We start from the raw sequence: 110,443 nt of genomic DNA on the forward strand, positions 1-110,443 counted from the left end.
AACTCTTATTTTTAGTAAATGCATGCCTTAAACTTAAATATGTATATTACATTATTGGCAAAATTAGAGAAGTCGTTGTTATACCTAAACAAGGTAATCCACCAACAAAAGTAACATCTTACAAACCAATACCGCCTATACTAGACATAGGAAAATCTTAGAAAAAGTGCTACTGAAAAGGCTTAGCAATTTCATATCCCAATAAGTTTTCGGAAGCTCTAAAAATGTATAACAGTCTTCATTTGACGCCATATGAAAGGTCTAGAATGTTATATTTTCATGGTTTTGACTTAATTTTTAGTATTGATTCCGATGTTAGCTATATGCTTACATTTAAAATGAATTATTTTAGCTTCAAAACCCGTAATGTAAGGTTCTTTGAAAATTTTAAAAGATTAAATCTCCAAAATCTGATGCGATAGATTGATTTTTAAGTCAAATTCGAACTAAGATTATCAAAACCTTAGTATAAATAAATTGAGTCCCAAAGACAAAATCTTTTTGACTAGTGTATTTACTTTTTTTATCATAGAAAGTTGGTACAAAATTTTGAAAAGTTAGAAGGAAACTAAAATAAAATTTTAAATAAGAAAAAAGAAAAGAAAGTAACTATGGTTTTCCTAACGCTTAATGAAAAATAAAAGTTATCTAGATAATATGTTAAAACATCTTGAAAAAATAAAGTCATTTGTCAACCACAAAAATTCAGAAAATGAAAGTCTCGAAACTATTTAACATTTTAATTACATACAAAACTATCCTTAAAATATACTTATAAATTAGATACATATAAACAACTTTTCCACCCTAAGACTTTATTCAGGTTTAAGATTAGAAGAAGAAATTTTTCCCAGTGTTTGTATATTATTGTAAGATTCTTCGGCAAAATGTCTTAAAATATTCGAAGTGGGGGGCCCAGTTTGTTCGATTAAATTGTAAAAATGACTGTTGCTATCTTGCAGCAGCTCATGAGCATGTCCCATTTCGACAACTTTTCCACCATCCATCACCATTATCCGATCACTTGACATAACTGTGTGTAAGCGATGAGCAATTGTCAGAACTGTACAATCGACAAATCTTGTCCGAATTGCAGTTTGTATCAGTATGTCTGTCCTGAAAAAAAATAAAGAAATTAGTACAACATTTAAACTTTGGATCAATAAATAAATATTTATACTTTGGGTCAACATTTGCTGTGGCCTCATCGAGAATGAGGATCTTATTGTGTCTTAAAATTGCTCTAGCTAGGCAAATTAACTGCCTCTGGCCCATACTGAAGTTCGAACCACCATCATGCACGACAAAACTCAAACCACCTTCCAGAGAAGAAACGTAGCTCTTCATCTCGACCTCGGAAAGAGCTCTCCACATATCGTCCTCTGATTTTTGATCGAACGGATCCAAATTGTAACGAATGGTCCCTGAGAATAAGACTGGATCTTGGGGGATAATTGAGATTCTGCTCCTTAGATCGTGCAGGCCCAACTGACACAAATCATGGCCATCGATCTCAATTACGCCTTCTGTGTGTGCCAGGCGAAACATGGCCTGAATAATTGATGACTTTCCAGCTCCTGTCCGTCCAACAATTCCAACTTTTTCTCGAGGATTAATGGTGAATGTCAGTCCCTTGAGAATATAGTCTCCCTTCTCGGAGTATTTTAATCTTGTACCGATAAAATCTATTCGACCATTTTGGGGCCATTCATCATCTGGCTTATGCTTGGGATCTGATTCCAAGGGAGGTTCCGAGGGTAACTCAGCATACTCGATTATCCTTTCAAGGCTTGTCATTTGATTTTCCAATTCGGCAGTTTGTCGCATACCCCATTGGCACACTACGACCAACGACATCGATTGGGTTATCGCCAAGCCGACATCTCCACTTTCAAAGTTCGAATTCAATACCAAAAAACTAAAGGTCACTATTAGGGTATAAAAGACGCAAATCAAATCCGTCCAAAAGGCAAATGCCCGATTGGCAGCCGTGAAAAGATACAAAGCTGAAGTATTGACATTTTGGAAACTATGGAATTCGGCCTCGACTATTTTTGTTGCATTCATGGCACGAATTGTTGTAAGTCCATGGAAGGTTTGATTGGTATGAGAGTAGACTGGACTTCGAGCTTAATGGTATTACAAAAAACATTGATATTAAAGATAATGGTTGAGAAAATACAGTTTTCGAATTAACTTACACATGCTTTCCATCCGTTTTAGGCTTCTGCTTGCTCCAATATAGTATTTTCGACCCAGATATAGAAAGACATACAGGATTAGTGCTGGAATGAAAAGCCAAAAGTTTGCGAATGCAACTACGACGACCACAGAAATTGCATACGTAAAAAACTGAAATTATAAATATGTGTGTTTTGAAGTTTTTTGTGAAACAAAAAATACATTAATAAAAGTTTTGCTACCCGGATAGCATATGCTTCAAGACAGAATTCTTTGATATTGAAATATTAAAGAGTTGTAACTCAGCACTAACATTGCCAATTTTTTTTAAACGTAGCTCTTAGATTGAGCCAAAATTTTAATTGTTCATAACTATTTCGAAAGTTGAAGCTTCTGATCTAATTTTGAAATTTTACTTATCTCTCAAATCCCAAAGTTAACTCAAAGCTTACTCACAATTTAAAGATGTGTTAGTTGGGGTTTTGGATAAAAGGAATAGGTACTTTTAAATTAAAAGTCTTCCGTGGTGGGTCTACTTACACCATCATTACAATTTTACAATAATTTGTGGGGCACGATCTGAACCTCTTTTATTTTATGGGTCATACAAAACAAAATTCCTTTAACACAGCTTACGCGGTGTCTGCCCACTAATAGTCCGGTTTTCTGAAAGGCTTAGTCAAGATGACGATTACGGATATCAATGAGACCCCGGACCTGAAGAAATCCATATAGCTTCTGAAACAAAAAATTTGAGCGAAAGGAAATGGAAACATAGTGATGACTTGGTGAAAGTTTTTTTTATTATGCTACAATTTGAGGAACTTTTAATTTAATAAGTTTCATAAACAAGATAATTTTTAATTTATATAAGAGATTTCAGCGGTCAGCCATTAACCGAAAAGGGGAAATAACATGTAGCATACGTAAACATGCACGTGCCGTTACTTTTTGGGCCTGGCGAAAAAGTGAACATAGCCTCTTAGTGGCGGCCGCTAGAAAAACCTCCATAAGGTTTGGCTAATATGGTCAGGCTATGAGGCCAACGGGAAGCCTCGGAAATAGACTAATTTTATAACGGCAACCGCAGCAACGATTTACAAATTATCTCATGAAACGTAAAATGGATCAATAGACCTCGAGCTGCTGACTAGCTAGCCGATACCCTATCAATGAACAAGGCTAACAAGACAACGATATAAGAGATACGATGGAAAGGAAGTGGTGTTTTACAGAAGAAAGAATATGACGTATATTATTATTAGGAGTATGCTTCCTAGTCAACGAAATAGTGAAGCCTACTACTATCGGAATTAACGCTATAAGCGAAAGTTTATGCACACTTCGCGTGCATGAGACATATTTCATAACATCAGCCTCATAAACGTTTTCGGACCTACTGAGGAGTCCCCTGACGAAGAGTAAGACACTTACTATGAGTAAGTCGAAAGGGCTCTCAATACCTGCCCAGGTTTTGATTTAAAAGACATTCTTGGGGATTTTAATGCAAAAATAGGTGAGAAGAAGGTGTTTAGGCACTACGCAGGCACACATAGTTTGCATTGGAACACTAATGAAAGTGGATTTCGAGTCTTAAAATTGGTAGCATCGAAAAACTTAGGCGTTGCGCATAAAAACATTTACAAGGCCACCTGGTGTAGTCACTCCCAACCAGATTTACCTCTTGTTAATAAACCGTCACCACTACTCGAGTCTGATGACGGTACGAACGTGCCAATATCAGCTCGAATCACTATATCTTGTTGTTATGGTGTTCCGAGGTTGAATTGCCTTACGAAGACGTATTGTATTCGCCGATCGGGTTTGAATCAACACGGCTGCCCTACGCAACGAGAACACCTGGAACACCTTTGCTCATGCGTTAGGACTCACCCTCAATGAGATCGATTGGGGGAGAGCAATTCCTGAGGCCTGTATGCCGAACGCAGAAGAGAAGAGAGTACTGTCAATTCCATCTTAGGCAGCAGTCACAGGGATTGAAACGATTGGTTTGATGATGAATGAAAACTAGGGATTGAACTTAATAATGTTGCGTACAATCTCATAGAACGCGTACACGCGAAGATTAATACAAAGACCTAAGAAGAACAGAAAAACGCCTTGACAGACAAAAATAATCAGCCTGGGAGAATAATTTGATCTGTAAACTTAAACAAAGAGGGCAAGGTCCGTATCGGGCAATGAAGTTCTACCAATCCGTCACATATGGCAAGGACGGAGAGGGATACATTATTACCGATCCTACAGACATGGAGAGTGTACTTATATGAATTTTCAAACGGTTAGCTCATTGAAGAACACCACTTTAAAAAGAAGCCAATATGCTACTGCTAACAAGCATAGAAGAGGTCGATAAGGCTTAAAAAAACCGGGAGTTGATGGCACATCAGCCAAGCTGTTTCAACATGGCGGACCAGCTTTATATCAAGCAGTTTATGAAATTATAGTGCATGTATGTGAACATTAAGTAAAGTGGCATGATGGTTAATGCGTTGGACTGTCATGCAAGGGGTCTTGGGTTCAATCCCTGCTTTGCCACCTAAAATTTTTTTCACGGGTACTGCCTCTTGCGAGGAATTGAGAATTCCTTTTAAGAGTAATTCTTGTCATGAAAAAAGTGCTTTCTCAAATTAGCTGTTCGGATTCGGTTTAAAATTGTAGGTCCTTTTCAATTCTGACAACAGTACTCACACGCAGGAATGATTGAAAGTTGTAAGTCACTAGGCCCTGGTTCACAACGGACTGTTGCGCCACCCAATTTATTTATTATATGAACATTAAGAAATGCCAGAAGACTGGCCAAAAGGTTCTATATGTCCCATACACAAGAAAGGATTTGCCGCAACGTGCTGCAAACTATACAAGCATTACGTTGTTGAGTACCGCCTATAAGAGATACTCTCCTCTATCCTACAAGATCAGATAGCTCTATACGCCAGAGAGAAAAAAAAAATAGATTATATTTTGCTCTCTGCTATACGCTAAGACTATCATAAATAAATATCAGTGTAGCTTCATCCCAGGCAAATCAACAGCCGATCAGGTTTTTACCCTTAGACAGGCGATAAAAAAATATCTAGTATTTAATATTTTAAATTACCATCTGTTTGTAGACTTTAAGGCCAACTACTATAGCTGATAGTTGGGTGCCTGCGGCATGGCAGATCTGGTAGTTGGTGATTGCCTAAAACTTGGCTTTGGCCAGCAATGCAACTTTCTTGCCATGTCGAAATTCTTGTTTTAACTCGTCGGGGTGGCCCCGGGCATGAATAATTGTGAAATTTGAGATTGGAAACCGAAATTACGCATCAGATAATAATTAATGATGACTCGTTGACGACTTTTGGCTATTGTACCCGTACAAAGATTGGTTTCTGGAATGTGAGTTCGCTTCTGGACGCAGGAACTGAAGGTCCGCAAAATGCCAGATTCCTCCTATTAGAGAGAGAATGTATGCGGTACAGGATAGATATCTTAGGGTAGAGCGAAGTGCAATGGTTGGGATCAGGCAAATGCAAGTCACCGACACGTAATACTGTACTGTTCTACTCTGGTCACGATCCAGGAAACGCTCGACAACAACACTTTCCGAGGAGATATTATTTTGGTAATGGGAGACCTCAATGCTAAGGTTGGCAGTAAAAACAACGGGCTAAGGCATTTGATGGATGTTCACGGAGTCAGCACAAGGCCAATATCCTTGTGATTGGTGGCACTATGTGTGAACACAAACTCTGTCATAAAATTAGCTGGATGTCAACAGACAGGCAAGCGTCTTCCAACCAAATTGACCACTTCGTGATTAGTCGAAGCTTTAGGAGCAGTCTCTTGGATGTACGAATCAGAAGTGGCGCCGATATGGGACTTGTCCGTTACCACCACTTAATAATGGCTACGCTACAGAATAATCAGTCGGAAAGAAGGAAGCAACAACACTTGGCTTTCAGAAAATCTTGGGCAAGGATCAACGAACGCAAACAGTTAAGTGCTCGGATAACTGCTGTACAAGGAAAAGAAAGAAACGAGCTCCCAAAAAAAGAGATCTAACAAAGTGCGAAAACTGGAGATCATCATACTGGAACGCATCTAAAAACATCATCGATTCTCCTGTATTGATCATATCAACACCCTGCGGATCAATATTGTACAGTGTGTTGAATATCGATCACTACTACAACTGCTGTTCATTGACTGATAGCGTTAAAGTTTGTGGAGGAGAAGCACCCTAGAAAAACTAGTTGCTATTATTAAAGCAACATATGATGGATCCAATAGTCACGTTCTGATGTAGGTTGTCAGATGATTTTGAAATCCAAAGCGGAGTCAGACAGGGCTGTATTCTATCGCCAATATTGTTTTTGTTGGTGATAAGCAATGTACTGCACTCAGCTTTGTCAGGTAGCGGAGGGATCCAATGGACTTTAAAATACTATTTAAAGCACTTTGATTACGTCGACGATGTTTGCTTACTCTCTCATAGGATCATGGATCTCCATCAAATGACAACAAGTGTGGAGAGAGAAGTAGAAGTTGTGGGGTTGAAAATTAATTCCAAAATATGGTCGGAACCCGACCATAAATATTTTCTCGAAAATGGTGGAAAAAGTGGAGAGCTTTCAATACCTTGCAAGTGTCGTTTCCATCGAAGGTGGAACCGAACAGGACGTCATCTGCCGCATCGGCAAAGCAAAAGCGGGGTTCGGTATGTTGTCAAAAATTTGGAGGAATAACTCTATCAGCTTAAGAACAAAGCTACGACTGTTTCGCACAAATGTTTAATCTGTGTTTCTTTATGTGTGCAGCACTTGAAAGGTTACTTCAGCCATAACAAGAAAGCTGCATACATTGGTGAATAGATGTCTTCGTAACATCCTAAGGATTTTCTGGCCGCATATCAAATGAGAACCTTCTTAGAAGGACAGGTCAGGAACCTATAGATTCTATAATACGAAGTCGTTATTGCCAATAGATTGGACATATACGCTTCGAAAAAGTAACGACTGCATTGCAGGCCAAGCAATGCAGTGCAATCCTCCACACAACAAGGAAGAAGAGCTGGACGCCCGAGAAGCACATGGCGCAGGGCAGTCGAGGCGGAATCAGTGTCACTGGGCAAGAGTGGAGGGAGCTGAAACACATCTCCGGAAACCGTACACGATGCCGCGTAGGCATAGTAGAGGCCTATGCCCCTTAAGGGGTTCTCAACGGACTTAACAGGTCTGAGGACCTAAGTAAGTAAGTAAACACGACAGCTGAGCCAGGGTAAAACTATACAAAGCCATGAGTGGTAAATTGACCACTGCATTCCAGACCAATCAAAATCTACAATTTAGTCCGACAAGGAGATCAAAGCATTCCCCTACCATCGCCACCAGGTTCAGCCAGATACTGGCTTACGCAGACGACATTGAAATCATCGGGAGAACCGAACCGATTTTTTTTCTCTGATCGATCATGCGGCACAAAACCTTTGGCTTCACATTAGTGAAGAAATAAAAAAGTATAAGTACAATAGAAGTGCGACAGAAATACAGTATCATAAATTAATGGAACTAAATGGCCCTTTTTACGTATGTGTAAACTTGTGCAATGTTTAAAACATATTTGTGTAGCCTAAACAGTGCGTTTTTCGAGTAGAATTTTTTTCAGAATGGAGCCTTCATCACGTCTTCTATACTTAGGAGACTTCAGCACAAAGATATCTATGATTTATTCGGGCCTTACAGTAGCTTGAAAAGGATAATAATATTTTCGTTATAAAGCAATGTTAACAGAGTCTTTTCAAACTAATTTGCCAAATTCGAAAATTTGTAAGATTATAATGATTTTTTCAAAAATTGCGATTGCTTAATTAAGCCAAATAATATCCAAAATTATCTGCACTGGAATATAAAAATATGTTTTTTTTAACAAAAATATTTACCGATAAAACTTCATATAACGTCTGAGGCATTTGAACATCTACAATATTCATATCGTTTGCAAATCGATTTATTATCCTTCCAGATGAATTCGTATTGAAGAAATACATTGAAGTCCTTATAATCCCATTGAACAGTTTCTCATGTACTTTATATGAAATTTTAAGACAAACTTTAAAAAATGCATAAGTACGCAGAACGTAAAAGATCAAAGTAAAAACAATCAACACGGAATATATAATGACTCTGCGTTTCCGTTCAACATCGAATGGTAAAGAATCGTAAAAGTTAGCTTTTGTTGAATACGTATTGTTGTTTTTTAATGGTAATTCCTCTTCCCATGTTGCCCTAAAAGGAAGCAAGAAAACTTATTAATTCCACTTCTAAAAAAAAACATTTAAAGTTCTTACCATTTCGACACAAAAATATCCAAACCTGATAACAGACCCCTGGAAGAAATAAACAACAGCAACACAAATGCTATCAGTGTGGAATTTCCGAGGCTCCGAACATACTCCAGATAGGTCGATGCTTTCACAGAACCCTGTGCCTTTTGTTCTTTCCGATCAATACCATTGTCGATGAGTTCCACCTTCGCAGGTCTTACTTTCTCTATAAGACTTTCGTTCCGTTGAACAAGATTGTTGTCTTCTAGGTCTGTATGCTGTACATCAATTTGTAAAATTCGATCCTTCAGAACTTCGTATTGGCCCTGAAACTGAATGCTTCCATTCTCCATCACGATCAATTGACTCGTGTTCTTCAACTGCCTCAGCTGATGAGTTACTAAAATTCTTATCTTTGAGTCCAAAAACTTCAATATGCACTTCTCTAGAATATGTTTTCCAACATACGAGTCAACGGCCGACAGTGGGTCATCCAGAAGGTATATGTCAGCCTTCTTGTAGATAGCTCGTGCTAAGCTTATTCTAGCTTTCTGTCCGCCACTTAAACTCACTCCTCGCTCTCCAATTATTGTCGAATCCCCAAATGGAAAGGCATCAATATCTCTTTGCAGGGAGCAGGCTCTTATGACAGCCTTGTAACGTTCTTCGTTGAATTTTTCAATAAAAAGTATATTGTCTCGTATGCTTCCTTCGAAGATCCATGGTTCTTGGGGAGCGTAGCTGAGAATGCCATGGACTTCCAAATTCCCTGCGGTGACATCGATCTCACCTAGAATTGCATTTAGCAAGCTTGACTTCCCCGAACCAATACTTCCAACTACGCCCAGAAACTCATTTTCCTGAATTTGAAAGCTGCATCCACTTAAATGCTCTCGCGGATTGTCTCCCTTATCCCAACTAGCTCGAAGATTATGGACTAGCAGTCCTTTTCTCACAGCCACTGGATTGTGAATTCTTCCAAAGAAATTTGTTACTTCAACGTCATGTTCCGGTTCATAGGCGAAGTTTTCTATACCTCCATCAGCTGGATCCTCGCTCTGCAGAAGAAAATCAACAGCTCTTCGAGAGATGACCAATATTTCAGCCCAAGTTGTCATTGCCATGGGAAAGAAATGCAATAGTGAGTCGTCTAGAGCTTCGAAAAAAGACGACACTATGAAGACCTTTTTCGAAGTGATCACGCTTCCGGTGAAGACATACGTGACTAGGCACAAGAATAGGGCTAAGTTTGACACCATCGTTGTGCATTGGAGCGCTCCCATTATTACCATAGAGCCTCGTATGGCCTTGAGTTCAGTTTTTCGCACTGCAGCTACTAGTCTTGCAAACGACTTCTCCCAGGCATACATCTTAATCACCTGAATCGCATGCACAATCTCATTCATGAACTTTACTCGGGTATCAGCGTTCTTTGCTGTTTCACTTCTGTAGTGGGCAGCTGCCTTCGCTGCCCAAATCTGCAATGGAATAAAGAGTGCAAGAAATCCAATTCCAACCAAGGCTGACCAACCAATTTCCCCGTACATCAGGTATCCAAATATGGCTGCTTCGATAGGGCCCTTCCAGAGATCATGGAAGAAGTAGAATCCCAGATCGAGCTGACTGAGATCATTCGAAAGAAGAATTATTGCCTGACTGCTTAGACCATCGTTATAAGCTGTGATTGAAGACCGTAGGCACTTTCTATAGACCAATCCCGAGCAGGCCAATCGAATCTTTACACCAACCTCAAATATGTAAAACATGAAGGGATGAAATGCTAAGGTGTTAATTAAGGAACATAAAACAATGCCAGTGGCATAGAGGTAGGCTTTTTTTGTCGAAACGTCTGGCTTACTTTCGGAGAAGTGCGATATTAAACCACCCAGGAATAGAGGTTGCATTGAACTGAAAAAAAAATTGTTTGCAGATTAGAAATAGTTTTTGCAGAGCAGAGGGATGAAAATATTTGACTACCTTACTGAGATTTCTAAAACAGAATAGAGGATGCATATTGGTACAAAAGACCAACCATATGCTCGAAATATCATATGCAATAGGCCAGGTTTTGGTCGTTTCATTTCTTCTTCCCAATATCGAATGAGGCCATTTGTAGTGATTGTACTATCGAGACTTGGTTTGTGCTCATAAAGGTCTTCTTGTTCCAGTTTGTCATGTAGACCTTTGCGGAAAATTTTATGGAGCCACCTAAGAAAAAAGAAAAAAATCATTGACATAAGTTTTCTAAACTCTCCAACTATCGTAATCATTGTTTTTAGTATTTAGTTTAAAGTAGACAACTCATTTAAATAGAACAGAACACTTATTCCCATTCCCTTCAATACTTACTGCCCTCGAAATAAATTCGCAAAAAGGAAAACATGAAATCAAATTAAATATAAATAATATTCCTGATATTTTTTTACCATGTCCTCTTTTAAATTATCAATTTTTATTAAGTTCAAAATTAGTTCTGGTCTGAATTTACATAAATTTAGTCAAGTTTAAATAACTTATCCCCTAAATTAAAAGTGCTTTTTAGAAATCGTTAACGGCGCTCTCCATAAAAGTAAACATCTAAATTTCCTAAAATACTAATTGATTCCATCATGGTCATAAATTAACCTGGTTACCAAACTTTTATGAAAAAGCATAATGTAATTTATATTATGTTTTGTTTTTCATATCAATCAAATCATAATGTCAAATAGCTGATTACTTATCTTTGACAGAATAAACCTTTCAGAAATATGTATTTTTGTAATTTTGTTTTAGTATTATCTTCTCTTACAAACGCATTTAATGGTGTTAGCTCGATGGAAGAATTCGCATTTTGGACCTTACTACATCGTTTGAGAGACCAAATGATTGCTTTTGAAGTTTTTATCAATTTTATAACCTTTTTCATCATTTATGAAAAAGTTATTCCAGAATCCTTTAGAAGTGGAATTTGCCTATTTTTACTTTTAAATATGTTAACGATGTTTCAAAATAGTTTCCTGTTTAAGCACTCTTTTATTCCAATCTTTGTCATAACGATAACTTTGTTGCTTTGAGATTAGTTTCTTAAAGTAAGAGACCCTGTTTCGTAAAAACTAGGCAACTTTCAAAAAAAAAAAACAAAAACGGATACGAATCAAAAATTATCAGTGTGAGTAACATGTAATCTCATTTTAACTTCCCATAAAAAGTAAGTGTAATTTGTCGAATTTAGAATGTTGATATTTTTTGAAATTTTAAGGTCCCTAGAATTTAAAAAAATTAGGTAATTGGCTTAGCTATAGCAATTTAAAAAAAAGAGTGCTTTTGTTGACACGCTGCAGTAAACTGATTGAATTGCACTGATTTCTCGACGAATATTTTCTTTTAGGTTCACTAAAGTTCGAGGATTGTTGCTATAAACACTATCTTTGAGGTAGCCCCCAAAGAAATCCTTTATAATTAGTCGGTAATTATTACCATTGGCATTTGTCGCCTGGTCCCATGCGAGGATAAGTCGCACCAAACAGTTAACCTGGGGCAATGTAAAGGCTTTTAGTATTTCAGACGAGGGTTATAGATTCTTGGAGCAGTTTTGTTTATATGAGCCTCGTCACCCCAAGAAATTGGGTTCGCAGTACGAAAACGCTCCAACAACAGATTTTGAGGATGCAGACATTTTTATTGAGTAATGCGCATAGAGAAAATAAAGAAAATGTTAGGAGAGTGTGACTTCGGAGAGGGGAAAGAGGAAGACTCTGATTGGGAAGCTTGTGGGAATTCAGATAAAGATGCTGAGGATGATAAAATACCTCTTGACTTGTTACGAGAGCATGCCAAGTCAAAAATTTTTGTATTATCTAACAAGTTTTAAGAGACAAAAACAGGCACTTTATGGTCAACTAAGAAAACGAAAAACTACATCTATGGTTCAAGTATTGTGCATAAGGCCAGACGACCTACATTTGTAAAAAAGTTATGAGGAATTCTTCCCCTTTCCTGTTCCTACGCTTGTTGTCAATGACACTCTATTTGTAAGCTTTTTAGAGAAAGCTAATCTCTTTGCTATGAAGTTCGCAGCCAATTTAACACTGCCAGTGATTGTCATGACTCCGCTGGTCCGGATGGTATCCCCGCTATTGTTCTGAAGAGGTGTTCTTCAACGCTGGCTAAACCACTTCGTACCTAAACTTTTTCATCTGTCCTACTGCTCAGGTCTCGTTCCAAGTGCATGAAAAACCGCATTTGTCCAGCCTATCGCCATAAAAGGCGAATCTTTCTCACCCTCTAACTCCCCACCGATTGCACTTACGTCCCTGCTCTTCAAGGTCATAGAAACGCGGATAAATTATCAGATCAAGAAATATCTCGAAGATCGAAAGCTTCTTAATGACCGACAGTACGGCAGCAATAGGTCCACTGGTGATCTCATAGTTCATCTCACCGAACAGTGGAGCAAATCTTAACATCGTTTTGGAGAAACTAAGATTATTGCACTTGATATTTCAAAAGCATTTGATAGGGTTTGGCATCAGGTTATCTTATCGAAAATGCGTGCTTTTGGTTTTCATGGTTCAAGTCTGAAAACAACAAAATAAATGAGGGTGGTCCCCAGGGTTCTGTTCTATCTTCAACATTCTTTCTCATTTTTATTAATTATCTTATCCAATACATTTGTTCATTTATTTTCGTATTCACAACCCTCTTCTTTGGACGTGGAACTGCAACGACAAAATATGATAAGCTCATTAAATTTCGACGTACACAGCACTGTCCAATGGGAAATAAAAAACTGCGTGGAATTTAATGCTTCCAAAAACCCAATTCTGTCTTGTATCGTTAAAGCGAGATACTCCTCCCTTGCCATTATCCATTGATGGCACTTGCATCGAGTACACTGAATTTCTCGATATTCTCGGTATGTTTATAATCACCTTTTGTGGAACGATTACATTCACGATGTCGCCAAAAATTCCGCAAGATGTTTAGATTTTCTAAGGCGATACAAGAATGTTGCTGATGTGGCTGTTTTCAACAAGACTTATATATAAGTCCAAAGTTTGAGTATAACTCCCATATCTGGGCTGCAGTTCCTACAACTCACTTGCAGAGGCTTACTTAAGCCTCTTGGACAGTATTGGACGAAGACAATTTAGATTGATTGGTGAGAATACCGTCATAAGATCATTTACGTCACTTGAACATCTTCGAAAAGTTTCTTGTCTCACACTCTTTTAGAGTTATTATAACGGTTTTTGCTCTAGAGAAATAGCCAGCTGCATTCCTACCCTTAAACAGTTCAACCGTAAAACTCACTCTTCTACGAATGCTCAACAATATATAATCCAGCCCAACTTCATTCGTATTGTCAGATTCGTTCTTTAGCCGTACTATACGAATGCGGAACGCCTAACCACACCCTGTCTTTCCCAGCCATTGCAATTTTCAGGAATTTAAAACCAATGTGCACCTACTTTCAACCCCTATCTCAATTTTCTAGTGCTCACACTGTGTTTTACATAAGAAGGGTAGTATTATCTACTTGAGTGTGTGCTTATTAAAAAAAAGAAGCGGCTGGGATGCGACCCACACTGATAACTTCCCATCCCGTCTGTCGATTTGTCTTGCATAAAAGTTCGTATTTTTTAGTGTTGGGTTAAAAAAGTTGTCAGTTAAATTATTCTTAAAAATTATAAAATTACCAACAATATTTTTCAATTAAAGAAATAGTTAAGTTTGAAGATCTAGTTTTGTTAAATAGATTTTTAGTCGAAAACAATTTTTTACCAATTTTAGTAGCATTCCTTAAATTTTTACAAATTGGATGAATGAAATTAATTTAAGAGATATCAAGAACCGAACATCAATTTTTAACAAATTTGCTGGTAAATTTTATATTTTCATAAAAAAAACGGACTGTTGGACTTTTATAAAAAAAAACTACTGAATAACGAAAATAATATTTTCTATGAAATCAAAATTTTGCTAAACATTGACAACAATATTTTTTAAAAGACAAAAGTAGTTTAAAGCCTATATCTCGAGGTATTGAAAAGATGTTTGAGTCGAAAATCAATTTTTACCAACTTTTCTTAATTTTTTTTTAGGTTTTTATTTTTTTTTTTTTGTAAAAAAAACTGTCAATTCGATTTTTCTCAACATTTTTCAAAATGTTGAAAGCAATATTTCTTATAAGATAAAATTAGTTGTAAGCCATAATGTTTTGAAAAGATATTTGAGTCGAATATCAATTTTTAGCAACTTTTGTTAAATTTTCTTTTAAGTTTTTATTTTTTGTAAAAAAAATATCAATTCGATTTGTCTCAAAATTTTACTGAATGTTGACAACAATATTGTTTTTTAAAATAAAGTAGTTTGAAGCCAATACCTCACGGTTTTGAAAAGATATTTGAATCGATGTTCAATTTTTACTAACTTTGAGAAATGTTTTTTTTTAGATTTTTAATGTTTTATAAAAAAAACTGCCAATTCTATTTTTCTCAAAATTTTATTGAACGTTGAAAACAATATTTTTAACTTCCCATGGGAAGTTATTGTAATGGGTCCGACATTTTGACATTTCTCGACGTTTCAATGTCCCTAGAGTCGAAATAAAAGATTTTTAGAAAGATGTCTGCTCGTGCGTGATTACGTACGTTCGTACCTCCGTACGTCCGTACGTTTGAGAAGCTTTTTAAGTCGTCCATAGCTCAAGCACCAGAAGAGATATCTACCTCAAATAAATTTTGTTATACAGATAATAAGGCAAAAAGATGCAGAAATTGCTCTCAAGAATATTGCGTAGGTGGTTTTTTAAATATAGCAGTTTAAAAAAAAGGTGAACATTTTGGTTAACCCTAAATATCTTACGAACCAAAAACGCTTAAGACTTGAATTAAATTTTATATGATATATTGTAACGTGATATCAAAGAATTATATTTTTTGAAAAAAAATCCATTTAACGGTTTTTTTTATAAATCAAAAAAACTGAAACAAAAATTTGTCACCTCCGAAATTCTACGACTAAAATATGATTTCATCTCCAAAACAATTTTGTGAAACGAAGAACAATGTTTTTGACATTTGATTGAATTGACAGTTTCTTTTATAAAAAGTTGGTAAAAATTGAATATTGATGCAAATATTTTTTCAAAAACTTGAAATTTAGCCTTCAAGCTTATTTTATCTTATAAGAAATATTGTTTTCAACATTCTGAAAAAATTTGAAAAAAATCGAATTAACAGATTTTTTTATAAAAAAAAAAAAACCTAAAAAAATTCATAAAAGTTGGTAAAAATTGATTTTCGACTCAAATATCATTTCAAAACTTTGAGATATTGACTTCAAACTAATTTTAAATTAGAGTATTGATAGGAATTTTATATACCTGCTTTTGCAATGAGTCAAATTTCTTGTTAGGTGTTTGCGATTTGGATAAATAAGGATAAGGATAAATTTAACTAATACATTTGTAACAATAACAAATCTATGGGAAAATTTTATTCACAATTGTCGCGAAACCTACATCCTAATCCTTGCCTCTACATGACCATTTTGATGAACAACTCTTGGATAAAAATTCATCATGCTTTGTGACAGTGGAACAAAATATAAGATGTACCCAATACTATAATTGAGGAAAGTTTAAAAATATTCGTAAGTTTCCTCTTAGAGAATGTTATGCAAAGCTTCAAACTGAAACATTTTAATGGATACAAATTGGTTCACTTCAGTTTAAACTTTAAATGGTAGGGAGAATTAAGTGATCTTAAGAATATAAATTATTTAATTTCACAGGATTTAGTTTATTCCTTTTTATTTAACACCCCAGTTGAATAACTATTCGTCAATTCGTTACTTGCAATATACTAAAAATATTGTAGGGTTAAAAAACTTCATGAATTCGGCACTTAGAAAAAAGTTATAACATTTAAAAACTATATCAGTCCTAATCTTCATAATGTCACTGTTAATAGTGAATCGTAAAAAAACTAATTTAAATTCTTGAAAATCCCAAGAAAAAAGGATATCTATTAAGTACAGTATTTGAAACTAATTATAATATCGGTTCCAAGGAGATTTTAATGGTGCACAATCTTATTGTGTTTTACTCTAAATGATGTACGTATCTTTTTAATAATGCCTAATACAAAACGACCACAATTCATTGATTTTTCTACTTCAAACTTTTCTGATTTATTTCTTAACTATTTTAGTTTTGAGATGAGTTTTATCGAAAAAAACATCGGTTGAGTATATCTTAAGTTCTTCCGAAGTTATCAGACGGTTATTAATTTATTTTTATATATTTCTCACCTTGTGTTGTTTTATGTTAAATTCAACTTAAAATTTGTGCCTTAAAAACAATCTTTTAAACTGCAGAAAATTCCTTATTTCTTGTTATTCACTGACTTAAAACTATACCGTTTATCACAATGTATTTTATTTGTGTACTTGCCAGAAACTCCATTTTGAAAGTATGTTCGCTTCTAAAATTGGATTAGGAGGTCTTTTGATATTTCTTTTTGAACGATTCATTTCTCACTGTAATTTTTCTTTCCATTCACTAAAAATTATCCAAAACTTATTTTGCTTATCCTCTAAGTATAACCACCACCGCGTCGCCTGACACTAACCGAACATGTGAATAATTTCAAGACCGTTCAAATAAATAATATTATAGCATAGTGACCATTTCGTTAAAATTTAAAATTTATTTTGTCCTATATTAATCACCGGTCGAATATCTAGATCAAAAATAAACATTTCTTCAAAAAATCAAAACGAAAAATAAAATAATACGGCGACATGTTAAGACTTTACGGTGAAAAATTTATTATATTAAAAACAATAGGGATTTAAGACTGGACATTGACGAAAATCGGCTCTCGGCTGTCTGTCTAATTAAGTATTTTTTGTGTTCAACTGAAGTTTTAATAACTCTTCAAGATACTTTTATAATATTATCATGGATCTAATCAATAGATAAAATAGATCAGACATTTGCCTACTGCTTGAACTGAACTGAACTATAGCTACGAGCTACCTACATACGTGTAGTTTGATATACTTATTTGATATCTTATCAAATTGTAACTTATCGGAATATGTATAACCATAAAATTGTAATTTAATTAAGCATAATTGTCTTTGATAACAACGTGTGATTGAACAAATTAAATCTGGGAGATTGTTGTTGTTTGATGGATTAAAAGTTGTGATTCCTTGTAAACAAAAAGGTTAAACAAAAGGGTTTCTAAATAGTTACAATATAAGACTTTACCTGTTAAATAGCTTAGATTTTATAAACACAATGATGTGATAGAGTCAAATCTAATATAAAATAACTATCTAAGAATCTACATGTCTATTTCTATATGAAGGATTTTTTCTTTTTTCTTATGTCAGAATTCAAGTGCAAACTCTGAAAAAAAATGTATAATCATAGAGAACTTAATAACCACTTTACACGTATTTACTTTCAATTGAAAATATTATTGATGCGATATGAAGTTCAAGGGGTTTCGACGTAGATATTTTCAATTCAGCAATTCAATTTTTTCAACAGCCCAATATACTCCTCAAAAATTTAATTCACACTCTACCAGAATTGTCAATTTACTTACCATCTGTCAATTGTCAGTGGGCAGGTTCAGACAATATAAGGGACTTGAAAGTTAGGCAAGATTCTGGTATCTGACCAACTGTAATGGAAAGTTGACTGGAAAGTTAGGTAGAAAAATCTCCCTAACTATTAAGTCAAGTCTACTTCTATCAAAATGACAGTTGATAATTTTTCTTCACTGAAAGCTGAACTTTATTACTCTTACGATTTATTTATTTTCTGCACAGCTTCATTTAATGTTTTCTGTAAAAGGGTTCCTTGTCAATTTGGAAAATAAATAACTAATATTTCTTTACAATACAAAATACAAATCGTGATGGACTTGTATCTTCCCTGAGGACAAACAATAATTTTGTTGGTACGTACTTTCTGTATAATGAACTTTAAGTAGAGGTTGGTTAGGTAAAGTGATGAATTTGAAATTCATGACACTTGAAAAACTAACTAGTTGCCTTGGTCAAAATTTACGTTCAAAGAATGAAGTTGACTGCAAATGAAGTCCCTTATGTTGCATGAACCTGCCCAGTGACAACCAACAGATAAACAAAATGGACAGGTTCAGATGACATAGGGGACTTGAAGTTATTGCAAGTTTCTGGTATCTGATTGGTCAGCTGCCAAAAATTGCTCTTCCAACTAAGGCAATCATTTTATTGGAAAGTGATGGGAAAGTTAGTCAAGGAAAAATTCCTTAATTATCAAGTCAAGCACATTTATGTTAAAATGACAGCTGATCATGTTTTTTTCATTCAACTAAAAACTGAACCTTCCTACTTTCTAATTTTGTTTATTTTTGTACAACTTCATTTAATTATTTGTGTAAAGGGATTCCTTGTCAAATTGGAAAAGAAATAAGTAATATTTCTTTATAATACAAAATGCTAATCGTGATGGACTTGTAGTAGTATTTTGTAGACTATAATGTTTTTGTTTTAACAAGATCAACAGAAGGTAGGGGTTAGAGAAATAAAATTCCCAGTTTGAAATGTTTGGCGCTTGAAAAACTAACGAGTTGCCTTGGTCAAAATCTACGTTCAAAGAATGCAGTTGACTACAAAAGAAGTCCCTTATGTTGTCTGAACCTACCCAATTATGGAAACATTCAGTCAACTGAATTTCTTGAAAGTAAATTTTGAGCACTTCAAAGTGTCATGAATTTCCATCATGGATCAAGTCCTTATGATTTGTATTTTGTATTTAAAAGAAATATTACTTACATATTTCTTCTCCATTTTGACAAGAACCCTTCTACACAAAACATTTAATGGAATTGTGCAGAAAAAAAATAAATGATAAATTAATAATGTTCAGCTTTCAGTTAAATGAAAAAAGTAATAAGTTGTAATTTTGACACAAATAGGCTTAAATTGATAGCAGAGTATATTTTTCTTGATTTACCTTCCAGTCAACTTTTCAATAAAGTTTATTTAATTAAAAGCCAATTTTTTGGCAGCAGACCAATTAGACAATTGGCTTACAATTTCTTGGGTAGTTAAAATATCTACATTAAAGTTGTACTGCGAATGTTTTTACTTGTAGAATCTTTATAAGGACCACAGTTTTAGCAAAATTTGAATTTGCAATCATTCGTAGACTGAAGTGTTGAATGCCACTAAAAAACATAAGAAATATAACATCAGGTGACAGTCAAATGCAAGTCTAAGGTCCGTTCATTTGGCGGTTTCGAAAATGAAGCTAAATAAAAAGCAAACCAGCGAAATACTTAAGGCGAATATTTTATTTCATTATATAAACTTCGCAATTTTCCATTAGGTACGAAAAACAAGATTATTTAAATGGCAGCAGCAAGCAAGTCTTTCAATTTCTTTTCTATTATTAGTGTAAACAAAGTCTCTTGTGTAGCTCCACATAATCATCGGCCAAAAACATATTATGTACTACACGTTACACTTCTTCGAACGCTGAAAAATCGTTAAATTTGAACCATCAGCAACTATGGAGTTAGCAGCGTATTGCGATGGTGTGGAGGGCTTCCACAATCAGTAACACTTAGCTGTCTTAAAAATTCTTCACAACTTTACCGACAGCTTGCTAGCCTATAGTGGCGGAAGATTACAACATCGCTTATTCTGCAAAAAGTGTAGTACCCGTGTCGTGATGGTTAGTGCGTTGGTCTGTAATTCCAGAGGTCTTGGTTTCAAACCCTTTCTGTGCCATCTAAAGTTTTACTTCAGGGGTACTGCCTCTGCCTCTGCCTCTGCCTCTGCAAGGAATTGACAAATCCTTCATGAGTTATTCTTGTCATGAAAATGGCTTTCTGAAATTAGCCGTTCGGAATCGGTTTAAAACTGTAGGTCCCCTCTATCGGTAACAACATTACTCACACATAGGAATGGTTGAGAGTTGTAAGTGACTATGCTCTGTTTCTCAAAGGACTGCTGCACCACCTAATTTTGTATTCTGCAAAATGTGGCTATGGCTACGTTTTAAAACATGAATTAAAAATCTTGGTCTATTCCAATCACGCAGAGAAAATTCCAGAGGGGGTCATATGAGCCGTAAATTTGTTTTTAAATAATGCATTAAATTATTTTAATAAGATCTTTTATGAAAAAAAGAACAAATATTCAGATTGTTATGAAGAAACTTTAAATAAGAAATCGTCACTTCTGTGCTTAAAAGCTAAAGGATCTTAAGTCGACTTAAGTTTTAGCAATTTATCCTTTTCTTATTATATATTCTCTCTGCAAGCAGTTTCTTTTTTACCCTTCTTGATAAATCCTTTAAAATAAAACAAAATTATGATATTACTGTAAAATTGCTTAAATTTAATTTGTAGGGTTTTGCAAAATATAAAATAACTTAAGTAGAGGATGATTCGTCTTACGTGTCAATTTACTTTGGTCATCGGACAATAGGCAGAAATGATTTTGGTAAAATGTCTTAAGTTGTTTTGTATGTTAGATTTTTATCAAAAAAGTAAAATCGCTTATTCCAACTTAAGATATTTTACCACAAAACTTTCCTTAAATTTACATATCTTATATAAACTCAAGATGTTTTACCATATTTAATAAATACCAAAAAAGAAGATAATTAAAAACACGATAACGGTTTAATCGATCTTAGAACATCTTAGTAAATGAACTTCTGTAAAATGTGTTTTGGTAAAAGTTGTATTAAAATTATAAAATTTAATTTTATGTATTGCAAGTTAAAAATCCACTTTTTGGAAAACTATAAAATAGACTTTAGGTCTAAGAAAACATAATTTTTCATTTTCTTAACACAAACTAAATTTTCTTAAACTAGTCAACAATTTTTCGACGTACAAAAAGAGTGTGAAGCTTTCTTAAAGTGTTTTTTTTTCTTTCAAAATTGATGAGCTATTAAGTGTAAGGTATATTTATGTATGTAAAATACTGTATTAAAAAATGTATGTAGGCAAAATGTGCCTAGGAATGGACCCTTAAGTCCGTCCTTTCAAAGAATGACAGCAACAACGGCAACACTAACCAAATAATTCGAACTTGAACGACCAACAGCAATAACCAACAAGAACAAAAAATCAATCGAACGCTGACGACGAGAAGCTACGAAAGACGAAACGAAAACGCCACGAATTTAAATTGTTATCCTAATCTACTTTTATTAAACTCAATTTATTTTTATTTAAACTAAATATCGCTATTACTAAACTTAAAACTATTATTATTTAAAAACTAAAGTGAATTAAAACTATATACTATTATTGAACTATTAAAACAAGTGTTTCTTTTGATTTAAGAAAACCTTTATTCCTCTACTTAGCCCCCACTGTTCGATGTTTGTTACGTGACTAATTTTATTCCAATAATAGGGCATATTAAGAAAATTACTGTAATATTTTCATTTTTAAGGCGCCTTTCAAAGCTACTTCAGCAGGTAAACTTTACTTGTTTGTATAAAAACATTAGATTTTAGGCATATTTCCATATTGGTCACAGTCTTTACGAAGACGGTCTTTACATTCTTTAAAATTCAAAAATTACTCCTGCCAGAAATCTCTTTCAAGGATATACTTGAACGTATCTCATCAATAGAGGTAAGAAAAGAACTTCTTACATTAAGACTTGTAGAAAAAATACTTGTATCCAATAACTCTCCAATTTCCTCGGACTGCACCAAAATCTTAAAGCGCTCCAAAACATAAAAAAAACCATCAGCCCTCTACATTCCCTTGATTTTCGCTCGAAAAGTCTACATAATGTAGAAGTAAAAAATTAATAAATTGGGTGGTGTAACAGTCCGTTGTGAACCAGGGCCTAGTGACTAACAACTCTCAACCATTCCTGTGTGCGAGTGCTGTTGTCATTAAGGGAAGGGACCTACAATTTTAGGCCGAATCCCAACGGCTTATTTGAGAAAGCACTTTTTCATGACAAGAATTAGTCTTAAAGGAATTGTCAATTCCTCGCAAGAGGCAGTACCCGCGAAAATTATTTTTTTTTTTTTTTTTTTTTTCAAATTAATGTGGCACATGCAGGGATTAAACCCAAGACCCCTTGCATGACAGTCCAACTTTTTTTAGGAAGTTATTGTAATGGGTCCGATTTGTCAAATTGAAAATTTTGACATTTCTCGACGTTTCAAGGTCCCTAGAGTCGAAATAAAAGATTTTTAGAAAGATGTCTGTGCGTGCGTGTGTACGTACGTTTGTACGTCCGTACGTCCGTACGTTCGCGTTCGTCGTATGTAGCTCAAGAACCAGAAGAGCCATCGACTTCAAATGATACCAAACAGGTATATTTTTTGAAAAAAAATAAATATAACGTTTTTTTTTTTAAATCAAAAAAAAACTGAAAAAAAAAATTTGTCACCTCCAAAATTTTACGACGATACGATTTCATCTCTAAAACAATTTTGTGCAATGAAGAATAATGTTTTTGACATCTGACAAAATTTTGAAAAAAATCTAATTGACAGTTTTTTTTATAAAAAATAAAAATCTAAAAAAAACATTACTCAAAGTTCGTAAAAATTGAATATCGATTCAAATATCTTTTCAAAAACTTGAAATTTAGGCTTTAAGCTTATTTTTTCTTATAAGAAATATTGTTTTCAACATTCTGAAAAATGTTGAGAAAAATCGAATTGACAGCTTTTTTAAAAAAAATAAAAACCTAAAAAAAATGTATAAAAGTTGGTAAAAATTGATTTTCGACTCAAATATCTTTTCAAAACTTTGAGATATTGGCTTTAATTTACTTTTATCTTTTGACTAAAAAACATAAGCAATATAACTTCCGGTGACAGTCAAATGCAAGTATAATGTCCTTTCATTTGGCGGTTTGGAAAATGAAGCTAAATAAAAAGCAAACCAGCCAAATACTTAAGGCGAATATTTTATTTCATTATAAAGTTCGCACTTTTCCATTAAGTACGAAAAACAAGATTATTGAAATGGCCGCAGCAAGCAAGTATTTCAATTTCTTTTCTACTTAACTACTTTTTCGTTTTTTGTTCAGGTTCAGAAATTATTAGTGTAAACAATAATTTCACCGGCCAAAAACATATGGACGTACGGACGTACAAAGTAATTTCATCTCATAAGAAATATTGTTTTCAACATTTGGTAAAATTTTTAAAAAATCGAATTGACAGTTTTTCTTACAAAAAATAAAACTCTAAAAAAAAAACAATACTAAAACTTAGTAAAAATTTACTTTCGACTCAAATAGCTTTTCAAAACTTAAAAATATTGGCTTGAAACTTATTTTATTTCACAGAAAATATTGTTTTCGATATTCAGTAATTTTTATATAAAAATCCAACAGTTCGTTTTTTCATAAAAAATAAAATCTATAAAAAATAGTACTCAAATTTGGTAAAAATTGATACGAGAACATATAGACAAACTTTTAAGCAAGACAAGTCGACAGACGGGATGGGAAGTTATCAGTGTGGGTCGCATCCCAGCCACTTTTTTTTTAATTCATTTTTATTAATTCATTCTTAACCTATCTTAACCTTCCGACCACAACAGGGGTACTATAACACCCCAGGCATTTTTATTCGAACAGTTATTTTGATGTTGCTTCATTTTCATTTCTACCGTTTTTTGTACAAATATTTATTTTATTATAAATTAAGTTTTTTATGTTTTAAATAAAGTAAATGAATTGTTATGTCTGAATAAAAATTTGATGTTGTCCTTTAAAGTATTTTTTTTTATTTATTCCTGGCTGGGGTGTTATGAAACCCCTGTTGTGGTGTATGTATGTTTTAAATGTGTTGTGGTCGGAAGGTTAAAGCTAGACAAAAATTCATAAAACTAACCTAATTATCCATAACTTACAACTAACTTAATGGTCCCATACGGACACTCTAAGTTAAACTATAACACTTAAAACAGATGCCTTTCGACCCTAAGATCTATTTTACTTCATTTAAATTTTATTTATTTTTGTATTTATTAGAAAATTTGAAAAAAAAACTAATATCAATAGTCCAACAGTCCAACGCACTAACCATCATGCCACGGGTACTACAGTCGACATAGAACCAAAAACTAAAAAAATATCTTCGAAGATTACCCACCTTGGGTTTTCTCAAGGAAATCTATTAACAAAGGTCTCGTTCGATTTAAAAAAAAGAGTCAACTTCAAAAGTATTATATCTTCAGCATTTCCGTGAGTTACTGAATCTTTTGATTAAGAACTATTTGACGATTCTCGTTACTGATGGCTCCAAGTGCGAAGAAGCCTTCGCAATTGTTGACTCAAACAACAACCTCCTTTCATCACCACCACCACCACCACCATTTTCTCCATCTTCACTAGAGAAGCCTTAGCGGTTGTAAAAGCCACACAAAGTTTTAATAAAGAATTAAAACAAAGTCTTTAAACATATTTGATGGTAAAGAGTGTTTTTGTTTTCTGGTAAAGTCAGTGATTAAACTTCTACTAAAAGCTCTTCCCAAAAAATGTTGAAATGTTAAATTATTCATAAATCATAAGAACCAATAACTATTTTAACTATAACTATAACTATTAAAAAAAAATGATTCATCTACTGGATTCTAAGAATACTCATGTTAGCTTAAGATAGAATATAACCTTTCTATTGGCGCTTCTTTCACCTTTATTATGCTATTAAACAAAAACGTTACCCCTAACGTCGAATATTTTTTATTGAAATTCATCGATACCGGGAAATAATTGGGTTTTGATGGGACAAATTTTAGCCGTAGAAAAAGTATTGACGCTTCCAATTCTGTATAAAGAAAATATGGTGTATATGTACAAGAAACTGCTTTAAACAATTCCCAGAAATAATCGAATCGAAGCTTGTAAATTACTGTCACCAAGAACTGACGGTTCTTAGCTCACAGCACAAGACTAGTCTCTACTAGCTACCAGGTCACTTTGATGTACAACAGTGGACAAGTCCTGATAAACTCAAGTATAATCACCAAATCGTGTGAACCAAAACAAGATACTTCAAGGAACCAAGATGAAAAAACCTTAAACTTGTTTTACGCCCAGGAAATTATGACCCAAATGCGACAAAACTATACCCCGGCTAATTATGCACATACAGAAAACATCTTTACGATTGCTTGTAAGCATATTAATAGGTAACAATCTGTTGAATTACAATAAATGAAAATGTGGATTATTACCGATGATACGTGCAAGGCCTTAAGTGATGAGGAAGAGCAAGAAGACACTGCCCAGCACTAATCCCACACTAGAAATAAACTCTAAAGTAGACACAAGAAATAACCTACTAGGTTTTATCTAAAATGCTAAAATAAGAAAATCTATAGGCGTCATAGGCTTCAGGGTATCGTAATGGATCTACATTGGCTGCGTTCAATCTCAGACAGATAGGGTATACGGATATCTTTTTGTTAGTGCTTTACTTACTTACTTAAGGTGGCGCTACAGTCCGGGGCGGACCTGGGCCTCAACCAACAAGCGTCTCCAGCCAGCTCGGTCCCTAGCTAGCTGTCTCCAGTTTCGCACGCCAAGTTGGTTGAGGTCCTCTCCCACCTGGGTGCGCCACCTGAGTCGCGGTCTTCCTCTACTGCGCCGTCCCTCGGGATTGGATTCGAAGACCTTCCGGGCTGGAGCGTTGATGTCCATCCGCTCTACATGACCTAGCCATCTAAGCCGTTGGACTTTAATTCTGCTAACTAGGTCAGTGTCGCTGTACCTGCATTAATAGCGGTGCTAGGTAGACAAAGTCCTTAACTACCTCAAAGTTATAGCTGTCCATGGTGACGTTTTGTCCAAGACGTCGTCGTTCGGTGTCCTTTTTTGATGACAGCATATACTTGGTCTTGCCCTCATTGACCACTAAACCCATCTTCTTCGCTTCCGTCGCAATGCTCAAAAACGCTCCACTGACATCACGCTTTGATCTTCCAATTATGTCAATATCATCTGCGTATCCGAGTAATTGGATGGATTTTTGGAAGATTGTGCCTCTAGTGTTGACGGTTGAGTTTTGCACAATTCTTTCCAGAACGATGTTGAAGAAGTCGCATGACAGTGCATCGCCTTGTCTAAAACCTTTTTTGACATCAAATGCATCGGTAAGATCTTTTCCGACCTTGATAGAGCAGCGTGCATTCTCCATCGTCATTCTGCACAAACGGATAAGTTTGAAAGGGATGCCAAAACTAGACATTGCTCGGTAGAGCTCTTCCCTATAGATGCTGTCATACGCGGCTTTAAAATCGATAAAGAGATGGTGGGTATCGATTTGAAGCTCCTGGGTTTTTTCCAAGATCTGCCGTAGTGTGAATATTTGGTCGATAGTGGACTTTCCTGGTCTAAAGCCACACTGATAAGGACCAATCAGGGGTGCCAGCACGTAACTTGATACAACCGAGTTTAGTCGATACAATCGAGCATTGGCAGCACACATTTTGGTTCAATCGAGCTTCCTCGATTGTTTCGAAAGATTTGGCAGCACACAAACTTCAAATTGACGTTTGAAACAAAAGTTTTCACTCGACAGAAATAAGCTATCGTCGGCAGTGATTTTTGTGCGGAAAAATGGAAAAACAAAATATGTCCATAAATAAAAAACAATGTGAAATTTTGACGAACTTCATGAGTGCACACTTTGATTTAGCGAGGGGAATACTTAAAACTGCCCAAGGGAGGAAAGATAGCAATATGCTGTGGGGAAAAGTGACGGAATCCCTAAACACAGAGGGTCCTCCACAAAAAGATCTGAAAGATTGGAAAAAAGTAGGTTGATGTTAAATATTATGTATATATATATGTACTTATTTTCCAGGAGACTCAACGTTCGGCGAAAGAACTTGGAAACTGTTGTCTGTGCCATACTTAGCAACACATTTGTTCCAACATTGGTTTGGTAACTCCCACTAGCTAGGAGATTTAATGTTGCACACAGCTGTAGAACTGGTGGAACTGATGTTCTTCTTCTGTCTTGTGGAAGATCTAACGATCATTTTAAAACATTCCTTGTTGACTCTAAACTGCTGTACAAAGCTAAAAAAAATTGTTTTACAAATGTTATACATAATCTTTCTTTTCTTTTTGAATATTTACTCATTTTCACTCAATTCGAATGGGTTGCTGTTATCTCTCAAATATCTTCTTTTTATTTTGGCATAGGACACTTCTTCACTTTCAGTCTCCGAATCAAAGAAAAACATTTCGAAAAAACTTATAATTGAAACTAGAATGGAATAATTTCAAAGAAAACTCATTTGACATTTCATTTTATAGTTCACAATGACTTTTTTAAGTAAAAGTCACAATGGAACTCGTCTCAAATTACGTGCTGTCAAAAATAATTTGTTTCGAGTTCATCGACGATCGACAATCCTCGATTGTATCAAGTTACGTGCTGGCACCCCAGGTTGTTGACGAATGGCTTCAGGCGTTCACATAATACGGCAGAGAGGATCTTATACGCAATGTTAAGGAGACTGATGCCTCTGTAGTTGGCGCAGTTTAGAGGGTCTCCTTTCTTATGTATCGGGCACACTATGCTGAGATTCCACTCATCGGGCATGCTTTCTTCCGACCATATTTTGCAGATGAGTTGGTGCATGCTCCCTACCAAGTCATCGCCTGCTGCTTTGAATAGTTCGGCGGTGATGCCGTCAGCTCCAGCAGCTTTGTTTGACTTAAGTTTAGATATAGCTATCTTCACTTCGTCAAGGTCGGGTAGGCGGAATTGTTGATCTGCGTCGTCGAGGTTGAGTGGTTCTATCTCCCTTACAGCGGAATTCGGTTCTTCATCGCCGTTATATAATTTGGAAAAGTGATCTTTCCATATTCTCAGCATCGACTGTGGTTCTACTACGATGTTCCCTTGATCGTCTTTACAGGCTTCGGTTCGTGGCTGGTACCCTTGGGAGGTTTTTTTTACCTTTTGGTAAAATTTACGAACCTCATTCCTGTTGTGACATCCCTCTATCTCCTCGATCGCGCGCTTCTCATGCTCTCTTTTTTTCCGTCTAAGAAGCCGGTGTTCCTCTCTCCTCTTCTGCTCGTAGAGCTCGCGAGCAGCTCTAGTCCTTTTGTGCAGCGCCGTTTTGTATGCCTCTTGTTTCGCTGCGTGAGCTTGCCGGCATTCGTCGTCAAACCAGGGGTTTCGCTGTGGTGGCCGTGTGAAACCTAGCACTTCAGAGGCGGCATCTCTGATTGCTGCAAGGCAATGTTGCCACTGGTTTTCAATGCTTAATGCAGGAAGCATAGGACTCCTTAGGAGGTTATTAGAGACTCGATCGGAAAAGGACATGGCAGTCTCTTGCGATTGTAGCCGTCTAACGTCGAATCTTCTCACAGTACTTCCTTGTTTTGGCTTGGATCGGGATATCCGTAGCCGTACCTTGGCTACAACGAGGTAGTGGTCCGAGTCAATGTTGGCCTCTCGGAATGTTCGGATATCCTGGATACTGGAGAAGTGTCGTGCGTCGATCGCAATGTGGTCAATCTGGTTGACGGTTGATTGATCAGGAGATTTCCATGTCCCCTTGTGGTCTCGCCCCGCAGCGAAATCGACCAGCCTGAATCCGTTGTCGGAGGTGGTGTCGTGCAGGCTGTATCTCCCGATTATGCCACCAAAGATGTCTTCTCTTCCTAGCTTGGCATTAAAATCTCCTAAGACAATTTTAATGTCATAGCCAGGGCACTGCTCATATGTCTTGTCTAAGAGCTCGAAGAATATGTCTTTGGTGTTTTGTTAGTGCTTTACGTGTAAAATAACAGCTGATCAAAAACATATGAGATGATCATAAGTTATAGAGTTTCGGGAGTTTGTCATCACCACTACATCAATTGCAAACAGCAAAACTTTGATTTGTAATACTCCATATTTAATACCACCAGGTAAACAGTTCACTAAGTCATTTATATAAAGAGCGAACAGATCTGGAATAACTATGCGGACTCCGAATTTAGTTGCAAACCACTCCGTTTTTATTTTTCAGTCCAAACTCCTGACTTTTTGTCATTGGATAGGTTTTGAATTATTTTTCCAAGCCAAGTCCGTATAGCTTGTAAATAAGAGCATCGCGATCCACTGCTTTGAAGTCTACAAAAAGAACATGCAAGTTTTTTATTTCTTCCTAGAAATGACTCAGCAATACTTTTAAGCACAAATACATGATCAAAGGTGGAATATCCAGATCTAAAACCAGCTTGGAACTCACTTAAGAGATTTTTCGAAGCTATCCAGACTTAAAGTCGCTTCTGGAGTGCAGCAGTGAAAATGTTATAAGTGGCATTGAGGAAAGACTGTTAAAAGACTATTTATAAATCTTAATGACATAGTTAAAAAAAAGAATAAAAGATGATTGTCCATGTTGCAGGTGGAAACTTCCTTTAGTCGAACGAGAAAAAAAAATACATTAAATAATTGTTATATTTTAAATGTGTTTTATTTTAGACCTATTTTTGAAATTTATTATTAAAATCTAAAATAAACACTTAGATTGTAAACAAAAAAGTTTCAACACAAAAAAATTACAATAATACAATTATTATATTATTATTTAAGATATATTTTACAAAATATACTTTTTTAGTGCAGTAGAAAAATATATATTGCTATATTGACTTTTTTGTTTTTTTCCTTCTTTTGTTTATATAATTACAGCTTAAGTACAATAAATTAAATGAAAAATTTAAACTTAATTCAAATAAAGAGTTGTAAATAAAAATAATTGATTTAAAAAAAAGAAAACAAATTAATGAAAATTTCGACACAATATTAGAACAGATTAATACTGCTAGCGACTAATAAAACTAAGTACATACGAATATAATTTTATAATAACAAAATTGTTTTAAGTAGAAATTTTATTACCACAGTTATTAGTTTATCTATTTTATTCACTTTTACTTTCTAACGCTTTACTATATTTGTCTTTATAGTTTTTGTGAGCAGTTTCTTTAAGTATAGAGGCAGTTGTGTAGCCTGTTTGATCGACTAGCTGTCGCAGATAACCTCCTGATATCTGAAGAAGATCATGTGGATGAGCTAGTTCCACAACTTGACCGGCATCCATAACAATAACTCGATCACTATCCATGACCGTGTGCAATCGATGGGCAATGGTTAGAACAGTGCAATCGGCGAATTTCGTTCGAATTGTTCTTTGAATTAACTTATCCGTCCTGAAAGCAAGAAAGTCGTTAAAATGTTTTCAATTTTGCGTTAGAGATTGTAAAAAAAAAACTACTTACTCAGGATCAACATTAGCTGTGGCCTCATCAAGGATAAGAATTTTATTATTTCTCAGGATAGCCCTAGCCAGACAGACAAGCTGTCTCTGACCCATGCTAAAGTTGGAGCCACCATCGTAGAGACGACAGTTAAGACCACCAATTAATGTCGAAACATATGAGCGCAGTTCTACATCTTCCAATGCCTTCCACATCTCAGCATCACCCTTTGATTCGAAAGGATCTAAATTATACCGCAGCGTTCCTGAGAACAGAACAGGATCTTGTGGAATGATCGAAATTCGACTTCGCAAATCGTGAAGCCCCAGAGTTTCAATGTTAATTCCATCGATTGAGATGGAACCTTCATTACACGCCAATCGAAACACCGATTGAATGATTGATGATTTTCCAGCACCAGTTCGACCCACAATACCAATTTTCTCCCTCGGTTCAATAATGAAATTAAGGTCCTTCAAAACTACCGGCTCTCCTTCTGAATAACGCAACTTAAAGTCATTAAACTCAATCTTTCCCTTACTAGGCCAGTCTACAGGTGGTTTGAATTTCTCTGGGGTTTCCAATGGAGGTTCTGGAGCAGTTTCAGTGTACTCGATTATTCTCTCAACACTGGTCATTTGATTTTCCAGCTCGGCAGTCTGACGCATTCCCCATTGACACATTCCAACCATACTAATCGATTGCATTATAGCCAATCCCACATCTCCACTATCGAAATCTTGACTCAGCACCAAGAAGCTATAAGTTACGGCAGTGATGTATACAAAACAGATGCAATCAGACCATAAGGCAAAGGCACGAGTACAGGCTAGAAAGAGGAACCAAGACGAAGTGTTTGCATTTTGATAAGCATGAAATTCACTTTCGAGTTCTTTTTGGGCTTCCAAAGCTCGAATGGTAGTAAGACCTTGGAATGTTTGGTTTGTTAGTGAATAAATAGGACTTCGAGCTGTAAGATGAGAAAACAAAATATAAACATTTCATGATTTGAGGAATGTTAATGTAAAAGCTTACAAATTGATTCAATTCGCTTAACACTTCGGCTGGTATTCACGTATAAATATCGAACTAGATACAATAAAGTCACAACGGCGAAGGCAGGAACTAGAAGCCAGTAATTTGCTATAGCCACAATGATGAGAACTCCAGATACATCCATGGCAAACTGTCAAATACAAAAATAGGTTTCATTTAAATTGATCTAAAGTCTAAATAGGGTTAAAATGGTTTTAAATAGGATTTAAATAGTTTATGAACCCTTTGACTTTGAGACCCTAAGAAATCAGAATCTATACTTACATATAAACAATCAATAAGCGTATGAGGTAAATCTCCATCGACGGTTCGGATATCCTTTGAAAAACGATTCAAAATCCTTCCCGATGAGTTCTTATTGAAGAAATACATACTCGCTCGAGTTATACCACGAAATAGCCGATCGTGTAATTTCAATGAAATTCTAAGGCACATTTTAAAGAAACCAAAAGTTCTAACAAGAAAGACCAAAACTGTTGTTGCCAAGAGCACAGAATAAAATATCACAATATTTGTTCTACGACTATCCTCGTCCGTGGATTTAATTAAATCCTCTTCGATTAATGTTATATTTTGACTTAAAGTTGTTTCGTTTAGATGAGCGATCATATCCTGTCGAGTTAAGGCCACATTTTCCTCCCAAATGACCCTAAATAAGAAATATAGGCAAAGTTTAAAGAATGTTTATATGAAAATACAAGTCAAAACAAACCATCTTGAGATGAAATAATCAACTCCAGTCAACATAACTCGAGACAACACAAATAGTCCAAGTATGAAAGATAGAGCGACTGTACTCTCCAAAGCCTTGAAGTACGACGCATAGACACTGAACTTAACCGAGCCCACCATTTGAACTTCTTTATTGTCGTCGGCCAAGTCTACTGTGGGCATCTGTTGGTGCAAATGCTCCAGACTCTTCTCACTGTCACTCTTTGAGATTTTGCTGTGAACACTGATTGTATCTCCTCCATCATCATGATTAGTGCTATGGGATAAAAAGTCGAACTGTTTCGACTGCTGCAGTTCTTGGAAGCTTCCTTGGGCAACAATGCGACCAGCACCCATCAAAATCAGTTTCTCGACATCAAAGAGGTACTGAATTTGATGAGTAACCAAGATGCGAATTTTACCCGAAAGGAAGTCCCTGATGCAATTCTCGAAAATGTGCTTTCCCACATGTGTATCGACGGCGGATAGAGGATCATCCAGGAGGTATATATCGGCTTTGCGGTAGATTGCTCTCGCTAGATTTATACGAGCCTTCTGACCACCACTGAGACTGACTCCTCTTTCACCAACAACGGTCAGATCGCCATATGGCAGGATTTCCAGATCCCGCTCCAAAGCGCAGACCCTCAAGACTTTGTGATAGCGTCGTTCGTTGTAGTTTTCGATGAATATTATGTTGTCACGAATGGTTCCTTCGAAAACCCAAGGCTCCTGAGAAGCATAGCTGATTTTTCCGTCTACATTCACTGAGCCCTGATTCAAAGACACTTCACCCAGGAGCACATTCAACAGCGTCGACTTCCCTGCCCCAACAGGTCCCACTACTGCTGCCAATGTATTGCGCTGAATGTCTAGGTTGAAATCCTCGATGGCGGCGTTCTTGTTATCGTCCATTTTGTTCCAAGACGCATAAGCATTCTTCAGGACAACACATTTCTTATCGGCGTTGGGGTTGAATTTTCTGTTTATGATAATGGGACTTGCGGGAGTAACGATAGCGTTTCCGTTGATTTCACTCTTCTTGTCTATCACAATTGTGGGTCGCCGTGCTTCATCTTTGGTTTTTCTAGGTTTAGCTAGATCCTCAGCTTCGAGCAGGAACTCCTTACAACGATTAGCCGATACAACTGCCTCGGCACAGAATGTGATGGCCAGAGGCCAAAAGTGCACCATAGACTCATTTAGCATGCTGAAGTAGGACGAGACCGTGAAGACCCTTTTCGCTGTGATAGCATCTCCCATATACACATACGACACTATACTCAAAAACACCGAAAGCTTTGAGATCATTGTTGTGCAACTGAGAGCCGCATAGATGTAAGACGTTCCACGAATAGCATTAACTTCTTTCAGCCGGACCTGAGCTATTACCTTGGCGAAGGACTTCTCCCATGCGTACATTTTAATCACCTGCACTCCTTGGATAATCTCATTCATAAGTTTCACTCTGACGTCTGTCCGCTCGGCAGTCAAACGTCTGTAATAAGCAGCCTTCTTAGCGACCCAAGCTTGCAGAGGAATAAAACTAAGCATAAAAGACACACCCAGCACAGCTGAGAGGCCAATCTCCCGGTACATAAGGTAACCAATCAGTAGAGACTCTAATGGACCCTTCCACAGATCGTGCAGGAAGCAAAGAGCAACATCGAAGCGTCCGAGATCATTTGATATGATATTTATAGCCCGCCCTCGTAGTCCGTCATTTGAGGCACTCTTCGAAACCTTAAGGCATTTCCGATACACCAGCCCCGACAGAGCCAGACGAACTTTTGTGCCCACTTGGAAGATGTAAAATATAAATGGGTGGAATGTCATAATTGGCAATAAGGAACAAATGACAATGCCCAGAGCGTACAGATAGGCATCGTGTTCTGTTAGAGCGGTTTGTTCAGCTACGAAGTATGATACTAAGTTTCCCAGAAACAATGGCTGGAGTGCTCTGAAGGAGAGAAAAGAAAAATTGTATTAAACTATGTTCGAGATGTGAATTGGGTGGAAACTTACTTGGTTGCTGATTCTAGAATTGAGTAGAAAAAACCTAGAGGCACGAATTTCGTTCCATAGACACGAAATATCAGCTTGACTATGCTGGGTTTCTTTCGCAGTTTCTCTTCTTCCCAGAGACGCGCGAATATCTCAGTCACACGTTCGCTGTCGAGACTGTTTTTATGCTCGTAGAGTTCTTCTTCGGTGAGAGGCCCCTGAAGACCACGACGAAACAGATCTTTCATCCACCTGTAAAATTAAAAGAAATAAAGGTTATAACAATGGCACCTAAATTAGTTTTAATAATTTTTTTGAGTGGTGAGCTAATTGGTCTTGCAAAATTTGTTGAAGGACATTTTAACATCAAATCAAGTTCTATATCTTGAGGAACTTAGTCCACAAACATCAAAAGATAACCAGTCAATAAACTTTTATGGTGCTATTTAAAATCAATTAAAAAGATTCCCAACAAATATCAAAAGACAAATAAAAGTTTATGACTCTTTTATAGCTTGTTTAAAGAGAAAGTTTTCAGTGATTTTATTGCAGCTTGACTTTTCAACCACACATCGTATTTACACAACAATATTTATAGCGTTTTATAAATAAAGAACTTTAAGGAAGTCAGATGTGAAAAGCGGTCTTAATAAAACTTTGCTGAATATATTAACAAAATAGGACAAATTTTTCAAAATAGAAACGACAAAGTGCTTTGCTGTTGTAGAAGTAAAAACTGAAACCAACCAAAATTCGAAACATTTAAACCGTTCCTAACCATTTGAGGAGCTCAAGGATTAAAGTGAAGTTTAATTTCAAGCAATCTGTTACGATCTGTTTTAGATTTAAATCCACATTTCTAAATATTATGTATTTTAATTTTTCACAACTTTTAACTTGAAAGTTCGCGATAAGAGAAACAATAAAATAAAATTATAAAAAAAAGTAAGCAAAAGTCCGAGTGAACTATTGAAACACAATCAAGTTTAAAATGTTTTTATCTCTATTAAAACTTTTAAGATATTTTAAAATTCCCATAGGAAGTTCACCGGCTTCTTAGATGGAAAAAAAGAGAGCATGAGAAAGGAGATCCTCTAAATTGCGCCAACTACAGAGGCATCAGTCTCCTAACCATTGCATATAATATCCTCTCTGCGTATTATGAGTACGTCTGAAGCCGTTCGTCAACAAACTCATAGGTCCTTATCAGTGTGGCTTCAGACCATGAAAGTCAGACTCAACCGTCAACACTAGGGGCACAATCTTCCAAAGATCCATCCAATTACTCGGATACGCAGATAATATTGACATAATTGGAAGATCAAAGCGTGATGTCAGTGGAGCGTTTTTGAGCATTTCGACGGAAGGGAAAATGGAAAATGGGTTTAGTGGTCAATGAGGGAAAGACCATGTATATGCTGTCATCAAAAAAGGACATTAAACAACGAAGTGTTGGACAAAATGTCACCATGGACAGCTATAACTTTGAGGTAGTTAAGGACTTTGTCTACCTAGGCACCGCTATTAATGCAGACACCAGCGCTGAAATCAAACGAAGGATAACTCATGCAAATCGCTGCTTCTTTGGACTTAGAAGGCAATTGAGAAGTAAAGTCCTCTCTCGAGGATCTGCAATCACCATCTATAAGACAAGGCATCATCCCGGTTCTCATTTATGGCGATGAAGCCTGGACCCTGTCAAAGAAAGATGAGAGCGTCTTAGGATGCTTCGAGAGAAAAATTCTTCGGGTGATTTTTGGTCCTTCACGCATAGATGGAGAATGGAGGAGAAGATATAACGACGAACTGTACGGGCTGTACAGCGACACTGACCTAGTTAGCAGAATTAAAGTCCAACGGCTAAGATGGCTAGGTCATGTAGAGCGGATGGACATCAACGCTCCAGCCCGGAAGGTCTTCGAATTCAATCCCTAGGGACGGCGCAGTAGAGGAAGACCGCGACTCAGGTGGCGCTCCCAGGTGGGAGTGGACCTCAACCAACTTGGCGTGCGAAACTGGAGACAGCTAGCTAGGGACCGAGCTGGCTGGAGACGCTTGTTGGTTGAGGCCCAGGTCCGCCCCGGACTGTAGCGCCACCTTAAGTAAGTAAGTAAGTATAGGAAATTATTGTAATGGGTCCGATTTGTTGAATTGAAAATTTTAAAATTTCTCGACGTTTCAAGGTCCCTAGAGTCGAAATAAAAGGTTTTTAGAAAAATGTCTATGCGTGTGGTGTATGTACGTATGTACACATGTCGCGAGGTTTTTTTGTCATCCATAGCTCAAGAACCAGAAGAGATATCGACTTCAAAAAATTGTTCTCATGCTGATAATAATAAAGAAAGATGCAGAAAGAGTGGGTGAAATTAACAATTGGTAAAATTTTGAGAAAATCAAATTGATATTTTTTTTTTTATAAAACAGTACCACTTAAAGTCGGTAAAAATTGGATTTCGACTCAAATATCTTTTCAAAAATTTGAGATTATGGCTTCCAAATTATTTCATTTTATAAGAAATATATTTTCAGCATTCGGTAAAAATTTGAGAAAAATAGAATAGATAAAAACTTAAAAATTTTTTTTCGACTGAAATATCTTTTAAAAACTTTGAGATATTTTAGGTTTAAACTGCTTTTATCTTTAAAAAAATATTGTTGTCAACATTCAGTAAAATTTTTAGAAAAATCTAATTCACAATTTTTTTAACAAAGAATTAAATGTATCGGAAATTAAGCATTTCTAAAAATTGGTAAAAATTGATTTTCGACTCAAATATTTTTTCTAAAATTTGATTTTATTTCACAGAAAATATTATTTTCAAAATTCAATAATTTTTTTATAAAAATCTAACAGTCCGTTTTTTAATAAAAAAAAATAAAATCTACAAAAAATAGTACGCAAATTTTATAAAGAATTCGATTTTTCTCTTCTTTTTTTTTTGATTTATAAAAAAAACTGTTGGTCGGATTTATTCGATTTATTTCCCAAAATAATATTTGTTTGGTATAACGTTACAGTATATAATATAAAATTTAGAGTTATTGGTTCGTGAGATATTTAAGGTTAACGAAAATTGTCACCTTTTTTTTGAACTGTGGTAAAAACCACCCATGCAATTTTTTTGAAAGTACTTTCTGCATCTTTCTGCCTTTTTATCTATACAACAAAATTCATTTAAAGTCAATATCTTTACTGGTTCTTGAGCTATGTAGGACTAAAAACACGTTAATTTAAGAAAATGAACAAACCCATTACAATTTTCAATTACATGTAATGTGGAAGTTCATGTTTTCATTTACAATAAGAAGTAATTAAAACGTATATTTTTATATAGAAATTATATGTTGTTATTATGAAAAAAGGTCAATTAGTAATTGTGTTCTTTTAATTGAAATGAAAGTTGAAATTAAATACAAAACGTTGTCATTATTTCACAAATCTAACATCGATTATTCCCAATATGTGATTCGTCACTAGATATTGCTTTAGGCACTTTAAATCAAACAATTTCAATTGACTATTTAGTGCGATGGTTTTCACGCAGGTAGGATCATCAGTTATTATTTTTTTTGAAATGAAAATAAGTTGTAGTTCTGCTGAATGGCGAGGGGTAGAATAGACACGCTAAACAGCATCGACGACATTAACTTGCAACTAGACGGCTCAACTTGTCGTACAGTGCGTTTATTCATCATTATGTTAACTGTCCCCTTATTTTATTAGTAATTACAATTTCGGTCGACCAAGAAGAGGAGATTTCAAGGAATAGTTAGACCTCTTTACTCGAGACGGTTTCGTCCGTGCGGTTTAAATCCGTACGTTTTTTTTTCGTACAGACTTTGTTTTCACACATAACGTATTTTTCCCGTGAATCGTCTACGTTTGGTTATATTTTAGATATTTTTTTTCAGTACAAGTGACCACAAAAACCGACGGCAGACGAATAAATATCGTCTTTTGTGAATGTGTTCGCGTTGTCACGTTGAAACGGCTGTTTTAAATCGTCCGTACGGAAAAAACCCGTCTCCGTCCAGTATGAAAGCTTTATTTAATTTTATTAGTTTACTATTAATGGCTCATGGATAAAAACCGTACGGTTTTCTTCGTGCGGAGAAAATCGTCATGTGTGAAAGAGACCTTACGAGTTCCAATTCTTAAAAACTTTTTTTAGAAGGTCCCGTGACATAAAAGCAATTGTCATAAGACCAAATTTCAACGTTTGGCAACATTTTATTGCGACTTAAGACCAAATTTGTTTTGATATTTTTTCAATAACAAAAACCGGTCTTTAACGTTCCAATTATAATAAGAAAAAACTCTTAAAAATAGTTTGCAGAAAGCGTTTCCAAGGACAAGTTTACAGCTTGTAGGTTTCATTTTTGCTAAATTTTTCGAAGAAGGGCCTCAAAAATTCCAACGTTTTTAGAATTCATGCACAAAAACAAAACAGCGAATAGACTTTTCCGTCAATTTTTGGTGCTTCCGCTTTTAAGGCCACAAGATATATACCTGGCGCTTCATAACTTGAATTCAAAAGCAAGAAGCTCCTTTCAAAAAGAACGGCAAGACAATTTTTAGGTAGTTTGTGTTATATTTTAGACGGCAATGGATAGAAAAGCTGAACTTAATTCATCGTACTGAAAATATTTAGTATACTAATGGTTATAAATAAATTCATTTGAATATTAGGAAACTCCCTACGTCATATTCGTGTATGGTTCTGCAACGGGAACGACCAGTGGAATAGAACGTTACAATATTCATCTCAGCGGGAACTGTCCAAATATGGTAATTTTTTCAAATGTTTGGACATCGTGTTGAGGATCGGGTACTAATTATCCCCTCCTCTTTCCAATTAGCAGGAAAATTGTGTAAAACAGTACTGATGTTTTTTGTTCGATATACGTATGTATGTATTTTTGTGCGTATATCTGTATACCTAATACTATTATTTATTTATTTATATTTTTTAACATCGGAAAGATTGTGTTTCGTTAAAAATCATTTATGTTTATTTACATGTATGAAAAATATGTTTGTTTTCAACTATACAAAATACAAATATTTAAAGCTATTAATGTCCTCTTGGAATCGTTAACTTTGGAAATATGTACAAAAATAATATATGCACCTCAAAGTACATCTCCAATCTTCTCAGGTGTTGAAGTTAAAGTTTGAAAGTAACATAGGAAGAAATTTGCCTTAAGTCACTTTGGAAACCGACATAAGGCCCTTATGCCACGGCACCTGGATCAAATCCAAGACAGAATAATCTTAGATATAATAATACAAAAAATATTTTCAAAATTGGAACACATTTTCAAGTGGCAATCGAAAACGAAACGATTCATTAAAAAATAAAGAGTCGGGCAAAGGGTGCAACGATTCAATAAGCATTGAAATGTAAAATATGAATATAGTAAAGTTTTAATGCAAAGGTTTTTCCAATAAGAGTACAGAGTATCAAACTGAAACCCCTTATTGAAAATTCAAATTTAGATCAATTATTAAGTTTTTTTAAATTCGTAATGACACAAAGATTAAATAAGAGTAAAAAAAACTGTTAAGTTAACTGTTAACTGTTTCTCTACGTTTCAATATCACTAGATTTTAAATCAAAGGTAGAGTTATTGACTTCAACAAATTTTTATTGTACATCAAAAGATGCATCAACGAATTGGAAAAGAAATCAGTGGGTGATATTTTTAGAAAAGCATTTTAAATAAACTAGCTCAAAATTTAGTTGACCATAAATATCTCTGGAAACACTAAAGACTTTAAACTTTATATTATACGTTGTAACGTGATACCAAACTGATATAAATTTAACTGGAGCAAAAAATAGTAGTCAGGACACAAAATAATAGTTGTATGCAATAAGGAAAAACGTTTTTGACACCTGGTAAGTTTTTTCGAGAAATGAAAGTAAATGTTTTACAAAAAAATAAAAAAAATAAAACACTATTAAAAGTTGGCAAGAATTGATTTTGAACTCGAATATCTTACAGATTTTGCCTATAAACTAATTTTATTTTATGAAATTTTATTTTTAATATTTTATAAAGATCCAACTGCATGTTTTTTGATCAAAAATCTGAATCTTCAAAAAACAACTTAAACATTTGGTAAAAACTGATTCGATCGATTCCAAAAACTAGAGAAAAGCAAAATATTGACTTCAAAACTATTTTATTCTATGCAATTTTGTTTATGAAAGATAATGCTAAATCCTATCATTTCAGCATATAATCCGAAAATATCATTCAAAACTAGGGAAATCTTTCGGAAGCTACGTTTACGGCTTTATATTTATTTTGTGATGTTGGATTTCCTGCATCAGAAATAGATTTGTTTTAAAGCCTTTTTGCTTTAAGTCAAAAGTGTTTAATACTGCACTCTTCGCAATACATACATTTTTTGAAAATTTATATTAAAAATAAAGTCCTTAAACAATACAATTTCAATATTTGTTTTTCAGTTCCAATATCTTATCTCAAAAACTAAAATTTAAGATGTGAACAAAATTATCAAAAGGGACGATGTTACCTTAAAAAAATATTTCGAATAAAATATTCGGTTTTATTTTTTTTAAAGGTGACTTAAAGTTTTGATGTCAATGTTACGATTCATAACGTGTTATCCAATTTGCGGTTTCAAATATATACGGAAGGAATTCGACATCTGTCAAATTAAGTTGTTAAACCAAAATCGCACAACGTATACAACTTGTTAAGGCCTACTACAAAAATGGTGATTCTGGCACAGCCACATATCGTACTTTAAGAGGAGATTATGGCAAAATTGTGAACAAATTTAAAGATACTGAATTGGTTACAGATATTGTAAGTCCTGTACCACTGAAAATATCACTGCTGTAAGTGAAAGTGTTGCCGAATACCCGAATGTGCCGATTCCTCGTTGTTCTCGGGAAATAGGACACCCTGCACTTAAATTCATAGCTTATTTTATTGGTTTTGCTGAGATTCCTCAAGTATTCGAAGAGGTGAAATTACATTCACAAAAAGTTAGAATCTAGTGCGCTCTTTGGTCCAAAGGTGTGATTCGACCTAACTTCTTCGAAAATGACGATTAAACGACTGTCACCGTCCATTCGGAGCGTCATATGATAAGCTTTTGAAGAATAAGACTTGGAGAAAATGTGGTTTCAACAAGACGGTGCAACATGCCACACAACTCCAGCGAATATGGCTTTATTGCAAGAGACATTTTCTGGATGCGTAATTTCTCGTCGTATATCAAGTGGTCATGGTCACTAAGATAATGGGATTCGACACTGCTGGACTTTTATTTTGTGAAGCTACGTGAAAGACCGTGTTTATGCAGATAAACATTTAACTCTTGAGCACTTAAAAATCAACATTCGTCAAGTTATGGCTGAGATACCGCCCAATATGTGTCAAAACGTGGTCGAAAATTGCCTCAAAAGAATCGATGCTTGCAACAATTCGCGTGGTGGTCATTTATATGATGTAGTGTTTCATATATAATGTCAACGTTCAAACTTTATAATACAACAGAAATATCATGAACAAAAATATGTGTTTTATTAACGTTTACTTTTGAAACCGAAAAATGGATAACCACGTACTTTTGTGTATTGGAAAAAGTAAAATAAATAAGTACATATGCAAAACATAAAACTCGTGTTTTTTCATTTGTTTTCAACTATTAACAAATTTCCTTAAATCGCAAGACAATGGCTTCCACCATCATCGTCATAGAGCCAAAAATAGACCTTACACAATAACAATATCCTCTTTTGTGTTCACAGAATTCCCAAAGATGATACAACAGTTTCATATAAGTCTACAAATTTTCTTTATCCGCCTACAGTGAAAACGTCAAATGTGCGTGTTTAAGTTTTTGTCAAACATATTTGACCTTATTATAAAACAAAAAAAAAAACATTTTCTTATACATTTCAAAAAATATATAGAACATCAAGATTAACGATGAAGCCAATTAATTTCATACATTGCAATTGCAACAAAGCAATGGGGATGGCAATGAATAATAAACAATTTTAGATTTGAGATTATTTTCTATTCCGAGAAAACAAAAAAGCACCCATTGTTTTGCAGTTACACAACCAAAAAGCATCCAAACGAATTCCATCTACGTCACTACATTTTGATAAGAAATAAGTTTTCTCTTAAATTTAAAGATAAACAATTAAGTGATCGGACAGAGATGCACGTGTACATTTATACTTATTTTTATAGTTAAAAATGTTGCAAGTCATCACCTTTCACAAATGAGGTTGATGGCAATTTCAAAGGTTGGGAACTGTGGGAAATTAATACATTTGGATCATCAGTATTAGTTTCAGTAGCAATATTTTTCGACTTAACGTGCTTTACGACTATGCACGGCCTTACGACATCAGTCATGTTTCCACTCTTCTTCATTTCTTCACAATATTTGTTTACGATAAAAATAATAATCATTCCGTAAAGCTGAAAACGACTGAATGACGTAATTTGCAAAGCATTGAAATAATGACACTTCAATGACACTTCAAATGACACCTGAGTTTGACAGATGTCAAATTTTAGGGTGAGTAGTTTTAAACAACGCAATTTAAATGATTTTTGTCAATATACTTTAGCAAATACCATGCACACACTTATGTTTAAAAATTGTGACAATTTATTCTCAAAATTCACGCTCTGGTTACCAAAATTATTTGGCACTTTAACAAGTCGACGGTTAGGCTCATTTCTGGCCTCACAGCTATTTTGAATCATCGGCTCATTTGGCTTTAAATACGGAATAGGAAATGCAACAGACACCACCTCTTTCGTGTGATTTGATACCTCCGTAATATTTTTGGTGGTATTTCAAATCTCTGGTCTATGATAATAAAATATTAACTTTTGATCATTTAGAAGCCAAAATTCGACACAATATTAACGAAATAAAAGTGTATGCTTGAAAAAAGTGAGATCACATTGGACTGACAGAATAGCGTTAAAAAACGGATTAGAGGAGGACCCATGCCCGAAAATATCAATACTTTGACACTAAATACCATGAGACTTTTGAGCTATTCAAATCACAATGTTAGTCATGTCAGCCACGTAGAGTCTCTCGGTAATAATAATATTAATTTTATGTACAAAATCTTTAAAAAAAGAGGCTGGGATTCGATCCCATCCTGTCTGTCGGTTTGTCTTTGTTAAAAAGTTGTCAGTTGACTTATTCTTAAAAAAAATTAAAATTACCAACAATATTTTTCATATAAAAAAAAGTTAGGTTTGAAAATCTTGTTTTGTTAAATAGATTTTTATTTGAAAACAAATGTTTACCAATTTTAGAAGCATTTCTTAAATTTTTACAAATTGGATAAATGAAAATAATTTGAGAGATTTCAAGAACCGAACATCAATTTTTACCAAACTTGCGTACTATTTCTTGTAATTTTATTTTTTTATGAAAAAACGGACTGTTGGATTTTTATAAAAATACTTCTGAATATCGAAAACGATATTTTTCATTTTTAAAAAGCTATTTGAGTCCTAAGTCAATTTTAACCAAGCTTTAGTATTGTTTTCTTTGTTAGGTTTTTATTTTTTGTAAAAAAAACTGTCAATTCATTTTTTCTCAAAATCTTACGAGATTTTAAAAACGTAATTCTTCTGGTTTCGAAATTAAATTTTTTATTCGTTAAATTTCGAGGTTTGGTATCACGTTACAATACATAATATAAAATTGTATTCAAGTCTCTAGCGCCATTGGTTCGTGAGATATTTAGGGTTAACCAAAATTTTCACCTTTTTTTTTAAACTGCTATGGTAAAAAAAAACACCCACGCAATTTTCGAGAAATGTCAATATTTTCAATCGAACCCATTTCAATAACTTAACTGATCCAAACCGTATTTTTGTCGATATTTTCTAGTTTTCAACAAATTCTGTTGTAAAATTAGTAACATAAGCGCTCTAAATTTTATTGACAAACGCCATCTATGAACGAGTTTCAACAACAATTTTATCCGTCAAACTCGTCACAAAGGGTACAGTGCAAGAAACGCGTGTTTCAAAATTGTATAAAAAATATAAAAATATAATGAAATATAAATATTAGTAGTCCAGAAGGCGACCGTAGGGTACCCTTCATAAGCCGACTGGAATTGAGTTTCAGAAATAGATAGAGCATGACGTGGCATATACAAAACTGCAGGGCGGGCTAACTTTCGATGGGCCTTGTGGTGGCAAAATGTCTACTTCCGGTACCGTTTTTTGGTGCATACTACCGACTACCGACGACGATCAGCCGACTGCAAAAATGTACAATGGGTTTATTGGGATTTACTTACAGATTTCAAAACATTAGGACGGGCAAAAAAAACTTGGGCCAAACCGCTTGTCCGCCCATCTCGAAAAACGGTATTTTTGGTACAAACCTACTTCATCCGCCGACTAGACAAATGAGGTTTCAAATGAAAGCTTAGACTCTCTAGATTAAGAATCCGTTGGGCGGGATAACTTGAGAGTTTTTTTGCCCATATGGACCAAGTATAAACAAAATTTTCCGACAACAGCTGTGACGAAGATTTTTCAGATGATGAGCACGAGGTAAACTGCCTCTATATATTCCAGAGTCGGATGAATCCGATTGGGAATTCGAAGATAATATTTCTCTATTCCAAATGGTACCTCTCTCGAATAGAAGTACGAGACCTGAAAAAACCTAGAGGTGCGATGGGTTTTTGGAAAAAGGTGCTCGCCAATACAATTCTACAAGTACTTTTTTACAGGTTAAATGTTCAAATATATAGAGCAAGAAACAATCAGATACTCCTGTAAAAAAACGTCACGAAAAAATTGCCCATATAACAGCAGCGGAACTTGAACAGTTTATTGGAATATGCCATTACATGTCCATCGTACAGTTACCATCAACTAGGCTTTATTGCAATGAAAGCCTAGGTTATCCTAAAATGAATCCTGTAATGGGATGTAACCGGTTCGAAGAAATAAAAAGGTTCCTACATTTCAACACCAACTCGACGCAAATAATCAAAGGACAACTAGGACATGATTCCCTTCATAAAATACAACACAAAAAACCATACAAATGGGGATAGACAAATGTTGTTCTCAGTGGTAGCTCTGGGTTCAGCGACGACTTTGAACTTGAGCCCAAGGATATGTTCAGTTATACACCGATTTGCCAAAAATTAGTACATCCAGTGACGTTGTTGTTCGGCTGCAGAAAACTATTCCCGACGGATTCAACTACAAATTTGTCTTTGACAACTGGTACACGTCCTTAATTCCGGGTTATAAAGGAGTTGAAAAAAAATGAAGAGGTGCAACTGTGGAAAAACTGGCGACAATTGATAATTTGATTGATATTTCTGTGTTAACATGGTTTAACAACAGAATTGTGAACCTTGCTTCGACATATGTCGACAGCAAACCGTCTATTAAAGTTCAACACTTCAACAAAAAAAAAAAAGAGCTACCAAACTGTATCATGTCCAAACGCAGTCATGACATATAATCGGCGTATGGTGGATCTTTTGCTCCTATTGGATGCTATATATAACAAATTTCAAGTGCGCGGTAGACGAAGATCTATGCCATGCCAGAAAACTAAGCACAACTAACAAACGTGGATGACGCTCTTATATGATGGTGATGGTGTAAGGTCCAGACTGCCATGGAAGATCTTATGTGAAGTGCCGGAAATGCAAAGTAAATTCCATACTACATAGTTTTAGGAATAAATACTTACTTAAGGTGGCGCTACAGTCCGGGGCGGACCTGGGCCTCAACCAACAAGCGTCTCCAGCCAGCTCGGTCCCTAGCTAGCTGTCTCCAGTTTCGCACGCCAAGTTGGTTGAGGTCCTCTCCCACCTGCGTGCGCCACCTGAGTCGCGGTCTTCCTCTACTGCGCCGTCCCTCGGGATTGGATTCGAAGACCTTCCGGGCTGGAGCGTTGATGTCCATCCGCTCTACATGACCTAGCTATCTAAGCCGTTGGAATTTGATTCTGCTAACTAGGTCAGTGTCGCTGTACAGCCCGTACAGCTCGTCGTTATATCTTCTCCTCCATTCTCCATCTATGCGTACGGGACCAAAAATCGCCCGAAGAATTTTTCTCTCGAAGCATCCTAAGACGCTCTCATCTTTCTTTGACAGGGTCCAGGCCTCAGCGCCATAAATGAGAACCGGAATGATGAGTGTCTTATAAATGGTGATTTTACATGCTCGAGAGAGGACTTTACTTCTCAATTGCCATCTAAGTCCAAAGAATTGCGATTTGCAAGAGTTATTCTTCGTTTGATTTCAGCGCTGATGTCGTTGTCTGCATTAATAGCGGTGCCTAGGTAGACAAAGTCCTTAACTACCTCAAAGTTATAGCTGTCCATGGTGACGTTTTGTCCAATACGTCGTCGTTCAGTGTCCTTTTTTGATGACAGCATATACTTGGTCTTGCCCTCATTGACCACTAAACCCATCTTCTTCGCTTCCGTCGCAATGCTCAAAAACGCTCCACTGACATCACGCTTTGATCTTCCAATTATGTCAATATCATCTGCGTATCCGAGTAATTGGATGGATCTTTGGAAGATTGTGCCTCTAGTGTTGACGGTTGAGTTTTGCACGGTAGAGTTCTTGCCTATAGATGCTGTCACAATCGGCTTTAAAATCGATAAAGAGATGGTGGGTATCGATTTGAAGCTCCTGGGTTTTTCCAAGATCTGCCGTAGTGTGAATATTTGGTCGATAGTGGACTTTCCTGGTCTGAAGCCACACTGATAAGGACCAATCAGGTTGTTGACGAATGGCTTCAGACGTTCACATAATACGGCCGAGAGGATCTTATATGCAATGTTTAAGAGACTGATGCCTCTGTAGTAAGCGCAATTAAGAGGACCTCCTTTCTTATGTATCTGGCATACTATGCTGAGATTCCACTCATCGGGCATGCTTTCTTCCGACCATATTTTGCAGATGAGTCGGTGCATGCTCCGTACCAAGTCATCGCCTGCTGCTTTGAATAGTTCGGCAGCGATGCTGTCAGCTCCAGCAGCTTTTTTTGACTTAAGTTTAGATATAGCTATCTTCACTTCGTCAAGGTCGGGTAGGCGGAATTGTTGATCTGCGTCGGCGAGGTTGAGTGGTTCTATCTCCCTTACAGCGGAATCGGTTCGTCATCGCCGTTTTATAATTTGGAGAACTGATCTTTCCATATTCTCAGCATCGACTGCGGTTCTACTGCGATGTTAGCCTGATCGTCTTTACAGGCTTCGGTTCGTGGGAGATTTTTTTAAACCTTTTGGTTAAATTTTCGAACCTCATTCCTGTTGTGACATCCCTCTATCTCCTCGATCGTGCGCTTCTAATGCTTTTTTTCCATCTAAGAAGCCGATGTTACTCTCTCCTCTTCTGCTCGTAGAGCTCGCGAGCAGCCCTAGTCCTTTTGTACAGCGCCGTTTTGTATGCCTCTTGTTTCGCTGCGTGCGCTTGCCGGCATTCGTCGTCAAACCAGGGCTTTCGCTGAGGTGGCCGTGTGAAACCTAGCACTTCAGAGGCGGCATCTCTGATGGCTGCAAGGCAATATTGCCACTGGTTTTCAATGAGGACTCCTTAAGAGGTTATTAGAGACTCGATCGGAAAAGGACATGGCAGTCTCTTGCGATTGTAGCCGTCTAACGTCGAATCTTCTCACAGTACTTCCTTGTTTTGGCTTGGATCTGGATATCCGTAGACGTACCTTGGCTACGAGGTAGTGGTTCGAGTCAATGTTGGCCTCTCGGAATGTTCGGATATCCTGTATACTGGAGAAGTGTCGTGCGTCGATCGCAATGTGGTCAATCTGGTTGACGGTTGATTGATCAGGAGATTTCCATGTCCCCTTGTGGATATTAAGATGCGTGAACTGCGTACTAGCTACCAGAACGTCTCGCCCCGCAGCGAAATCGACCAGCCTGAATCCGTTGTCGGAGGTGGTGTCGTGCAGGCTGTATCTCCCAATTATGCCACCAAAGATGTCTTCTCTTCCTAGCTGGGCTTTAAAATCTCCTAAGACAATTTTAATGTCATAGCCAGGGCACTTCTCATATGTCTTGTCCAAGAGCTCGAAGAATATGTCTTTGGTGTCTTCATCTTTCTCCTCTGTTGGGGCATGCGCGTATATTAGGCTTATGTTGGCGAATTTAGCCTCTATGCGGATTGTCGTGATGCGCTCGCTCACAATGTTGAAACTCAAGACTTTTTGCCTGAACCTAGTTCCAACAACAAATCCACACCCAAATAGACGCTGTCTTTGTTCTCGGTAGCAGCCGCCGGCCGTAGTAGATATCGCAGTCTTTTAGTTTGCGTTTGCCCGGTCCATCCCATCGCACTTCTTGGATGGCTGTAATATCTGCCTTGCAGCAGTTTAGGGCTTCCGCTAATTGTTCGGCTGCACGTGGTCTGTTAAGGGACCTAACATTCCACGTACATATCCGAAGTTCGTTGTCCTTATTTCGTTTGCGTGGGTTGTCAACAGTGAATCCGTCCGTATCCGAGGCTTGTTGGTGCTTCGAAACTTAAGGTATTTTTACGTAGCCAGGAAGTCACCCCGACGGCACAACCCCCAACCTGGAGGGCCTTTGTATAACTCCAAGGAAGGGGAGCCGGATAAAGCCCTCCTTACAGCCATGGGCTCCGAATATGTCGAAGAAGCCCTATAAGGTGTTCACTAAGTAGTTCAACTGGAACTGCAGACGCCACCGTTGATTCCATCTCGAGAATTCGTCCGCTACCGCCTGGATAAGGAGAAGTGCCTTAGTGGAAACACCTACCCCCCCCTCTCTCGTTTGCTAATTGAGGCAGTAAAAGTTGCGTTTTTTTTTAGCCAAAACTGTTTGTTAAATTAAATTTGATCTTGTAATTTCGTTTTATTTCGAAGAATTTCTGAATGAAATTTAGAAAGTTAGCATTTCAGTCAGTTATTTTGTAATATCCTGCTAAATGTAACTGACAAAAATAATATTTAACTATATTTCAGTGGAATGGTTACCGAAAAAGCAATCATTACTGCTTTTTTGCTAATTATTTTATTTTTAATTACATTCATGTAATTAAATTGCAAGTAATTGACGCTTTTCAATTAAATGCAATTAGTAATTGAAACTATTCAATTTAATCTCAAAGTATTGGAAACATTGTATGGAGACTTCAATTACAAGTAATTTTCATTGAATTTTGTAATCTTTTTAACAACTCTTTTACCCTATTAAATTTCATGTTAAGTTGTTTTGTTTATTATATTCAAGAAATGAATGAACAAAAATAAGATTTATGGCACACCCCTATCCTATAAATCGATTTGGTGTTTCTGTTAATTGAAGTTTTTTTTAAATGAACAGAAATTTAAATCAATGAAACTACTATACTTACCCAGAACAAAAAATAAAAGAACATAATTGTTTTCGCTTTTATTTTGTTACTTATGTTTGTTTGAATTGAGTGTTTTGTGTTGTAAGACCAATTACAATCAATTTATCTTGGACACCACATTTTAATTCATCAAATTAAACAAAGCAATTATTATATTATTATTTATTATTGAAAAAGAATTGGTGAACTTTTTCCTCATATGGCAATCGATTAAGTACGTATATTACTCATACGTTAGTTAGATACAGCTATGGCTAAAATAATAGGAACATAACTTTATTGTAGGAAATTATACCTTTTCAACTTGTATTTATAATTTATAAAAAGTTAAATACAAGACCGGCAAATACGAGTAAAACGTTTTCAGCATCTGGTAAAATTTTGAGAAAAATCACATTGACAATTTTTTTTATAAAAAATAAAAACTTAAAAAAACATTACTCAAAGTTGGTAAAAATTGAATTTCGACTCAAATATCTTTTCAAAAACTCCAGATTATGGCTTCAAACTTATTTTATCTTATAAAAAAATATTGTTTTCAACATTGTGAAATATTTTGAGAAAAATCGAATTGACAGTTTTTTTTGCACAAAATAAAAACTTAAAAGAAAATTGAACCAAAGTTGGTAAAAATTGATTTTCGACAGAAATATCTTTTCAAAAATTTGAGATTATGTTTCCAAAAAATTTTAGCTTATAAGAAATATTGATTTTCAACATTCGAAATTTTTTTAGAAAAATTGCATTGACACATTTTTTACAAAAAATATAAACCTTAACAAAAAAATTAATAAAAGTTGAGAAAAATTGATTTTCGACTAATATATCTTTTCAAAACTTTGATATTATGGCTCCCAACTAATTTTAACTTATAAGAAATATTGTTTTCAACATTCAGTAAATTTTTGAGAAAAATCTAATTGACAGTTTTTTTTTTTAACAAAAACGTAAACAAAAATTAATATAAGTTGGTAAAATTGATTTTCAAATCAAATATCTTTTCAAAATTTTGAGATTATGGCTTCTAACTAATTTTAACTTATAAGAAATATTAGTTTCAGCATTCAGTAAAATTTTGAAAAAATCGAATTGGCAGTTTTTTTAAATAAAAATAATAAAAGTTGGTAAAAATTGATTTTCGACTTAAACATCTTTTTAAAACTTTCAGATATTGGCATTAAACAACTTTTATCTTTACAAAAAAATATTGTTGTAAATATTCAGTCAAATTTTGAGAAAAACCGAATAGACAATTTTTTTACAAAAAATAATAACCTAACAAAAAAACAATACTAAAATTGGTAAAAATTTACTTTCGACTCAAATTAGCTTTTCAAAAATTAAAAATATTGTCTTCAAACCTTTTTTATTTCATAGAAAATATTGTTTTTAATATTTAATAATTTTTTTTTTTATAAAAATCCAACAGTCCGTAAAAAAAATAAAATCTACAATAAAAGGTACGCAAATTTGTTAAAATTCATGTTCGGTTCTTGATATCTCTCAAATTGTAAAAATTTAAGAAATTCTACAAAACTTGGTAAACATTTGTTTTCGACTAAAAACCTATTTAATTTTATTTATTTCTGGTCAATTGTAAAAAACGGACGTAACAACGCATTATTCCTGGTTTCAGCGCTTGTTCACAATGACACTCCCTCTGTAAGCTAGAAGCTCGATTCATATTCCTATTTGCTTGGAGCACAGTTTGGTATTAATTCGACGCTACCAGAGAGTGTCATAAGAGCGCAAATTTATGCAACAAATGTTTTTTGCATTCGTACAATTGCAAGAGTACTGAAAAATCTTGACATCAAAATATCCGCTGGCCCAGATAGTATTCTTGCTATTGTTTCGAAGATGTGTTCTTCTACGCTGGTAAAACCACTAAGTGAAATTTTCTGTCCTACTCTACAGGAAATGTCTCGAAGATCGAAAGCTTTTTATAGATCGGTTTAACCAAACAGTGGATAAAGTATTTATATCATTTTGGAGAAAATATGATTTTTGGCACCAAGCTCTCTTATCAAAAATGCTTGCTTTCGGTATTGATCTCTGTGCTTCTTTGGATAAGAAACTACCTTTTTTACCACTTAGTTGGATGTTTTCAAGTCTTAAAATAAAAATTTGGTGTTCCACAGGGCTGTGTTTTGTCTCCGAATCTCTTCTTTATATTCATAAACGACATTTTGTCTACAACTTTCAATGCATAAAACTCATTCGCTGCCGAAAGTACCCTCAGCTTTTCATATTCTCATAATTCCTTCGATAGAATCAAAAAAACCGGATTTAAAAATAATAGATAGTACGGAAACCGAAACATTAAAAACGAACATTGCCGAAATGGTTTATGGATTTCATTGTTTTACCGATATTTTGCATTTCCAGGAATACTAATCAGTTTACTCTTGATCACAATTTCGGAAGTATTGTCAAGTATAGAGATTCTTTTTTAACCGCACATCGAGAATGTGGAAGGTTAAAAACTTTTAAGGATTAATGCCCACCGGAATCTCCTCTTAAATTCTTTCCATTTTTCCACTCGCACTGTGATTAAATGTAAACATGTAAAGAGTGTTAAAAACCCCTCGAGCGCCTGTGTTCCTATTATTTTGGCCTTATCTGTTTCCATAATGCTCCTAGCAAGCCGGACCGGCTGGCGTTAAAAAAGAAAAAAAGCGTATATGTAAATTAAGTATTCAAATAATTTTATATCGACACCAATTCAAATTTTAATGGCGTCAATAAAATATGCAGAGAGAATACTTAAAACAAATTATGTACAATGAAGTGTAGTATATGGAAGTAAAATCGTTAATTCATCAGCCACATCCCATTAAAAGATTATAACAATATAAACATGACAATCTAATTGATTTTTGTTCTGTATAATTAAACAAATAAAAAGGAGAATCCGAAAGAAACAATTATTTGAACAATTTCACCATCAATATTTTGTATTAACATTTACTCGTAGATAAGTATCTATTGGGAATGGGATCTCTAGACTTCTGTTATATATAAATACCTAACCTACTTATGAGTAATGAACTAAAATCACTAACTTGTTTTTAATTGAGTTAAAATTATAACAAATAATTGTAAAGTTTATTGGCAACGATCGTCAATTAGGCATGTACACATCTAACAAAAAGGTTCAAATTAAGTTGGTACTTCGAAGCTTAAATACTTATAAATAGTTAGAACTTAAACTATATATCGTTCAATAGTTGTGAAATAATTTTAGCTTCTCTGCGAATGGCGCTAACAATATATTTTTTTCAATAGAAAATCAACAATTACTATCTCTATCTATCAGCCTAGCGACAGGTGAATGATCAACAAAACTTAGCTTAACAATTTTCATACAAAACAATAATGTCGGGAATATTAATTTTCTTTTTTAAGGTGTGATATGCTTCTATAGAGTTTTTCTAGTGCGGGTAGATTTTGGCGCCTAGTGGCGGCCATTTTGTTTTGGTGACACATGTCAAATATTTTGTTTATTATTCAGTTGTTTATGCCAAATTACAATGGCAATTTACGCAATTGAACAGTACGTTCAAATGATAAAACCTATACTATCACAATGAGTTTTCGTCAACGCAAACGTTGCGCGCATTCCGCTCATTTTATGGTAGACGTGGTTGCCCTTCACAGTCGACTCTTCAACATTTGGTCGCCAAGGAACGCAAGATCGGCTGAGAACATCGAAACGGTTCATGAAAGTGGAAAGCAAAACCCGGAAAGTCTATTCGGCCTTTCGCAGACTTCAATTTGGCGAATTTCGCGTCGGAAGTTGGGCCTACACCCGTACAAGATCCAACTGACCAAGGAGCTCAAAGTTCATGACCATAGACAACACCGTTTGTTTGCTTCGAATGGTATGAAAGAGGACCCCAATTTTGGCCGAAAAATTATCTTCACTGACGAAGCGATTTTTTGGATGAATGGCTGCGTTAACAAGCAAAATTGCCATGTATAAGACTACGTCAATCCACATGAGGTTTACCAGGTTCATCCTCTAAAAGTTAAAGTTTGGTGTGGATTTTAGGCCAGCAACGTAATTGGTTCGTACTTTTTTTTAAAATGCCGTTAGTGAGACGAGCGCTACATAACGAGGATAACTAATTTCTTATTGCCCAAATTGACCCATCCAGAAGGACAGCGCTACGAGCAGCACAACAAACGCCACATCTACCCGCCCTTATTGAAAAACCATATACAAAGGATATTTGTTAGTTGTTTATGGTTTGACAGTTAAAAATGTCAAATTATTTTGACATTTCCATTAAGTGTGGTTGTGGCAAACGTTTAACGCTAGAAAAACATTTCTGAATTGTCGGAATGCACTTTTAACAAAATTGATCTGTTGGGTTTCTGGTCATATTGCTTCGTTAATAAGCAAAACTTGCCATTAAAATAGGCTTTTTAAAACCGTTTACAAGCTGCGCGCTGGCGTCATAATCGAGAATTATTTCATTCGAAATGAGGAAAGAGGAGACGTTATGGTAACTGATGAGCTCTTACTTACGTACTTACTTAAGGTGGCGCTACAGTCCGGGCGAACCTGGGCCTCAACCAACATGCGTCTGCAGCCAGCTCGGTCCCTAGATAGCTGTCTCTAGTTTCGCACGCCAAGTTGGTTGAGGTCCTCTCCCACCTAGGTGCGCCACCTGAGTCGCGGTCTTCCCGTACTGCGCCGTCCCTCAGGATTGGATTCAAAGAGCTTCCGGGCTGGAGCGTTGATGTCCATTCGCTCTTCATGACCCAATTTCTAAGCCATCTAAGCCGTTAGACTTTAATTCTGCTAACTAAGTCAGTGATTTACCAAAAAATCACCCGAAGAATTTTTCTCTCGAAGTATCCAAAGACGCTCTCATCTTTGACACGGTTCAGGCCTCACCGCCAAAAATGAGAACCGGGATATTTAGTGTCTAATAGATGGTGATTTTAGATGCTTCTAAATTGCCTTCTTAGTCCAAATAAGCAGCGATTTGCAAGAGTTATTCTTCGTTTGATTTCAGCCCTGGTGTCGTTGTCTGTATTTATAGCCAAAACTAGACATTGCTCTGTAGAGCTCTTCCCAATAGATGCTGTCACAATCGACTTTAAAATCGATAAAGAGATGGTGAGTATCGATTTGAAGTTCCTAGGTTCTTTCCAAGATCTGCCGTAGTGTGAATATTTGGTCGATAGTGGATTTTCCTGGTCTGAAGCCACACTGATAAGGACCAATCAGGTTGTTGACGAATGGCTTCCCCATAATACGGCAGAGAGGATCTTATATGCAATGTTAAGTAGACTGATTCCTCTGTATTTGGCGCAATTTAGAGGATCTCCTTTCTTATGTATCGGGAATACTATGCTGTGATTCCACTCATCGGGCATGCTTTCTTCCGACCACGGCCGTGTGAAAGCTAGCACTTCAGTGGCGGCATCTCTGATGGCTGCAATGCAATGTTGCCACTGGTTTTTAATGCTTAATGCAGACAGCATAGGACTCCTTAAGGGGTTATTAGAAATTCGATCGGAAAAGAACATGGCAGTCTCTTGCGATTGTAGGCGTCTAACGCCGAATCTTCTCACTTTTTTTGGCTTGGATCGGGATATCCGTAGCCGTACCTTGGCTATAACGAGGTAGTGGTCCGAGTCAATGTTGGCCTCTCGGAATGTTCGGATATCCTGGATACTGGAGAAATGTCGTGCGTCGATCGCAATGTGGTCAATCTGGTTGACGGTTGATTGATCACGAGATTTCCATGTCCCCTTGTGGATATTAAGATGCGTGAACTGCGTACTAGCTACCAGAACGTCTCGCCCCGCAGCGAAATCGACAAGCCTGAATCCGTTGTCGGAGGTAGTGGCGTGCAGGCTGTATCTCCTGATTATGCCATCAAAGATGTCTTCTCTTCCTAGCTTGGCACTAAGATCTCCTAAGACAATTTTAATGTCATAGCGAGGGCACTGCTCATATGTCTTGTGCAAGAGCTCGAAGAATATGTCTTTGGTGTCTTCGTCTTTCTCCTCTGTTGGGGCATGCGCGCATATTAGGCTTATGTTGGCGAATTTAACCTTGATGCGCTCGCTCACACTGTTGAGACTCAAAACTTTTTGCCTGAGTTTGGTTCCAACAACATAATCCACTCCCAAATAGACGCTGTCTTTGTTCTCGGTCCATCCCATCGCACTTCTTGGATGGCGGTAAATTCTGCCTCGCAGCAGTTAAGGGTTTCCGCTAATTGTTCGGCTGCACGTGGTCTGTTAAGGGACCTAACATTCCATCGTTGTCCTTATTTCGTTTGCTTGACAGTTTATGACAGGGACGAACCGTATAGAGCCTTGTCTAGTTTTGGCAAAATTGTCCCTTTGTGCAGAATGATCAAGTTGTGTTTGATATGCATACTTAAGAAATATTAAGCTTTTCATTGTGTTACTAAAGAAAATATTTCATTTCCAGATAAATGAAAATGGTAATTTGGAAACAATGTTTTTATTGAAATACTTGGAAGTGATACCAAACTTTCAAAACCAAATGTCACCTGGTGTCAAATAGAAAAACTAATTTCTTGATTACAAATATAAAGCCAAAAATATTGCCCAAATCGCAAACCGACATTTTAAAGGGTTTGTTCGTATTAACGATTTTGTGTTAAAAAGCGTGACATTTTACTGACTTCTTACCGATTTTACGATACTTTAAGACACCAAGTGTCATAAAGCTCCACCAATTTTGTTGAGAAGAAGTGAATATGACATAAAGTTCTGTTCCTTTAAAATTGCACCGCAAGTGTGTCTCTATAAATAAATAAATTGGGTGGCACAAAAGTCCGTTGCGAACTAAGGCTTAGTGACTTACAACTCTCAACCATTATAGTGTGCGAGTAATGTTGTCAGGAATGGAGAGGACCTACAGCTTATATGCCGAATCCGAACGGCTAATTTAAAAAAAAAAAACACTTTTTCATGACAGGAGTTACTCTTGGAGAATTTGTCAATTCCTCGCAGGAGGCAGTACCCGTGGATAGACTTTAGATGGCATAGGCAGGGATCGAACCGAAGAACTCTTGCATGACATTCCAACGCATGGACTTGCATGACAGTCATGCCACGGGTACTGTGTCTCTATTTTTATTTATTATTGATTTATTTTTGATCAACATATGTACATACAATCGAGATGTCAACTGTGAGCGTGTAAATAGGATAGAAAATAGATCTTATAGGGCGTTTCGGTCGGACTAACGATATTTACGACCTAAAGCGGAGGCAAAGCCTGAGGTAACATTCCAGTTTGCCTCATAAAAGTTCATTGTTTGAATTCGAAATGTCAAAGCCCGAAATGACAGATCTGAGAATATTGTAAGATTTGATAATCATCTGTTCTCATTGTCAAATTAAAATTTTGAAACGATATCTTCATACATTAGGTGAATATGTTTTTAAATTAACAAATAACTACTGTTTTTGTTTCTGTCTTTAGTGTATTAATTTTCTTACTGTTTTAAGAATTTTGATTTAGAACTTCAAAAAGTTAAGACTTTTATTTAATTTTAATTACTTTAAATCAACATAAACTAATTTCAAAACTAAATAAAAGTAAAATTGAATAGTAATTGTTGAAATAATTTCTCTAAGGAAAACATCGTTTGACCGGGACAGCTGGTTTATGTCAGTGGCAGAAGAAAGAGGCGCAACACGACCACATAGTTCATCAAATCTTAATTTATTTAAACTGCTTAAATTCAATGTATCTCTTACGCCATGCGACGAAACCTCTTATTAAATTCCATGAATGAAATATTTTAATTTAAATAAGTCCAAATTATGCACTGATTCTTGTCGATTTCCAATCAAACAAAAACTATGCCAATAAGATAATGTAAGATAACGTAAATAAATAATAAAATTGTTTTAATCAATTTCAATATGTTATTTTATATTCTCCATAGAGTTCCTATCTTCGTAGACTGTTAGAACACAATTATGTACATATCAGTAAATGTAACTGACCTTGAATATTTAACACAGCGCGTGTTGTGGGTCACTTTTTCCTAATTTTAAACTGACACCTTCTGATACCTCTTCATATGAAAAAAACATATCACATAACATTTTGAAATAGCGTATTAAAAACAAAATATCAAATCCTTAACACCAAAAATGAGCTCATACTACGTACACAAGATAAGAAGTGCCCTAGAGATTCTACTATCAATTTTACGCGCTTTTTGCTAATGCTCCGATGACATTCGCAATTACATCACATTAATTAATATAAAAACCTTAATCATGTCGCACATTTTTACTTAATTCTTTTCCTTTTTCTTATTATACAACTTCTTACTTAGAACTTGATTAAACAGAATACCTTATAAGAATACAAAATTAGATCTTAATGTAAAGTTTAAGTTTAAGTTTAAGTTTAAGTTTAAGTTTAAGTTTAAGTTTAAGTTTAAGTTTAAGTTCAAGTTTAAGTTTAAGTTTAAGTTTAAGTTTAAGTTTAAGTTTAAGTTTAAGTTTAAGTTTAAGTTTAAGTTTAAGTTTAAGTTTAAGTTTAAGTTCAAGTTTAAGTTTAAGTTTAAGTTTAAGTTTAAGTTTAAGTTTAAGTTTAAGTTTAAGTTTAAGTTTAAGTTTAAGTTTAAGTTTAAGTTTAAGTTTAAGTTTAAGTTTAAGTTTAAGTTTAAGTTTCAGATAAATTTAGACTCCATTTTTTTAGGAATTCATAGATGACATTACAAACAAATATAGTTATCCGTTTAATCATGTCACCACTTGGAAACAGCCATGTGTAAATATTTGCTTATCTGTTATCTGATGTTTGTTTTAGCGAAACAGAACCATTTCTATCACTACATAACTTCGCAAGTTTACTATTCTTGATTTTATTTCAAATTATAATATTTTTATGTAAATAAAGTCTAAGAGATTTATTTTGCTTAATCAACATTAGAAGGTTAATAAACTAAACTATAAAGTTTCTAACAGTTAGATATATTTTGTTTATTTTTGAAGAAAAATATTTGTCTAGCTGATTTTTCTTTTTTCATTTGACGTCTAAAATGTGTTTTATTTAATTTATATAAGCTTGGAAAAGATAATAAACAGACTAGTATTATAAAATAATACTTTGTTGGAAGATGTGGGTACAGACTGATATAAAAATAATTAAAATAGGACAAAAATATATAATATATAATATTTTCCCATTGACTACATTTTAAGGATTTTCGTAGTCTCTTTTTAGGTTTTTAACTGTCAGTTCGATTTTCCTAGAAATTTGTTCAGATGCTTAAAACGTTATTATTTTTCGCATTACAAAATTTGTATTATTAATATTTATATCGATATAACCTAATTTATTTGAAGTCGATATCTTTTGTGGTTTTTGAGATAACTTACTTAAGGTGGCGCTACAGTCCTGTGTGAACTAAGGCCTCACCCAACAAATTTCTTCATCTAGCTCGGTCCCTACCTTCATGTTTCTAGTTTTGCACTCCAAGTTGGGTGAGGTCACTTTCCACTATTGTTGGCGCCACCTAATCCTCGGTCTTCCTCTACTGCGCTGTCCTGTGGTAGTTGATTCGAAGACTTTAGGGCCGGAGAGTTGGCAGGCACTTTAGTAGCTCGAAAGAGAGCTTTGGGTTGCTTAATTGCTTTCTTAGCATAAAAAAACAGCGATTAGGAAGATGTCAGCGCTGGTGTTGTTTTCTGCGATCAATAGCGGAGCCCACGTGGGCAAAGTCCTTAACAACCTCAAAGTTACGTCTGTCGCTGGTAACGTTTTGACCGAGACGTCGGTGTTTTAGGTACTTTTTTCATGACAGCATGTACTCCGGTTTGCCTTATTAACCGTTAAACACATTCTTCCGCCTCTGCCTCAATACTCGCAAGCCCCATTGACATCATGCTAAGTTCTTCCGATTATGTCAATGTCATCAGCATATGATAATTGTACAGACTTTTGAAAGATATTACCTCTAGCGTTGTTTACCTCTGCACTATTCTTTCAAGTAAGATGTTAAGGAAATCTCATGACAGCGCCTCACTTTTTTAGACATCGAAAGGTTCGATAAAGTTGTTTCCAACCTATATAGAGCAGCATGGAAAAGTTTGTCATACCAAAGGTCTTGGGTTCGATCCCTGACTATGCCATCTAAAGTTTTTTTCACGGGTTTTTGCCATCTAAAGTTTTTTCCAAGAGTAATTCTTGTCATGAAAAGTGCTTTCTTAAATTAGCCGTTCGGATTCGGCTTGAAACTTAACTAAGGCATCTTACGAAATTTACTATACTCTTGGTAAGCACGTGAAACCGTTCACCGATGCAGAAATTGTCAAAGAATGTTTCGTAAGTGCTGCTGGTGGTGTCTTGTAGCATTTTTATGCGATTTGCCAGTAAAATATTTGCTTTTGAAGAAAAGCTTAATATTTTTCATGAAGGAATAAGATAGTAAACAGCTACAAAATTTTCGAACAATGGCAATAGCTATAAAGGACCTCATCGACATCTCTGAAAAAACTGCTCAACAATATTGAATTACTTAACAGCACTGTCAATTTAAAAAAAGGTTTCATAATATCAGAAAAATAAAAAATGCTTAACGCTTGTAGAAAGAACGACTATCCAACAAGTGGCTTCTGTTTTAAATGAAGATCAGGCAAAGTTTTTTGATGAGTTCATCGATTTTAAAAACGATTCAAATCTTGAAGCTCTGTTTAAGAAAAAAGGGTAATACTTAGAATTTTGGAGCATCGACCCCGAAAAATACGCAATCGTCAAAAGAAGTTCACAGATTCAGCTGACATTATTTGCATCTATATTTTTTGCGAATATTCGTTTTCCAGAATGAAATATGTAAAAAATATTTAACGAAACAAACTTACGGACTCCCACCTAGATGGGTTAGCTCGGCAAAAATCCTCGTTTGAAACCCTCCTAGTGGGTGCCGGGCGGTAATGATCACCACAGTTGTCTTGCACGTTGTCAAGATGTGGATCAGCTAAGGTCAGGTTGAATTGCTGAAGTTTCCTACTCCTAAATAGTAGCAAGCCTTAGCAATGCAATTTGACCATAGATACGGGGTCCCTAATTTCAGTGGTGGTGTGAGCGTCTTACATAATCCGTGCCGAGAATGAAAGGCTGGGGGGCAAACCAGTCGCTAACGAGCTCATTCGAATCCCTTGGCAGGGTCCGTCTTATCTTCTGCCTTACCCCTGTATATCGGCTCTGCCGGGGCTGACCTCATTTTTATTCGACCTACTCGTGGGACTAACATTCAAAAACCTTTACCAAATTCGACGAACTAGACATGACAAACGTAGAACCATCCACAGACTTGGAGGATGAACTCTTGGCCTCCAGCCAGGAGACCTTGAAGGGGAGCTCATTTAGCGCTGGTAGTTTTAGCACTTGTGAGCAACCCAAAACCACAGAAAGTAGTAGTGCTATTCATAGCACTCCTATACTTCATAAACCGTATACAAAACCGAAACCCTCGAGCAGCAGTGCAACTCGAGGCGCTCTTCTCAGGAACCGCTTCCAAAAATGAAGAGACCGGAGTGATTCATGAGAGGGACGCTCAAGATAAAATAAGGTACCAGAAGGTTGTCTCAGAAAAAGAGCAAGCTTGACGACCGGACAAAGCCAGTGAAAGCACCATCTTCTGGAGCAGAGCTACTGCGTACTCATAGTGAGGTTGTCAGGAATGACCTCCACGTAGCAGTTGTGGATGAGCTTTCCACAAACAGCAAAGGTCTGCTGAACGTGTGGAACTCTATCGAGGGCAAGCTCTCTGAGATGCACTATATCAAACAGTGAGGGCCCCTACCTTAGTTTTGACCTTTTTATTAAATACATAGTTTCCTACAGCGCTATTAGGCTGAAGGAATCAAACAGCAGGTTGTCAAAACCTTATGGTCACAGTAACACAACGAAATTGATTCTCTCAGATGTTATCTCGGTAAACACTGACTACTGCACTCCTACTTTGAGCCTTAGTTAGGGTTTTAAGGTTATTTTCCCATCCAGAGAAGATTGGGAGGATGACATCGTGTCGATAGGTTTTGATACAACCATCTTTACTGACGGCTCAAAGATGGAGTGCGGAGTTGGTTCTGGGATCTTTTCTAAGTCCCTAAATGTAACCAAATCCTTTTGGCTTCCTGACTTTGCTATAGGGTTTTACAGGCTGAACTGCTGGCAATAAGGGAGGCATGTATGATACTTAAACAAAGCCCAAACCAAAACCGAAATGCGGCTATCTTTACAGACAGTCAGGCAGCTGTCAAAGCCATTAACTCGGCCACATCCTCATCTTAATTGGTCCAGCAATGTCGCGATGAGATTGCGTGCCTGAATATTAACTTCGGTGTCACCCTGATCTGGGTTCCGGGCCTTAGTGGAAATTGTTAACATTCCTCTTGGTGCTATGAAGGTTAAAATCTTTTCTATCTACCAAACTGAATCGAAGGTGGAGCAATTTACCCAACTGCATTATAACTAGGATGATATGGCCCTCTTATAATAAAACCCGTACAAACGATCTTCTATGCAGGCCAAGCCAAGACATAGCCAGGATTGTTGCGGTTTGTGCCGGACATTGGCCTATAGGAGTTCATGCGGAGAAGTTGGGTATCTCCTACAACAACTTTTGCCGTAGTTGTAGTGACCAAAGAGAAAGTGAAACGATAATCCATTTCCTCTGCAAATGTCCTGCTTTGGCAAACACTAGAATGAAATACTTTGGAAAAACATTCTTTCACGAACTTGATGAGCTATCTGAGACAAAGGTTAGAGACCTAATCTTATTTCTCAATGCGACAAAATGGCTCTAACATAATCGCTATAAAGCTTCTCTATAAATTTGTCCCTTTGTATCACAGGTCAAACGAGTTGTTGGTAGTTGGTCAGGTTGGTGACGATGGGCTTAAGACGTTCACATATTACGGCAGAAAAGATTTTGTAAGCAAACTGATGCCTATAAAGTTGAACAGACATCTCTTTAAAAATCTTTGATTAAGATTTAAGGAACTTTGAAACGTCGAGAAATGTCAAAACTTTCAATTAGACAAATCGGAACGATTACAATACCTTCCTATGGGAAGTTAAAAAACACAAATAAATCATCATTTACGTCAAATAATATAATTTAAACATCATGTTCTGAACTGTTTTAATTTATTGATCTGATCTGTTCTGGATTGGATCATTATGATAATTAAATGCGGTATATTAGTTGAATGTTCACCATTTACTTTGATGGATCGCTTAATAACCAAGCTTAGGTATTACAAAAAAAATGATAAACATGTAGCCAAGCCATACTTAATTTTATGACACTTTCACACGATATTCCCATAATTAACGCTTAGAAAGCTGTTATTCGTTTTATTAGACAGTTAAGACATTGCTGATAAAAACATTGAAAAATATGATAAATTACGCATCAATCAAATCTTGAATAAGAGTGTTTACTTTGGGTTTTTTTTTAAATATCTTAAAAAAATAATTACTTACTAATACTTAATTAATATATAAACTTCTTCTAACCACAAGTCGTACAAAAATTAATTTCGTTCGTGCTTTGTGATTTTTTCAAGGACAATAAATTGTTATCTCTCTCTTTTTTGAGAAAAAATGTCAAGTGCCCCTTAAACAATTCCAAATTTCCTCCATTTCTATGAAGTGAAGCAAAATCAAGAAATTTAAAACACAAAACTTAAATATTCAAACTATTTGTAAATATTTGTTTTCTTAGGACTAAATTAAAAAGAATGATCCCTTCCATATTAAACTTTCATTAACTAATTCAAGGTTAGCCCACCACATAATTCGCTGAATAAATGTAAATCATAGAGCTAACTGAAGGTTAAATTCAAATTCAACTTTAAGTAGTTAACACGAACCTTTGATAAAATCCCAAGAAAATTATTGGATTTCTTTGAATAACGTGTCAGGAATCATTCTCTTACTTATAAAAGTAAATTTTTCTTAAAAAGAAAAGCGTCTAAGTTGATAATCTATAAGAAATATCTAGTGAAATGTAGGAATGTATGAACTCGACAAGTCTGAACAACAGAGTTTCTCAAGTGTCAAACATAATGTTCCCACATAAAACGACAAAAAATATCTAACATCTTTATTGACTAACCTTGGTGAGCACAATACAAATTGAATTGAACCTGCTTCAATAATAAGTTATAAATTTGTAAGCAATTCTAAATTTGCTTTTATTGGTGCATTTTTTGACAACTTGTTTATTCCAATATTCAGTAACACAAAATTTAAGTGCTGGTGTCAAAGTTTTTGGGAAAATATTGTCCAGTTTAGTGTTGACAGCGCTGGTGGTCTTGTTAATACGTTGATAAATCGCAGAAGCAGTGCTGCTGTCATGATATTGAATACAATTATTGAGTTCAATGTTCCGAACAAAATGCACTACATGAAATGTGCAAACCCATAAATTGTTCAAAACGGGTTAACTTCAGTTGGAATTGAGGTTGAAGAACTTTTTTATTTTTATTTTTAATGATCTGTATAATTCGTTTTGAAGTGCATTTTCTTCATCATCTTATTGTATTAAATTCAATTATGGAATGGGTGATTTTCTAAGAGCTGTTTGTATGCTTGCAAAATGCCAAGGTTGTTAGTTTTGTATTCATCATCTCTTAAAATAACTTTTACATAGGGTTTTAGAGTTCATGTATAGTTCACAATTTATGAGGTAATTTTAAGGTTTCAAAGATTTTGTGATTTTTAGCATACAGTAATTCCACCTCGCATAATTGATTTTCCCGCTTAATTAACCGAAAATAGCGTTCGAAACAGCATTGGCATATATGTATGTACATACAACAGATTTTTCCAGTTAATTGAACCCCGTGTTATTGGATTACTCGCTTAATAGATCTTAAAAAAAATAATCTAACTAACTGACACAAACCAAAATTAATAAATGTATTACAAAATCAAAGTAAATATTTGTAACTTGGAAGCACTGTAATTTGCAGCACTGCTCACTTTATAACACATTACAAAATGACAGCTTTGTTATTTGTTTTCTGTCATTTGAAATTTCAATTTTGATTGTGGCGTTGTCAGAGGCAATAATTCAGATAAACATTTTAGCTTTTAATTTCCGTTTAATTGAACAGGATGTCTATAACTAAAGCTGCTAATAAGATAACAAAAATCAAATAACTTTCAATTTTGGATTTTTAGATACCTTGTTGAACGAGTTGGATAGCTGTATTGAGATAGCTGTCAAAAAATAAAAACAACTTTCATCTGGTCAATTGATAGTTGCGTAACAATTTAACAAAAAAGAGATAACCTTAATCGGTAATCTATGTTTAATTTCCTCTTAGCTCAGTTGGAATTCTATACGATTAATAATTTACTTGCGAAATCTCTAAATAGCTTCTTCATCGTCTATTATGTATAGAACATCCTCAAATATAACTAACATTTTGTATCGTTTTGTTTACCAACAAATATAAAAAGCTGAAATCAATTTTTTAAGTTTCTTGAAATTCAACCATGTATTGAATCAGCTGTTCTGTCAGCTACCTACATACCCCAGAAATTCTTGACCGCCTTTTTTGACATCTCAGCTGGTTTTTATTAGCTGTTAATCTACACTTAAAACACTAACAAAAAGGTATCCGGATACCCTATCTATCTGAGATTGAACGCAGCCATTCTTTTTCAAACTATAGTATAAAAATTATCGTTATGTCAAAATCAAATTGTTTAAGTGTTTGTTGGGATTTGCTCCAACCATTTAGGAACGCCGATCAATACAATTTTCGATAAGTCATAATGCTAATGTCAAAATATATGTAAATTGTTTTGATAACGTCAAATCGTAAAATGAATAACGAATCAAAAATTGAAGCTGCTGAGAAATTTAATACAAATTGATCTTAAAAAAAGGCCTCATACTTATACAAATGATTTTAAAATTTTGACAGATAGTTTATCAGAACTGTCATTATTGATAAATCAGTTAAGAGTTTGAAAACAGGGTCGAATTTCTATTACCGCAGCACGTGCATTCTTCAGTTCAGTTAAACAGTTAGGTAGGGGTCTCAATATAACATGTTTAAAATATTAAAGCGAGGAAACGCCTTTAAGTCAAAATATTTGCCTTTTCGGATTTAACAGTACCTTTTTATTAACTTCCTATTAGAAGTTATTGTAATGGGTCTGATTTGTCGGATTTTAAGAAATAAATTTTGTTATGCAGATAATAATAATAATACCACTTGCTCCTTTATGCAAAGTCTTTTTAAAAAAGTACCTATATAAGATTTAAAAATATACCTGTAAAATAAGTTTGTCTTCAAAGATATAAAAGCCATTTGGTTTGTCAAAAAAACCGCGCGATTCATCCCAAGACACAACTTATCCCTTATCAATACTTGTAAGCATACTTAAGGAAAACAATTGTTTGTGTATTCAACTTGTCTGCTCAAAGAATTTTCCTTTGGGTAGCTTTATTTTAATTTCATATTGGAGGAACCAGGATGGAAAATAAATTATCTAAAGATAAGAAAGAGGCAGAACATGTATGTTTAAATTGTAAAGCGATCGCCTATTGGTGGAGAAGGTAGGTAGGTGTCCAAAAGGGATGCAGAAAGACAGATAAAGACATGTTTATGATGATAATGAAGGTATGTTATTGGTAGGTAGAAGCCACTTACTACAATCCAATCAAATTCCTTGTTGCCTACAAGTTTTCAGCCCTAACATGGAGTTATTGCGTTCAGTTTATTTTCTTCGTCAAAGTTAAAAAAAAACAAGCATACGAACAGGTACAAGAAATTGCTCTTCATGTTTTGTTTACAGTCAGGCTCTTGTGCGTTTTGGACTTTAGTTACGAAGTGACACGTAAGCAATAGTTGTAGAGGTTGTACGTAACACCTACACAGGTAATAATAAAGGGTGATTTTTTTGAGGTTAGGATTTTCATGCATTAGTATTTGACAGATCACGCGGGATTTCAGACATGGTGTCACACAGAAAGATGCTCAGTATGCTTTGACATTTCATCATGAATAGACTTACTAACGAGCAACGCTTGCAAATCATTGAATTTTATTACCAAAATCAGTGTTCGGTTCGAAATGTGTTTCGCGCTTTACGTCCGATTTATGGTCTACATAATCGACCAAGTGAGCAAACAATTAATGCGATTGTGGCCAAGTTTCGCACTCAGTTTACTTTATTGGATATTAAACCAACCACACGAATGTCGTGAAATGTCGATTCGTCGCCGTTCGCAGCAATTGGGTTTGTGTTATTCGACCACATGGAAGATTTTACGCAAAGATATTGGTGTAAAACCGTATAAAATACAGCTCGTGCAAGAACTGAAGCCGAACGATCTGCCACAACGTCGAATTTTCAGTGAATGGGCCCTAGAAAAGTTGGCAGAAAATCCGCTTTTTTATCGACAAATTTTGTTCAGCGATGAGGCTCATTTCTGGTTGAATGGCTACGTAAATAAGCAAAATTGCCGCATTTGGAGTGAAGAGCAACCAGAAGCCGTTCAAGAACTGCCCATGCATCCCGAAAAATGCACTGTTTGGTGTGGTTTGTACGCTGGTGGAATCATTGGACCGTATTTTTTCAAAGATGCTGTTGGACGCAACGTTACGGTGAATGGCGATCGCTATCGTTCAATGCTAACAAACTTTTTGTTGCCAAAAATGGAAGAACTGAACTTGGTTGACATGTGGTTTCAACAAGATGGCGCTACATGCCACACAGCTCGCGATTCTATGGCCATTTTGAGGGAAAACTTCGGAGAACAATTCATCTCAAGGAATGGACCGGTAAGTTGGCCACCAAGATCATGCGATTTGACGCCTTTAGACTATTTTTTGTGGGGCTACGTCAAGTCTAAAGTCTACACAAATAAGCCAGCAACTATTCCAGCTTTGGAAGACAACATTTCCGAAGAAATTCGGGCTATTCCGGCCGAAATGCTCGAAAAAGTTACCCAAAATTGGGTAACATTTAAATGAAATTATCTTCAAAAAGTAAATGTCATGGACCAATCTAACGTTTCAAATAAAGAATCGATGAGATTTTGCAAATTGTATGCGTTTTTTTTTTTTAAGTTCTCAAGCTCTTAAAAAATCACCGTTTATATAGAGCGGTTTTTTTTAAATTTATTTTCATATATAAAATTTCCCAATTTTATTCTAAAAATATTTTTGGCATGCAGTTGTTTTGCGATTGTAAATATACGCTCTACATTTGAATTTCGTAAAAAAATGTTGAACCGTTTTGATAACTTCCCATCCCGTTGTAGATTTGTCTTGCTTAAAAGTTTGTCTATATGTACTCGTATCAATGTTTACCAAATTTGCGTACTATTTTTTGTAGATTTCATTTTTTATGAAAAAAACCGACTGTTGGATTTTTATATAAAAATTACTGAATATCGAAAACAATATTTTCTGTGAACTAAAATAAGTTTGAAGCCAATATTATTAATTTTTGAGAAGCTATTTGAGTCGAAAGTAAATTTTTACCAAGTTTAAGCATTGTTTTTTTTTTAGAGTTTTATTTTTTCTATTGTTTCGAATGTTGAAAAAAATATTTTTTAGAAAATAAAATTAGTTTGAAGCCAATATTTCAAATTTTTGAAAAGATATTTGAATCGAAAATCAATTTTTACCAACTTTTATAATTTTTTTTTAGGTTTTTAATTTTTTGTACACAAACTGTCAGTTCGATTTTTTTCAAAATTTTACCGAATGTTTACAACAATATTTCTTCAAAGATAAAAGTAGTTTTAAGCCAATATCTACATTTTTTGAAAAGATATTTGAGTCGAAAATCAATTTTTACCAACTTTTATACAATTTTTTTTTAGGTTTTTATTTTTTGTAAAAAAAACTGTCAATTCGATTTTTCTCAAAATGTGTCCCAATGTTGAAAACAATATTTCTTATAAGAAAAAATTAGTTAGAAGCTATTATCTTTCGGTTTTTAATTTTTTGTAAGAAAACTGTCAATTCGATTTATTTCTAAATTTTACTGAATATTGACAACAAAATTTGTTGAAAGATATAAGTAAATTAAAGCCAATATCTCAAAGTTTTGAAAAGATATTTCAGTCGAAAATCAATTTTTACCAACTTTTATTAATTTTTTTTTAGGTTTTTATTTTTTGTAAAAAACTGTCAATTCGATTTTTCTCAGCATTTTTCAGAATGTTGAAAACAATATTTCTTATAAGATAAAATAATATTGAAGCCTAAATTTCAAGTTTTTGAAAAGATATTTTAATCGATATTCAATTTTTACCAACTTTTTGTAATGCTTTCTTTAGAAGGAAGGAGAAGATATAACGACGAACTGTAGCAGAATTAAAGTCCAACGGCTTAGATGGCTAGGTCATGCAGAGCGGATGGACATCAACGCTCCAGCCCGGAAGGTCTTCGAATCCAATCCCGAGGGACGGCGCAGTAGAGAAAGACCGCGACTCAGGTGGCCCTCCCAGGTGGGAGAGGACCTCAACTAACTTGGGGTGCGAAACTGGAGACAGCTAACTAGGGACCGAGCTGGCTGGAGACGCTTGTTGGTTGAGACCCAGGTCTGCCCCGGACTGTAGCGCCACCTTAACCCTAGAAAGATAACCATACTTCACAGACCATAAGTGATACACATGATTTATACGTCGATTTGACGTAGGTTATCTTTCTAGGGTTAAGTAAGTTTTTTCAGATTTTTATTTTTTATAAAAAAAAACTCAATTCGATTTTTCTCAAAATTTTATCAGATGTCAAAAACATTATTCTTCGTTGCATAAAATTATTTGGGAGATGAAATCATATTTTGGTCGTAAAATTTTGGAGGTGACAAATTTTTGTTTCAGTTTTTTTGATTTATAAAAAAAACCGTTAAATGGAATTTTTCAGAAAAATATACTTGTTTGGTATCACGTTACAGTTTATTATATAAAATTTTATTCAAGTCTCTGGTTCATAAGATAATTAGGGTTAACCAAAATTTTCACCTTTTTTTCAAACTGCTATGGTAAAAAAACAACCTACGCAATTTCCTTGGGACCCCTTTTTGCATCTTTCTGCCTTATTATCTGTATAACAAAATTTATTTAAAATCGATATCTCTGCTGGTTCTTGAGCTTCAAAATTTTCAATTTGACAAATCAGACCCATTACAATAACTTCCTATGGGAAGTTAATAGACACAAAAATATCTGTTAAAATTGATGTTCGTTTCTCGATTTCTATTGAATAAAAGAAAAAATTAACTTCAAATTAATTTCATTCATTCAATTTATATTTGTTTATATAAGAAATGAAAACTTTTAAAAAATGGTACTAAAATTGGTAAAAATTGGTTTACGACTAAAAATCTCGTTAACAAAAAGAAGATTTTGAAATCAAACTATTTCATCATATCCAAAATATTGTTGGTTATTTTGAATTTTTTTAGAATAATTTAACTATGTAATAGCTTTTTCAAGCAAGAGAAATCAACGGACGGGATGGGAACTTATCAGTGTGGGTCGCATCCCAGCCTCTTTTCTGTATTTTTTTGGCCACTAAATAGAAAACAAGTGTCTTTGAGCTTTGAATCAAATCAGTTGTTACTAAAATGTATGAATAATTAGAAAATAAAATCTTATAAAAATCAATAAATTCCCAAAAGCAATCAAGTTTGTCAAAACTAAAACAAAAAAAACTGAGAAGAAATGTCAAAATCAACCATTTTTGCAGGAACTTTGAAATTTAATTAAAAATTTCCTTACCCTTAAGTTGTGATACTTATTACTTTTAGTCATAAACCTATCAAGTAAAATTATCCACGTGTTAAATTTCATACGTACTTAGAGGAATTAGCAAATTTTATGAACTTCCTTTCGTCTCACAATTATTTCCGAAATTTAGTTTTGTATACACTTTTAACTAGGTTTGACTGTATTTCTGTTTTCTTTTTACATTTACATAACTACTTCCTTATCTTTCCATCAATAAATCAATACCAATTTATATAAAGTGGCATCACTTAATTTTATTTTCGTACAATCCAAATACAGAACACGTTCCCGTTATAAACTACTCTATAGAAAATAGAAGAGAGGAGTTAACAGGAGGCAGCAGGCAGCAGGCAGCAAACAGCCAGGTATATAAAAGATAACCTGTGCAATTACACGACCAAATACACAGTGATGACAAAAAAACACCAAAATCAAAATCAAAACCAAATTCAAAATGCCCACCCACCTATCATCATTTCCATTCCAACATCAAAAAGCAATCAAATTTATTATTATTTTGTTAACTTGAATGAGTAGGCGCACGTGATATCCTATTTATGAATAAATTAGCAAATAATCCGCTTTCACAATCAACGGTTACATCATCATCAATCAAAATGTTTATTGAAGAGGTTCATGGTTGTCTTCCTAACTCTGGCCAACAAAATAAAAACATCTTTAAATTCAATAAAAAAATAACATAGGTAGGTACACACCTTTAACTTTGAATACAGTAAAATGTAAACTACCTGAGAAAAAGGCAAAAATAAAAAGTAAAATTGTACAAAATACCGGGACACGTTTATCACATTCTCATTAAATATACCTAAGCACCCCTTCTACCCTATAGACAAATGTATGTATGTACATTATGTACCTTCCAATAATTGTTGGGAATTTCGATCCCAAGAGACAAGACATCTTGAGTCAATTTCACATGAGAACATGCAAACATTTTACATAAAATGATGCCATTATGTTGGAAACGGGATCCCAATCAGCTAAGCTAAGCTATCAGAAGAGCATACCAAAACCTCTTATACCTACATAGAATTGGAAACAACAACAAAATCAAGAACTCATTTAGAAAACATGAGGAACGCTAGCAACCAGCCATAGCAACAACAACAACGACTAAGCCAAACCACACTCAACTTCTAGCAGCTAGTCAAGGTTAAACTGATAATAATATTACATATGTACATATTGAACTTATGTTCTACATTTAGGTTTGGCTCAACGCCTAACGCCTGAGACTGCGAACACTGACTCTTCTATACATAACGTCATAACTAAATGATGGAGCAAATAATTGCAGAAGCAGAACATCACATGGTCAACACCGTTAGAAAATAGAAGTACTTCATCATCACTCTACTATAGGAATACAAGGTACCAAACTAACCACATCCCATCCCATATCCCAAAGTGAGCTGCACCTGTAATTTAAATATAGAATTTTATTAGGATTCTCATCACATCACCACTCACCAGAAACTCCACTTTGATAGAAAATTCGCCTTCACCACCGGATTTGGGGGTTTCACAATTTTTCTTTTCGTCCGATTCATCTTGAATAATTTTTATTAGGTACTTTTTATTTCTTTTCTAATTTTTGATGCACTTTTTAACGTTAAAAATCTGCAGCAGCTAGACAAAGAACACTTAATCGACAAAGAAAGAGTAAAGCACTGTGAAGATTATGAAGATGTAAAATGGGCAGCACTCGATTAAAAAATTGTCGTAGATTGAGAAAACAAAAAACAAATTAAAATGTAAAATGCACCTTTAATAAATTCGAGATTTTTATTTTACATTTATTGCAAAAAACGCCTTAAACTTTAACTTAACAAAAATAACGATTTGTTTCTCTTATTTTGTTTTTGTTTTTTTTAGAGTTATTCTAAAATGAGGTTACTGACTGCCTTATGTACAACATTTATAAACCATAAAAGGAAACACGAATATGACAAAGGTAGACGTCGTCGTCGTCGTTGTGGTTGTCGGCAAGCGGAGACGGCGGCGGCGTCGACGGACAGAGGGGTAGACCGCCGCGTAGAGATTGATGAGGTTTTATTTTGTTTTACAGATAAATCGATGCCAGACTACAACACTGTGACGTCACGAAATTTCTATTTTAACTAAAAATGCAAAATTCGTAGGTATTTTGGTATTTTTCACCGATTTGGATAATTTATTAAAATTAACCGTTAGATTGTAAGTCAGACTCACAGAGTCCTTCTCAAAAAGACGGTAGATATGATTTTGCCAAAAAATACCGTAAATTTGACAATCACAGTGTCTTTTTCTTCGGTAACGACCGACGACAGAATTAAAAAACAAAAAAGTAAGAAATGTGCTGCCGTTGCTCCCAGCAGTCGGCAGAAAACTAAAAGAATCGTTGAAGAGTTCTTTGTGCATTACCCTATTGGATATTTGTTAAGAGAACTGATTACAGTGTCGATCAAAAGTAAATGCCCGTTTTGAAAATGTTCTTTTTTTAATAGTAGGAAATTAAAAATTACCAACTTATTCTTATGATAATCGTGATTTATGCTACGTTTACACTAGCCTGATGCAATAAAGCGCAATTTTAATGGCTGAAACACAAACACGCTTTAGCTTCGTCTGCGTTACGTTGGGCTCATTTCTAATCAAAAATACTCCATTTACCAAGAGCAGAATCTTTCGTACGTTTTTACTCTCAAAAACCTGTTTGATTACATTTTTGTATTTGTAATTTTGACAATTAGTCCATGAGTAGATGTGGAGTAGATGTGGTGCACGCTGCTCTATCAAGGTCGGAAAAGATCTTACCGATGCATTTGATGTCAAAAAAGGCTTTAGACAAGGCGATGCACTGCCATGCGACTTCTTCAACATCGTTCTGGAAAGAATTGTGCAAAACTCAACCGTCAACACTAGAGGCACAATCTTCCAAAGATCCATCCAATTACTCGGATACGCAGATGATATTGACATAATTGGAAGATCAAAGCGTGATGTCAGTGGAGCGTTTTTGAGCATTGCGACGGAAGCGAAGAAGATGGGTTTAGTGGTCAATGAGGGCAAGACCAAGTATATGCTGTCATCAAAAAAGGACACTGAACGACGACGTCTTGGACAAAACGTCACCATGGACAGCTATAACTTTGAGGTAGTTAAGGACTTTGTCTACCTAGGCACCGCTATTAATGCAGACAACGACACCAGCGCTGAAATCAAACGAAGAATAACTCTTGCAAATCGCTGCTTCTTTGGACTTAGAAGGCAATTGAGAAGTAAAGTCCTCTCTCGAGCATGTAAAATCACCATCTATAAGACACTCATCATCCCGGTTCTCATTTATGGCGCTGAGGCCTGGACCCTGTCAAAGAAAGATGAGAGCGTCTTAGGATGCTTCGAGAGAAAAATTCTTCGGGTGATTTTTGGTCCCGTACGCATAGATGGAGAATGGAGGAGAAGATATAACGACGAGCTGTACGGGCTGTACAGCGACACTGACCTAGTTAGCAGAATCAAAGTCCAACGGCTTAGATGGCTAGGTCATGTAGAGCGGATGGACATCAACGCTCCAGCCCGGAAGGTCTTCGAATGCAATCCCGAGGGAAGGCGCAGTAGAGGAAGACCGCGACTCAGGTGGTGCACCCAGGTGGGAGAGGACCTCAACCAACTTGGCGTGCGAAACTGGAGACAGCTAGCTAGGGACCGAGCTGGCTGGAGACGCTTCTTGGTTGAGGCCCAGGTCCGCCCCGGACTGTAGCGCCACCTTAAGTAAGTAAGTAAGTAAGTAGATGTGGAAACAAACAAATAAAACGATGCCGTGGGTTAGCGTAGTGCCACTTTGCTAAGCAAAAACATAATGGGTAGGTTAATAAGTTTTTTTGTCAGATTTTTCTTTTTTCACTTTAACTTTTGTTTTGCAGTCATTTTGTTGATAGCGAACCAATGTACATTTTTGTCTTGAAAAAAACATGTTCATCATCAGTTTAATATAATTTATTCACTCATTTACAGCAATCACAACGAAATTCTTTAAATTTCATAATTAACTTCGGATTATTGTATCAAATATGCGTTCGAAAAACCATCAAGTTAAGGGTGCGAGCGCAATTTATTGAATTCAAAATTTATTTTGCAAGTAATTAAAATCTGTATCAATTTAATTAATCAAAGTATATTTATAGTTTGTTTTTATGATTTAAGCTTGCAACTGTTTTTCAATTTCATTTTGATTAAAAATACCTTATCCATAAAAGTCTTGATTGATGGAAGCATACATGTATTTGCTATCAAAAAAACTTATGCTTCAAAGATACACCAATATTTAAAAATAATAATCAGAACGATTATAGCGAACTTGTTGAATAAATGCAGAGCAAATAAAATGCAGATTTTGACGTTTATCACCGTTCTGAATTCATGCACAACTCATTCAATAGATCATGTAATCGACATGAATGTTTATTGTTGACGTACAGAACGTTCTTTTAGTGAATTCCTACAGTTTTAACGCAAATACAAAAAATATAATGTTCAAAATGTTTAGTTACTAAAGTTTAAGTTTACTCATCATTGTTTGAAGGGTATGTTTAGTAAAAATGCTGCTAATAATGAAAACAAATTAATGAGTTTTACGTTTATGTTTTTGTTTTTCTTAATATAATAAATACTACCGTAGATTCCTTTTTATAAATGCAGAACATAGAAGAAAATATACACAAACAATAGTTTTCAGATATAAAGCAGAGCTTAGCTTATAAAAAAATATTTTTAAGAAAGCCAATAATATTTAAAGTATGTTCATTTAAGAAATGTCCGCTTCGGCTAACCTTCATCAACTTTAAAGAAAAAAATGTAGCATTAATTGCAGACAATTATTAGTTTTCCCATATTGGAATAAAAAAAGTTTCTTAAATCTATTTATTGCACTCATTTAGTTGGTATTGTGTGTAACCAAATTGCCTATTTCTATTCTTTAAAGATGCTTTACACAATGCAACTTATTTTAAAACATGTTTCCCTCAAATTTGTATTCCAAAATCTAACTACAAAGAAAATTCTAACTCTACCAAAGTCCCTCAAAAAGAAATTTTCAGGAATATTTCTGCAACAAACAAAGATAAAATTTGGTCTTGCAATTACCGAACTGGTTAAATGAGGAATCTGAACTAGGTAAAGTTGGAAATAAAACTTTACAAGTATGCTTCTCGTAGCAGATGCAGCTACCTATTGTTTCCAACTGAACTTCTAACTTCGCATAAAAAATGCTATAAGCTGTAAACTACAGCTGGAAAAATGTTTTGTTTTATTGTTTTACAAGGTATTCAGTTACACCTTTGTCTATTTCCAATTAAAGTTAACAAGTTGCAGCTCATATTGCGTACGCAAATAATTTAAATAAACAAAAAAAAACAGCACTAATAAATCTTTAAATATGTATTTGGTCAATTTTATTTTATTTAAATACATTTACAACATTTATTTGGATTGAAATTAAAAAGTTATACAAATCTTCCAATTTAAGACCATTTCAGCACTTCAGATTCTTTTGGTTCATTGTTTCTTTTTTGAACGAAGGCCAAAATGAAGCATTTAGATGTGCCTGAGGACTAAAATGAAGCTTTTTGATGGGCCGGAACACTAATTTTGCGAATGTGTTTCGTTTTTGCATCATTTCACGCACACTTTCTCACATTTAGTGTGCAGTTAGCTTGTAGGCAAACCGAAATGTCAGTTTAAGATTAATTTTTAAAATGGCACTTCTGTCATGGCACTTCTGTCATTATTTTTTGTCAAAATAAAAAAAAATGAGTTCGAAAAAAATAATTTGAAACTACATCTTCCGTTTGGAGTCACATTACGTTATTTCCTTACGATTGTCAAATGAAACGTGAGGTTGAAGCTTAATTATGATAGTATGCATTGAATTCATATAGCTGAACTCGTAAACGTCAGCCAAAGCCGAAGCTGAAGTATGTTTGTGTTTCAGTCATAAAATATTTTATAGAATATTAAATCCTCTGGCGCAAAATTTTAAACAACCTGTTGTTAAGGATTTAACAACTTACGAGTTAGCAATTTAATAAATACACTTCGTGTCACATGAATAGGGACAATTTTGTTTAGTTCTTGTTTGGGGATATTTCTTAAACCCTTAGATTTTTTGGAATAAAAACAAAGAGCTACTTCAAATTCAATTTTTTTCATTATTATACTCAAGGCAGAAGCTAGTTTAAATGATAGTAACCTACTGTTGCTCGGGTGATGAAGATGGCAAACTGTATACGACACCAATAACTGAAGGAAAAAACCACCATAGAATGCTGCACGCAAAAGCCAACGTCTTAATTTTGCAACAAGTCACAGAAGGTGGATTCGAGCTTGGCGTACAATAATTATTTTTTTCGATGAAAAAAAAAATAATTTGGACGGATCTGATGGATATAGCTGCTATTTCCATGATTTAAAAAAAGAATAGCAATCTATCTTTAAAAACGGCACGGCAAAGGAGGCAGTGTAATGGTATGGGGAGCAGTCCCCTATTACGGGGCTGTGGAGATGGATTTTCAAAGCTCTAAAAAGGTGGAAGTCACTTAAAAATCAATTCTGAAATAAGATTTTCCCCTGTTCCTCTTCTAAATTATTTGGTGGACAACGATGGACTTTTCAACAAGATAATGCACCAATACATACCGCCGGGACATCAAAAGCCTAGATTCAGGAGCAAAATGTGAACTTATTACCGTGGCCCGCATATTTTCCTGACCTGAACATGATGGAAAACGTCTGGGTATAGCTTTCAAGAAAAGTTTGCAAAAGAAGACGGCAATACCAAATAAGCGAAGAGATTGCTGAAGCCATGAAACGGTTCTGGCCCAAATTTCGCTCAATTATCTGACAACACTCTATGAATCCATATACCACAGAGTACTTGTAGTAATTCAGAAATCAGAATGCAGCACACATTACTAAAATTTATTTTAATCCACTCAAATTTTGTCCCTATTCATGTGAACTTACTTTTTATGACCTTCTCCGGAAAAAAAACCATCATAAAACTTGTATGATCAACTTGCTCCAAACTTGACATAAAACGCTCCTGGGTCCAAATTTCGCTCAATTAACTGACACCACTCTATGAATCCATACACCACAGGTTTATTGAAGTAATTCAGGATGTAGCACACATAACTACAATTTATTTTAATCCACTCAAATTTTGTCCTTATTCATGTGACACAAAAAACAGGTACTTTTTATGACCTTCTTCGGAAAAACCATCATAAAACTTGTATGATCAACTTGCTCCTCCTCATTCATTCCACATTCGGGTTTTTTCGGTTTTTCTAAAATACCTAGGAGTTTAAGAAATATCGAAAAATAAAAAACGAAACAAAGCTTGTCATTATTTATGAGACTCGAAGTGCATGTATGTTCCGCAGTAACGGAATCCAAATTTGTAAACCTTTCCTTTAATTTTGCTAGTTAGAAAATTGCTTATTGCCTTTTCTTTAAAAAAAAATCGAGTATCCAAACATGTCAAATAAGTGACATTCCGTGAAAATAAACAAAGCAAATACTCTTAAACGGACCTATTAATTGGAATTCTTATACTGTGTTGACTGAACTATTCGAACCAATTTTAGTTATTTTTTTAAATTGAAATGAAAGAGACAAAAGAGACTGTTGACATTTCTGTCAACTATAACAAATGGAAACATCCGACCACCAATTAAATGTTGCAAAATTGGTATTATTGAATAGAGTGCGTTCACGTAACACTGCTTCGTCCTTGAAAAGAATTAATTATGTTGCGGTGAAGACTTTCAGTCTTGATGCACAGTTGAAATTTTACTGGATCTCTCCTTTTGTATTCGATAACCAACCTTACTTAGAACGTCAATGATATTGTATGGGCCTTCCCAATCTCGGTGCAATTTTAGACTCCTTCATTTAATACACATTTCTGTACGTTTAGGAATGTAGGGCCAAACTTTATCTCTTTGGACGAAACGAATTACTTGAGAAGATAGGTCGTAGCGATCTCTATTTGCCTTCTGGTAAAATTGTAGACGCTGTGTAGTGGCTTCCTTAAGCCAAATTGAAGGAATACTTTGAAACAGGTTCGTCAGGAAAACCGCCGGTAACCAATTCCAATGGTAGACGAAGTTCCCTACCAATCGTTAGCATTGGTGGTGTATCTTTTGCGTTGCTGTGGGATAATGTTGTTTACGCGAGAAGAAGGAGCGGCTGATGTTCATCCCAGTCCCTTTTATTATGGTCCACATTATTTTGCGTAATATTTAAAAATTGTTCGCTGCCAAAATCAAAAAACTTCTACAGAGGTCTTGTCCTAGTTTATCAAGACCGAATCGTTTCATCGCTTCTTCGAACTCAGCTGTTTCGAAGTTTCACCCTTAGATTTAGAAAATTAATACAAAAAAGTAGACATTTCGTGATTTAAACTTTATCAAGTTTTTTTTTTTAAAAAAGGAATTTGTTAAGATCGTTTAAAATTAGGTTAATCATCTTTTAAGCTGATTAAATTATTATTACAAATAAAATGGATACTTCCATTTTTAGTAATTTGCTAAGTCCATATGACTTGCATTGTTGACTGACATTTCAACTAGTGGTCTGTTCTTTTTATTGTTAATTGTCCATCAATTGTTGTTATGTATTAAAATTGTTCAAGTGTCACCAGTTTTTCTTCATGTTCTTGGACCTCATTTGACCAAAAGATTTATTATTGAATTTCTAATTAACCCAAATCAATACAGAAATGGAGAAAATAACACATTGCTTGTTTGACAATTGGCTTCTAGTGTTAAATTTGACGAAACTTGTTACTTATCTAGAGAGATGACAAATGTTGAAATGTCAAAATAAGTTGCATCATTGTGAGAGCAGCTATCTAGCAAGATTGTTATTGACGTGTCTTATGCCCGATTTAAGAATGCAACGTTCTGCAGATAGTTGTTTAGTTGGTCATGGGCCTTATTAATACAAAATGGTTAAGGACACGTTTTGGGCATAGCCAGGTTTAATTTTAACAGTGAGTTGATTTGCATGTACACTTATAACTAAAAAAAAAGCGTACACAAAAATTGAACCATTCACAATTTTTTTTTCACGGGTACTGCCTCTTGCGAGGAATTGGCAAATCATTCAAGTGTTATTCTTGTCATTAAAAGTGCTTTCTCAAATTAGCCCTTCGGATTCGGCTCAAAACTGTTGTAACATCTCTAACAACATTACTCGCACACTGAAATGGTTGAGAGTTGTAAGTCACTAAGCTTTAGTGTATGGACTGCTGCGCCATCTAATTCAGTATAACAGCATAATTTTGGGTTTAATTTTGGAATTTTTTGATTCCTCTTGTGAATTATACCCAGAACGTGAACTACATTAAAAAAAGTGGTATACATGTTGGCTTTTATTTGATGTCTCATAATTTGTGTTCGCTCCCTTTTGATAGGTGAAGAGTGTGTGATAAAATTTGAAATGTCAAAATGAAAAAGTGATAAATAAACACCATCAAATGTACCAGAAATAATAATGTTTTGGTCATTGTGACAGTAGTAAGGTGCAAGATGATGTTTAATTGGATCTGTCGTTCGTTAAACGTCTTCGTTGTAAGCGTCTTTTTTTAAAACAACAAATCAGATATCAGAGAGAAACAAGGGATACAAGTATTATTTGGACATTTCCAAGAAAATGCAAAGTATTTGAATTTTTTTGTAAAGTAATAGTTACAGAACTTTTGCTTTCTCAGATAATATATGTGTCGTATTATTAAACTCACCAAATAATGAATGTCACAATGAAGTGTGAATTAGTTTATAAAACAAACATTTGATATTTTTCCGCAACAAAATCCATCATGATTTACGATACGAACTATGCACAAGATTTAGGGCGAGCTTCCATTATCGAAGTACGCTTATAATTGACATTCTTAATATGGGCTGCCGATATTCAACTTCACGTTCGTGTCATCTATTATTTAACACTACTTCCCTTTCTGTAGGTTTAGCGGAAATATTAAGAAACTTTTGAAATTGATTTTTATATTTTGTTTACTAAGTTTCTTTAACATAAAAAAGTTTTTTTTAAGCAAAGAAACAACAGATGGCGTTTGAAATTAATTATAATTTTTGCGAGAAACCTACAAGAGGAAAAGCAAAGCATAGCTAAATTTTAAGGAGGATAGATATGTTTAGAAAATATCAGTAATTATTAATTTGTTTTCATTCTTTCCATTTTGAAGCTAATGAAATACGAACTGATAAAACATCGTTCGTTCGAAGATTATAGTCTACTATGCGTAGATCTTTGCGTGCAACAGATGGCGCTATATTAGTCAACACTTTGCTTACAAAAACAAACCTTTATCTTAATTAAGTATTAAAATTAGTTTTAAAAACGGCCGATTTTATGGTAAGCAACGTTTGCAACCAAAATGAGAATTAAGATTTAGATCTGCTTTTTAAATACTTGCTATGATAGTTTTCAGGTTTTATTCCGAAAGGTAATCGCACTGCAGTTGATACGCTGCCGCCTTAAGTTGCTTCTTCAAAACACGCATTGGCTTGGGAGGGATGACACAATTTTCTATGACAAAAACGCGATTAATCTTTCTTCGCTGTCGACAGCGTTTGTTATGATGTTGCGTTTTCGCGTTAGTTTGGCTGAAGATAAAATATGAAGTCTTAAAAATTGGACCAAACGGTAAGAGGCGTAAGTTCTCACTGATAAATTAAATCTATGCTAAGAACTAAACTACTTATCATACTAAACGTCCAAGCGTTCGAGATACACAGAAGAGTTTTCAATTGTATCAACATTTATATTCGAGACTCGAGAGCAAATTTCAAAATTCTATCCGCAGTCGGATCCTTCTTCTACTTTTATCTGCAGTGTTGATATTGTAATGTGTCTGAAATCATACCTTACTACGGACGATTTTATCAAAAGGACGTCATCTTTTCTTGTATTCAAAAGACACGGACATTTAATTTTCCGAAAATGTTTTTTGTTATCAATAACATCTCAAATAATATTAATGGCATCATTGAAACAACAACAAAAACAAGGAATACATTTCAAAAGGAACCATTTTGTTATGTGTTTCATTTGAAAAAGTAAACTTTTGCTAAATTAATTTAAATCAGAAATAAATGTTTTCTTTCCCTTAAATTACGATCAATATTATTTTCTTCGAATATCAATTTAACTCAAAACATCATTTGAAAATTCATGCTTTCGTAAAGAAGAGTTGAGCTCAAAACAAATTTGATTTGTTGAAAAAACAGCTTCAAAGTGATTATGTATATTCTGCCTTAAATCCGCCTCGTGATATTCTAAAAATCCTCCAGGTAGCAAGTCCTACAAGAATATGAACACACCTAAAAAACAAATGTCATTCTGACTTACGATATATGACTTTTGACAGTTGACTCACCACCGCTGTTTATATATCGTAAGATGAAAACTAACCAAACCAAAACTATCACCATCGTGAGGAAAACACTTTGAAGACAGCAAAAGTGATTCTCTTCCTCTTCTTTATTTTCCAACAAGTATTTTGAAAAACTAGAGAAACACAATAACCAAACAAACCCTCCAATAATGACTGAAGCTGAAAAAGTTACCGAAGCCGTTGAAGCAATAACCCTAAATGGAGTTGAAGCCGACGACGATGTTGTTGACCCATGGAATGTGACAAGTAAAAATGATGCTGGCATTGATTATGACAAACTTATAAGTGAGTTCCTCTTTTCCAACCACAATGTAAATGACCTACTAACCGTTTGGATATTGATCAAATTTATCTCGGTTTTCAGAAAGGTTTGGTTCATCAAAAATCGATGATGCACTCATCGAGAAATTTGAAAAAGTCACTGGCAAACCCGCACATCACTTCATTCGACGTGGCATCTTCTTTTCGCATCGGGATCTTCATAATATTCTCAATATGAAGGAACAGGGCAAACCATTCTATTTGTACACCGGTCGTGGACCGAGTTCGGAGTCTCTGCATTTGGGTCATCTGATTCCTTTTATCCTTACCAAGTGAGTTGTCGTCGTCGAAGGTTTTTTCTTTTCTAATTCAGGACTAACCAAAGAAACGTTTTGTTTTTAGATGGCTGCAGGAAACATTCGATGTTCCTTTGGTTATTCAGCTGACAGACGACGAGAAGGTGTTGTGGAAGGATTTGAAGATAGAGGATGCCATCAAAATGGGACGAGAAAATGCCAAGGATATCATCGCCATCGGATTCGACGTGAACAAGACTTTTATTTTTAATAATTTGGAATTTATGGGGTGAGTCTGGAATCCGAGGTGCTTCTTTTGTGCTTAATTATGGATGTTTCAACCTTATTTCAGGAAATGTCCAGCAATGTACCAGAACATCATCCGCATTCAAAGATGTGTCACATTCAATCAAGTTAAAGGCATCTTCGGTTTTGGTGACTCAGACATTATCGGCAAAATCGGCTTTCCAGCGGCACAGGCGGCGCCTGCGCTCTCATCGACCTTCCCCTTCATATTCGGTGACAAGAAAGTGCCTGTGCTCATTCCGTGCGCCATCGACCAGGATCCTTACTTCAGGATGACCCGTGATGTTGCACCTCGGCTGGGATTCCCTAAATGTGCCCTCATCCATTCGGCGTTCTTCCCCTCGCTGCAAGGAGCGAAATCGAAGATGTCAGCGAGTGAACAAAACTCGACGCTCTCTCTAACCGACACACCGAAGCAAATCAAAAACAAAATCAACAAATACGCCTTCTCTGGTGGTCGAGCCACTGTGGAGGAGCATCGTAAACTGGGCGGCGTTCCCGATGTCGATGTGGCGTATCAGCTGTTGAAATTCTTTTTGGAGGATGATGCGAAGTTGGAGGAAGTGCGAGTGGCTTACAGCAAAGGAGAACTGCTGACTGGGGAGATCAAGAAGCTGGCAATTGAGGTGAGTTGAAGAGAAGTTTGAAATTCTACCAGAAATGATTATCAAATCCATTTGCAGACAATTACTCCCATTGTTGAGGCGCACCAGGCAAAGAGAAAGGAAGTCACGGATGAAGTTTTGGATAAGTTTATGGAAATAAGACAACTTAAGTTCGGAAGTTAAGCGAATTACGATGAAAATAATTATACGCGCATTTGTACTGAACGCTGGTATTTTTTTAAAAATGTAATCACATTATTTTTGTTTGTGTCAAATTCCATTAATTTATTAAATCGCACTTAATTTTTGTATCTTTGGCTGACGAACTTTTTAAATGCAATGAATAAAGCTTATGAATTTAAATGAAATCAAAATGCACCTGTTTTGACGTGTTTTTAATGGCAAGAAATGTAAAAAGTACCAACAACAAAAAAGTGCCAGGGCACAAGGTTGTCCAAAGCGTTTTGAAATTATGGAAATATTCCAACATTATTGGTGTAACGTACGGCAAATCATACTGCTTATGTGGTCACAGGTTAAGTGTCATCTATTGATCTACTGGGTCAATCCAATTGCAGTCGCATGCGAAGTTTCTGGGGCTGTTTTCAGGTCTATTATTTTCAGAAATTTCCAGGTTAAACCGGATGTCAAATTAATTTTGTACTGAAAATTGTAATGATTTGAAAAAATCTAAAATAAAGTAATTCAAAGTATCAAACAATCTGAAAGCGTATTTTCAACAACCCCTCTCGCTAAAAATGGTTTCTTCTTAGGAAAGTAGCTTTCTCAAAATGTCAGCTCTCATCTCATTCGATGGACAGTATTTTATTTGAATGATTCTCTTTGGTAGAAATATCAATATGTTTAGTTCAAGCTCCACATTAGTCGGATTCAATTAGGCCGATGCATCCTTGATTATTTCACAAATGTATAATTATTGTGGACTGATTAATATTTGCCTCCATTTCTCTAAAAGTAGGCAAGATTCAAATGGTAGACATGGGCATTCAAGAGGACACAAGCGTCCACTGGTTTTTCTCAAAACCCACCTGTGTCTATCAACTCTTACTTATCCAGACGGCAGCGGACGAATTCTCGAGATGGAATCAACGGTGGCGTCTACAGTTCCAGTAAGGTTGAACTACTTAGTGAACACCTTATAGGGCTTCTTCGACAAATTCGGAGCCCAGGCCTGTAAGGAGTGGTTTATCCGTCTTCCCTTCCTTGGAGTTATACTAAGGATCTGGCCCTCCAGGTTGGGGGTTGTGCCGTCGGAGTGACTTCCTGGCCACGTAAAAAATACCTTAAGTTTCGAAGCACCAACAAGCCTCGCATACGGACGGATTCACTTTTAACAATCCACGCAAACGAAATAAGGACAACGAACTTCGGATCTGTACGTGGAATGTTAGGTCCCTTAACAGACCACGTGCAGCCGAACAATTAGCGGAAGCCCTAAACTGCTGCAAAGAAGATATTACTGCCATCGAAAAAATGCGATGGCATGGACCGGACAAACGCAAACTAAAAGAATGCGATATATACTACGGCGAATGCTACCGAGAATAAAGACATCGTCTATTTGGGTATGTAGTACCCGTGGCATGATGGTTAGTGCGTTGGACGGTCATGCCAGAGGTCTTGGGTTCGATCCCTGCCTATGCCATCTTAAGTCTTTTCACGGGTACTGCCTCTTGCGAGGAATTGACAAATTCTCCAAGAGTATAACTCTTGTCATGAAAAAGTGCTTTCTCAAATTAGCCGTTCGGATTCGGCATATAAACTGTAGGTCCCCTCCATTCCTGACAACATTACTCGCACACAGGAATGGTTGAGAGTTGTAAGTCACTAGGCCCTGGTTCTCAAAGGACTGTTGCGCCACCCAATTTATTTTTTTTTATTCTATTTGGGTGTGGATTCGTTGTTGGAACTAGATTCAGGCAAAAAGTCTTGAGTTTCAAGAGTGTGAGCGAGCGCATCACGACAATCCGCGTCAAGGCTAAATTCGCCAACATAAGCCTAATATGCGCGCATGCCCCAACAGAGGAGAAAGATGAAGACACCAAAGACATATATTTCGAGCTCTTGGACAAGACATATGAGCAGTGCCTTGGCTATGACATTAAAATTGTCTTAGGAGATTTTAATGCCAAGCTAGGAAGAGAAGACATCTTTGGTGGGATAATCGGGAGATACAGCCTGCACGATACTACCTCCGAGAACGGATTCAGGCTGATCGATTTCGCTGCGGGGCGAGACGTTCTGGTAGCCAGTACGCAGTTCACACATCTCAATATCCACATGGAAATTTCCTGATCAATCAACCGTCAACCAGGTTGACCACATTGCGATCGACGCACGACGCTTCTCCAGTATACAGGATATCCGAAAATTCCGAGAGGCCAACATTGACTCGGACACCTACCTCGTTTTAGCCAAGGTACGGCTACGGATATCCCGATCCAAGCCAAAACAATCAAGTACTGTGAGAAGATTCGACGTTAGACGGCTACAATCGCAAGAGACTGCCATAGTGCCATGTCCTCTTCGGATCGAGTCTCTAATAACCTCTTAAGGAGTCCTATGCTGCCTGCATTAAGCATTAAAAATCAGTGGCAACATTGCCTTGCAGCCATCAGAGATGTCGCCTCTGAAGCGCTAGGTTTCAAACGGCCACCACAGCGAAACCCCTCGTTTGACGACGAATGCCGGCAAGCGAACGCAGCGAAACAAGAGGCATACAAAACGGCGCTGCACAAAAGGACTAGAGCTGCTCGCGAGCTCTACGAGCAGAAGAGGAGAGAGTAACATCGGCTTCTTAGATGGAAAAAAAAGCATGAGAAGCGCACGATCGAGGAGATAGAGGGATGTCACAACAGGAATGAGGTTCGAAAATTTAATCAAAAGGTTTAAAAAAATCTCCCACGAACCGAAGCCTGTAAAGACGATCAGGCTAACATCGCAGTAGAACCGCAGTCGATACTGAGAATATGGAAAGATCAGTGCTCCAAATTATAAAACGGCGGTGACGAACCGATTCCGCTGTAAGGGAGATAGAACCACTCAACCTCGCCGACGCAGATCAACAATTCCGCCTACCCGACCTTGACGAAGTGAAGATAGCTATATCTATACTTAAGTCTAACAAACCTGGTGGGGCTGACAGCATCGCTACCGAACTATTCAAAGCAGCAAGCGATGACTTGGTAGGGAGCATGCACCAACTCATCTGCTAAATTTGGTCTGAAGAAAGCATGCCCGATAAGTGGAATCTCAGCATAGTGTGCCCGATACATAAGAAAGGAGACCCTCTAAATTGCTCCAACTACATAGGCATCAGTCTCCTTAACATTGCATATAAGATCCTTTCTGAAGTATTATGTGAACGTCTGAAGCCGTTCGTCAACAACCTGATAGGTCCTTATCAGTGTAGGTTATTATTTTGTAAAAATATTACCAATCGAGATAACAATTAAAAACTGAAACAATACAATATTGAAAAGAACTACAAATAAAATGTTAAGTTAAATATCTTGAGAACACAAGAAGATACTGACTTATAAGTTATTTCATAGCATAGAAATGTTAATCGTTTGTAATATTTAAAGACAGTGTTTTTCTATAAAAATAACGAATTTTTTTATTTTGCATTTTCAAAAGTATAGGGCTGGAATTCGACATCTGTCAAACTAAGTTGTTAAACTATTTTTTTCTCAGTTGAAAGTCTGAAATTTACGAAAATGCTACGCTACGGTTCTGTGCATCCTCAAGTAATTGAAGAAAGGACATTTCATCCCCAAAATGTCACTGTTTGGTGCGCTCCTTAGTTTGAAGGTGTGATTGGACCTTACTTCTTCGAAAACGACGATGCAACGACTGAAACCGAAACGAAGAATTAAGGCATAGTCTTTTTAACACTTCGGCCGCTATCTCACGAATAAATGCTTTCAATGCTGGCTTCCCATGCGTCAATCAAAGCGGGCTTGTCGCTATAGACATCAACCCTAACATAAAGTCACAAGAAACAGACTACCGAAATCGCCTCTCAATTGGTTCATTTGTCGCGTGCTGTGCGGCATGTTGTCCCGTCTTGTTAAAACCACAGCTCTTCCATTTTGCGAAACGAACGTTTGTTATCATTTCATTGCATTATCTTTGAAGAAATACGGCTCAATAATATCGCCAGAGCCCATAATTTGCACCAAACAATGACTTTTCTTGCTTGCAATGCTTCGGGATGCCCTTTCTTCAAATATTGTAGTTTTGCTTGTTCTCGTATCAATGTAACCAGAAATGAGCTTCTCTGCTGCTTGTTAAATGCTAAATTCATCCTTAAAGTGTTCCATGTAGTAGAGTATAGACGCCCAGTTTCTGCGGAAGTCGTTGCCGATTCTATAATTCATGTTCATCATGAGCCGTGAGCTAGTAAATTATCGGATAGAAGCAGTAAATTCAACGATTATTTTCAATTCAGTTGATTTTTGCTCCAAAATAGTTTCCGACATTTTTTAACACATCCTCGAGAATTGTGTTAAAATATTCACCAAGTGCATTTTTTGGTGACATTTTTCGGATTATCTAAAATAAAATATTAAAATTTTTTAGAAACTAATAAAAGAAGAAATATTTATTTCTGTAACTTTCAGAAATAATTTTAAAATTGGTGGTTTTAGGACAATCGTAAAACGTAAAAAATATTCTGCATAGTATTATTCTTTACTTGGAAAAATAAATTTTATGTAAGCTTAAAGCTCTGAAGAAGTGGCGTTAGGTCTTTTAGCCCAAAACTCCCAAAACAGTTTCATTAACATTTTGTTGTTGTAGGATTTGGGCAATATTAACGAATTTTTGGGGCTTACATTTTTTTTTTGGTTTTACGAAATTCCAAATAAAAGAAGCGTTCAGTTTGATTGCATAGTAAAATAACGGCAAGGTATTACAAATGTCATATCGCCCAAAAACTTTTTCAGAAGAAAATGCCACAAACCCCAAAATCAATGTCATATTGCCCAAATTAGTTTTAAAATATTGTAACGCCTAAATTAATAATTGACATATCACCCAAAAGATGTCATATGTTTAAACATAAATAAAACGATATGGTATGCTTATTCAGAGTGCGTATTAAAGTGAAATATGTCAGGGGGGGGCATGCTGCTCTCTTGCAACAATCCTGCTTGGGCTCACTATAGGATTTGGGGTAGGAGCGAGGTTATGTGTACATGCAAAGTTTCTTTTAATCTAGATTCTTTAAATGCAAAGATACTTTGCATTCACCCAACTTCGTACCTATTCCAAATCCTATATTGAGCCCAAGCAGGAGGAGTGCTTACTTACCTCATTGTTAATACGCGTCTCAACGTCAAGCCACCCAAAATGTTTGTAAAAAAGAGGCTGGGATGCGACCCACACTGATAACTTCCCATCCCGTCTGTCGATTAGTCTTGCTTAAAAGTTTGTCTATATGTACTAGTATCGATTTTACCAAATTTGCGTACTTTTTTTTATAGATTTTATTTTTTATGAAAAAACGGACAGTTGGGTTTTTATATAAAAATCACTGAATATTGAAAACAATATTTTCTGTAAAATAAAATAAGTTTGAATTTTTTAAAAGCTATTTGAGTCGAAAGTAAATGTTTACCAAGTTTTAGTATTGTTTTTTTTAGAGTTTTATTTTTTGTAAAAAAATCGTCAATTCCATTTTTTTCAAAATTTTACTAAATGTTAACAACAATATTTTTTGAAAAATAAAAGTAGTTAAAAGCCAATATCTACAATTTTTGAAAAGATATTTGAGTCGAAAATCAATTTTTACCAACTTTTAAAAAAACAATATTTCTTATAAGATAAAATAAGTTTGAAGTCTAACTTTCAAGTTTTTGAAAAGATATTTGAATCCATATTCAATTTTTACCAATTTTTGTTCGGTTTTTAATTTTTTATAAAAAAAACTATCAATTCGATTTTGTTCAAAATTTTACTGAATGTTGACAACAATATTTTTTGAAAGATAAAAGTAAATTAAAGCCAATATCTCAAAGTTTTGAAAAGATATTTGAGTCGAAAATCAATTTTTACCAACTTTTATTAATTTTTTTTTGGTTTTTATTTTTTGTAAAAAAACTGTCAATTCGATTTTTCTCAAAATTTTATTGAATGTTGAAAACAATATTTCTTATAAGATAAAATAAGCTTGAAGCCTAAATTTCAAGTTTTTGAAAAGATATTTGAATCGATATTTAATTTTTACGAACTTTGAGTAATGTTTTTTTTAGATTTTTATTTTTTTATAAAAAAAAACTGTCAATTCGATTTTTCTCAAAATCTTATCACATTTTTAAAACATTATTCTCCGTTTCTCAAAATTGTTTTAGAGATGAAATCATATGTTAGTCGTTAAATTTAGGAGGTGACAAATTTTTTTTTTCAGTTTTTTTGATTTAGAAAAAAAACCGTTAGATAGATTTTTTTCAAAAAATATACTTCTTTGAGATCACGTTACAATATATTATAAAAAATTTAATTCAAGTCTCTAGCGTTTTTGGTTCGTAAGATATTAAGGGTTAACCAAAATTTTCACTTTTTTTTTTTAAACTGCTATGGTAAAAAAAACCACCCACGCAATTTTCTTGAGAGCCCTTTCTGCATCTTTCTGCCTTATTATCTGTATAACAAAATTTATTTGAAACAGATATCTCTTCTGGTACTTGAGCTATGGGCGAAGAAAAAAACGTCGCGAACGTACGGACCTGCATTTTTCGACTTTTCTACCATCGTAATGCCATGTTTGATTAAAGGGTCGAGGTCATAATTTTTTACGAATTGCAATTTTTTGAGACGTAATTGAAGGCGAGGCTCAGGATTTTAAGGAAACTTATTATCAATATGACGATCTCTTATTTAAGGTTTCTTTTTAAGAACCTGAATATTTGCTCTTTTCCTTAGAAGCAAATTTAAAAAAAAACTGCAATTAAAACTTATTCTTTTTTCAAAATTTTCAAAGATTTTAAAATGTTTCAAAAACAAATCCGATTAAATTCGATTTTCTAGATTTTAACACCACAAGTCTTGATTTTTCTTTAAAATACTTGTTTTAGTTCTCTTATTGGAGAACCCTTTATTTATATATTTAAAGAAGCAAATTGAAAATATCCCTAGATCCAATTTTTAACTATCTTAAAATAATTTCGTTACAAATGCAAACACAATGCGACTAAGCTGCAAGGCGCGGATGGCGGCTTGACGGCACAGATAAAAGTGAAATTCGATATTGTTTCATCTATGAATTCGAACGCCCTAAGCCTGACTCGTGCCATACTCAAATTCCAACTCCAACTCAAGTCATTGTTTAGTTCAAAGATAAAGAAGGCAGCTTCTGTTTTTCTCATTTTCGTCATTTGTAGTCTTCTTCTTCATCTTGTTCTTTTGTACCTGCATTTGTCGACGATACCTATGTTTGGTTCTATTGGTTTAAAAGGTAATATTTGCTCAAGATTGTGTCAATAATAAAGTCAATGATGACACTTTGAGATGAATTTAACGAGACATTCATCAAATAATATAATGTTTGATGTTGGTGCATCATTACGAATTGATCCGATGCACTGGAAAATATGTAGGAGTAGCAGAGTTGGTAAGGTTGGGTATACAATGATTGTAAAGGGAACATCAAACTTTAGAATCTAGGAACAGTAGCATGAATATGGGGCATCTTATGTACGTTGACACGTTGGATCTTTTCAAAAAGATGTACCTTTTGTCAACGAACACGGGGAATAACTCAACACTATCTATAAATAACACTGGACGATAAGGTTTTGTTGCGGGCAATCAAATTGCACTTTTTCGATGTGGTTTGATGGCCTTAATTCAAATTCCGAAGGTTTTGAGACATTACTATTAAAATAAATGTTACTCTACCTGGCCGCGACAGACATGGCCATTTGTCTCCCCATATTGCTGTTTCCAGTTTTGCACGAAAAGTTGATTGAGGTGCACTTCCAAATGCGAGCGCCACATGAATCGCGGTCTTCTTCTGCTCCGCCAAAAACAGCGCGGGATAGGGTTCCAAGACCTTTCGGGGCGGAACGTTGATGTTGAAAACTTTTGACTTCATTCCATTTTTGTCGCACTTCACTATTGTGGAAGTCCTTTGCTTCAAAATGCGCGTATTTAATGATAGCTTCTGCTTTAAGCATTTTATTAAGATTCAAACATCCTATTACATTCTCATCTTGCCTTGAAGAGGTCCAAGTTTCTGCGCCATATATGAAAACGGGCATGAAAACTGTTGTAGGGTGACATTAGCTACTCGAGAGAGGACTTTCGCCTCAATTTCCTTCTAAGTCCAAAGAAGCGGCGATTTATATAAGAGTTATTTTCAGTTTGATTTCAGCGCTGGTATCGTTGTCTGGTAGACAAAGTTCTTAAGTACATTAAAGTTATAGGTGTCCATTGTGACGTTTTGGCCAAGACGTCGTCGTTGAATTTCCTTTCTCTATGACAGCATATTATTAGTCTTTCTTTCACTGACCACTTAACCAATCTTTTCAGCTTTCGTCGCAATTCTCAAAAACGCCATTGGAATTACGCTTTGATATTCGAAATTCGGATGATTTAACGGAGTGCCCGAGTAATTAGACATCCTTTTGTATTATTAAGACTCAAGTGTTGATGTCTGAGTTTCATACAATTCTTTCCAGAACGATGTTGAAGAAGTTGCATAGCAGTGAATCCTTGTTTAACACATTTTTTGTGTTCAAATGCATTGGTGATTATTTATCAAACCCTGAAAGAGCATTCTGTACTATAACGGAAAAGTTTGACAGGGATGCCAACATTTGGACCATTGTTTTGTTAAGTTCTTTTCTATACATAATGAAATCGAAGGTATCAATTCAAAGTTCCTGGATTTGAACGATGGTGCACTTTCCTGGTCTGCAGCCAAACTGATATGGACCTTTCAAGTTGTTGACGAACTGCCTCAGACATTCACATAGTAGTGCAGAAAGGATCTTATAACCGATATTCAGGATTCTGATGCATTTGTAGTTAGAGCAGTTAAGAGGATCTCCTTACTTGAAGATTGGCCAACTATGCAGATACTCTCAACGGGTATGCTTTCTTCCGACCAAGTTTTGCAGATGAGCCTGATGGGCATTCGATAAATTATCTTTTAAAATTCTGCTTAATTTCATGTTAAGAACTCATTTTTCAAACTCCAAGTATGTACAATTTGTTATATAACAAGTATTTATAAGCAGTTGCTTAAAATGCATTCAAAAAATATTTCAAAAAAATATTTAAAAAAGTGAAACATCGACAATTTATATACAATTACTGAGAAATAAAATATCATTTAAGTTTGTGAAGATAAATTTATTTTGCATACAAATCCGCGTCTTAGGTTATGACCTAAAAGCCACAAAAACCGCTTTACGTGATTATCTCCCTTTCTATAGGCTCAATGGTGTTATAAAATTTTCAAGAATACAATTTCCTAAAATATTTGTCTCAATCACGTTCCATCTTTCTAACATTTCGGAAGGTATTTCACAAATAAATGCTTCAATGCTGTTTTTCAGTGCGTCAATTGAAACGGGGTTGTCACTATAGACATGAGCCTTATAGGCTTTTCACACCAAGTCCAAAACCCAGTTTTAACGAAATTACCGGTTTTCGCCGAAAACCTGCATTGAAAACTTAAGTTTTCCCATACATTTTTGGTAAACCACTAGTTTTGTAAACCACAAGTTTTATATAAAATCTCTCAAAAACTAGTAGCAATTTAAAGTTACTTAAAACTTAAAAAACAAACCTTTCGAAACATTCAGCGCTCAAATTAATGTAAACAAAACAGCTGATGGCTGCTATCAAAACAAATATTTCATTTTTATACAATTTCTTTACAAAATAAGAAATATGGCCTTTTGTTTGACGCTTTCGCTTACTACCTGGAGAAAGACTTTCTGGTAACTTCGTTCAATCACAAGGATTTGGGAGATATGAGAAAGGCGATAAGTTCATTTGTGGAGGAGAATAAGTCTAAAAGAAAATTTCTGGTGGACGCTTATTCGCAGAGTGCTAGGAAAATTTGTGCCAAAACATTCCACAATGTGGGAATCGTTGTTCCAGTGAATAAAGCCACAACAGTGGGCTATCGAAACTTGATGAACAGTCTGCCGAAATCAAGAAGATCCTTAGTGCATTGGACAAACCAGCGAGTCCTTAAAGGAAGAAGCCAATGAGATAGTCATCATAACAGCTTCAGTAATCGCTCTGGATGAGTGGGATTTTGGTACGAATCTGGAGCTAGGAATTGACTTTTCTGCTCCGGTCATAAGGACCTACACGAAATCATGCAGAATTTTCTAAATTCCGCCTATAAGTTGCTCGGACAACCATAATCTATGGCGATTCTGAAGGCACATTTGGCCAACAGAAGCAATAGTCATAAGCTCAGTATTTTGGATTGAATTTGTTGTGAAAGAAGAAGAAAATGTTTTAAAGAAAATTAATTTTTATTGTGACAGTTCTGTTTGTTGTTGATTCTATGATATATTTTCTACACAATTAGCTTCTTCCTAGTGAATTGTTTGGATAAGTTGAAGTGAACTAAGACAACAGCTGAAGCTAAGCGAGCTTGTCGTGAGCCCATTCCACCCGTCCCCAGAATTTTAGTTGAAACTCTTTTTCTAGAGGAGCTAGTGGTACGTTAAAATCAATTTGAATTAGTTAGAATTAATTTTATTTTCACAAATAATTTGAGAAGAACAAAAATCTTTACTCACAAATTTTTTCAACAATACAAAATTTGACAGCAGGTGTTAAAAAAATTTAAATGTCAAATGAAAACGTGTAAATGTTCGGTGTGAACCATTTTCGGGTTTTCGAAACCCTGTTTTGGGTTTGGTGTGAAAAGGCTAATAAATGAATGAGGTGGCAAAACAGTCCGTTGAGAACTAGGGCGAATAGTGACTTAAAACTCTCAGCCATTCCTGTGTGCGAGTAATGTTATCGGGATCGATGGAGGGGAAATAGCACTTTTCATGACAAGATTTCGAAAAAGCACTTTTCATGACAAGAATTACTCTTAGAAGATTTGTCAATTCCTCTCAAGAGGCAGTACCCGTGAAAAAAAAAACTTAAGGTGGTGCATGCAGGCATCGAACCCAAGACCTCTGGCATGACAGTTCTATACGCAATAGCGATCACGCCAAAGAAACTGCAAGGTATTAACATAGCATCACATACAAATACCCTAGAGACGTTAATTCGCATGATATAGGAGGTCCATTGAAAGTTCCCAAACGTCAAATAAATTGTTCACCGAACTCGCCTCTCAATTGGTCCAATGTTAAGCGTAGTGTGTGGTATATGGCACGTCTTGTCGAATTGCGCTCACAATGTACGTAATCCTCACTAAACAGTGATTTTTCCGTATGAATTGGTAGCTTTTTTAATGCTTCGGCTGCTTTTCACTCCAATACGGCAGTTTTGCTTGTTCATGTATCCATTCAACCATGAAGTGAGCTTCGTCGTTAGATAAAATTTTTAGAAAGAAAAGTGGATCTTTGGCCAAATGTTTAAGAGCGCATTCACCAAAAATTCGGCGTTGTGATAGTTCATTTGACTTCAAGCCTTCAAAATACAGCTGGGGTTAGCCCAGCTGTATTTTGAAGGCTGGGGTTAGCCCAGCTGTATTTTGAAGGCTTTACACTAAAATTCTTTCGCAAAATTGTCCGCATAGTAGAGTAACAGAGCCCCAAATTGCTGGGAATGGAACCGAATCGGTAATTAACCACGCAGTTGCGATATTTCTTAAAAATTAATGTATCACGTCAGGTTTTTGAGATATTACTTTTTAAAACTCGAAAGAACACGTTTATAAGGCTTTGTGGGGCTACCTTAATTTATGAAATAGCTTTTTTTCTTTTATAAAATCCGTCGTCGTTTTAAAATTTATAATCCTTTTCTTCAATATGCAGTTGAAATATTTAAACTATTTCACATAATATTCAGAAAAACTTCAAAAGTTGAACCATTTTTGCTTAAATAGTTTTCAACAGTAAAACCCAAAAGGTTTGAAAGTAAGTTTGGTTCTTGTAACGAATGTGTTGTCTGAACAATTCTATTATATCAATTTTTTGAAATAAATTAAAAATTATCCAAAATAATGTGGTAAATAGGCATTTTTAAAACTTAATTTTTAAAAAAGTAAAATAACAAACAGTATTTTTCATATAAGGAAATAGTTTAGTTTGAAAATCTAGTTTTGTTAAGATTTTTAGTTGAAAACAAATTTTTATCAATCTTAGTAGCATTTCTTAATTTTTTTACAAATTGGATGAACGAGATTAATTAAAGTGATATTAAGAACTGAACATCAACTTTTACGAAATTCGCGTACTATTTTTTGAATCTAAATATCGAAAACAATATTTTCTGCGAAATAAAAAAAGTTTGAAGAAAATATTTTTAATTTTTGAAAAGCTGTTAGAGTCGAAAGTAAATTGTTGTATTTTTTAAGTTTTTATTTTTTTGTAAAAAGCTGTCAATTAAATTTTTTTCAAAATTTTACTGAATGTTGACAACAATGTTTTGTAAAAGATAAAAGAAGTTTTGAAAATATTATTGAGTCGAAAAATTTACCAACTTTTATTAATTTTTTTGTTTTTTGTAAAAAAAATCTGTTAGTTCGATTTTTCTCAATATGTTTTAGAATGTTGAAATTTGAAAACAATATTTCTTATATGATAAAATACGTTTCAAGCCATAATTTCAAGTTTTTGAAAAGATATTTGAATTGATATTCAATGTTTACCAACTTTGTGTAATGTAAAACTATCAATTTGATTTTGTCGCAGGTGAAAATGTGGGTTAACATAAAATATCTCACGAACCAAAAAAAAAACATTACTCAAAGTTGGTAAAAATTGATTTTCGAATCAAATATCTTTTCAAAAATTGGAGATTTTGGCTTCAAATTAATGTAATCTTATAAAAAATATTGTTTTCAACATTCAGTATTAGTAAAAAAAAAAAAACATTAATAAAACTTAGCAAACATTACGACTCAAATATCTTTTAAGAAATTAAAAATATTGGCTTTAAACTTATTTTATCTCACAGAAAATATTGTTTTCAATATTCAGTCATTTTTTTTTTAGAAAAAGCCAACAGTCAATTTTGTTCATACAAAATTGAAATCTTCAAAAAATAGTACGCAAAATTGGTAGAAATTGATGTTTGGTACTCAATACCTCGTAAACAATAGAAGATATTGACTTCAGATTAAATATATTCTTCCAATTTGTATTTGTTTATATATGAAGTAAAAACTTGTAGTAAATACTACTAAAATTTGCAAAAATTGATTCTCGACTAAAAATAGATTTTGAAAAGCAAAATATTTTTGGTAATTTTTTTTTAAATAATTCAACTGTTAACTTTTTTAGCCCAACACGAAAACCTTCAAACTTTTTAGCAAGACAAATTGACAGAAGTTATCAGAGTGGGTCGCATCCCAGCCTCTTTTTTACGTTTACTTTAGCTGATAGTTAAAATCGACGAGAGCACTGAAATTGAACTACTATTTGACCTTGTACGTGAACCATGAAAACATTAAATTTAAGGTTTCTCCAAACTTATAACTAGTGAGTATTTCCCAAAATAAATTAAGCCACTTAAATTATTTAAACTGAATGTAGAAGACACAGAATTGTACTTTGTATTATCATCATACAATTTATTGTAACTAACTATGTTGTGTTTTATCTAAGCCTTAAAAACACCGTTTTTGAATGTATTTATCAGTTTTATAAATGCATATTTCAAACACCTGCAGCAATACAAAAATTATTAAGCGAGATTTAAATTTAGGACAACTAAATGGTACTCATATAAAACCTAATTTTGCGGACTAGTAACATTGACATGGACCTTATAAAATAAAACGAGAAGGTCACCTAAATTACAAACAAAACAATCTTAAGTAACACCACAATCTTGGGGTAAACGATTTATTCAAGAAATATGAGAAAAGACCATAATAAAATATGTCGTCATACACTAAAAAGTCCAAAGAATCATTTCTAGACCCGTGTGATGCATACATCCGTAGGTATGCATGGTATAGAAAAGTGTACCTATACCATAAAATTACTAAAGCTATTAAATATTGAAAAACACTTGCGTCTTGGTCGATAAGCTGAGATAAAAAACAAAAAACAATTAAAATTAAAATATTAAATTCACACTCGTTTTTGATGATATCCAAAACCATCAAACCAAATGCAAACGTAAGACGTGCAATGTATGAGCGAGGGAGATATAATTAAGCCTTTGAGATGTCAGCATTGGTATTGGGAGCTCATAATATCACTGTTTACCTGTGAGAGAGAACAAATCAATCAAGAGACCGCCCTACATGTCCCGCTCCCGATACGTACATACATATATTCAAGACAATAAGACAGGTACAGGTACTCTGCTAGCCGGCCGGCTGTTTATATACCTTAGCTATACCGCCCTGATGTGTATAGAGCATACGTGACAAATATTGTAGGTGTCAGCGGCGGCGGAGTCTAATGTTCTTCTCAGTCAGTGGATGAGATCTCTACGCGCACAGATCGATCAGTGGATCAGTATCAGTAAAAGTTATTAGAATAGAACTCGGGATCGGGATGCAAAAGACGAAATCTCTTTTGAAAGTAGTTAAATTAACTTAAGAAAGTTCTTGAAATATCTCCTATCCTAACTCGTTATGAATTCGGACGTGCAACGTGTTGAGAAAAGTTACAATTCGGATTGTCCTTCAGAGGACGAACGGGGTGAAGATAATCGAGTTATTTTGGAAATTGGTGTTAACGTTCCTTACTCCACGACAACGGCGACGACGGCATCGTCGCTTGTTGCAATTCCACCAACCGCCCCTATGCCATATCCGCCGGATATACGTTTTGCACCGACAAGTGCTTATCATTCATCCTATCCATACCTGCAATCGCATCCTTGTGCCATGAGTATTCCACAAACTGTATGCAATTGGTCGATCCCGGAAGTGGTGAGGCCACCTCTTTATCCACATTATCCAAACCTGCGAGAGCACACCATTGTTAAGGAGGAGAATCCTTCATGGCGGGAAAAGGCTTTACAATTGGAGAAAGGTGAGGACGGTTGTAGAATTGTGTGTAGACAAATTTATAAAAGTGCGCACTGATCAAATTCTCATGTGATCTTTCTATCTTTTGATGAGGAAACATCCATTTAAAAGCAATAAGTTCATCGATAGGTACATTTGTATCTACACTTTTACGGTATTTTGTTTACACAGCTGAATTCAAAGCTTATGTGTCGTGTTAAAGCAACCAGCAACCTATTTCGGTTTGAAAAGAAAATGTTCTTATTAATTTAAATTTTAAATTATTGTACGGAATTAAATTACCAAATATAATATTCGATACATTTAAGTTCATTTTCGAAATTAAGTCGAAAAGTACAAGAAACAAAACCATGTTGAACCTATTAAAGGGTTGACCAAAAATAAACTACCCCGATTCCTTTGTAATTGGAAAAAGAGAATGAGATGCGAACTACACTGATAACTTTAAATTCGTGCCTGTCTGACGATATTTAAATATTCTACAAAATATTAATAACAACATTTTATGTAAGATACAAAATTTGAAGTCGATATCTTTCGTTGTTCTCAAGATAATTACGTCGAAAACTATATTTTCTATCAGTTCTAATTTGTTTTTTTTTAGATTTTTGTTTTTTTTTTTTGTAAAAAAAAGTTTTCAATTGGACTTTTTAAAAAATTACCTTAAACTTAACAAAAACATTTTGCATATGATTAAATAATTTAAATTTCTGTTTTATTTAACGAGATATTTTAATGGAAACTCAATTAATACCAATTTTTAATAGAAATATCTTAGAATTTAAATTTCTTTTAAGAAAATGCCGATTCTCTTGAGTTGTTTTGCTGATATTTGTGTCGAAAATCAATTTTGACCAACTTTTAGTAGTATTTTGTTTACATTTGTATTTTTGGTAAGAAAAAACTGTACCTCTCATTTTTCTAAAAGTTTGATTATATGTGAAAAACGTTATTCCTCGATGGATCAAATTATTTGGAGGTATTTTTGATTTATAAAACAAGTATAAAATTTAATCGATAGTGTTATTGGTTAAAAGATTCTTAGTGTCAACGCCATTTTTAATTTTTTTTAAATTGCTACAGTAAACCAAAACACCCATTCAATTTTTTGAAAGTCCTTTCTGCATCTTTTGAAGTCAAAAAATCAAATTTCTTCCCTTTCTTAAGATATGGAAGACGAAAAAAGTAATTACGGCCTGCAATGTACACACAGACATCTCTACATAAATCTTTGATTTAGTTTCTACTTACTTCCTTACTTACTTAAGGTGGCGCTACAGTCGTGTGTGAAATAGGGCCTCACCCAACAAACTTCCCCATCTAGCTCGGTCCCTAGCTATATGTCTTCAGTTTTGCGCGCCAAGTTGGGTGAGGTCTCTTTCCACTTGTGCGCCCCACCTGATCCACGGTCTTTCTCTACTGCACTGTTGACACTTTGGTGGCTTCGGAGGGGGCTTTGCTATACTCAATTGCTTTCTTATCCCAAAGAAACAGCAGTTAGCTAGAGTTATTCTTTGTTTGATGTCAGCGTTACTGTTATTTTCTGCGGTTATAGCCTAGGTAGTCGAAGTGCTTGACTACCTCAAAGTTATATCTGTCGGTGGTGAAGTTTTGAACGAGACGTCCGTCGCGTCGGTGTTGTAAGACCATTCTTGACGGCAGCATGTACTATAATTGCCCAGTACAATTTTAATATCGTAGCTTGTACACTGGTCATATGTTTTGTCTAAGAGCTCAAAGCACATACCCTTGGTGTTGTCATCCTTCTCTTCTATGGGGGGCCCATATTGGGCTAATGTTGCCGAATGTAGCCTTCACGCGGAGGCGCTCGGCCCATCCCATCGTATTTCCTGAATAGCATTGATGTCTGGATTTATAGTAGTCTAGGGCCTCCGCTAATTCTTTGGCTGCACGTGGTCTATTAAGGGACCTAACATTCCATGTAAATTAAATAAACAAATTGGGTGGCACAACAGTTCTTTCAGAACTATGGCCTAGTGACTTACAATTCTCAACCATTCCTGTGTGCGATTACTGTTACCAGGAATGGAGATGACCTACAGTTTTAAGCCGAATCTGGACTGCTAATTTGAGAAAACACTTTTCATGACAAGAATTAATCTTGAAGAATTTGAAAATTCCTCGCAAGAGCAGTACCCGTGAAATAACTTAGGATGCCATAGACAGGGATCGAACATAAGACCTCTGGCATAAGAGTCGAATGCAATAACCATCATGCTACGGGTACTACATTCCATGTGCATATCCGAATTTCTTTGTCCTTAATTCGCTTGCGTGGGTTGTCAACAGTGAATCCGTCGGTATCTGAGGCTTGTTGGTGCTTCGCAACTGGGTTTTCTTTAAGTAGTCAGGGAGTCAGCCTGACGCACGACCTTCAATCTGAAGGACCATGTCCTAGAATTTACTCCAAGGGTGAGAACCGGAATAAACCATTCCTTACAGTCCATGGGCTTCGAATATGTCGTATATATAAGGTGTTTACGAAGTAGTTCAACCTAATTGGAACTGTAGACGTCACCGTTGATTCCATCTTGGGAATTCCTCCGCTGTCGTCTGGATCAAAGTAGAGGTGCCTTAGTGGAAACACCTCTACCCCCCTCTCTCGTTTGCGACCCCCAACAACTTACCACTACAGTTAGAACCGAATTAGTTGAGGTTTTAGTTTCTAGGAACCTTAAAAGGTGGTGGAATGCCGAAATTCGACCGATTGCAATAACTTCATTGGAAGATAAAAACATTAAGTCCAAAAGAAAATGGTGAGACGTCACAAGAACCCTGAGCTTCTTTTTAAACATAAACTGGAGCGTACGTCGTACATTCGGAAACTTTTTTTTTCGTCCATCTCTCAAGAACCAATAGAGATATCGACTTCAATTTAATTTTATATTATATAATGTGAACCAAACCAAACAAATATTATTTAAAAAAATCAATAACGGTTTCTTAATAAATCAAAAGAACTGAAAACAAATATTTGTGAGCTCAAATATTTTTCGAACAAAAAAACAATGATTTTACCTCCAAATTAATTTTCATTTTACAAAAAATATTGTTTTTAACATTCAGTAGAATTTAAACAAAATTCAATAGGAAATTTTCCGTTTAAATTAAATTCTACATTATTTTTTGTTAACGTAAGATATTTTGCTTAGATATCCGATCTGTATTTTTGGATAAAAGAAATAAAACCTTTAAAAAAATGCTACTAAAATTGGTAACAATTGATTTTCGACTAAAAATCTTCAGAAAAAGAACAGATACAATGCACACAAAAAATAAGGACAAAATTAAAGTTTGGCTAGCTTTTTCTTTATTATAAAATAACACAAAAAGAATTTCGTTTTGTATTTATTAATAACCAGAATAATTAAATAAATCTATATTATTTCAATAAAACCTTTCCTTGAGCCTTTACAATTTTTTTAAGTTTGTGTGGAAAGAAACAATGATTAAACCAATTAGTGTTAAGATATGTTATGAAAAAAATTAGTATTTAGTACCTGTCTCCTTGAGGTGAATTACATCCCGAAGAAGCTGGCTGCCGCCGGCCGTGGCATTGAATTAATCAAAGAGCATGACTGATTTAGGTCGATTTTTGACCGTTCTTTTTTAATAACTTGCTTAAGCTGTTTTACTGATTGACGTCCATTTTTATAGACATTCTGCGATAAAAGTGCTCAAACGTTCTCTATAAGTCAAGAACCGTGCTACAGGCAAGCAAGCCCAATAAAAGTATATTTCGGCTCTTAACTAATTTTTTTTGAGAGTTTAGAATTTATCTTGTAGAAAAATAAATTCCGGGCTAAATATGAAATCGTCTAGGTCAACTAAAACGTCATCTTATAACTCAATTTTTTTTTGGTCTAAATGAAACAAATAGGTAACTTTCTGGAGCAACTAGTCGCACCCTATACCAATAGAGTGCCACCTCCGAAATTGGGTGCTTTCCTGTGCTGCTTTTCAGACCTTTATCATATCAGTATTTCTAACATCTATCTGGACCGTCCAGTTGAATTTGTTCTCGTCAGAAAAAAAACTACATTACTCCACTCTTCGTCCTAAAATTGATATTTTTCAGCGATGTTCGCCTTGTGGCGCGATGTTAGTGTCGGTTTTGGAACTCTTTTAGCATATTCAATATTTGTTGAGATTCAAAATGCTTACTTGAGAAGGACTAATCGATTTATTAACAGCTAGGCGTCTTATTTCTCGGATATTTCTAGCAGTGGCTTTCTACCTGTACTTTGTTTAATTTCATATGTCTGTAGAAAATGAATTAAAAAAAGAGGCTAGGATGCAACCCACACTGATAACTACCCATCCCGTCTGTCGATTTGTCTTTCTTAAAAGTTTGTCTATATGTACTCGTATCAATTTTTACCAAATTTGCGTACTATTTTTTGTAGATTTTATTTTTTATGAAAAAACGGACTGTTTTATTTTTATATAAAAAGTATTGAATATCGAAAACAATATTTTCTGTGAAACAAAATAAGTTTGAAGCCAATATTTTTAATTTTTGAAAAGCTATTTGAGTCGAAAGTGAATTTTTGCCATGTTTTAGTATTGTTTTTTTTTTTAAGAGTTTTATTTTTTGTAAAAAAACTGTCAATTCGATTTTTTTCAAAATTTTATCGAATGTTTAAAACAATATTTCTTATAAGATAAAATTAGTTTGAAGCCAATATTTCATATTTTCGAAAAGATATTTGAGTCGAAAATCAATTTTTACCAACTTTTGTTAAATTTTTTTTAGGTTTTTAATTTTTTGTACAAAAGCTTTCAATTCAATTTTTTTCAAAATTTTATTAAATGTTAACAAGAATGATAAAACTAGTTTAAAGCCAATATCTACACTTTTTGAAGCGATATTTGAGTCGAAATCCAATTTTTACCGACTTTTATAATTTTTTTTTGTTTTTATTTTTTGTAAGAAAACTGCCAACTCGATTTTTCTCAAAATTTGTCTTAATATCGAAAACAATATTTGTTATAAGTAAAAATTAGTAAGAAGCTATTATCTCAAATTTTTGAAAAGATATTTGAGTCGAAAATCATTTTTTACCAATTTTGTTAATTTTTTTGTTTGTTTTTAATTTTTTATAAAAAAACTATCAATTCGATTTTTTTCAAAATTTTACTGATTGTTGACAACAATATTTTTTGAAAAATAAAAGTAAATTAAAGCCAATATCTCAAAGTTTGGAAAAGATATTTGAGTCGAAAATCAATTTTTACCAACTTTTATACATTTATTTTTAGGTTTTTATTTTTTATAAAAAAAACTGTGAATTTTATTTTTCTCAAAATTTGATCAGATGTCAAAAACATTATTCTTCGTTGCACAAAATTGTTTTGGAGAAGAAATCATATTTTAGTCGTAAGATTTTGGAGGTGACAAATTTTTTTTCAGTTTTTATGATTTATAAAAAACTTTTAAATGGATTTTTTTTCAAAAAATATACTTCTTTGATATCAGGGTACAATATATTATATAAAATTTAATTGAAGTCTTTAGCGTTTTTGGTTCGTAAGATATTTAAAGTTAACCAATATGTTCACCCTTTTTTCAAGCAGCTATGGTAAAAAAACCACCCACGCAATTTTCTTGAGAGCCCTTTCTGCATCTTTCTGCCTTTTTATGTGTATAACAAAATTTATTTGAAATCGATATCTCTTCTGGTTTTTGAGCTATGGACAACGAAAAAACGTAGCGAACGTACGGATGTACACACGCACGCACAAACATCTTTCTAAAAATCTTATTTCGACTCTAGGGACCTTGAAACGTCGAGAAATGTCAAAATTTTCAATTTGACAAATCGGACCCATTACAATAACTTCCTATGGGAAGTTAAAAATAAGGAAGAGTGTCGGATTCGAAACAGAGCCCTGAGGCACACCATTTGTGAATATCGCACTTGATCCCGTCTAATACTACTAGAATTGAAAGATCCGAAAAGTTAATACTAACCTAACAAAGAAGAGATTTATCAGTACCAAATGAACGCATTTTTGATACGAGAGCTTAATGCCAAGCTCTACCAATTGCCTTTAAAATTCAAATCTTAAAAGCGGCTTTTCGGTACCATAGACTCCTTGGACCTACGTATTGGAAAATATAAAGATTAGCCATTTCGTCAAGTTCAGAAAGGAAAACAAGCCTTTCTAGGAAAGTTCATCAACATTTTTAGGTCATACAATTTCGAAGCTTCTAGAACTGGCCAGGGCAGGACATTTACGAAGAAAATAGGTCACAGTTTTTCTTTCATGTTGGTCTCCGGAGCTACACAGTGAAGGTTGTAAAGGATACCCATAGCTGTTTTTTTTTTATAGGAAGGCCATATCTTCCTTAAGCTGAAAATTGATCAGCGTTTCCATGACCTTGGAAAGAAGGGACGTTAGTGTAATTGGAGGACATTAAGAAGGGGAGAAGGGATCGACTTCTTTATATATTTGCTGGACAATTGCTGTTTTCTATCCACTCGCCTACGCAGTAGTTTTGAAGAACACCTTTTTAAATCAATTTCTTACTTATTCTCTAGCTCTTATAAGATATCAAAATGTCTCACTCTCTCCATCATTCAGTATTAATTGGAGAGTTTGGAAAGAAAAGTTAATATTTTACGAAATGTTAGTAATTAATAGGTTTGATTGTTTTTTCCCGATCCATGGTGCTACAGAAAATGTCAATCAACTGTCAAAAACTATAAGGTTCCGTTCAAAAATGCTAAAAAATTTATTTTTGTGTCTTTAAAATAGCACGTTCAACAGCAGGGGAGGATAGACAAATAAGAACATATAAAAATATATATCTATGGCACCCAAAAAATCAAATGGGGTGGCGCAACAGTCCGTTGTAAACCAGGGCCTAGTGACTTACAACTCTCAACCATTCCTGTGTGCGAGTACTGTTGTCAGGAATGGAAGGGACCTACAATTTAAGGCCGAATCCGAACGGCTAGTTTTGAGAAAGCACTTTTTCATGACAAGAATTACTCTTGAAGGATTTGTCAATTCCTCGCAAGAGGCAGTACCCGCGAAAATTAATTTTTTAAATTAAGCTGGCACAGGCTGGGATTGAACCCAAGACCCCTTGCATGACAGTCCAACGCACTAACCATCATGCCACGACACCCACTTGAGTTTATTATACGATTTTTCAATAAAGCCTTTTATAGTAGTTGACATCTTTAAAGCTGTCATCTTTAGACATTTGACAGTTAAAAACTATACAATCGCTTGAAATTGAACGATACACTTTTCGACAACGCATTGAAATTGTCATATGTTCGCAGAACTATAGCACCTTTGGGTCTTCTTGAAGCAGATTTTCTCCTGACAAATTAGAGCCTGATATGAAGAAACGAAACCTTGTGCGTCGCTCAAGAACAACTGTCAACCACTAGCAACGTCCGTATTTTCGCTGATTGGTCATTGTTATGCATCGAAAAGATCCGAATCTTCATCGAAAAATCATCTTGAATGATGAACAGGTTTTTGTTATTTGGAGCCTCCATTACTAATGAAAGTGATCGAATTTAGGACATTTAGAATGATTGTTGAAAAGCTTCTTTATCTTCTCAATGTTTAGTAGTTATTGGGATGACGGGCGCTTTGATTGGACCTTACTTATTCGAAAAGAGGCTGATGCATATTTTGACCAACGCCAATTTGTGATTTTAGAACTTTTTTTTGAGGCCATGTTTTATACGTCAATGCTCCACCATTATATACTTTTTCATTATTCATTATTAATTTGTTTTAAAAATATGAAAAATCATTAATTTGTTTGTTTTTCGTTCCAACAAACCACCAAACGGAAGTTCAGACTACAAAAAAACAGCATGTGATCGTGAGCGCACAAGAATGCGGGACATGAATAGAGCATTTGACTTGCTAAGACTTAAGCTACCAATATCAAAACCAAGTGGAAAGAAATATTCAAAAATTGAAACATTAAGGTAATATTTTATACCACATACAAAAATTTGGATTTGATTTAAATTAGTTAAATCATTGATTTCTTTTATTATAGAATTGCAATTGGCTATATTCGTCATCTGCAGGAATATTTGAAAAAGCCACCCGAAAAAAGATCATCATCACCTGGAAACTTTCGATATACCGAACCAATTGCAACATGTTCCTATGAATCGCAAGAATCAAACAGATCTTCGTGGCAAGGAAACTCTTCTGCTTATGAAGTTGATAATTCGCCAGGATATAATTTAGAAAAATCGTGGGACTAAATGACATGTCCTATGGACTGGACACGTGGTTGAAAATATTTTGTTTTTATATACTTGTATAATAGAGTAAGAAACCTTAATTCAAAAAGTTGTGAGTCTTTTCGTCTTCGTATACATATTTATTAAGTCTTGTTTTGTTTAAGAAGAAATAAACTGTTATATAAGTATGGCAGGTAACACATTACGGTTGAATTTATTTGGGGGAGGAACGCAACTGTCAAGAAAAGAGTAATAACTTAATTAACATTGCTGCCATGGTCAGAATATAGGCAGGTAAGATGATTCAAAGTTTCAGACGGATCATTAATTCAAAGTAAGAACGAGTGTAGGAGACAGGACAGAGCCTTGCGGAACACCAACTTTTTATTTATGGGTGTTAGATTTGAAATCTTCTTACACGGAACGAATAGTAACTTCTAATTCAACGAAGGAGGATAAAATATCAATGGGTACACATGTGTTAAAGCAAATACCTAATGATAACAAGGTCTTCTGATCTTCCTTAGAAGAAGGTATGAATAGCTGTGAATAGATTTAAAATATTGAGTGGAAATATGGACATACATACTGAGCGTGGTTTTATTTCTTTCCACGAATATTATTTTTAAGAGATGTTAGAATAAACAATTTATGCAATAGTCTTTAAAATCCATATGTAAGTCTCTTAAAGTGTTTTTTTTTTGGTTTAAACGAAATTGCTTAAATGAATTCGGGCTTCACAATCCAATTCTATGCAAATGGCATTCAGCTGTACAGAGTGGTTCATCTAAATAATGGATTATTTTTGAACTGTTTCCTGCTTACAACTCAAGCAAACGATTAAAGGACAACGAACTTCGAGATGCATGTGGAATGTTAGGGGGAGGCCCTGGACTGCAATAAAGATATATCACAGCCATCCAGGAAATACGATTGGACAGGCCGGGCAAAAAAAGGATGAAAAACTGCGATACTTTCTATGGTGACTGATACTGAGACTGCCTTAGGCAACAAGTCTTGAGCTATAGGTGCATCATGATAGCCAGTACGCCTCACCATTCACAAAGGAACTTGGAGCTCTTCAGACCAATCGACTGTCAACCAGATTGACCATATTGCATACTGCGATTGACGCTTCCAATATCAACCTTCCGAGAACCTAACATCAACTCGGACTAAAACCTCGTTTCAGCCAAGGTAGACTTACAGACCTTTTTCTAAGTTTTTTGCCGCCAACACAATGTAACGAGAACAAGTGCCAAGATGCAATTAAAGAAGAAAGAGAAGCATGAGAAGCGTGCGGTCGGAGATGTTGAGAGGTTCAAAAGATGAAATCAAGTTAAAAAGTTCTATATGAGCAGGTGAAACGAAATCCACAAGCACATAAACCTCGTACCGAAGCCTAAAAAGACAAAAGTAGAAACATCATTGTAGAACCGCAGTCAATCCTGAGGATACCGAAGGACCAATTCTGCAGATTGTAACGGATTATCCATTTTGCGGTTTCAAAAGTATTAGGGCTGTCAAACTTAGTTGTGAAACCGTTTTTTTTTGTAGGTTGAAAGTGAACTTAGAAAATGGATCGCTTGACATTTCCACTTTTCATACAAATTGTTTACACCTGCTATAAAAATGGTGATTCTGCGACAGCCCACATATCGTGCTTTAGGAAGAAATTTTGGTTTTACATAATCGACCAACTACGCAAGCAATTGACAAAATTGTGAAGAAATTTAAAGAGACTTGGTTGGTTACAGATATTGTAAGGATTGTGCATCACCGTTTTGCTCGTACCACTGAAAATATCGCTGCTGAAAGTTCAACTGTTGCCGAAGGCCCGAATGTGTCGATTCCTTGTCGTTCTCAGGAATTTACACATTATGGCGTATGGCTCACTCAAGAACTGTAGCCAGCTCAATCACAACGTCGTAGATACGTCGAAGGGGTGATTTTTCAATCGAAATTTTCTTCAGTTAACAAACAAAATTGTCGTATTTGGCGTTCATCAAGACGTTATTGAAAAGAGGCCATTACATCCCCAAAATGTCACTTGGTGCGCTTTTTGGTCTGGAGGTGTGGTTGGACCTAACTTCTAAACTTCTTCAAAAAACGACGATGGAACGACTGTCACCGTCAAATCGGAGCGTCAGGCTACGTTCAGACGGTGACTATTCGATTCGTTTTTTTCACGTATGCGTTTTTATCGAATACGAAACGGCGTTTCATACGAGAACTATTCTATTCGATTTTTTCACGTACGGGTTTTGAGGTGTTTTATATTGTTTGAATTAAAATAGACAAATGAAAATTTTTTTTTTTAGGAACTTTTAGTTTAGCCAAAACAAAGTTTTAGGACTTTAGATTAGTTAAATCAAAATATTTTACGTAATTTTATTGCATTAAAATGCATTTTATCGAAATTAGAACAAAATTTGACAGGATTTTCAGTTAGGTTAAAAACATTAAAACAAAAATGTATTCGGTGAACGGATTCTTTTTTTTCTAATGGTTTGGATCAAAAATGTTCATCGATGATTTGGCATCTGTTTTGTATCGCTTCTTTGTAGAATTCATAAAGACGCATCCAGTTCGCACAAAACAGATAGTTCATAACCTCTTCAACTTGCAGAAAGCTTTTTTCAAAGTGAACACACCTTATCTCCGTCAGCATTGGACAAATGCCTACGAAAAGTAATACATCCTCTCTCTCATGCTGATTACAAAGTGTGCAACGGTCGCTAACCTCGTTACGATGGGTCTGTCTGATCAATTTTCCACTTATCTTAAATATGGATCTATAATGATAGAATTCTTATATTTGCTGGTGAAATAGCTTCTGTCGTTGATATTAAACACGCACAATAATATTGTCTTTGAGCGCATATTCCATTATATTTCTCGGTAGCCTTAGCTCCTCCTTAGCGAAACGAAGCCACGAACCGAAGCCTGTAAAGACGATCAGGGGAACATCGTAGTAGAACCGCAGTCGATGCTGAGATGCTGGAAAGATCACTTCTCCAAATTATATAACGGCGATGACGAACCGAATTCCGCTATAAGGGAGATAGAACCACTCAACCTCGGCGACGCAGATCAACAATTCCGCCTACCCGACCTTGACGAAGTGAAGATAGCTATATCTAAACTTAAGTCAAACAAAGCTGCTGGAGCTGACGGCATCGCTGCCGAACTATTCAAAGCAGCAGGCGATGACTTGGTACGGAGCATGCACCAACTCATCTGCAAAATTTGGTCGGAAGAAAGCATGCCCGATGAGTGGAATCTCAGCATAGTGTGCCCGA

General features: G+C 35.1%; 4 protein-coding genes across 4 annotated transcripts; 2 read left to right on the forward strand and 2 right to left on the reverse strand.

The window, feature by feature from the left end:
• Nucleotides 1-754: 754 nt before the first annotated feature.
• On the reverse strand, nt 755-17,400 carry LOC129940158 (probable multidrug resistance-associated protein lethal(2)03659). The gene is made up of 7 exons (XM_056048410.1): nt 16,950-17,400; nt 10,487-10,717; nt 8,534-10,417; nt 8,126-8,471; nt 2,202-2,352; nt 1,181-2,129; nt 755-1,116 (listed from the first exon to the last, which is right to left on the reverse strand). The coding sequence occupies exons 1-7, from the start codon at nt 17,027-17,029 to the stop codon at nt 816-818; spliced, it is 3,942 nt and encodes a 1,313-aa protein (XP_055904385.1). The 5' UTR covers nt 17,030-17,400; the 3' UTR covers nt 755-815.
• A 12,720-nt stretch (nt 17,401-30,120) lies between these two features.
• LOC129954235 (probable multidrug resistance-associated protein lethal(2)03659) lies at nt 30,121-73,165 on the reverse strand. Its single transcript, XM_056068010.1, has 7 exons — nt 72,262-73,165; nt 34,571-34,801; nt 32,547-34,505; nt 32,099-32,483; nt 31,814-31,964; nt 30,800-31,748; nt 30,121-30,730 (listed from the first exon to the last, which is right to left on the reverse strand). Exons 1-7 carry the CDS (start codon nt 72,339-72,341, stop codon nt 30,442-30,444), a joined length of 4,044 nt encoding a protein of 1,347 aa, XP_055923985.1. The 5' UTR covers nt 72,342-73,165; the 3' UTR covers nt 30,121-30,441.
• Nucleotides 73,166-82,285: 9,120 nt separating this feature from the next.
• LOC129938495 (tryptophan--tRNA ligase, cytoplasmic) lies at nt 82,286-84,097 on the forward strand. Its single transcript, XM_056046100.1, has 5 exons — nt 82,286-82,540; nt 82,620-82,848; nt 82,919-83,101; nt 83,165-83,744; nt 83,802-84,097. The coding sequence occupies exons 1-5, from the start codon at nt 82,405-82,407 to the stop codon at nt 83,904-83,906; spliced, it is 1,233 nt and encodes a 410-aa protein (XP_055902075.1). The 5' UTR covers nt 82,286-82,404; the 3' UTR covers nt 83,907-84,097.
• Nucleotides 84,098-98,291: 14,194 nt separating this feature from the next.
• LOC129941324 (uncharacterized) lies at nt 98,292-107,339 on the forward strand. The gene is made up of 3 exons (XM_056049924.1): nt 98,292-98,893; nt 106,742-106,874; nt 106,949-107,339. The coding sequence occupies exons 1-3, from the start codon at nt 98,491-98,493 to the stop codon at nt 107,160-107,162; spliced, it is 750 nt and encodes a 249-aa protein (XP_055905899.1). The 5' UTR covers nt 98,292-98,490; the 3' UTR covers nt 107,163-107,339.
• The last annotated feature ends 3,104 nt before the right edge of the window (nt 107,340-110,443 follow it).

This window comes from Eupeodes corollae, chromosome 1, assembly GCF_945859685.1.
Source record: "Eupeodes corollae chromosome 1, idEupCoro1.1, whole genome shotgun sequence".
Taxonomy (NCBI): domain Eukaryota; kingdom Metazoa; phylum Arthropoda; class Insecta; order Diptera; family Syrphidae; genus Eupeodes; species Eupeodes corollae.

Excerpts from the sequence above, each read along its gene's own strand:
- LOC129938495 (XM_056046100.1), top strand. The coding sequence starts at position 82,405 with ATGACTGAAGCTGAAAAAGTTACCGAAGCCGTTGAAGCAATAACCCTA. Across the intron at positions 82,541-82,619 it reads TGATTATGACAAACTTATAA|AAAGGTTTGGTTCATCAAAA; the intron begins GTGAGTTCCTCT and ends CTCGGTTTTCAG. Across the intron at positions 83,745-83,801 it reads TCAAGAAGCTGGCAATTGAG|ACAATTACTCCCATTGTTGA; the intron begins GTGAGTTGAAGA and ends ATCCATTTGCAG.
- LOC129954235 (XM_056068010.1), bottom strand. The coding sequence starts at position 72,341 with ATGAATCGGACGAAAAGAAAAATTGTGAAACCCCCAAATCCGGTGGTG. Across the intron at positions 34,802-72,261 it reads CTATCAAAGTGGAGTTTCTG|GTGGATGAAAGATCTGTTTC; the intron begins GTGAGTGGTGAT and ends TTAATTTTACAG. Across the intron at positions 31,749-31,813 it reads TAAGCGAATTGAATCAATTT|CTCGAAGTCCTATTTATTCA; the intron begins GTAAGCTTTTAC and ends CTCATCTTACAG.
- LOC129941324 (XM_056049924.1), top strand. The coding sequence starts at position 98,491 with ATGAATTCGGACGTGCAACGTGTTGAGAAAAGTTACAATTCGGATTGT. Across the intron at positions 98,894-106,741 it reads GGCTTTACAATTGGAGAAAG|ACTACAAAAAAACAGCATGT; the intron begins GTGAGGACGGTT and ends ACGGAAGTTCAG. Across the intron at positions 106,875-106,948 it reads TCAAAAATTGAAACATTAAG|AATTGCAATTGGCTATATTC; the intron begins GTAATATTTTAT and ends CTTTTATTATAG.
- LOC129940158 (XM_056048410.1), bottom strand. The coding sequence starts at position 17,029 with ATGAATCGTTCAAAAAGAAATATCAAAAGACCTCCTAATCCAATTTTA. Across the intron at positions 2,353-8,125 it reads CGTTATATGAAGTTTTATCG|TTTTTTACGTATGCAATTTC; the intron begins GTAAATATTTTT and ends TTATAATTTCAG. Across the intron at positions 2,130-2,201 it reads AAAACGGATGGAAAGCATGT|CTCGAAGTCCAGTCTACTCT; the intron begins GTAAGTTAATTC and ends AATACCATTAAG.